The sequence below is a fragment of the Rana temporaria genome (assembly GCF_905171775.1).
Source record: "Rana temporaria chromosome 2 unlocalized genomic scaffold, aRanTem1.1 chr2k, whole genome shotgun sequence".
Lineage (NCBI taxonomy): Eukaryota > Metazoa > Chordata > Amphibia > Anura > Ranidae > Rana > Rana temporaria.
In genome coordinates this window covers 1,080,502-1,216,020 of record NW_024404415.1, presented here as the reverse complement: position 1 = coordinate 1,216,020, position 135,519 = coordinate 1,080,502, and the positions used below count along the sequence as shown (strand labels likewise).

The 135,519-nt window shown below is 53.8% G+C and overlaps 4 protein-coding genes and 2 non-coding genes across 8 annotated transcripts in view; 4 read left to right on the top strand and 2 right to left on the bottom strand.

Annotated features, from left to right (window-relative positions):
* The first annotated feature begins 18,187 nt into the window (after window positions 1-18,187).
* Window positions 18,188-27,850, top strand: LOC120921635 (ICOS ligand-like). Its single transcript, XM_040334152.1, has 5 exons — window positions 18,188-18,829; window positions 18,939-19,208; window positions 22,493-22,648; window positions 24,059-24,094; window positions 27,793-27,850. The coding sequence occupies exons 1-5, from the start codon at window positions 18,505-18,507 to the stop codon at window positions 27,801-27,803; spliced, it is 798 nt and encodes a 265-aa protein (XP_040190086.1). The 5' UTR covers window positions 18,188-18,504; the 3' UTR covers window positions 27,804-27,850.
* Window positions 27,851-30,011: 2,161 nt separating this feature from the next.
* Window positions 30,012-31,655, top strand: LOC120921648 (proline-rich extensin-like protein EPR1). The gene has a single exon (XM_040334163.1). The coding sequence runs from the start codon at window positions 30,012-30,014 to the stop codon at window positions 31,653-31,655; it is 1,644 nt and encodes a 547-aa protein (XP_040190097.1).
* Window positions 31,656-52,113: 20,458 nt separating this feature from the next.
* LOC120921632 (glutamine amidotransferase-like class 1 domain-containing protein 3A, mitochondrial) lies at window positions 52,114-63,693 on the bottom strand. 3 transcript variants are annotated; one of them, XM_040334146.1, is made up of 7 exons: window positions 63,544-63,693; window positions 59,920-59,972; window positions 56,707-56,817; window positions 55,206-55,325; window positions 54,634-54,726; window positions 53,911-54,067; window positions 52,114-52,312 (listed from the first exon to the last, which is right to left on the bottom strand). In XM_040334146.1, the coding sequence occupies exons 1-7, from the start codon at window positions 63,646-63,648 to the stop codon at window positions 52,184-52,186; spliced, it is 768 nt and encodes a 255-aa protein (XP_040190080.1). In that variant the 5' UTR covers window positions 63,649-63,693; the 3' UTR covers window positions 52,114-52,183. The 3 variants fall into 3 exon arrangements, with proteins under 3 accessions (XP_040190080.1, XP_040190083.1, XP_040190082.1); XM_040334149.1 differs by having other exon boundaries at window positions 63,652-63,674; XM_040334148.1 differs by lacking the exon at window positions 63,544-63,693 and adding an exon at window positions 60,294-60,317.
* Window positions 63,694-98,779: 35,086 nt separating this feature from the next.
* On the top strand, window positions 98,780-98,852 carry TRNAV-AAC. The gene has a single exon. It is a non-coding gene; the product is annotated as a tRNA-Val (tRNA).
* Window positions 98,853-105,762: 6,910 nt separating this feature from the next.
* Window positions 105,763-105,834, top strand: TRNAR-UCU. The gene has a single exon. It is a non-coding gene; the product is annotated as a tRNA-Arg (tRNA).
* Window positions 105,835-114,863: 9,029 nt separating this feature from the next.
* The window catches only part of TRAPPC10 (trafficking protein particle complex subunit 10), a gene marked incomplete at its 5' end in the record, with an annotated part of 46,635 nt that continues 25,979 nt past the window's right edge, over window positions 114,864-135,519 (bottom strand). The window contains 12 exon segments of the mRNA XM_040334160.1: window positions 114,864-116,455; window positions 118,488-118,679; window positions 119,333-119,510; window positions 120,960-121,130; window positions 123,765-123,882; window positions 125,116-125,216; window positions 125,288-125,493; window positions 126,163-126,321; window positions 126,629-126,770; window positions 127,045-127,556; window positions 129,652-129,764; window positions 133,652-133,792. Of these exon segments, the coding sequence (XP_040190094.1) occupies window positions 116,217-116,455; window positions 118,488-118,679; window positions 119,333-119,510; window positions 120,960-121,130; window positions 123,765-123,882; window positions 125,116-125,216; window positions 125,288-125,493; window positions 126,163-126,321; window positions 126,629-126,770; window positions 127,045-127,556; window positions 129,652-129,764; window positions 133,652-133,792 (2,272 nt within the window).

Below are 135,519 nucleotides of genomic sequence, written 5' to 3'. Positions count from 1 at the left end.
CCCCCACTCATCCCAAGAGCTTACACTCCAATCCACCACCTGTCCCCTCCCCCCCACTCATCCCAAGAGCTTACACTCCAATCCACCACCTGTCCCCTCCCCCCACTCATCCCCAGAGCTTACACTCCAATCCACCACCTGTCCCCTCCCCCCCCACTCATCCCAAGAGCTTACACTCCAATCCACCACCTGTCCCCTCCCCCCCACTCATCACAGGAGCTTGCACTCCAATCCACCACCTGTCCCCTCCCCCCACTCACCCCAAGAGCTTACACTCCAATCCACCACCTGTCCCCTCCCCCCCACTCATCCCAAGAGCTTACACTCCAATCCACCACCTGTCCCCTCCCCCCCACTCATCCCAAGAGCTTACACTCCAATCCACCACCTGTCCCCTCCCCCCCACTCATCCCAAGAGCTTACACTCCAATCCACCACCTGTCCCCTCCCCCCACTCACCACAGAGCTTACACTCCAATCCACCACCTGTCCCCTCCCCCCACTCACTCATCACAGGAGCTTACACTCCAATCCACCACCTGTCCCCTCCCCCCCCACTCATCCCAAGAGCTTACACTCCAATCCACCACCTGTCCCCTCCCCCCACTCATCCCAGGAGCTTACACTCCAATCCACCACCTGTCCCCTCCCCCCACTCACCACAGGAGCTTACACTCCAATCCACCACCTGCCCCCCCCACTCATCCCAAGAGCTTACACTCCAATCCACCACCTGTCCCCTCCCCCCACTCACCACAAGAGCTTACACTCCAATCCACCACCTGTCCCCTCCCCCCACTCATCCCAAGAGCTTACACTCCAATCCACCACCTGTCCCCTCCCCCCCACTCATCCCAAGAGCTTACACTCCAATCCACCACCTGTCCCCTCCCCCCACTCATCACAAGAGCTTACACTCCAATCCACCACCTGTCCCCTCCCCCCACTCACTCATCACAGGAGCTTGCACTCCAATCCACCACCTGTCCCCTCCCCCCACTCACCCCAAGAGCTTACACTCCAATCCACCACCTGTCCCCTCCCCCCCACTCATCCCAAGAGCTTACACTCCAATCCACCACCTGTCCCCTCCCCCCACTCATCCCAAGAGCTTACACTCCAATCCACCACCTGTCCCCTCCCCCCCACTCATCCCAAGAGCTTACACTCCAATCCACCACCTGTCCCCTCCCCCCACTCACTCATCACAGGAGCTTACACTCCAATCCACCACCTGTCCCCTCCCCCCACTCATCCCAAGAGCTTACACTCCAATCCACCACCTGTCCCCTCCCCCCACTCATCCCAAGAGCTTACACTCCAATCCACCACCTGTCCCCTCCCCCCCACTCATCCCAAGAGCTTACACTCCAATCCACCACCTGTCCCCTCCCCCCCACTCATCCCAAGAGCTTACACTCCAATCCACCACCTGTCCCCTCCCCCCCACTCATCCCAAGAGCTTACACTCCAATCCACCACCTGTCCCCCCCCCCCCACTCATCCCAAGAGCTTACACTCCAATCCACCACCTGTCCCCTCCCCCCCACTCATCCCAAGAGCTTACACTCCAATCCACCACCTGTCCCCTCCCCCCCACTCATCCCAAGAGCTTACACTCCAATCCACCACCTGTCCCCTCCCCCCACTCACCCAAGAGCTTACACTCCAATCCACCACCTGTCCCCTCCCCCCACTCACCCCAAGAGCTTACACTCCAATCCACCACCTGTCCCCTCCCCCACTCACCCCAAGAGCTTACACTCCAATCCACCACCTGTCCCCTCCCCCCACTCACCACAGGAGCTTACACTCCAATCCACCACCTGTCCCCTCCCCCCACTCACTCATCCCAAGAGCTTACACTCCAATCCACCACCTGTCCCCTCCCCCCCACTCATCCCAAGAGCTTACACTCCAATCCACCACCTCTCCCCTCCCCCCACTCATCCCAAGAGCTTACACTCCAATCCACCACCTGTCCCCTCCCCCCCACTCATCCCAAGAGCTTACACTCCAATCCACCACCTGTCCCCTCCCCCCCACTCATCCCAAGAGCTTACACTCCAATCCACCACCTGTCCCCTCCCCCCCACTCACCCCAAGAGCTTACACTCCAATCCACCACCTGTCCCCTCCCCCCCCACTCACCCCAAGAGCTTACACTCCAATCCACCACCTGTCCCCTCCCCCCACTCATCCCAAGAGCTTACACTCCAATCCACCACCTGTCCCCTCCCCCCCACTCATCCCAAGAGCTTACACTCCAATCCACCACCTGTCCCCTCCCCCCACTCACCCCAAGAGCTTACACTCCAATCCACCACCTGTCCCCTCCCCCCCACTCACCACAGGAGCTTACACTCCAATCCACCACCTGTCCCCTCCCCCCCACTCACCACAGGAGCTTACACTCCAATCCACCACCTGTCCCCTCCCCCCACTCATCCCAAGAGCTTACACTCCAATCCACCGCCTGTCCCCTCCCCCCACTCACCCCAAGAGCTTACACTCCAATCCACCACCTGTCCCCTCCCCCCACTCACTCATCACAGGAGCTTGCACTCCAATCCACCACCTGTCCCCTCCCCCCACTCATCCCAAGAGCTTACACTCCAATCCACCACCTGTCCCCTCCCCCCACTCATCCCAAGAGCTTACACTCCAATCCACCACCTGTCCCCTCCCCCCACTCATCACAAGAGCTTACACTCCAATCCACCACCTGTCCCCTCCCCCCCACTCATCCCAAGAGCTTACACTCCAATCCACCACCTGTCCCCTCCCCCCCACTCATCCCAAGAGCTTACACTCCAATCCACCACCTGTCCCCTCCCCCCCACTCATCCCAAGAGCTTACACTCCAATCCACCACCTGTCCCCTCCCCCCACTCACCACAAGAGCTTACACTCCAATCCACCACCTGTCCCCTCCCCCCCACTCATCCCAAGAGCTTACACTCCAATCCACCACCTGTCCCCTCCCCCCACTCATCCCAAGAGCTTACACTCCAATCCCCCACCTGTCCCCTCCCCCCACTCATCACAGGAGCTTACACTCCAATCCACCACCTGTCCCCTCCCCCCACTCACCACAGGAGCTTACACTCCAATCCACCACCTGTCCCCTCCCCCCACTCACTCATCCCAAGAGCTTACACTCCAATCCACCACCTGTCCCCTCCCCCCCACTCATCCCAAGAGCTTACACTCCAATCCACCACCTGTCCCCTCCCCCCACTCATCCCAAGAGCTTACACTCCAATCCACCACCTGTCCCCTCCCCCCACTCACCACAAGAGCTTACACTCCAATCCACCCCCTGTCCCCTCCCCCCACTCATCCCAAGAGCTTACACTCCAATCCACCACCTGTCCCCTCCCCCCCACTCATCCCAAGAGCTTACACTCCAATCCACCACCTGTCCCCTCCCCCCACTCACTCATCACAGGAGCTTGCACTCCAATCCACCACCTGTCCCCTCCCCCCACTCATCCCAAGAGCTTACACTCCAATCCACCACCTGTCCCCTCCCCCCACTCATCCCAAGAGCTTACACTCCAATCCACCACCTGTCCCCTCCCCCCCACTCATCCCAAGAGCTTACACTCCAATCCACCACCTGTCCCCTCCCCCCACTCATCCCAAGAGCTTACACTCCAATCCACCACCTGTCCCCTCCCCCCACTCACCACAAGAGCTTACACTCCAATCCACCACCTGTCCCCTCCCCCCCACTCATCCCAAGAGCTTACACTCCAATCCACCACCTGTCCCCTCCCCCCACTCATCCCAAGAGCTTACACTCCAATCCACCACCTGTCCCCTCCCCCCACTCATCCCAAGAGCTTACACTCCAATCCACCACCTGTCCCCTCCCCCCACTCATCCCAAGAGCTTACACTCCAATCCACCACCTGTCCCCCCCCCCCCACTCATCCCAAGAGCTTACACTCCAATCCACCACCTGTCCCCTCCCCCCCACTCATCCCAAGAGCTTACACTCCAATCCACCACCTGTCCCCTCCCCCCCACTCATCCCAAGAGCTTACACTCCAATCCACCACCTGTCCCCTCCCCCCCACTCATCCCAAGAGCTTACACTCCAATCCACCACCTGTCCCCTCCCCCCACTCACTCATCACAGGAGCTTACACTCCAATCCACCACCTGTCCCCTCCCCCCACTCACCCCAAGAGCTTACACTCCAATCCACCACCTGTCCCCTCCCCCCCACTCATCCCAAGAGCTTACACTCCAATCCACCACCTGTCCCCTCCCCCCACTCATCCCAAGAGCTTACACTCCAATCCACCACCTGTCCCCTCCCCCCCACTCACCCAAGAGCTTACACTCCAATCCACCACCTGTCCCCTCCCCCCACTCATCCCAAGAGCTTACACTCCAATCCACCACCTGTCCCCTCCCCCCACTCACCCCAAGAGCTTACACTCCAATCCACCACCTGTCCCCTCCCCCCCACTCATCCCAAGAGCTTACACTCCAATCCACCACCTGTCCCCTCCCCCCCACTCATCCCAAGAGCTTACACTCCAATCCACCACCTGTCCCCTCCCCCCCCACTCATCCCAGGAGCTTACACTCCAATCCACCACCTGTCCCCTCCCCCCACTCACCACAGAGCTTACACTCCAATCCACCACCTGTCCCCTCCCCCCACTCACCACAGAGCTTACACTCCAATCCACCACCTGTCCCCTCCCCCCCACTCATCCCAAGAGCTTACACTCCAATCCACCACCTGTCCCCTCCCCCACTCATCCCAAGAGCTTACACTCCAATCCACCACCTGTCCCCTCCCCCCACTCACCACAGAGCTTACACTCCAATCCACCACCTGTCCCCCCCCCCCCACTCATCCCAAGAGCTTACACTCCAATCCACCACCTGTCCCCTCCCCCCACTCATCCCAAGAGCTTACACTCCAATCCACCACCTGTCCCCTCCCCCCACTCACCACAAGAGCTTACACTCCAATCCACCACCTGTCCCCTCCCCCCACTCACCACAAGAGCTTACACTCCAATCCACCACCTGTCCCCTCCCCCCACTCACCCAAGAGCTTACACTCCAATCCACCACCTGTCCCCTCCCCCCACTCACCCCAGGAGCTTACACTCCAATCCACCACCTGTCCCCTCCCCCACTCATCCCAAGAGCTTACACTCCAATCCACCACCTGTCCCCTCCCCCCACTCACCACAAGAGCTTACACTCCAATCCACCACCTGTCCCCTCCCCCCACTCATCCCAAGAGCTTACACTCCAATCCACCACCTGTCCCCTCCCCCCACTCATCCCAAGAGCTTACACTCCAATCCACCACCTGTCCCCTCCCCCCACTCATCCCAAGAGCTTACACTCCAATCCACCACCTGTCCCCTCCCCCCCACTCATCCCAAGAGCTTACACTCCAATCCACCACCTGTCCCCTCCCCCCACTCATCACAAGAGCTTACACTCCAATCCACCACCTGTCCCCTCCCCCCCACTCATCCCAAGAGCTTACACTCCAATCCACCACCTGTCCCCTCCCCCCACTCACCCCAAGAGCTTACACTCCAATCCACCACCTGTCCCCTCCCCCCCACTCATCCCAAGAGCTTACACTCCAATCCACCACCTGTCCCCTCCCCCCACTCATCCCAAGAGCTTACACTCCAATCCACCACCTGTCCCCTCCCCCCACTCATCCCAAGAGCTTACACTCCAATCCACCACCTGTCCCCTCCCCCCCCCTCATCCCAAGAGCTTACACTCCAATCCACCACCTGTCCCCTCCCCCCCACTCATCCCAAGAGCTTACACTCCAATCCACCACCTGTCCCCTCCCCCCACTCATCCCAAGAGCTTACACTCCAATCCACCACCTGTCCCCTCCCCCCCACTCACCACAGGAGCTTACACTCCAATCCACCACCTGTCCCCTCCCCCCCCCTCATCCCAAGAGCTTACACTCCAATCCACCACCTGTCCCCTCCCCCCACTCACCCCAAGAGCTTACACTCCAATCCACCACCTGTCCCCTCCCCCCACTCACCACAAGAGCTTACACTCCAATCCACCACCTGTCCCCTCCCCCCCACTCATCCCAAGAGCTTACACTCCAATCCACCACCTGTCCCCTCCCCCCCACTCATCCCAAGAGCTTACACTCCAATCCACCACCTGTCCCCTCCCCCCACTCACTCATCACAGAGCTTGCACTCCAATCCACCACCTGTCCCCTCCCCCCACTCACCCAAGAGCTTACACTCCAATCCACCACCTGTCCCCTCCCCCCACTCATCACAGGAGCTTACACTCCAATCCACCACCTGTCCCCTCCCCCCCACTCACCCCAAGAGCTTACACTCCAATCCACCACCTGTCCCCTCCCCCCACTCACCCCAAGAGCTTACACTCCAATCCACCACCTGTCCCCTCCCCCCACTCATCCCAAGAGCTTACACTCCAATCCACCACCTGTCCCCTCCCCCCACTCACCCCAAGAGCTTACACTCCAATCCACCACCTGTCCCCTCCCCCCACTCATCCCAAGAGCTTACACTCCAATCCCCCACCTGTCCCCTCCCCCCACTCATCACAGGAGCTTACACTCCAATCCACCACCTGTCCCCTCCCCCCACTCACCACAGGAGCTTACACTCCAATCCACCACCTGTCCCCTCCCCCACTCACTCATCCCAAGAGCTTACACTCCAATCCACCACCTGTCCCCTCCCCCCCACTCATCCCAAGAGCTTACACTCCAATCCACCACCTGTCCCCTCCCCCCACTCACTCATCCCAAGAGCTTACACTCCAATCCACCACCTGTCCCCTCCCCCCACTCATCCCAAGAGCTTACACTCCAATCCACCACCTGTCCCCTCCCCCCACTCACCACAAGAGCTTACACTCCAATCCACCCCCTGTCCCCTCCCCCCACTCATCCCAAGAGCTTACACTCCAATCCACCACCTGTCCCCTCCCCCCACTCATCCCAAGAGCTTACACTCCAATCCACCACCTGTCCCCTCCCCCCACTCACTCATCCCAAGAGCTTACACTCCAATCCACCACCTGTCCCCTCCCCCCACTCACTCATCCCAAGAGCTTACACTCCAATCCACCACCTGTCCCCTCCCCCCACTCATCCCAAGAGCTTACACTCCAATCCACCACCTGTCCCCTCCCCCCACTCACCCCAAGAGCTTACACTCCAATCCACCCCCTGTCCCCTCCCCCCACTCATCCCAAGAGCTTACACTCCAATCCACCACCTGTCCCCTCCCCCCCACTCATCCCAAGAGCTTACACTCCAATCCACCACCTGTCCCCTCCCCCCACTCACTCATCCCAAGAGCTTACACTCCAATCCCCCACCTGTCCCCTCCCCCCACTCATCACAGGAGCTTACACTCCAATCCACCACCTGTCCCCTCCCCCACTCACCACAGGAGCTTACACTCCAATCCACCACCTGTCCCCTCCCCCCACTCATCCCAAGAGCTTACACTCCAATCCACCACCTGTCCCCTCCCCCCACTCACTCATCCCAAGAGCTTACACTCCAATCCACCACCTGTCCCCTCCCCCCACTCATCCCAAGAGCTTACACTCCAATCCACCACCTGTCCCCTCCCCCCACTCACCACAAGAGCTTACACTCCAATCCACCCCCTGTCCCCTCCCCCCACTCATCCCAAGAGCTTACACTCCAATCCACCACCTGTCCCCTCCCCCCCACTCATCCCAAGAGCTTACACTCCAATCCACCACCTGTCCCCTCCCCCCACTCACTCATCCCAAGAGCTTACACTCCAATCCACCACCTGTCCCCTCCCCCCACTCATCCCAAGAGCTTACACTCCAATCCACCACCTGCCCCCCCCCACTCATCCCAAGAGCTTACACTCCAATCCACCACCTGTCCCCTCCCCCACTCACCACAAGAGCTTACACTCCAATCCACCACCTGTCCCCTCCCCCCACTCATCCCAAGAGCTTACACTCCAATCCACCACCTGTCCCCTCCCCCCACTCATCCCAAGAGCTTACACTCCAATCCACCACCTGTCCCCTCCCCCCACTCATCCCAAGAGCTTACACTCCAATCCACCACCTGTCCCCTCCCCCCACTCATCCCAAGAGCTTACACTCCAATCCACCACCTGTCCCCTCCCCCCACTCACCACAGGAGCTTACACTCCAATCCACCACCTGTCCACTCCCCCCCACTCATCACAAGAGCTTACACTCCAATCCACCACCTGTCCCCTCCCCCCACTCACTCATCACAGGAGCTTGCACTCCAATCCACCACCTGTCCCCTCCCCCCACTCACTCATCACAAGAGCTTACACTCCAATCCACCACCTGTCCCCTCCCCCCACTCACTCATCACAGGAGCTTGCACTCCAATCCACCACCTGTCCCCTCCCCCCACTCACCCCAAGAGCTTACACTCCAATCCACCACCTGTCCCCTCCCCCCCACTCATCCCAAGAGCTTACACTCCAATCCACCACCTGTCCCCTCCCCCCACTCATCCCAAGAGCTTACACTCCAATCCACCACCTGTCCCCTCCCCCCCACTCATCCCAAGAGCTTACACTCCAATCCACCACCTGTCCCCTCCCCCCACTCACCACAGGAGCTTACACTCCAATCCACCACCTGTCCCCTCCCCCCACTCACTCATCACAGGAGCTTGCACTCCAATCCACCACCTGTCCCCTCCCCCCACTCACTCATCACAAGAGCTTACACTCCAATCCACCACCTGTCCCCTCCCCCCCACTCATCCCAAGAGCTTACACTCCAATCCACCATCCGTCCCCTCCCCCCCACTCATCCCAAGAGCTTACACTCCAATCCACCACCTGTCCCCTCCCCCCACTCACTCATCACAGAGCTTACACTCCAATCCACCACCTGTCCCCTCCCCCCCACTCACCCCAAGAGCTTACACTCCAATCCACCACCTGTCCCCTCCCCCCACTCATCCCAAGAGCTTACACTCCAATCCACCACCTGTCCCCTCCCCCCCACTCACCACAGGAGCTTACACTCCAATCCACCACCTGTCCCCTCCCCCCCACTCATCCCAAGAGCTTACACTCCAATCCACCACCTGTCCCCTCCCCCCACTCACCCCAAGAGCTTACACTCCAATCCACCACCTGTCCCCTCCCCCCACTCACCACAAGAGCTTACACTCCAATCCACCCCCTGTCCCCTCCCCCCCACTCATCCCAAGAGCTTACACTCCAATCCACCACCTGTCCCCTCCCCCCACTCACTCATCACAGGAGCTTGCACTCCAATCCACCACCTGTCCCCTCCCCCCACTCACCCCAAGAGCTTACACTCCAATCCACCACCTGTCCCCTCCCCCCACTCATCACAGGAGCTTACACTCCAATCCACCACCTGTCCCCTCCCCCCCACTCACCCCAAGAGCTTACACTCCAATCCACCACCTGTCCCCTCCCCCCCACTCACCCCAAGAGCTTACACTCCAATCCCCCACCTGTCCCCTCCCCCCACTCACCCCAAGAGCTTACACTCCAATCCACCACCTGTCCCCTCCCCCCCCACTCATCCCAAGAGCTTACACTCCAATCCACCACCTGTCCCCTCCCCCCCACTCATCCCAAGAGCTTACACTCCAATCCACCACCTGTCCCCTCCCCCCACTCACCCCAAGAGCTTACACTCCAATCCACCACCTGTCCCCTCCCCCCACTCACCCCAAGAGCTTACACTCCAATCCACCACCTGTCCCCTCCCCCCACTCATCCCAAGAGCTTACACTCCAATCCACCACCTGTCCCCTCCCCCCACTCACCCCAAGAGCTTACACTCCAATCCACCACCTGTCCCCTCCCCCCACTCACTCATCCCAAGAGCTTACACTCCAATCCACCACCTGTCCCCTCCCCCCACTCATCCCAAGAGCTTACACTCCAATCCCCCACCTGTCCCCTCCCCCCACTCATCACAGGAGCTTACACTCCAATCCACCACCTGTCCCCTCCCCCCACTCACCACAGGAGCTTACACTCCAATCCACCACCTGTCCCCTCCCCCCACTCATCCCAAGAGCTTACACTCCAATCCCCCACCTGTCCCCTCCCCCCACTCATCACAGGAGCTTACACTCCAATCCACCACCTGTCCCCTCCCCCCACTCACCACAGGAGCTTACACTCCAATCCACCACCTGTCCCCTCCCCCCACTCACTCATCCCAAGAGCTTACACTCCAATCCACCACCTGTCCCCTCCCCCCCACTCATCCCAAGAGCTTACACTCCAATCCACCACCTGTCCCCTCCCCCCACTCACTCATCCCAAGAGCTTACACTCCAATCCACCACCTGTCCCCTCCCCCCACTCATCCCAAGAGCTTACACTCCAATCCACCACCTGTCCCCTCCCCCCACTCACCACAAGAGCTTACACTCCAATCCACCCCCTGTCCCCTCCCCCCACTCATCCCAAGAGCTTACACTCCAATCCACCACCTGTCCCCTCCCCCCCACTCACTCATCACAGGAGCTTGCACTCCAATCCACCACCTGTCCCCTCCCCCCACTCACTCATCACAGGAGCTTGCACTCCAATCCACCACCTGTCCCCTCCCCCCACTCATCCCAAGAGCTTACACTCCAATCCACCACCTGTCCCCTCCCCCCCACTCATCCCAAGAGCTTACACTCCAATCCACCACCTGTCCCCTCCCCCCACTCATCACAAGAGCTTACACTCCAATCCACCACCTGTCCCCTCCCCCCACTCATCACAGGAGCTTACACTCCAATCCACCACCTGTCCCCTCCCCCCCCCACTCATCCCAAGAGCTTACACTCCAATCCACCACCTGTCCCCTCCCCCCACTCACCACAGGAGCTTACACTCCAATCCACCACCTGTCCCCTCCCCCCCACTCACCCCAAGAGCTTACACTCCAATCCACCACCTGTCCCCTCCTCCCACTCATCCCAAGAGCTTACACTCCAATCCACCACCTGTCCCCTCCCCCCACTCACCACAGGAGCTTACACTCCAATCCACCACCTGTCCCCTCCCCCCCACTCATCCCAAGAGCTTACACTCCAATCCACCACCTGTCCCCTCCCCCCACTCACCACAGGAGCTTACACTCCAATCCACCACCTGTCCCCTCCCCCACTCACCACAAGAGCTTACACTCCAATCCACCACCTGTCCCCTCCCCCCACTCATCCCAAGAGCTTACACTCCAATCCACCACCTGTCCCCTCCCCCCACTCATCCCAAGAGCTTACACTCCAATCCACCACCTGTCCCCTCCCCCCACTCACCACAAGAGCTTACACTCCAATCCACCACCTGTCCCCTCCCCCCACTCACCACAAGAGCTTACACTCCAATCCACCACCTGTCCCCTCCCCCCACTCACCACAGGAGCTTACACTCCAATCCACCACCTGTCCCCTCCCCCCACTCACCACAGGAGCTTACACTCCAATCCACCACCTGCCCCCCCCACTCATCCCAAGAGCTTACACTCCAATCCACCACCTGTCCCCTCCCCCACTCACCACAAGAGCTTACACTCCAATCCACCACCTGTCCCCTCCCCCCCACTCATCCCAAGAGCTTACACTCCAATCCACCACCTGTCCCCTCCCCCCACTCATCCCAAGAGCTTACACTCCAATCCACCACCTGTCCCCTCCCCCCACTCATCCCAAGAGCTTACACTCCAATCCACCACCTGTCCCCTCCCCCCCACTCATCCCAAGAGCTTACACTCCAATCCACCACCTGTCCCCTCCCCCCACTCATCACAAGAGCTTACACTCCAATCCACCACCTGTCCCCTCCCCCCACTCACTCATCACAGGAGCTTGCACTCCAATCCACCACCTGTCCCCTCCCCCCACTCACCCCAAGAGCTTACACTCCAATCCACCACCTGTCCCCTCCCCCCCACTCATCCCAAGAGCTTACACTCCAATCCACCACCTGTCCCCTCCCCCCACTCATCCCAAGAGCTTACACTCCAATCCACCACCTGTCCCCTCCCCCCACTCATCCCAAGAGCTTACACTCCAATCCACCACCTGTCCCCTCCCCCCCCCTCATCCCAAGAGCTTACACTCCAATCCACCACCTGTCCCCTCCCCCCACTCACTCATCACAGGAGCTTGCACTCCAATCCACCACCTGTCCCCTCCCCCCACTCATCCCAAGAGCTTACACTCCAATCCACCACCTGTCCCCTCCCCCCACTCATCCCAAGAGCTTACACTCCAATCCACCACCTGTCCCCTCCCCCCCACTCATCCCAAGAGCTTACACTCCAATCCACCACCTGTCCCCTCCCCCCCACTCATCCCAAGAGCTTACACTCCAATCCACCACCTGTCCCCTCCCCCCACTCATCCCAAGAGCTTACACTCCAATCCACCACCTGTCCCCTCCCCCCCACTCACCACAGGAGCTTACACTCCAATCCACCACCTGTCCCCTCCCCCCCACTCATCCCAAGAGCTTACACTCCAATCCACCACCTGTCCCCTCCCCCCACTCACCCCAAGAGCTTACACTCCAATCCACCACCTGTCCCCTCCCCCCACTCACCACAAGAGCTTACACTCCAATCCACCCCCTGTCCCCTCCCCCCACTCATCCCAAGAGCTTACACTCCAATCCACCACCTGTCCCCTCCCCCCCACTCATCCCAAGAGCTTACACTCCAATCCACCACCTGTCCCCTCCCCCCACTCACTCATCACAGGAGCTTGCACTCCAATCCACCACCTGTCCCCTCCCCCCACTCACCCCAAGAGCTTACACTCCAATCCACCACCTGTCCCCTCCCCCCACTCATCACAGGAGCTTACACTCCAATCCACCACCTGTCCCCTCCCCCCCACTCACCCCAAGAGCTTACACTCCAATCCACCACCTGTCCCCTCCCCCCACTCACCCCAAGAGCTTACACTCCAATCCACCACCTGTCCCCTCCCCCCACTCATCCCAAGAGCTTACACAAATAGAGATTTCTTTTGGTGGTATTTGATCACCTCTGCGGTTTTTATTTTTTGCGCTATAAACAAAAATAGAGCGACAATTTTTTTTTTTAAATGCAATATTTTTTACTTTTTCCTATAATAAATATCCCCCAAAAATATATAATTTTATTTTTCCCTCAGTTTAGGGCGATACGTGTTCTTCTACATATTATTGGTGAAAAAAAAGAATTGCAATAAGCGTTTATTGGTTTGCGCAAAAGTTATATATAGCGTCTACAAAATAAGGGGATAGTTTTATGGCATTTTTATTTTTTTATTTGTATTATAATTTGTATTATTATTTTATTTTTTACTAGTAATGGCGGCGATCTGCGACTTTTATCGGTACTGCGACATTACGGCGGACACTTCGGACAATTTTGACGTTATTTTGGGACCATTGTCATGTATACAGCGATCAGTGCTATAAAAATGCACCGATTACTGTATAAATGACACTGGCAGGGAAGGGGTTAACCACTAGGGGGCGCTGAAGGGGTTAACGGTGTCCTAGGGAGTGATTCTAACCTTAGGGGGGATGGGCTTTGTGTGACACGACACTGATCACCGTTCCCAATGACAGGGAGCTGTGAGCAGTGTCCTGTCACTAGGCAGAACGGGGAAATGCCTTGTTTACATCTCCCCGTTCTTCCTCTCCGTGACACGATTGCGGGACTCCCGGGGGCCCCACAATGCCGCCTCTTAAAGGGGATGTATATATACATCGATCTGCCCAGCCGTGCCATTCTGCCGACGTATATAGTCGCGCATCGGTCGGAAAGTGTATACATGGCTGCCCCAGATGGCACCCCCCCCCTTTTTTTTCACTTTTTTATTTTTTATTTTTTGTAAGCGGCCCAGAGGTCCCCTGGGCAACACACATCCCCCACAACTCCCCCCCCCCCCCCCCCCCCCCGTTTTCTTTTTTTTGTCAGCACCCAAAGCCCCCCAACCTCAATTTCCGGCAGCAGAACCCCCCCTTTTCTCAATTCGTGGCATCCCCCGCTTCACAGTTTGCGGCAGCACCCCTCCGGTTCTCTGCTCCAGGGGGCCCATCATGCCTGAAGCTGTGTAAGGGGCCCCATAATTCCTGCTCTTGGCCTGATGGGAATTCTCAGAGAAGGGAGATGGCTTTGGGATTATTCCAGATTGGGATTCGGAAAGTCCCGGAATTGCCGCCACACCATGGAGGAGGAAGATACAAAACGACCTTTGGCTGGATATTTGTCGTGGAGTCTCACTCTCTGGGTTTAGATGGACGTCTCCTATAATCGCCATTATGGTGGGGGTCGGAGTAGCGGGGTCTTTGTGGTGAGGTGGGTTGTTCGATGGTGGGGGTCGGAGTAGCGGGGTCTTTGTGGTGAGGTGGGTTGTTCGATGGTGGGGGTCGGAGTAGCGGGGTCTTTGTGGTGAGGTGGGTTGTTCGGTGATTTCGGGCAGAGGTGGTGAGGGTCGGAGTAGCGGGGTCTTTGTGGTGACCACATACCGACCAATCATATATGATGAGAAATTTGACATTCCCTCTCTCTATCACAGGTGGATGTTCCTCGGAGTCTGCTGTCTGATAGGTAAGAAAAAGAGGGCCTGTCTACATAGATAAGGGCTTTGTATGAGCATTACAGGGTAGGTGTTGAGGTTATCAGTAGGGTTAGGGTTACAGGGAGGGTTGGTGTTGAGGTTATCGGTAGGGTTAGGGTTACAGGGAGGGTTGGTGTTGAGGTTATCGGTAGGGTTAGGGTTACAGGGAGGGTTGGTGTTGAGGTTATTGGTAGGGTTAGGGTTACAGGGAGGGTTGGTGTTGGGGTTATCGGTAGGGTTAGGATTACAGGGAGGGTTGGTGTTGGGGTTATCATTAGGGTTACAGGGAGGGTTGGTGTTGAGGTTATCGGTAGGGTTAGGGTTACAGGGAGGGTTGGTGTTGAGGTTATTGGTAGGGTTAGGGTTACAGGGAGGGTTGGTGTTGGGGTTATCGGTAGGGTTAGGATTACAGGGAGGGTTGGTGTTGGGGTTATCGTTAGGGTTACAGGGAGGGTTGGTGTTGAGGTTATCGGTAGGGTTAGGGTTACAGGGAGGGTTGGTGTTGAGGTTATCGGTAGGGTTAGGGTTACAGGGAGAGTTGGTGTTGAGGTTATCAGGAGGGTTAGGGTTACAGGGAGGGTTGGTGTTGAGGTTATCGGTAGGGTTAGGGTTACAGGGAGGGTTGGTGTTGAGGTTATCGGTAGGGTTAGGGTTACAGGGAGGGTTGGTGTTGGGGTTATCGGTAGGGTTACAGGGAGGGTTGGTGTTGAGGTTATTGGTAGGGTTAGGGTTACAGGGAGGGTTGGTGTTGAGGTTATTGGTAGGGTTAGGGTTACAGGGAGGGTTGGTGTTGAGGTTATCGGTAGGGTTAGGGTTACAGGGAGGGTTGGTGTTGAGGTTATTGGTAGGGTTAGGGTTACAGGGAGGGTTGGTGTTGAGGTTATCGGTAGGGTTAGGGTTACAGGGAGGGTTGGTGTTGAGGTTATCGGTAGGGTTAGGGTTACAGGGAGGGTTGGTGTTGAGGTTATCGGTAGGGTTAGGATTACAGGGAGGGTTGGTGTTGAGGTTATCGGTAGGGTTAGGGTTACAGGGAGGGTTGGTGTTGAGGTTATCGGTAGGGTTACAGGGAGGGTTGGTGTTGAGGTTATTGGTAGGGTTAGGGTTACAGGGAGGGTTGGTGTTGAGGTTATCGGTAGGGTTAGGGTTACAGGGAGGGTTGGTGTTGAGGTTATCGGTAGGGTTAGGGTTACAGGGAGGGTTGGTGTTGAGGTTATCGGTAGGGTTAGGATTACAGGGAGGGTTGGTGTTGAGGTTATCGGTAGGGTTAGGGTTACAGGGAGGGTTGGTGTTGAGGTTATCGGTAGGGTTAGGATTACAGTTAGGGTTGGTGTTGGGGTTATCGGTAGGGTTAGGGTTACAGTTAGGGTTGGTGTTGGGGTTATCGGTAGGGTTAGGGTTACAGGGAGGGTTGGTGTTGAGGTTATCGGTAGGATTAGGATTACAGGGAGGGTTGGTGTTGAGGTTATCGGTAGGGTTAGGATTACAGGGAGGGTTGGTGTTGAGGTTATCGGTAGGGTTAGGGTTACAGGGAGGGTTGGTGTTGAGGTTATCGGTAGGGTTAGGATTACAGGGAGGGTTGGTGTTGAGGTTATCGGTAGGGTTAGGGTTACAGGGAGGGTTGGTGTTGAGGTTATTGGTAGGGTTAAGATTACAGGGAGGAGTGGTGTTGGGGTTATCGGTAGGGTTAGGAATAGGATTACAGGGAGGGTTGGTGTTGAGGTTATTGGTAGGGTTAGGATTACAGGGAGGGTTGGTGTTGGGGTTATCGGTAGGGTTAGTGTTACAGGGAGGGTTGGTGTTGAGGTTATTGGTAGGGTTAGTGTTACAGGGAGGGTTGGTGTTGAGGTTATCGGTAGGGTTAGGATTACAGGGAGGAGTGGTGTTGAGGTTATCGGTAGGGTTAGGATTACAGGTAGGTTGGGGCTATGGAGTTGGTCAGTGTTAGGATTACAGGGAGAATTAGTATTGGTGTTACAGGCAGGGTTGATTTTGGGATTACAGGGAGGGTCAGGATTAGTGTTGGGATTACAGGGAGGGTCAGGATTAGTGTTGGGATTACAGGGAGGGTTAGTGGTATTGTTACAGGATTAGTTAGTGTTAGGTTTACAAGCAGGGTCAGTGTTGAGGATGCAGGAAGTGTCCATGTTTGAGTTAGAAGATTGGTTAGTGTTGGGGTTACATGGAGGTTTGGGTTACAGGGAGGGTTAGTGTTGGGGTTACATGGAGGGTTGGGGTTGGGTTGCAGAGAGGGTTAGTGTTGGGGTTACATGGAGGGTTGGGGTTGGGTTGCAGAGAGGGTTAGTGTTGGGGTTACATGGAGGGTTAGGGTTGGGTTGCAGAGAGGGTTAGTGTTGGGTCTACATGGAGGGTTGGGTTGTAAAGAGGTCCAGTACAACCTGTGTGTACATGTTTATGTCAGGGAGTGTTAGTATTAGTGTTGGGGTTATGGGGAGGGTTCATTATAGTATTACTGGAAGGGTTAATATTAGTGTTGGTGTTATGGGGAGGGCTCATCATAGTATTACTGGAAGGGTTAATATTAGTGTTGGGGTTACGGGGAGGGTTCATCATAGTATTACTGGAAGGGTTAATATTATTGTTGGGGTTATGGGGAGGGTTCATCAGTGTTACTGGAAGGGTTAATATTAGTGTTGGGGTTATGGGGAGGGTTCAACAGTGTTACTGGAAGAGTTCATATTAGTGTTGGGGTTACGGGGAGGGTTCATCATAGTATTACTGGAAGGGTTAATATTAGTGTTGGGGTTATGGGGAGGGCTCATCATAGTATTACTGGAAGGGTTAATATTAGTGTTGGGGTTACGGGGAGGGTTCATCATAGTATTACTGGAAGGGTTCATATTAGTGTTGGTGTTATGGGGAGGGCTCATCATAGTATTACTGGAAGGGTTAATATTAGTGTTGGGGTTACGGGGAGGGTTCATCATAGTATTACTGGAAGGGTTCATATTAGTGTTGGGGTTATGGGGAGGGCTCATCATAGTATTACTGGAAGGGTTAATATTAGTGTTGGGGTTACGGGGAGGGTTCATCATAGTATTACTGGAAGGGTTCATATTAGTGTTGGTGTTATGGGGAGGGCTCATCATAGTATTACTGGAAGGGTTAATATTAGTGTTGGGGTTATGGGGAGGACTCATCATAGTATTACTGGAAGGGTTAATATTAGTGTTGGGGTTATGGGGGGTCATCATAGTATTACTGGAAGGGTTCATATTAGTGTTGGTGTTATGGGGAGGGTTCATTATAGTATTACTGGAAGGGTTCATATTAGTGTTGGGGTTATGGGGAGGGTTCATCAGTGTTACTGGAAGGGTTCATATTAGTGTTGGGGTTATAGGGAGGGTTCATTATAGTATTACTGGAAGGGTTAATATTAGTGTTGGGGTTATGGGGAGGGTTCATCATAGTATTACTGGAAGGGTTAATATTAGAGAGCTTCCCCTGCCTTGTTCTGCACTTAGTGGTGGCGGCCATCTTGGCAGAGGCAGGACTTTGCTGCTTCCTCATGTCAGAGCTGCCCCCCCCCGATGAGTGGTGTTGTAATGATGAAGAATCAGGAGAGGTGAGGAAGCTCAGGTCCACAGAGGAAATGAAGCGGGGAGATTCTTGCACTTGGGGTCCTCAGGTACGGCTTTCTCTCCAGTAAGGAGAACAGTAATCAGCACAGCAGTGACATCAGCACATCTGGTGGGATTAGGAGTCGGAGGCAGCACAAGGAAGGAGGGGGGGGGGAGTTTTTGCCAGTAATTTGCAATATATGGGATCATTTTATTTCATAGTTTTTATCTGTCTTTCTTGTAGTCTGGGGCTCCAGTGAGGCTTTGGAGGCCAGAATGAGGAGCTCGGTGGAGTTACCCTGTGATCTGCAGCAGCAGACATGTCCCATAGAAAACCTCTATGTATACTGGCAGCGGGAACTTCATGGTCAGCAGGCACTGGTGGCAGGAGTATCTCATGGGGAATGGATTACAAAGGAACAGCATGAGGCATATCGAGGGCGAGCATCTCTGACTCTCACCAATCTGAGTCATGGGGATTTCACTCTCCACCTGTCAGACTTGTTGTTGAAGGACAGCGGAACATATGTCTGTAACATATTGTGTAATGAATCAACTTATCAGAAACTGCTGGGGAACACCATAGAGCTGCACGTGACAGGTAAGACACTAATAAGACACATATGTGGGGCAGCTGCCGCACCCATTACAGCTCCTAATCCACAATGTCATGTTGGCTGCCGCCTATAACAAGCTTTCTGTACCCACAGCAGACTACAGCATGCCAGTCATCACAAGTGCCCCACCAAGCGAGAGGAGCCCAGAGCTGAAACTCACTTGTACCACACAAGGGGGGGCTCCGCAGCCAGAGATCAGGTGGATAAACGCCAGTGATGGGACCCCAATACATGAGCGCCACATTCACAACTACATTGATCGGGACAAAGACTTTATTAATGTGACCAGTACAATCACCATAAATGTCACCTCCACCACCAACTTCTCCTGTGTCATCCTCACTGCAAGCGGGAACCTCACCGGTGAGTCACCTAATGCCCTGTACACTGGAGGGCGCTACATTGACATATATGGGGGAGTTACATGGAGTAGTGGGCTGGTTAGACCTATAATAAGAGTTTGAAGAGTAATAGGAGGAGTTGTACATGTAAGGGGAGGAGCTATGGGAGTAATAGGAGGGGTTCAGGGTATAATGGCAATAGTTTGGGTAGTAATAAGAGGTGATATGGGGAAAAGAAAGGAAATTTTAGGAGTGAAGGGTTTGTAGAGTAATAGGAGGGGTTGTGGGTGTAATGGGAGGAGTTATGGAACAGAAATATATGACTAATTGAGATAAGTAGAGTAAAATGGTGTATTATAGGTATTTGGTGTGTATTATTATTATACACGATTTATATAGCAGCAACAGTTTATGCAGCACTTTACAATGTATAGGGGGGAGGCAGCACAATTACAGTTCAATACAGAAGGGGTGGGAGGGCCCGGCTCGTAGAGCTTACATTCTAAAGAGAGGGGGTGGTGGTACAAAAGGTAATAGCTGCAGAGAATGATTTGATGGGGGTGGCTCAGGGACAGTTGTTAGGTGGGTGTGGCTTCCCTGAATAAATGAGTTTTCAGGGATCTCCTAAAGGTGGAGAGGTTAGGGGCTGATCGGACATACCGGGGCAGGGAGTTCCAGAGGATGGGGTAGGCTCGGGGACAGTGATGGGGGTGGCTCGTGGGCATTTCTTAGGTCGGCGTGGGATAGGCTTCCCTGAATAAATGATAAAGGACAGGTTAAAGGCTGATCGGACATACAGGGAGTTCCAGAGGATGGGAGAGGCTCTGGAGAAATATTTACAGGTTTCTTAGCGTTACCAATATATTTGTCTGATTTCTATAGACTGTATTGTTTACATTCACATATTTCCCAAGATGGAGTAAACCTAAGTATCGAAATATTGCCCCACTGAAATATTTCTGGGGCATGTCTGTTTTGGAATATTTATATATTGGGATACTCCTTCATATATGGGTGCATTTCTCTGGTGGGGTAATTCTCTCTTTGGGTGTTTCTGTGGTGGGTCCTTCTCTGTTTGGGTATGCCTTCGGCTTAGTATTTCTCCAGTGGGGTCTTTGCCGGGTTGGATATTTCTCCATCTGAGTATTTCTGCAGTGGAAATTGTTCTCCAGTGGGATATGTCTCTGGTAGGATTTTTCTCTAGAGGAGTATTTCTCTGGTTGGGGATGTCTCGAGAGGGGTCTTTCTCCAGTTCGGCCTTTCTTCAGTGGAGTATATCTCCGGTGGGGTACTCTCTGGATGGGTATTTCTCTGGTTGGGAATGTTTCCAGAGAGGTCTTTCTCAAGTGGAGCATTTCAGTGAGGCATTTCTCCGGTGGGGTCTTTCTCTGGTGTGATATTTCTCCAGTGGGGTCTTTCTCTGGTGTGATATTTCTCAAGTGGGATGTTTCTCTAGTGAGATATTTCTCCGGTGGGGTCTTTCTCTGGTGTGATATTTCTCCAGTGGGGTCTTTCTCTGGTGTGATATTTCTCCAGTTGGGTCTTTCTCTGATGTGATATTTCTCCAGTGGGGTCTTTCTCTGGTGTGATATTTCTCCAGTGGGGTCTTTCTCTGGTGTAATATTTCTCCAGTGGGGTCTTTCTCTGGTGTGATATTTCTCAAGTAGGATCTTTCTCTGGTGTGATATTTCTCCAGTGGGGTCTTTCTCTGGTGTGATATTTCTCCAGTGGGGTCTTTCTCTGGTGTGATATTTCTCCAGTGGGGTCTTTCTCTGGTGTGATATTTCTCCAGTGGGGTCTTTCTCTGGTGTGATATTTCTCCAGTGGGGTCTTTCTCTGGTGTGATATTTCTCCAGTGGGGTCTTTCTCTGGTGTGATATTTCTCAAGTAGGATCTTTCTCTGGTGTGATATTTCTCCAGTGGGGTCTTTCTCTGGTGTGATATTTCTCCAGTGGGGTCTTTCTCTGGTGTGATATTTCTCCAGTGGGGTCTTTCTCTGGTGTGATATTTCTCAAGTGGGGTCTTTCTCTGGTGTGATATTTCTCCGTGGGGTCTTTCTCTGGTGTGATATTTCTCCAGTGGGGTCTTTTTCTGGTTGTGTATTTCGCTGGTGTCTTAATTCTCTAGTGGGGTATTTCTCTCTTTGGGTATTTCTGCCGTGGAATTTTTCTCTAGTGGGGTGTGTCTCTGGTTAAGTAATTATTTAGTGGGGTATTTCTCTAGTTGGTAGTTCTGCAGTTAGTCATTTCTCTATTGGGGGTGTTTCTCCAGTTTGGGTATTTCTGCAGTTGGGTGTTTCTCTATTGGGGTGTTTCTCCAGTTGAGTATTTCTCCAGTGGGGTCTTTCCCCGGATGAAGTTTTTCTCTGGTGGGTTCTTTTTCCAGTTGCGTATTTCTCCAGTTCAGTATTTTTCTAGTGGATTATTTCTCCTGTTAGGTTTTTCTCCAGTGGGGTCTTTCTCCAGTGGGGTCTTTCTCTAGTGAAGTTTTTCTCTGGTGGGCTCTTTCTCCAGTTGGGTATTTCACTAGTTGGGTATTTTTCTGGTTGAGTTTTTCTTCAGTGGGGTCTTTCTCCAATGAAGTTTTTCTCTAGTGGGCTCTTTCTCCAGTTGGGTATTTTTCTGGTTGAGTTTTTCTTCAGTGGGTTATTAATCTGGTTGAGTTTTTCTCCAGTGGGGTGTTTTTTTGGATGGGTATTTCTCCAGTGGGCTGTTTTTTTGGTTGGGTATTTCTCCAGTGGGGTGTTTTTTTGGTTGGGTATTTCTCCAGTGGGGTGTTTTTCTGCTTGGGTATTTTTCCAGTGGGGTGTTTTTCTGCTTGGGTTTTTCTCCAGTGGGGTCTTTCTCCAGTGAAGTTTTTCTCTGGTGGGCTCTTTCTCCAGTTGGGTATTTCTCTGGTTGAGTTTTCTTCAGTGGGTTATTTCTCTGGTTGGGTATTTCTCCAGTGGGGTGTTTTTCTGGTTGGGTTTTTCTCCAGTGGGGTCTTTCTCCAGTGAAGTTTTTCTCTGGTGGGCTCTTTCTCCAGTTGGGTATTTCTCTGGTTGAGTTTTCTTCAGTGGGTTATTTCTCTGGTTGGGTATTTCTCCAGTGGGGTGTTTCTCTGGTTGAGTTTTTCTTCAGTGGGATATTTCTCTGGTTGGGTATTTCTCCAGTGGGGTGTTTTTCTGGTTGGGTATTTCTCCAGTGGGGTGTTTTTCTGGTTGGGTATTTTTCAAGTGGGGTGTTTCTCCAGCTGGGGATCTCTCTGGTGGGATACTTCTCTAGCTTGGAATTTGGTTACTTTCGTGACAGTTTTTTTTCTCGGCAGATGTGCTGGAAGTGTTAGGCGAGAACAATGAGACTGGGAAACAATATGGCGTCGCCCCTGCTGTGCGGAACTCCATTATCCTGCTGGTGGTTCTTCTCGTTATCGCTATACCGGTTGGAATCGTAGTGCTAAAGAAACCATTCTCCTTCCCCACAGGTAAGATAATGAGTGATAATCTACTGAATTTCAGTATCTGGAGATGATAACCCCGGCACTGTTCAGGCCAATACAATGGCCACCATGGAGCAGAGACATATTCTACGAGACTTGAACATGGAAAGATTCCGTAATAAAATGTCTGACCAAAATATTCCCAGTCTTGAGCTTTCCTGTGCCTGGAGAGCTCCCACCTCCTGCCGGCAGGCTTCCAGTACATATAAATAGTTGTAGAGTGTCTGATGTATCTACAAAGCTTATATCCGGCTCCAACCATAGAAGCAGACATGTGGGCTTGTCCCAATTATTGTCTTCTAGACCCAGGACAGTCCACACCATTGACTGATAGAAGCAGGGACAAAGCTGTCCAGGGCAGTGCTGGTAGCGGGTGGTTCTGTTCATCTCTGATTGCCCTCAATGGTCACCAAAGGCTCTGTAACAAAATGTCCCCCACACTCCGCTTGAGGGCTTTCATCATATACCACTTCCTCCCAGTCTGAATATAGATATCAGATATTGTAACTGCTCACAAGCACAAAACGAGACGATACTCGTTTGATTGCTGAACATGGACGGTTTATTAGAACAAGAATACAAGTCTTATATTCAGTTATAGCAGAGGTTCCCTCCTCCTGCTCATATTACTCTAACAATACAACTGAAACATGAATTAACATGAGCTAATTAACTAATCCCTTAAAGCAGCCAATGTCACTCCGTACCCTCCTGGCCATTGTTGTGATTAATCAGGATTTCACTACAGGTCAGACTTGTTGTCACCGAGCTTCACACAGTAGATGATACATTATCATAAGTATAAACACAGGACACCTTCTCACAATAGCAGGAGCTCCAGCAGGAGTCGGCCCGTCTCCTACATTGTACAGAGGCCAATGTGATCGGCTCTCTCACCTAACATGTGGAGTTCAGAATCAAACAAACCAAGAATAGTATTTACCTCTATCCTGGGAGATATTGTGGAGAAATATTACTGTCCCATTTTAAGTAATCCTAGATATATTTTCTCAGTCACCCTGTGCCAGGATGGACATAAAAGGGGGGATGGGGAGCTGAAACTAGCGTTTCCCAACCTTTCCAAGGGATTCTGGGTTCCCCAGGCCCTCCTGTCACAGGTTCCATCTCTGTGAACAACCCATTTGAGCCCTTATGACTGTCAGCGTTGGAGGATCTATAGATGAAGCTGGCTAGAATTGATGGCCTCCTGTAATAACTGAGCATGTCTTTATTCTTCGTGGCCAGAAAGTTGGCCCAGGGAGGGCCTTGTCCTTGTCCTTGTATTATTGTTATATCTCAAAGGGGGGTATCAGTAGATCAGGTCCTTCCATTGAGCCCATAGAGAGAAAACTGTTTCCAGAGATCTTGTTAATCATGACTCGTATCTCCTTCCAGGTTGTTCGCGACGAGAGTACCAACAAGGAAAGGCAGGTGAGAGTTTAAGATTATTTGTATGCGGTATCCATAATTTATTGTTCTTATTGTCTCTGTGGTCATACAAGCAGCATGGGTGGTCATTAGTCCCTTCCTGTCTGAGGTGATTCTTATGTGGGATATGGACAGTACCAGGATGAGCTCCTTTGTGTGGACCTTCGTACCAATCCCAATTCCTAGTCAGTCTAATGAGGGGAGAGGGGAGGGGGGGTCCATATTCTGCTGCAAATAGATGAGCCTCACCAGCTGTGTGGTACATCGAGGTTCCTCCAAAAAGAAGCTGATTACTTTTATTTAGGTTGTCACTCCTCCCATACAATATGGATTACCACCATACAGAGCGCCATGCGGCTGCACTATACGGGTGAAACTGTAAAAATTTGAATATCGTACAAAAGTTCATTTATTTCATGAATGCAACTTAAAAGGTGAAAGTAATATATGAGAGAGACTCGTTACATGCAATCAATAAAACAAGGATTGTACATAATCGGACAATATGGGACCTCTGAAAAGTAGAAACATGCATATGTACTCAGTACTTGGTTTGGGCCCCTCAGTACTTGGTTTGGGCCCCTCAATGCGGTGTGGCATTGAAGCAATCAGCCTGTGGCACTGCGGAGGTGTTATGGAAGACCAGGATGCTTCAATAGCGCCCTTCAGCTCTTCTGCATTGTTGGGTCTCATGTCTCTCATCTTTCTCTTGGCAATGCCCCATAGATTCTCTATCACAGATTCTCTATCACAGATTCTCTATGGGGTTCAGGTCAGGCGAGTTTGCTGGCCAATCAAGCACAGTAATCCCACGGTCATGTGACCAGGTTTTGGTGCTATTGGCAGTGTGGGGGAGGTGCCTAGTCCTGCTGGAAAATGAAGTCAGCATCCCCATAGAGCTCGTCTTCGTAAGGAAAATCTCCTGGTAGACGGCTGTGGTGACCCCGGACTTAATGAAGCACAGAGGACCAACACCAGCAGAAGACACGGCTCCCCAAATCATCACAGACTGTGGAAACTTCACACTGGACTTCAAGCATCTTGTGGTGTGTGCCTCTCCATTCTTCCTCCAGACTCCGGCTCCTTGGTTTCCTCCATTCTTCCTCCATACTCCGGCTCCGTGGTTTCCTCCATTCTTCCTCCATACTCTGGCCCCTTGGTTTCCTCTATTCTTCCTCCATACTCCGGCTCCTTGGTTTCCTCCATTCTTCCTCCATACTCCGGCTCCTTGGTTTCCTCCATTCTTCCTCCATACTCCGGCTCCTTGGTTTCCTCCATTCTTCCTCCATACTCCAGGCTCCTTGGTTTCCTCCATTCTTCCTCCATACTCCGGCTCCTTGGTTTCCTCCATTCTTCCTCCATACTCCAGGCTCCTTGGTTTCCTCCATTCTTCCTCCATACTCCGGCTCCTTGGTTTCCTCCATTCCTCCTCCATACTCCGGCTCCTTGGTTTCCTCCATTCTTCCTCCATACTCCGGCTCCTTGGTTTCCTCCATTCTTCCTCCATACTCCGGCTCCTTGGTTTCCTCCATTCTTCCTCCATACTCCAGGCTCCTTGGTTTCCTCCATTCTTCCTCCATACTCCGGCTCCTTGGTTTCCTCCATTCTTCCTCCATACTCCAGGCTCCTTGGTTTCCTCCATTCTTCCTCCATACTCTGGCTCCTTGGTTTCCTCCATTCTTCCTCCATACTCCGGCTACTTGGTTTCCTCCATTCTTCCTCCATACTCCGGCTCCTTGGTTTCCTCCATTCTTCCTCTATACTCCGGCTCCTTGGTTTCCTCTATTCTTCCTCCATACTCCGGCTACTTGGTTTCCTCCATTCTTCCTCCATACTCCGGCTCCTTGGTTTCCTCCATTCTTCCTCTATACTCCGGCTCCTTGGTTTCCTCCATTCTTTCTCCATACTCCGGCTCCTTGGTTTCCTCCATTCTTCCTCCATACTCCGGCTCCTTGGTTTCCTCCATTCTTCCTCCATACTCCGGCTCCTTGGTTTCCTCCATTCTTCCTCCATACTCCAGGCTCCTTGGTTTCCTCCATTCTTCCTCCATACTCCTTGGTTTCCTCCATTCTTCCTCCATACTCCAGCTCCTTGGTTTCCTCCATTCTTCCTCCAGACTCCGGCTACTTGGTTTCCTCCATTCTTCCTCCATACTCCAGCTCCTTGGTTTCCTCCATTCTTCCTCCATACTCCGGCTCCTTGGTTTCCTCCATTTTTCCTCCATACTCCGGCTCCTTGGTTTCCTCCATTCTTCCTCCATACTCCAGCTCCTTGGTTTCCTCCATTCTTCCTCCAGACTCTGGCTCCTTGGTTTCCTCTATTCTTCCTCCATACTCCGGCTACTTGGTTTCCTCCATTCCTCCTTCATCCTCCGGCTACTTGGTTTCCAAATCAGATCATCAGAAAAGAGAACATTGGACCCCTGAGCACCAGACCAGGTGTGTTTTTCTTTAGCCCAGGTAAGACGCTTCTGACGTTGTTTGTTGGTCAGGAGTGGGGTGACAAGAGAAATACGACATTTGAAGGCCATGTCCAGGATCCGTCTGTGTGTGGCGCTCTTGATGCTCTGACTCCAGCCTTAGTCCACTCCTTGTGAAAGTCCCCAACACTTGTGAATGTCCTTTTCCTGACAATCCTCTCCAGGCTGCGCTCATCCCTGCTGCTTGTGCACCTTTCCCTTCCACACTTTTCCCTTCCACAGAACTTTCCATTAATGTGCTTTGATACAGCACTTTGGGAACATCCAACTTCTTCTGCAATTATCTTTTCAGGATTTCCCTCCTTATGGAGGATGTCAATGATGGTGTCAGTGTCAGGGAAATTAGTAGACAAGACTATGTGATTGCAAAAGAGGAACCCAAAACGTATATATAGGTAAGTATAATAATTGATTAAGAAAAAGGGGGTAACACCCCACCACCTCCAACAAAACAAACAAAGCAGGGATCCAGGGCAAAGGGGAATGCAGGAAGGGCAAGCCCAGGATAGGGATAGCAGGATCAGGATAGTAGAAAGATACCAGGGCGAGGTATGCTTGAACTCACCGGGTATATATAGAGGTGTGGTGATTAAGTTCAAGTGACACCTGAGCGCAGCAAGGGCCGTACGCTCCACACTGCCAGGGTCCATCCGCTGGTGGAGACCAGTACTGCGTCCCAAGGGTGATATAACACCAGCAGGGAGAAGTTCTCCTGACAGTTGGTGAGACGCAGTACTGCGAGCCAGGTAATAAATAGCACCAGCGGATGGAACCTTTCCCGACAGTCAGGTCAGCAGTCTTTCCCATGATTGTGATTCCTACTGAACCAAACTGAGAGACCATTTAAAGGCTCAGGAACCCTTTGCAGGTGTTATGGCTTAATTATCTGATTAGAGGGGGACACTTTGAACCGAGAATATTCCACCTTTTCACAATATTGGAATTTTCTGAGATTGTGGATTTGGGGTTTTCATGAGCTGGAAGCCACAATCATCACAATGATGACAAATCACAGCTTGAACTATCTTGCTTTGCATGTAATGAGTCTCTCTCATATATTACTTTCACCTTTTATGTTGCATTAGTGAAATAAATGAACTTTTGCACGATATTCAAGTTTTTCGAGTTTTACCTGTACACTGTGCGATTGTGATGTAACTAATGACTATACTCACATCTATAAACATGTGGAGTAATAGAACTTCTTCTCTTTCTCATGTAGATAGTGACTGAGCAGATATGAGGGGAACTGCAATCCACAAGAAAAATTATTTGTCTCCGAAAACACAGTAGAGATTCTGGATGGCCATCGTCTATCAGCTGGTAATAAGGTCTTCGGCCCCCAATCTGTCTGACCCAGTTCATTCCGTTGGTTTGAAAAGCTTGGCTACTGTGCAAAAATTGTGCCACCCGCCTTTCAAAATTTTAGTGAGAAATTTGAAGACAGAATGGAGATCAAGAGGAACATCGTGTGTCCCGGGTCATCAAGAGATCCAGAGATAGACCAATCCCAGGACTCCATCATTATAGAGAAGATCCAGACATAGACCAATGCCAGGACTCCATCATTACAGAGAAGATCCAGACATAGAGCAATGCCAGGACTCCATCATTATAGAGAAGATCCAGAGATAGACCAATCCCAGGACTCATATATCATTATAGAGAAGATCCAGACTGATCCTGAGTCATTATAGTCATTGAGGAGATCCAGAGATATACCTCTCCCAGGACTCTAATCATTATATAGAAGATCCAGAGATAGACCTCTTCCAGGTCATGATTGCTATGGAGGAGATCCAGAGATAGGCCGGTCTCAGGTTATGATCATTATAGAGAAGATCAAGAGATGGACTTGTCCCAGGTCATGACTTCCATGGAGAAGATCTAGAGATAGACCGGTCTCAGGTCACTAATGTTACGGAGGAGACCTAGAGAAAGACCGGTTTCAAGTCGTGATCATTGTAGAGGAGATCCAGAGACTTGTCCCAGGTCATGATTGCTACGGATGAGAACCAGAGAAAGATCAATCTCAGGTCATGATCTATAAAGAGCAGATCCAGAGTCACTATTCTTGTACAAAAGATTCAGAGATGGATTGATCCCAAGCCATGATTGTTAAGGAGGAGATGCAAAGATAGACCAATTCCAGATCATAATTGTTAAAGAGAAGATCTTGAGATAGACCAATTCCAAGCCATGATCAGTAAAGAAGAGTTCCAGGTCACTATTGTACACAAGATCCAGAGATGGACCAATCCCAAGTCATGTTTGTTGTACAGAAGATCCAGAGGTGGTCCAGTCTCAGGTCACGATCATTGCAGAGGAGATCCAGTGACAGACCGATCCCAAGTCATTATAGTGGAGATTTGCCGAGACATCGCCTGTAACGGAATGGCCCGTGATACCCAGAGACTTTTGAAGGATGCGGGGTACTCCTGTGCCAGCTTCACGCCCATCCCAGACCATTGTCATGAAGGGAAGATCGTTCCTTCGCAGGGTATGAGAGGAACAAGGACACGGCTCTCCTCTTTTTCCGTTAAGACATTTCTTTATAAGACAATTCAAATCTGCTGCTACCGATCCATGTGGGGGGGGGGAGATTTTCATAAAATAGTGGGAGGAGTTGTGTGTGGTAAAGGGAGGAGTTATGAATGACGGTGGGAGGGGTTATGTATGGTAAAGAGAGAAGTTATGTATGACAGTGGGAGGAGTTGTGTATGGCAATGGGAGGAGTTATGTATGACAGTGGGGGGAGTTGTGTATGACAATGGGAGGAGTAATGTATGACAGTGGGAGGAGTTGTGTATGGCAATGGGAGGAGTTATGTATGACAGTGGGAGGAGTTGTGTATGGCAATGGGAGGAGTAATGTATGACAGTGGGAGGAGTTGTGTATGGTAATGTGAGGCATTACTAGGAGTATTTGGTGTAATGTGTTATTCTGTATTGTAGACCCCGCCCCTCCCCCTCACACTTTACTGCACCAGATGGAAGATGCACTAGGGGGGGCTGTTTACAGGAGATTCCCCATGGTGGGAAGTGCAGCTTACAACATTGAACCTGCCCCATGGGCACCAGTTATAAGCTGCCCCCCAGGGGATGTCCTGCCTCACCCATTCCCCTCTGCTTCAGTGTAACTTTCATTAGGGAAAGAGGGGGGGGGTTTACGATGGGGGTTTCTGGTTCCATATGTTCCGGGGGCCCCTGCCTCTTTAGCTATGTCACTGCCACAAGCTTAATATGAGCCAGTTCAATATTGAGTCTAACTATACCAAATAGAATGCAACCGAAGTGCAACACTAACCTAACATAGGCAGTGTGATAAAACCCAACCAACCCACGACCTCACCGCCCACACCAACCCATCACCTCACCACCCAAACCAACCCATCACCTCATCACCCAAACCAACCCATGACCTCACCACCCAAGCCAACCCATGACCTCACCACCCAAACCAACCCACGACCTCACCACCCAAACCAACCCATCACCTCACCACCCAAACCAACCCATCACCTCACCACCCAAACCAACCCATCACCTCACCACCCAAACCAACCCATCACTTCACCACCCAAACCAACCCACGACCTCACCACCCAAACCAACCCATCACCTCACCACCCAAACCAACCCATCACTTCACCACCCAAACCAACCCACGACCTCACCACCCAAACCAACCCATCACCTCACCACCCAAACCAACCCATCACCTCACCACCCAAACCAACCCATCACCTCACCACCCAAACCAACCCATCACCTCACCACCCAAACCAACCCATCACCTCACCACCCAAACCAACCCATCACTTCACCACCCAAACCAACCCACGACCTCACCACCCAAACCAACCCATCACCTCACCACCCAAACCAACCCATCACCTCACCACCCAAACCAACCCATCACTTCACCACCCAAACCAACCCACGACTTCACCACCCAAACCAACCCATCACCTCATCACCCAAACCAACCCATGACCTCACCACCCAAACCAACCTATCACCTCACCTCACCACCCAAACCAACCCATCACTTCCCCACCCAAACCAACCCATCACTTCACCACCCAAACCAACCCATCACCTCACCACCCAAACCAACCCATCACCTCACCACCCAAACCAACCCATCACCTCACCACCCAAACCAACCCATGACCTCACCACCCAAACCAACCCACGACCTCACCACCCAAACCAACCCATCACCTCACCACCCAAACCAACCCATCACCTCACCACCCAAACCAACCCATCACCTCATCACCCAAACCAACCCATGACCTCACCACCCAAACCAACCTATCACCTCACCTCACCACCCAAACCAACCCATCACTTCACCACCCAAACCAACCCATCACCTCACCACCCAAACCAACCCATCACCTCACCACCCAAACCAACCCATCACCTCACCACCCAAACCAACCCACGACCTCACCACCCAAACCAACCCATCACCTCACCACCCATCACCTCACCACCCAAACCAACCCACGTCCTCACCACCCAAACCAACCCATCACCTCACCACCCAAACCAACCCACAACCTCACCACCCAAACCAACCCACGACCTCACCACCCAAACCAACCCACGACCTCACCACCCAAACCAACCCACGACCTCCCCACCCAAACCAACCTATCACCTCACCACCCAAACCAACCCATCACCTCACCACCCAAACCAACCCACGACCTCACCACCCAAACCAACCCATCACCTCACCACCCAAACCAACCCATCACCTCACCACCCAAACCAACCCATCACCTCATCACCCAAACCAACCCATCACCTCACCACCCAAACCAACCCATCACCTCACCACCCATCACCTCACCACCCAAACCAACCCACAACCTCACCACCCAAACCAACCCACGACCTCACCACCCAAACCAACCCACGACCTCCCCACCCAAACCAACCTATCACCTCACCACCCAAACCAACCCATCACCTCACCACCCAAACCAACCCACGACCTCACCACCCAAACCAACCCATCACCTCACCACCCAAACCAACCCATCACCTCACCACCCTGTCCCAGCCCTGAACGTTCCTCCACAAAGTGCCAGAGAGCCCCAAGCATGGGGGAAAACCAATGGGGCCGCCATTGTGGAGGTCTAGACTTGGTCAGGATGGGGCGATGTATTTCCTGTTCCTTTTTTTGGGCATTTGACTGTTTAACCAGAAAAGGGAAAAATGTATCTGCTCTGCCAATGAGGGGCGGTGGGGGGTCTGCTTCATCATTGTACAATCTTTCACCCACCCAATGTGAGGCCGTATAGAAGAGCGTATATAGGAGAGTGTATATCAGGCTGTATATAGGAGAGTGTATATCAGGCTGTATATAGGAGAGTGTATATCAGACTGTATATAGGAGAGTGTATATAGGAGAATGTAAATCAGGCTGTATATAGGAGAGTGTATATCAGGCTGTATATAGGAGAGTGTATATAGGAGAGTGTATATCAGGCTGTATATAGGAGAGTGTATATCACGCTGTATATAGGAGAGTGTATATAAGAGAGTGTATATCAGGCTGTATATAGGAGAGTGTATATAGGAGAGTGTATATCAGGCTGTATATAGGAGAGTGTATATCACGCTGTATATAGGACAGTGTATATAAGAGAGTGTATATCAGGCTGTATATAGGAGAGTGTATATAGGAGAGTGTATATCAGGCCATATATAGGAGAGTGTATATCAGGCTGTATATAGGACAGTGTATATAGGAGAGTGTATATCAGGCTGTATATAGGAGAGTGTATATCAGGCTGTATATAGGACAGTGTATATAGGAGAGTGTATATCAGGCTGTATATAGGACAGTGTATATAGGAGAGTGTATATCAGGCTGTATATAGGAGAGTGTATATCAGGCTGTATATAGGAGAGTGTATATAGGAGAGTGTATATCAGGCTGTATATAGGAGAGTGTATATCAGGCTGTATATAGGACAGTGTATATAGGAGAGTGTATATCAGGCTGTATATAGGACAGTGTATATAGGAGAGTGTATATCAGGCTGTATATAGGACAGTGTATATAGGAGAGTGTATATCAGGCTGTATATAGGACAGTGTATATAGGAGAGTGTATATCAGGCTGTATATAGGACAGTGTATATAGGAGAGTGTATATCAGGCTGTATATAGGACAGTGTATATAGGAGAGTGTATATCAGGCTGTATATAGGACAGTGTATATAGGAGAGTGTATATCAGGCTGTATATAGGACAGTGTATATCAGGCTGTATATAGGAGAGTGTATATAGGAGAGTGTATATGAGGCTGTATATAGGGAAGGGAGGTATATGAGGCTGTATATAGGGAGGTATATGAGGCAGTATATAAGGAAGTATTCTGTATGTCGGTATAGAAGGTGTAATATGGTCCGCACTCGGCTGGTTTCTTCCATGGTTTCGGCCATCTTTGACGAGGTCACTTTGGTTTTCCGTATCGTAGTTGTTGGTTTGGGGAAAAGTTGGGGAATTCCGGCCTCCCTTTCACCTCACACAACATATCCGATTGTCCTTCACAAGCCGGGGCGGGAAAAGTCCCTTCTGAACTTCCTAAACCACAAAATACTTTCACTTCTTATATATGGGAGCTAAAAATAAGCGAGTCCTGGGAATTTCCCCATCGAGCTTCTCCATCCAACCGAGAGCAGAAGATAAGAGATGGGTATTTACCGAGCAAGAGCTGAGGGAGGGGGGCATCCGGCTGGTATCACCCGACCTCCATAGTGGAGGAGAGAGAATAAGCCACCAAATACACCCCCTCATCCCACTGACCCCCACCCCTCATCCCACTGACCCCCCCATCCCACTGACCCCCTTCCACTGCACCCCTCATCCCACTGACCCCCTTCCACATTCCGCTGCACCCCTCATCCCACTGACCCCCTTCCACTGCACCCCTCATCCCACTGACCCCCTTCCACATTCCACTGCACCCCCTTCCACTGCACCCCTCATCCCACTGACCCCCTTCCACTGCACCCCTCATCCCACTGACCCCCCTTCCACATTCCACTGCACCCCCTTCCACTGCACCCCTCATACCACTGACCCCCTTCCACATTCCACTGCACCCCTCATCCCACTGACCCCCTTCCACTGCACCCCTCATCCCACTGACCCCCACCCTTCATCCCACTGACCCCCACCCCCCATCCCACTGACCACCCTTCCACTGCACCCCTCATCCCACTGACCCCCCTTCCACTGCACCCTCATCCCACTGACCCCCCTTCCACATTCCCCTGCACCCTTCACCCCACTGACCCCCTTTTACATTCCACTGCACCCCTCATCCCACTGACCCCCCCTCATCTCGCTGTACTTAGACATCCCGCTGCACTCCTCATCCTGCTGTACTCCCACACCCCACTGCACTCCTTTATCCTACTACACCCCACATCCTACTGTACCCCACATCCTGCAACACCACCTCCACCCACTGTATTCCCTTATCCTACTGTACTTAAACATCCTACTGCAACCCCCCCCGTCCCACTGCACCCCTCATCCGGCTGCACCTCCTTATCCCACTGCACCCCCTTATCCTGCTGTACTCCCATGCCCCACTGCACTCCCTTATCCTACTACACCCCACATTCTACTGTACCTCACATCCTGCTACACCCCCTTAACCCACTGTATACCCTTATCACACTGTACCCCTTATCCTGCTGCACCCCCTCATCCCGCTGTACTTACACATCCTACGGCAACCCCTCATCCGGCTGCACCTCCTTATCCTGCTGCACCCCCTCATCCTGCTGTACTCCCATGCCCCACTGCACGCCCTTATCCTACTACACCCCACATCCTGCTACACCCCCTCAACCCACTGCAATCCCTAATCCTGCTGCACCCCCTTCATCCCGCTGCACCTCCATGAGCTGTGCTCCCCTTTTCCTCCGCCCTAATACGGCCTCTTTTCCTGCCCCACCATCAAAGTCCTCACATGATGGAATCCATCTGGCTGATATTTTCGGACAATCTCGGCTATTTTTGGTACAAATAACTTTTGTTTTCAGAAATGGATCATTTATTGATAAAGCATTGGCTGCGACTTTCACCGAACTTTCTCCGGTGGGGAATCGGTCTCTGTCATATAACGCACATGGACCGGGAGGATTCTCCTCCTTTCTTTATAAACCGACCCGTCTGGGACACTCAGGAGGAAGGAAATTTTTCTATATTGGGGATATGATCAATAAATATTAGGCAGCGCTGCCGCGTCACGTGATCAAAGTTTAATGAGCCAATGATTGGGGGCGCCATGAAATCTTTATATGGAGCTGAGGTGACGCCCTGCGATCCTGGCCACGCCCACTGCCATCTCATTGGGAGATTATCGATGGTCGCTGTACCTTTCCAGTTTTCGCGATTCTTCAGCCAGGACGGCAACATCCCCCACAGACTTACAGTAACAGCGCTTTTCACCAGTTGTATTCACAAGAAAGCATTCAACTTTTTTCAATCTAACCCTTTGTATGTGGAAATTAAAGATTTGTTTATTTTTTAAGCCTTTTTGGTGTGTGTCTTTATTAGACCCGGCGAGGTACGGTACAGGTAAGTCCCACCCAGCAAGGTACGGTACAGGTAAGTCCCACCCAGCAAGGTACGGTACAGGTAAGTCCCACCCAGCAAGGTACGGTACAGGTAAGTCCCACCCAGCAAGGTACGGTACAGGTAAGTCCCACCCGGCAAGGTACGGTACAGGTAAGTCCCACCCAGCAAGGTACGGTACAGGTAAGTCCCAACCCAGCAAGGTACGGTACAGGTAAGTCCCACCCAGCAAGGTACGGTACAGGTAAGTCCCACCCGGCAAGGTACGGTACAGGTAAGTCCCACCCAGCAAGGTACGGTACAGGTAAGTCCCAACCCAGCAAGGTACGGTACAGGTAAGTCCCACCCAGCAAGGTACGGTACAGGTAAGTCCCACCCGGCAAGGTACGGTACAGGTAAGTCCCACCCAGCAAGGTACGGTACAGGTAAGTCCCACCCGGCAAGGTACGGTACAGGTAAGTCCCACCCGGCAAGGTACGGTACAGGTAAGTCCCACCCAGCAAGGTACGGTACAGGTAAGTCCCACCCAGCAAGGTACGGTACAGGTAAGTCCCACCCAGCAAGGTACGGTACAGGTAAGTCCCACCCACTTTGTGTTCTCATTCCGTAATTGTACATTTCCAATAATCGCAGAGCCCAGGTCAATCATTACAGGAAACGCTCCGACAGGGCCGCATCAGGGGGGTACAGGCAGTACACCTGTAAGGGGCCCGGATGGCAACCCCTTTTTTTTGTAAGGGGCCCGGAGGTCCCTAGGGCCTCGGGTGGCAACCCCCCCCCCCCCCCCTTTTTTTCCTTTAAAATGTTTTTTTTTTAAAATGTATATATATATATCTTTTTGTTTTTATTAAAGGGCCCAGAGGTCCCAAGGGCTCCGGATGGCAACCCCCTTATTTTTTGTAAGGGGCCCGGATGGCAACCCCTTTTTTTTTGTAAGGGGCCCGGAGGTCCCTAGGCCCCGGATGGCAACCCCCCCCCCCCTTTTATCAATAAAATGCTTTTTTTTTTTTTAAATGTATATATATTTTTTTTGTTTTTATTAAAGGGCCTAGAGGTCCCCAGATGGCAACCCCCCTAAAAAAAAATAAAAAAATATGGCAACCTTTTTTTGGCGGCAGCAGCACCCCCCCCCCCCCCCCGCTTCTCAATTTCTCTGCTCCAGGGGGCCCATGCCTGAAGCACCCTTCATTGCACTGTATATACAGGGCCGGATTTTCTCTCCCTGCCACCCCAAGGTCAGGATCCACAATGCACCCCCTCCCCGCCAACCGAACCCCCCAAAATTAACGGAAAATAGCTAATGGATGGCAGGGGCGGCACGATCAGTTCAAATAATTATTTTCTTTATTTTTGTTTTTTACTTTAAAAAATTTTTCACTTTTTTTTGTAGCTTGTCGTTTACTTGTTTTTGTATAATTTTCTATTTCTATTATTTTTAATATTATTTTTTTTATTATTTACTTTTTTATTTTAATAATTAAGGCCCGGATTCAGGTAGATTGGCGCATCTTTATACCGGCGTAGCGCATCTCATATGCGCTGCGCCGACCGAACTCAGAGGGGCAAATACAATGGGGTAGATTCAGGTAGGGCTGCGCACTCTTACGGAGGCGCAGCGTTCCGTTTTTACGCTACGCCTCCGTAAATTACTTGCGCTACGCTTCATTCACGAAGCAGTAGCTCAGTAATTAGCGGGGGCGTTCCGTAAAAGTGGCCGGCGTAAGCGCGCGTAATTTAAATGATCCCGTAGGGGGCGTGGATCATTTAAATTAGGCGCGTTCCCGCGCCGAACGTACTGCGCATGCTCCGTCGGGAAGGACGTCATTTGCTTCAACGTGAACGTAAATGGCGTCCACCGCCATTCACGATTCACTTACGCAAACGACGTAACTTTAAAAAATCGCGACGCGGGAACGACGGGTATACTTAGCATTGGCTGCGCCTGCTAATAGCATGGGCAGCCTTACGCAGAAACCGAAGAACGCAAACGACGTAAAATTCGAACGCAGGGCGCGCGTACGGTTGTGAATCAGCGTGAGTATGCAATTTGCATACTCTACGCTGACCACTACCGGAACGCCACCTAGCGGCCAGCGTAAGAATGCAGCCTAAGATACGACGGCATAAGAGCCTTACTCCAGTCATATCTTAGGCTGCAGTCGGCGTATCGAGCTTTCTGATTACAGAAAAGTCGATACGCCGGCGCAACTAAGCAATTACGCTGCGTATCTATGGCGTAATTGCTACCTGAATCTACCCCCAGTATTCACAAAGCACTTGCTCCCAACGTTGCGCCAGCGTAACGTAAATTCGTCGGCGTAATTCAAAGTAGAAGGGAAGTGGGCGTGATCCATTTAAATGAAGCGTGACCCCATGCAAATGAAGGGCCGAACGAACGGCGCATGTCGTATGTCCCGCGCCCCTCTGCGCATGCTCACAACTACGCCCGGCGTAACCCCTGAGATACGCCGGCCCACCGCCTACGCCCAGTGCATAGATACGCCCGTCAAGTGCAAAAGTACACAAGCATTTTTTTTTCTTTTTCTTTTATACTGAGTTTATTTTTTTTTGAAAAGTATGCACACGGTCAGGAGTTCAGGCTACAGTGTGACTGGTGTGTGAATGTGAAGTGGATGTGGGGTGTGTGAGGTAGGGACCCCAGATGGCAAGCCCCCTTTTTTTAAAATTTAGAGGGGGAAAAAAATGGATATTTTTTAATTTCTTTTTTTAATCTTTTTAGTTCCTTTTTTAAAATATATTTTTCTTTAGTTCGTCTTGCTCAATTCGCGGCAGTACCCGCCAGGCACATGCCTGAAGCTGCGTAAGGGGCCCCATAATTGCTGATGGCGGCCCTGCCCCTGGCATGTTGGCACACAGATGTGTTGTCCTGCAAGTGTGGTTGCCGAGCTCGCCCGTAACGGTGCTCTCCAGCTGACCTGCGCGCGTCTGGTGCAAAGTTACCCCTGCTTTATGAGGGGTAACTTTAGGAAGGACGTACAGCTTAGGCGCACCGCGCGTAGCCTGCGCAGGCCAAACGTACGTTTCTGAATCGGCGGATCTCCCTCATTTGCATATTTGAATAGGAAATCAATGGGAGCGCCAGATACGTCCAGCGTAAATATGCGCCCACGCTACGCCGGCGTAGAAAAGTTACGTCGGTAGGAAGAAGCCTATTTTAAGGCGTATCTGGTTCTGTGGGTACGGCGCAAAGATACGACGGTGCACATTTACACTTACGCCACGCATCTCGAGATATGCCGGCGTAAGTGCTTTCTGAATCCGGGCCCCTATTATTATTTTTTTTTTTTTTTTTATTATTTTTTTTTCAATTAACTTTATTGCAATCACACAGGTGAAAACAATTCCCTGTGTGATAGCAATTGGAGGTGACAGGTTCTCTTTATTGACCCTGTCACCTCCAAAACAGGAGTCCTAGCGCTGTGCTGGAATTCCTGTCACCCCTCTCACTGTGTACATCGGCCGCAGGGAAATTCACAGGAGACAGACTCGGTGGCCGGGGGGAGGACGGGGTCCCGAAGACAGAGCCAGTAGAGAGAAGTATGTGGGGGGGGGGGGAGGACGGACGGTAGCACATATTTTACAAGCGATTTCGGTGACATCGCTGCAATCGCTTGTTAACCCCTTAACGCCCGCCGCACGACTATTTACGTCCGCAAAATGGCATGGACAGGCAGATGGGCGTATATATACGTCCCTGCCTTCTAGCGGGTGGGGGGTCCGATCGGGACCCCCCCCCCCCGCTACATGCGGCGGTCGGATTCCCTCGGGGAGTGATCCGGGACGCGATCGCTCCCCGGAGCTGAAGAACGGGGAGATCCGTATGTAAACACGGCTTCCCCATGCTTCACTATGGCGGCGTATCGATCGAGTGATCCCTTTTATAGGAAGACCCGATCGATGACATCAGTCCTACAGCCACACCCCCCTACAGTTGTAAACACACACTAGGTGAACCCCAACTCCTACAGCGCCCCCTGTGGTTAACTCCCAAACTGCAACTGTCATTTTCACAATAAACAATGCAATTAAAAGGAATTTTTTGCTGTGAAAATGACAATGGTCCCAAAAATGTGTCAAAATTGTCCGAAGTGTCCGCCATAATGTCGCAGTCACGAAAAAAATGTCGCATTGTACGTGTTTCTTAAAGGGTCTGTCCCCCGAAAGGTGATATTATAGTTATAGGTGAAGTCTAATGGGCGGAGTCACCGGGGAATTCCGCCGTAACGTACCTAGAATAAATGAAAATACTTCACTTGTTTTACATACATACATATTACGGTTGTAATAGAATGCCATGCAGTCAGCAGAAATCATTCCTATTGGTTGCTCCGCCCATCACAGAGACATTGATGTGAACAGCAGAGGCTGGTAACATCTTCCTGCTGCTCCTTCTCCCAGGTGAAAAGTTTCTTCACATTGTTCTCTGGGGCTTCCAGCACAGGTATCCAGGGGCTGATATCTGACCCCAATGTTAATGAAGAACACATAAGACAATGGTATTGATCTGTGACAAGGTTGTCTTTGACCCAACTTATCTAAATACAGTCAGGTCCATAAATATTGGGACATCGACACAATGGATTTGAAGGTGGAGAGGCTCATTGATGGAGGTGGGGAGGGAAGGCTCATTGATGGAGGTGGGGAGGGAAGGCTCATTGATGGAGGTGGGGAGGGAAGGCTCATTGATGGAGGTGGGGAGGGAAGGATCATTGATGGAGGTGGGGAGAGAAGGCTCATTGATGGAGGTGAGGAGGAAAGGCTCATTGATGGAGGTGGGGAGGGAAGGCTCATTGATGGAGGTGGGGAGGGAAGGCTCATTGATGGAGGTGGGGAGGGAAGGCTCATTGATGGAGGTGGGGAGGGAAGGCTCATTGGTGGAGGTGGGGAGGGAAGGGTCGTTGATGGAGGTGAGGAGGGAAGGCTCATTGATGGAGGTGGGGAGTGAAGGCTCATTGATGGAGGTGGGGAGGGAAGGATCATTGATGGAGGTGGGGGAGGGAAGGCTCATTGATGGAGGTGGGGAGGGAAGGATCATTGATGGAGGTGGGGGAGGGAAGGCTCATTGATGGAGGTGGGGGAGGGAAGGATCATTGATGGAGGTGGGGGAGGGAAGGATCATTGATGGAGGTGGGGGAGGGAAGGATCATTGATGGAGGTGGGGAGGGGAAGGCTCATTGATGGAGGTGGGGAGGGAAGGCTCATTGATGGAGGTGGGGAGGGAAGGCTCATTGATGGAGGTGGGGAGGGAAGGCTCATTGATGGAGGTGGGGAGGGAAGGCTCATTGATGGAGGTGGGGAGGGAAGGATCATTGATGGAGGTGGGGAGAGAAGGCTCATTGATGGAGGTGAGGAGGAAAGGCTCATTGATGGAGGTGGGGAGGGAAGGCTCATTGATGGAGGTGGGGAAGGAAGGCTCATTGATGGAGGTGGGGGAGGGGAAGGATCATTGATGGAGGTGGGGAGGGAAGGCTCATTGATGGAGGTGGGGGAGGGAAGGCTCATTGATGGAGGTGGGGGAGGGAAGGCTCATTGATGGAGGTGGGGAGGGAAGGCTCATTGATGGAGGTGGGGAGGGAAGGCTCATTGATGGAGGTGGGGAGGGAAGGCTCATTGATGGAGGTGGGGAGGGAAGGCTCATTGATGGAGGTGGGGAGTGAAGGCTCATTGATGGAGGTGGGGAGGGAAGGATCATTGATGGAGGTGGGGGAGGGAAGGCTCATTGATGGAGGTGGGGGAGGGAAGGATCATTGATGGAGGTGGGGGAGGGAAGGATCATTGATGGAGGTGGGGGAGGGAAGGCTCATTGATGGTGGTGGGGAGGGAAGGCTCATTGATGGAGGTGGGGAGGGAAGGCTCATTGATGGAGGTGGGGAGGGAAGGCTCATTGATGGAGGTGGGGAGGGAAGGATCATTGATGGAGGTGGGGAGGGAAGGCTCATTGATGGAGGTGGGGAGGGAAGGCTCATTGATGGAGGTGGGGAGGGAAGGCTCATTGATGGAGGTGGGGAGGGAAGGCTCATTGATGGAGGTGGGGAGGGAAGGCTCATTGATGGAGGTGGGGAGGGAAGGCTCATTGATGGAGGTGGGGAGAGAAGGCTCATTGATGGAGGTGGGGAGGGAAGGATCATTGATGGAGGTGGGAGGGAAGGCTCATTGATGGAGGTGGGGAGGGGAAGGATCATTGATGGAGGTGGGGAGGGAAGGATCATTGATGGAGGTGGGGAGGGGAAGGCTCATTGATGGAGGTGGGGAGGGAAGGCTCATTGATGGAGGTGGGGAGGGAAGGCTCATTGATGGAGGTGGGGGGGGAAGGCTCATTGATGGAGGTGGGGAGGGGAAGGCTCATTGATGGAGGTGGGGGGGGAAGGCTCATTGATGGAGGTGGGGAGGGGAAGGCTCATTGATGGAGGTGGGGAGGGGAAGGCTCATTGATGGAGGTGGGGAGGGAAGGCTCATTGATGGAGGTGGGGAGGGAAGGTTCATTGATGGAGGTGGGGAGGGAAGGCTCATTGATGGAGGTGGGGGAGGGAAGGATCATTGATGGAGGTGGGGAGGGAAGGCTCATTGGTGGAGGTGGGGAGGGAAGGCTCATTGGTGGAGGTGGGGAGGGAAGGCTCATTGATGGAGGTGGGGAGGGAAGGCTCATTGATGGAGGTGGGGAGGGAAGGATAATTGATGGAGGTGGGGAGGGAAGGCTTATTGATGGAGGTGGGGAGGGAAGGCTCATTGATGGAGGTGGGGAGGGAAGGCTCATTGATGGAGGTGGGGAGGGAAGACTCATTGATGGAGGTGGGGAGGGAGGGCTCATTGATGGAGGTGGGGGAGGGAAGGATCATTGATGGAGGTGGGGAGGGAAGGATCATTGATGGAGGTGGGGAGGGAAGGCTCATTGATGGAGGTGGGGAGGGAAGGCTCATTGATGGAGGTGGGGAGGGAAGGCTCATTGATGGAGGTGGGGAGGGAAGGCTCATTGATGGAGGTGGGGAGGGAAGGCTCATTGGTGGAGGTGGGGAGGGAAGGCTCATTGATGGAGGTGGGGAGGGAAGGCTCATTGATGGAGGTGGGGAGGGAAGGATCATTGATGGAGGTGGGGAGGGAAGGCTTATTGATGGAGGTGGGGAGGGAAGGCTCATTGATGGAGGTGGGGAGGGAAGGCTCATTGATGGAGGTGGGGAGGGAAGACTCATTGATGGAGGTGGGGAGGGAGGGCTCATTGATGGAGGTGGGGGAGGGAAGGATCATTGATGGAGGTGGGGGGGCTCATTGATTGAGGTGGGGAGGGAAGGTTCATTGATGGAGGTGGGGAGGGAAGGCTCATTGATGGAGGTGGGGAGGGAAGGATCATTGATGGAGGTGGGGAGGGAAGGATCATTGATGGAGGTGGGGGAGGGGGAAGGCTCATTGATGGAGGTGGGGGAGGGGGAAGGCTCATTGATGGAGGTGGGGAGGGAAGGCTCATTGATGGAGGTGGGGGAGGGCGAAGGCTCATTGATGGAGGTGGGGAGGGAAGGATCATTGATGGAGGTGGGGAGGGAGGGCTCATTGATGGAGGTGGGGGAGGGAAGGATCATTGATGGAGGTGGGGAGGGCTCATTGATGGGGTAGGAAGGATCATTGATGGAGGTGAGGAGGGAAGGCTCATTGATGGAGGTGGGGAGGGAAGGCTCATTGATGGAGGTGGGGAGGGAAGGCTCATTGATGGAGGTGGGGGAGGGGAAGGCTCATTGATGGAGGTGTGGAGGGAAGGCTCATTGATGGAGGTGGGGAGGGAAGGCTCATTGATGGAGGTGGGGAGGGAAGGATCATTGATGAAGGTGGAGAGGGAAGGCTCATTGATGGAGGTGGGGAGGGAAGGCTCATGGATGGAGGTGGGGAGGGAAGGATCCTTGATGGAGGTGGGGAGGGAAGGATCATTGATGGAGGTGGGGAGGGAAGGATCCTTGATGGAGGTGGGAAGGGAAGGATCATTGATGGAGGTGGGGAGGGAAGGCTCATTGATGGAGGTGGGGAGGGAAGGATCATTGATGAAGGTGGAGAGGGAAGGCTCATTGATGGAGGTGGGGAGGGAAGGCTCATTGATGGAGGTGGGGAGGGAAGGATCCTTGATGGAGGTGGGGAGGGAAGGCTCATTGATGGAGGTGGAGAGGGAAGGCTCATTGATGGAGATGGGGAGGGAAGGCTCATTGATGGAGGTGGGGAGGGAAGGCTCATTGATGGAGATGGGGAGGGAAGGCTCATTGATGGAGGTGGGGAGGGAAGGCTCATTGATGGAGGTGGGGAGGGAAGGCTCATTGATGGAGGTGAGGAGGGAAGGCTCATTGATGGAGGTGGGGAGGGGAAGGCTCATTGATGGAGGTGGGGAGGGAAGGCTCATTGATGGAGGTGGGGAGGGAAGGTTCATTGATGGAGGTGGGGGAGGGAAGGCTCATTGATGGAGGTGGGGGAGGGGAAGGCTCATTGATGGAGGTGTGGAGGGAAGGCTCATTGATGGAGGTGGGGAGGGAAGGCTCATTGATGGAGGTGAGGAGGGAAGGCTCATTGATGGAGGTGGGGAGGGGAAGGCTCATTGATGGAGGTGGGGAGGGAAGGCTCATTGATGGAGGTGGGGAGGGAAGGTTCATTGATGGAGGTGGGGGAGGGAAGGCTCATTGATGGAGGTGGGGGAGGGGAAGGCTCATTGATGGAGGTGTGGAGGGAAGGCTCATTGATGGAGGTGAGGAGAGAAGGCTCATTGATGGAGGTGGGGAGGGGAGGCTCATTGATGGAGGTGGGGGAGGGAAGGATCATTGATGGAGGTGGGGGAGGGAAGGCTCATTGATGGTGGTGGGGAGGGAAGGCTCATTGATGGAGGTGGGGAGGGAAGGCTCATTGATGGAGGTGGGGAGGGAAGGATCATTGATGGAGGTGGGGAGGGAAGGCTCATTGATGGAGGTGGGGAGGGAAGACTCATTGATGGAGGTGGGGAGGGGAGGCTCATTGATGGAGGTGGGGAGGAAAGGATCGTTGATGGAGGTGGGGAGGGAAGGCTCATTGATGGAGGTGGGGGAGGGAAGGCTCATTGATGGAGGTGGGGAGGGAAGATCATTGAAGGTGGGGGGGGAGGCTCATTGATGGAGGTGGGGAGGGAAGGCTCATTGATGGAGGTGGGGAGGGAAGATCATTGAAGGTGGGGGGGGAAGGCTCATTGATGGAGGTGGGGAGGGAAGGATCATTGAAGGTGGGGGGGGAAAGGCTCATTGATGGAGGTGGGGAGGGAAGGATCATTGATGGAGGTGGGGAGGGAAGGCTCATTGATGGAGGTGGGGAGGCTCATTGATGGAGGTGGGGAGGGAAGGATCATTGAAGGTGGGGGGGAAGGCTCATTGATGGAGGTGGGGAGGGAAGGCTCATTGATGGAGGTGGGGGAGGGGAGGCTCATTGATGGAGGTGGGGGAGGGGAGGCTCATTGATGGAGGTGGGGGAGGGGAGACTCATTGATGGAGGTGGTGAGGGAAGGCTCATTGATGGAGGTGGGGAGGGAAGGCTCATTGATGGAGGTGGGGGAGGGAAGGCTCATTGATGGAGGTGGGGAGGGAAGGTTCATTGATGGAGGTGGGGGAGGGAAGGTTCATTGGTGGAGGTGGGGAGGGAAGGCTCATTGATGGAGGTGGGGAGGGAAGGCTCATTGATGGAGGTGGGGAGGGAAGGCTCATTGATGGAGGTGGGGAGGGAAGGCTCATTGATGGAGGTGGGGAGGACTTAACCACAGAGCACTGGAATGTCTCCGGGTTTGAGCCACACACGGGTACCTTGGTTCGGATACCACATTTGACCTTCAGAAGTCTAGTGACCTCCATGGGTCAGGAAAGGAAGACTTCCTCCATATTAGGTGGGGGGTCATAACGTTCCGCTGATCGGTGGGATTGGTTTAGGACTCTACAAGTCATGATGTCCGGAGTCTCAGCCATATAAATATAAACCGACCCGTTAAATGTTTCCCCCATTGGGGGGCCGCCGTGTGCCGTGGTGCAGTACACAGAGGTAGAACGTCGGCGGGTTCATTGTTTAGTGGAAGAAAGAAATAAGTGGCAGAGTTCTGGTGGAAGGACTTTGTATGCAGAGCAGGAGGTAAGTCCTAACAGGTATGTCCACCGTCCAGACTCCTCCTTCCATACAGAGTGTGTGGGGGAGGGGGGGGGGGGGTCAGTGATAATGCTGAGCCCCCCCGTGTCATTCCACTTCCTCCTCGTCTGGAAAGTCCCGCCAATAATGTGATATCTGTCTGAGAGGAAGTGACATTTCCTGTGTGCAGGGGAAGCGGACAGCGCGATCAACGGTGCAATCATCTGTGTGTGACAGGGACTTACTGACCAGTCCCCGACCCGTCCCGACCCCCTCCACAGACTCGCCGACCAGTCCCCGACCCCCTCCACAGAGACTCACTGACCAGTCCCCGACCCCCTCCACAGACTCGCCGACCAGTCCCCGACCCCCTCCACAGAGACTCACTGACCAGTCCCCGACCCCCTCCACAGACTCGCCGACCAGCCCCCGACCCCCTCCACAGAGACTCGCTGACCAGTCCCCGACCCCCTCCACAGAGACTCACCGACCAGTCCCCAACCCCCTCCACAGAGACTCACCGACCAGTCCCCGACCCCCTCCACAGACTCGCCGACCAGTCCCCGACCCCCTCCACAGAGACTCACTGACCAGTCCCCGCCCCCCTCCACAGACTCGCCGACCAGTCCCCGACCCCCTCCACAGAGACTCACTGACCAGTCCCCGACCCCCTCCACAGACTCGCCGACCAGCCCCCGACCCCCTCCACAGAGACTCGCTGACCAGTCCCCGACCCCCTCCACAGAGACTCACTGACCCGTCCCCGACCCCCTCCACAGACTCGCCGACCAGTCCCCGACCCCCTCCACAGAGACTCCCTGACCAGTCCCCGACCCCCTCCACAGAGACTCACCGACCAGTCCCCAACCCCCTCCACAGAGACTCACCGACCAGTCCCCGACCCCCTCCACAGAGACTCACTGACCAGTCCCCGACCCCCTCCACAGACTCGCCGACCAGCCCCCGACCCCCTCCACAGAGACTCGCTGACCAGTCCCCGACCCCCTCCACAGAGACTCACTGACCCGTCCCCGACCCCCTCCACAGACTCGCCGACCAGTCCCCGACCCCCTCCACAGAGACTCCCTGACCAGTCCCCGACCCCCTCCACAGAGACTCACCGACCAGTCCCCAACCCCCTCCACAGAGACTCACCGACCAGTCCCCAACCCCCTCCACAGAGACTCACTGACCAGTCCCCACCCCCTCCACAGAGACTCGCTGACCCCCTCCACAGAGACTCCCTGACCAGCCCCCGACCCCCTCCACAGAGACTCGCTGACCAGTCCCCGACCCCCTCCACAGAGACTCACTGACCCGTCCCCGACCCCCTCCACAGAGACTCACTGACCAGTCCCCGACCCCCTCCACAGAGACTCGCTGACCAGTCCCCGACCCCCTCCACAGAGACTCACTGACCCGTCCCCGACCCCCTCCACAGAGACTCACTGACCAGTCCCCGACCCCCTCCACAGAGACTCGCTGACCAGTCCCCGACCCCCTCCACAGAGACTCGCTGACCAGTCCCCGACCCCCTCCACAGAGACTCACTGACCAGTCCCCGACCCCCTCCACAGAGACTCACTGACCAGTCCCCGACCCCCTCCACAGAGACTCACTGACCAGTCCCCGACCCCCTCCACAGAGACTCACTGACCAGTCCCCGACCCCCTCCACAGACTCGCCGACCAGTCCCCGACCCCCTCCACAGAGACTCGCTGACCAGTCCCCGACCCCCTCCACAGAGACTCCCTGACCAGTCCCCGACCCCCTCCACAGAGACTCACCGACCAGTCCCCAACCCCCTCCACAGAGACTCACCGACCAGTCCCCAACCCCCTCCACAGAGACTCACTGACCAGTCCCCACCCCCTCCACAGAGACTCGCTGACCCCCTCCACAGAGACTCCCTGACCAGCCCCCGACCCCCTCCACAGAGACTCGCTGACCAGTCCCCGACCCCCTCCACAGAGACTCACTGACCAGTCCCCGACCCCCTCCACAGAGACTCGCTGACCAGTCCCCGACCCCCTCCACAGAGACTCACTGACCCGTCCCCGACCCCCTCCACAGAGACTCACTGACCAGTCCCCGACCCCCTCCACAGAGACTCGCTGACCAGTCCCCGACCCCCTCCAAAGAGACTCACTGACCCGTCCCCGACCCCCTCCACAGAGACTCACTGACCAGTCCCCGACCCCCTCCACAGAGACTCGCTGACCCCCTCCACAGAGACTCCCTGACCAGCCCCCGACCCCCTCCACAGAGACTCGCTGACCCCCTCCACAGAGACTCACTGACCAGTCCCCGACCCCCTCCACAGAGACTCGCTGACCAGTCCCCGACCCCCTCCACAGAGACTCACTGACCCGTCCCCCACCCCCTCCACAGAGACTCACTGACCACTCCCCGACCCCCTCCACAGAGACTCGCTGACCAGTCCCCGACCCCCTCCACAGAGACTCGCTGACCAGTCCCCGACCCCCTCCACAGAGACTCACTGACCAGTCCCCGACCCCCTCCACAGAGACTCACTGACCAGTCCCCGACCCCCTCCACAGAGACTCACTGACCAGTCCCCGACCCCCTCCACAGAGACTCACTGACCAGTCCCCGACCCCCTCCACAGAGACTCACTGACCAGTCCCCGACCCCCTCCACAGACTCGCCGACCAGTCCCCGACCCCCTCCACAGAGACTCGCTGACCAGTCCCCGACCCCCTCCACAGAGACTCCCTGACCAGTCCCCGACCCCCTCCACAGAGACTCACCGACCAGTCCCCCACCCCCTCCACAGAGACTCACCGACCAGTCCCCAACCCCCTCCACAGACTCACTGACCAGTCCCCACCCCCTCCACAGAGACTCGCTGACCCCCTCCACAGAGACTCCCTGACCAGCCCCCGACCCCCTCCACAGAGACTCGCTGACCAGTCCCCGACCCCCTCCACAGAGACTCACTGACCAGTCCCCGACCCCCTCCACAGAGACTCGCTGACCAGTCCCCGACCCCCTCCACAGAGACTCACTGACCCGTCCCCGACCCCCTCCACAGAGACTCACTGACCAGTCCCCGACCCCCTCCACAGAGACTCGCTGACCAGTCCCCGACCCCCTCCAAAGAGACTCACTGACCCGTCCCCCACCCCCTCCACAGAGACTCACTGACCAGTCCCCGACCCCCTCCACAGAGACTCGCTGACCCCCTCCACAGAGACTCCCTGACCAGCCCCCGACCCCCTCCACAGAGACTCGCTGACCCCCTCCACAGAGACTCCCTGACCAGCCCCCGACCCCCTCCACAGAGACTCGCTGACCAGTCCCCGACCCCCCTCCACAGAGACTCCCTGACCAGTCCCCGACCCCCTCCACAGAGACTCACTGACCAGTCCCCGACCCCCTCCACAGAGACTCACTGACCAGTCCCCGACCCCCTCCACAGAGACTCACTGACCAGTCCCCGACCCCCTCCACAGAGACTCACTGACCAGTCCCCGACCCCCTCCACAGAGACTCACTGACCAGTCCCCGACCTCCTCCACAGAGACTCACTGACCAGTCCCCACCCCCTCCACAGAGACTCACTAACCAGTCCCCGACCCCCTCCACAGAGACTCACTGACCAGTCCCCGACCCCCTCCACAGAGACTCACTGACCAGTCCCCGACCCCCTCCACAGAGACTCACTGACCAGTCCCCGACCCCCTCCACAGAGACTCACCGACCAGTCCCCGACCCCCTCCACAGAGACTCACTGACCAGTCCCCACCCCCTCCACAGAGACTCGCTGACCAGTCCCCGACCCCCTCCACAGAGACTCGCTGACCAGTCCCCGACCCCCTCCACAGAGACTCGCTGACCAGTCCCCGACCCCCTCCACAGAGACTCGCTGACCAGTCCCCGACCCCCTCCACAGAGACTCACTGACCAGTCCCCGACCCCCTCCACAGAGACTCACTGACCAGTCCCCGACCCCCCTCCACAGAGACTCACTGACCAGTCCCCGACCCCCTCCACAGAGATTTACCGACCAGTCCCCGACCCCCTCCACAGAGACTCACTGACCAGTCCCCGAACCCCCTCCACAGAGACTCCCTGACCAGTCCCCGACCCCCTCCACAGAGACTCACTGACCAGTCCCCGACCCCCTCCAGAGACTCACTGACCAGTCCCCGAACCCCCTCCACAGAGACTCCCTGACCAGTCCCCGACCCCCTCCACAGAGACTCGCTGACCAGTCCCCGACCCCCTCCACAGAGACTCGCTGACCAGTCCCCGACCCCCTCCACAGAGACTCACCGACCAGTCCCCCACCCCCTCCACAGAGACTCACTGACCAGCCCCCGACCCCCTCCACAGAGACTCCCTGACCAGCCCCCGACCCCCTCCACAGAGACTCACTGACCAGTCCCCGACCCCCTCCACAGAGACTCACTGACCAGTCCCCGACCCCCTCCACAGAGACTCACTGACCAGTCCCCGACCCCCTCCACAGAGACTCACTGACCAGTCCCCGACCCCCTCCACAGAGACTCACTGACCAGTCCCCGACCCCCTCCACAGAGACTCACTGACCAGTCCCCGACCCCCTCCACAGAGACTCACTGACCAGTCCCCGACCCCCTCCACAGAGACTCACTGACCAGTCCCCGACCTCCTCCACAGAGACTCACTGACCAGTCCCCACCCCCTCCACAGAGACTCACTAACCAGTCCCCGACCCCCTCCACAGAGACTCACCGACCAGTCCCCGACCCCCTCCACAGAGACTCACCGACCAGTCCCCCACCCCCTCCACAGAGACTCGCTGACCCGTCCCCGACCCCCTCCACAGAGACTCACCGACCCCCTCCACAGACACTCGCTGACCAGTCCCCCACCCCCTCCACAGGGACTCGCTGACCAGTCCCCCACCCCCTCCACAGAGACTCCCTGACCAGCCCCCGACCCCCTCCACAGGGACTCACTGACCAGTCCCTGACCCCCTCCACAGAGACTCCCTGACCAGCCCTCGACCCCCTCCACAGAGACTCGCTGACCCCCTCCACAGAGACTCCCTGACCAGCCCCCGACCCCCTCCACAGAGACTCGCTGACCAGTCCCCGACCCCCTCCACAGAGACTCACTGACCAGTCCCCGACCCCCTCCACAGAGACTCACTGACCCCCTCCACAGAGACTCCCTGACCAGCCCCCGACCCCCTCCACAGAGACTCGCTGACCAGTCCCCGACCCCCTCCACAGAGACTCACTGACCAGTCCCCGACCCCCTCCACAGAGACTCACTGACCAGTCCCCGACCCCCTCCACAGAGACTCGCTGACCAGTCCCCGACCCCCTCCACAGAGACTCACTGACCCGTCCCCGACCCCCTCCACAGAGACTCACTGACCAGTCCCCGACCCCCTCCACAGAGACTCGCTGACCCCCTCCACAGAGACTCCCTGACCAGCCCCCGACCCCCTCCACAGAGACTCGCTGACCCCCTCCACAGAGACTCCCTGACCAGCCCCCGACCCCCTCCACAGAGACTCGCTGACCAGTCCCCGACCCCCTCCACAGAGACTCACTGACCAGTCCCCGACCCCCTCCACAGAGACTCTCTGACCAGTCCCCGACCCCCTCCACAGAGACTCACTGACCAGTCCCCGACCCCCTCCACAGAGACTCACTGACCAGTCCCCGACCCCCTCCACAGAGACTCACTGACCAGTCCCCGACCCCCTCCACAGAGACTCACTGACCAGTCCCCGACCTCCTCCACAGAGACTCACTGACCAGTCCCCACCCCCTCCACAGAGACTCACTAACCAGTCCCCGACCCCCTCCACAGAGACTCACTGACCAGTCCCCGACCCCCTCCACAGAGACTCACTGACCAGTCCCCGACCCCCTCCACAGAGACTCACTGACCAGTCCCCGACCCCCTCCACAGAGACTCACCGACCAGTCCCCGACCCCCTCCACAGAGACTCACCGACCAGTCCCCACCCCCTCCACAGAGACTCACCGACCAGCCCCCCCACCCCCTCCACAGAGACTCGCTGACCCGTCCCCGACCCCCTCCACAGAGACTCACCGACCCCCTCCACAGACACTCGCTGACCAGTCCCCCACCCCCTCCACAGGGACTCGCTGACCAGTCCCCCACCCCCTCCACAGAGACTCCCTGACCAGTCCCCGACCCCCTCCACAGGGACTCACTGACCAGTCCCTGACCCCCTCCACAGAGACTCGCTGACCAGCCCCCGACCCCCTCCACAGAGACTCGCTGACCAGCCCCCGACCCCCTCCACAGGGACTCACTGACCAGTCCCAGACCCCCTCCACAGGGACTCACTGACCAGTCCCCGACCCCCTCCACAGAGACTCACTGACCAGTCCCAGACCCCCTCCACAGCGACTCACTGACCAGTCCCCGACCCCCTCCACAGAGACTCGCTGACCAGCCCCCGACCCAACCCCCTCCACAGAGACTCACTGACCAGTCCCAGACCCCCTCCACAGAGACTCACTGACCAGTCCCCCACCCCCTCCACAGAGACTCACCGACCAGTCCCCGACCCCCTCCACAGAGACTCGCTGACCCCCTCCACAGAGACTCCCTGACCAGCCCCCGACCCCCTCCACAGACACTCACTGACCAGTCCTGTCCCCCCCCCCCCCCCCCCCCGTAGTCCATGTGTACGCTCTGGTATACCCCTCCCCCACCTGTAGAAAAGGCCACCGATTACCTCTGCTAAGGAGAATTTATTGCAGATTACAGTCTGATACAGAATACATTCATTTCATTGTCATGTGACCCCCGGGGAGCTGTCCACGTCATGTGACCCCCGGGGAGCTGTGCAATTGGCCCGCGGCAGGGACGGGTTCTTCACTTTCCGGTCAGTTTGAGGACGTTGGACACCATGGATCCGATCCCATCAAATATGGTGTGCAGAGGAGCCTGACCCATGAAGGCCGGAGTGGTGACCACTTTGTGTGCCTTGTCCACATGGACCTCGTGGGAGGGAGAGGGTTAAGGGAAGCAAACCATGGACAGAACTACAACAATCTCATTGTGTGTGACCTCACTAGGATGACAGGTGGGAGGGGGTGCAGAGACCTCCATTACCCCCCATCGCCCCCACTTCCTGGGCTCTGGGAACCTTCTCCACAATGCTCCCTTATATCTATGGATGAGGCCCATACACAGAAGGATATGTGCACCTCCCCCTCCCCCTCCCCCCCACCTATGGATGAGGCCCATACACAGAAGGATATGTGCACCTCCCCCTCCCCCACCTATGGATGAGGCCCATACACAGAAGGATATGTGCACCTCCCCCTCCCCCCAACCTATGGACGAGGCCCATACACAGAAGGATATGTGCACCTCCCCCTCCCCCCACCTATGGATGAGACCCATACACAGAAGGATATGTGCACCTCCCCCTCCCCCCACCTATGGATGAGGCCCATACACAGAAGGATATGTGCACCTCCCCCTCCCCCCACCTATGGATGAGGCCCATACACAGAAGGATATGTGCACCTCCCCCTCCCCCCACCTATGGACGAGGCCCATACACAGAAGGATATGTGCACCTCCCCCTCCCCCCACCTATGGATGAGACCCATACACAGAAGGATATGTGCACCTCCCCCTCCCCCCCACCTATGGATGAGACCCATACACAGAAGGATATGTGCACCTCCCCCTCCCCCCCACCTATGGACGAGGCCCATACACAGAAGGATATGTGCACCCCCCCCCCCCCCCCCACCTATGGATGAGGCCCATACACAGAAGGATATGTGCACCTCCCCCTCCCCCCACCTATGGATGAGACCCATACACAGAAGGATATGTGCACCCCCCCCTCCCCCCCACCTATGGATGAGGCCCATACACAGAAGGATATGTGCACCTCCCCCCCCCCCCACCTATGGATGAGGCCCATACACAGAAGGATATGTGCCCCTCCCCCTCCCCCCCACCTGTGGATGAGGCCCATACACAGAAGGATATGTGCACCTCCCCCTCCCCCCACCTATGGATGAGACCCATACACAGAAGGATATGTGCACCTCCCCCTCCCCCCCACCTATGGATGAGACCCATACACAGAAGGATATGTGCACCTCCCCCTCCCCCCCACCTATGGATGAGGCCCATACACAGAAGGATATGTGCCCCTCCCCCCCCCCCCACCTATGGATGAGGCCCATACACAGAAGGATATGTGCACCTCCCCCTCCCCCCCACCTATGGACGAGGCCCATACACAGAAGGATATGTGCACCTCCCCCTCCCCCTCACCTATGGACGAGGCCCATACACAGAAGGATATGTGCACCTCCCCCTCCCCCCACCTATGGATGAGACCCATACACAGAAGGATATGTGCACCTCCCCCTCCCCCCACCTATGGATGAGACCCATACACAGAAGGATATGTGCACCTCCCCCTCCCCCCACCTATGGACGAGGCCCATACACAGAAGGATATGTGCACCCCCCCCTCCCCCCCACCTATGGATGAGACCCATACACAGAAGGATATGTGCACCTCCCCCTCCCCCCCCACCTATGGATGAGACCCATACACAGAAGGATATGTGCACCTCCTTGGCGCTGTGCTTTCCTCCCATGGCTTGGATGGCTTTGGAGGTCCCACAATGCGGCCATTTTCCTCCCTGTTCTTCCTCCTGTCCCACCGTCACCTCCACACCGGGGATCACCTTCGCCGCCAGGACCGGAGCGATACAGCACAGCCTGGGTAAGAGAGTGGAGGACCACCGACATGTCACCCACCATCATCATCACACCCACCACCATCACCATCATCACCACAACACCCACCACCATCGAATGACACCCACCACAACACCCACCATCCTCATCACATGACACACACCATCATCATCATCATCATCACACCCACCACCATCGAATGACAGCCACCCACCCACCACCACCACCACCATCACACCCACCACCATCGAATGACACCCACCACCAAAAGACCCACCACCATCATCATCACCACGACAACACCCACCACCATCATCATTACACCCACCATCGAATGACACCCACCCACCACCAAAACACCCACCATCATTATCACACCCACCACCACCACCGCCATCATCATCATCATTACATCCATCACCACCACCATCATAGGACAGCCACAACCAGGGAGGGACCCCAACAGACAACTCAGGGGGCTTCCTGACTGCAGTGTGAGAAGTTGGGCTCTGACCTCTCATCCAATCAGTAAAAAGCTGGGCAGGAAGACCAGTGGGCGACGCCCTCTTCGGTGGCCATGCACTCACCCGATTGGCTTGTCTGCTTTCCTGAAGTCCAGAAGAACTCGCTCCACCTCGTTGTGAATGCTGCACGACTCGCCATCCACCGCAAAGGAGGAGCTGAGAGAGGAAGAGGCGGGGTCAGACTGGAATCCACAATATGATTGAGAATTCGGATCACACAATGATAAATAGGACCGGTCACAGCTGAATGAGAAATGGACTTCTATTCCAATGAAGGTGTAAAGCGGATATACCGGTATTTCTGGGAGAAAATGCTGCTCTGAGCTCCCTCCAGTGAGGCCAATGCCGGGGATCTCCGCTGAGGGGAAAAATCAGCCAATTCCCCCTTATAAACAAATCACATAACCGGAGCCGAGACCTTTAGAAATGTAAGCAGCATTGAAGGGAACCACGAGCAGCATGTCCTCCATGAAAAGACAAGTACTACAGCCATTATTTGCTGCGGACTCCCTGCCTGTGTCACATGATGTCACACATACGGGGTGTTCCTACCAGAGAAGGTCCGCCCAACACGGAGGGTTCTGATCACTCATTGATCCCGGGATTCACGGACATGACGTTCCTTCCATACTCACAGGTTCTTTGCTGCTCCGAAACCTCCAGGAAAGATGATTGCATCGTGATCCTTGGCGCTCAGCTTGGACAAGGCTGTGATGTCACCGCGAGCGAGTCGGGCCGATTCCACCAATACGTTCCTGCATGGAGAGACAGCAGACCAATCACCTTCCAGTGTGAGGACATCTACAGACCAATCCCCTTTCAACCCCCAGTATGAGGACACCATCTACAGACCAATCACCTTCCAACCCCCAGTGTAAGGACATCATCTACAGACCAATCACCTTCCAACCCCCAGTATGAGGACATCATCTACAGACCAATCACCTTCTAACCCCCAGTGTGAGGACATCATCTACAGACCAATCACCTTCCAACCCCCAGTGTGAGGACACCATCTACAGACCAATCCCCTTCCAACCCCCAGTATGAGGACACCATCTACAGACCAATCACCTTCCAACCCCCAGTGTGAGGACATCATCTACAGACCAATCACCTTCCAACCCCCAGTGTGAGGACATCATCTACAGACCAATCACCTTCCAACCCCCAGTGTGAGGACATCATCTACAGACCAATCACCTTCCAACCCCCAGTGTGAGGACATCTACAGACCAATCCCCTTCCAACCCCCAGTATGAGGACACCATCTACAGACCAATCACCTTCTAACCCCCAGTGTAAGGACATCATCTACAGACCAATCACCTTCCAACCCCCAGTGTGAGGACATCTACAGACCAATCCCCTTCCAACCCCCAGTATGAGGACATCATCTACAGACCAATCACCTTCTAACCCCCAGTGTAAGGACATCATCTACAGACCAATCGCCTTCCAATCCCCAGTGTGAGGACCCCATCTACAGACCAATCACCTTCCAACCCCCAGTGTGAGGACACCATCTACAGACCAATCACCTTCCAACCCCCAGTGTGAGGTCATCATCTACAGACCAATCGCCTTTCAGTGTGAGGACATCATCTACAGACCAATCACCTTCCAACCCCCAGTGTGAGGACACCATCTACAGACCAATCGCCTTCCAACCCCCAGTGTGAGGACACCATCTACAGACCAATCCCCTTCCAACCCCCAGTGTGAGGACACCATCTACAGACCAATCCCCTTCCAACCCCCAGTGTGAGGTCATCTACAGACCAATCACCTTCCAACCCCCAGTGTGAGGACATCTACAGACCAATCACCTTCCAACCCCCAGTGTGAGGACATCTACAGACCAATCCCCTTCCAACCCCCAGTGTGAGGACATCATCTACAGACCAATCACCTTCCAACCCCCAGTGTGAGGACACCATCTACAGACCAATCACCTTCCAACCCCCAGTGTGAGGACATCATCTACAGACCAATCACCTTCCAACCCCCAGTGTGAGGTCATCATCTACAGACCAATCACCTTCCAACCCCCAGTGTGAGGACATCTACAGACCAATCACCTTCCAGTGTGAGGTCATCATCTACAGACTACAGAGAAAGAGAAGGACCCCCCACCTGCTCTCCTGGCTGGGCTGCCCCTTGCTGTGATCGATGACGTGCATCTGAGGGATGTCCGGGGCAAACATCTTCACTTCGGCCCCCTGGCGGCTCAGGTGGACAAGAATACTGAGGAGAGAAAAGATAGGGGGGGGGGGGTCAGAGGTCAAACAGAAAGAGGAAAGGTCTGTAAAATGGAGAAGCAGAGGGGTCAGAGGTCAAGCAGAAAGAGGAAAAGGTCAAAGGTCTGTACGACTGGAGAAGCAGAGGGGTCAGAGGTCAATGAAGGACAAGGTGAAGGCACCATCGAGGAGCAGGACATGTCCTTCACCTATCACAGCAAGGGTGAGAATGAGGTCCCGGGTGAGGACACTGGAGGAGTTTGGATAAAGGCCTATAAAGAAGAAGTGAATAGAGCCAGTGAAGTTTGGGAGGGAAGTTGTGGGGAACTCCACCTGACAGAAGATGGGGAGGGGAGCATCTGTTTTAGAGACCATTTTGAAGAAAAGACGGGGTGAAGACTCAGGTGTTAGAAGATTGGGAAAAGAGGACCCGTCTCAGCTCATAGAAAAAGGAGGGGAAAGGGGGCCCTTCATATGGGTGGTGGAGGGTGAGGACCCGTCTCGGGTTGAAGGTCTAGATAAAGGGCCCAGTGTGGGGGAGGTGGAGGGTGAGGATATGATTATATATATATATATATATATATATATATATATATATATATATATATATATATATATATATATATATAAAAATCAGGCTAGAAGGTGTACAGGGCAGATAGTTGGGGGGGGGGGGGGGGGTGTACAGGGCAGATAGTTGGGGGGGGGGGGGGTGTACAGGGCAGATAGTTGGGGGGGGTTGTACAGGGCAGATAGTTGGGGGAGGTTACAGGGCAGATAGTTGGGGGGTGTACAGGGCAGATATTTGGGGGGGTGTACAGGGCAGATAGTTGGGGGGGGTGTACAGGGCAGATAGTTGGGGGGTGTACAGGGCAGATAGTTGGGGGGGGGTGTACAGGGCAGATAGTTGGGGGGGGGGCGGTGTACAGGGCAGATAGTTGGGGTGGGGGGAGTACAGGGAAGATAGTTAGGGTGGGGGGAGGTGTACAGGGCAGATAGTTGGGGGGTGTACAGGGCAGATAGTTGGGGTGGGGGGAGGTGTACAGGGCAGATAGTTGGGGGGTGTACAGGGCAGATAGTTGGGGTGGGGGGGGGGGTACAGGGCAGATAGTTGGGGGGGGGGTGTACAGGGCAGATAGTTGGGGTGGGGGGAGGTGTACAGGGCAGATAGTTGGGGGGGGGGTGTACAGGGCAGATAGTTGGGGTGGGGGGAGGTGTACAGGGCAGATAGTTGGGGGGGGGTGTACAGGGCAGATAGTTGGGGTGGGGGGAGGTGTACAGGGCAGATAGTTGGGGGGGGGGGGTACAGGGCAGATAGTTGGGGGGGGGTGTACAGGGCAGATAGTTGGGGGGGGTACAGGGCAGATAGTTGGGGTGGGGGGAGGTGTACAGGGCAGATAGTTGGGGTGGGGGGGAGGTGTACAGGGCAGATAGTTGGGGTGGGGGGAGGTGTACAGGGCAGATAGTTGGGGGGGGTATACAGGGCAGATAGTTGGGGGGGGGGGTGTACAGGGCAGATAGTTGGGGGGTGTACAGGGCAGATATTTGGGGGGGGTGTACAGGGCAGATAGTTGGGGGGGTGTACAGGGCAGATAGTTGGGGTGGGGGGAGGTGTACAGGGCAGATAGTTGGGGGGGGGGGGTGTACAGGGAAGATAGTTAGGGTGGGGGGAGGTGTACAGGGCAGATAGTTGGGGGGTGTACAGGGCAGATAGTTGGGGTGGGGGGAGGTGTACAGGGCAGATAGTTGGGGTGGGGGGGAGGTGTACAGGGCAGATAGTTGGGGGGTGTACAGGGCAGATAGTTGGGGTGGGGGGAGGTGTACAGGGCAGATAGTTGGGGTGGGGGGGAGGTGTACAGGGCAGATAGTTGGGGTGGGGGGAGGTGTACAGGGCAGATAGTTGGGGGGGGGGTATACAGGGCAGATAGTTGGGGGGGGTGTACAGGGCAGATAGTTGGGGGGTGTACAGGGCAGATATTTGGGGGGGGGGTACAGGGCAGATAGTTGGGGGGGTGTACAGGGCAGATAGTTGGGGTGGGGGGAGGTGTACAGGGCAGATAGTTGGGGGGGGGGGGTATACAGGGCAGATAGTTGGGGGGGGGTGTACAGGGCAGATAGTTGGGGGGTGTACAGGGCAGATATTTGGGGGGGGTGTACAGGGCAGATAGTTGGGGGGGTGTACAGGGCAGATAGTTGGGGTGGGGGGAGGTGTACAGGGCAGATAGTTGGGGGGGGGGGGTGTACAGGGAAGATAGTTAGGGTGGGGGGGTACAGGGCAGATAGTTGGGGTGGGGGGAGGTGTACAGGGCAGATAGTTGGGGTGGGGGGAGGTGTACAGGGCAGATAGTTGGGGGGGTGTACAGGGCAGATAGTTGGGGGGGTGTACAGGGCAGATAGTTGGGGGGGGAGGTGTACAGGGCAGATAGTTGGGGGGGGGGGGTACAGGGAAGATAGTTAGGGTGGGGGAGGTGTACAGGGCAGATAGTTGGGGTGGGGGGAGGTGTACAGGGCAGATAGTTGGGGGGGGGGGGAGGTGTACAGGGCAGATAGTTGGGGGGGGGGGGTACAGGGAAGATAGTTGGGGTGGGGGGAGGTGTACAGGGCAGATAGTTGGGGGGGGGGGGGACAGGGAAGATAGTTAGGGTGGGGGGTACAGGGCAGATAGTTGGGGTGGGGGGAGGTGTACAGGGCAGATAGTTGGGGGGTGTACAGGGCAGATAGTTGGGGGGGGAGGTGTACAGGGCAGATAGTTGGGGGGGGGGTGTACAGGGCAGATAGTTGGGGGGGGGGGTACAGGGCAGATAGTTGGGGGGTGTACAGGGCAGATAGTTGGGGGGGGGGGGTGTACAGGGCAGATAGTTGGGGGGGGGTGTACAGGGCAGATAGTTGGGGGGGTGTACAGGGCAGATAGTTGGGGGGGTGTACAGGGCAGATAGTTGGGGGGGGAGGTGTACAGGGCAGATAGTTGGGGGGGGGGTGTACAGGGCAGATAGTTGGGGGGGTGTACAGGGCAGATAGTTGGGGGGGTGTACAGGGCAGATAGTTGGGGGGGGAGGTGTACAGGGCAGATAGTTGGGGGGGGGTGTACAGGGCAGATAGTTGAACTTACGCTGAGGCCTCGTGGATTTCGGTCCCATCATAGACTCCACAGCCGGACAGAACCTGCAGACAGACATGAGATGTCAGATGAGAACGATGCTGGAGGAGAAGGACGGGGGAGGGCAGTCTGGACTGGGGGGGGGGGGAATGATACCCTGCAGAAGGTCCCTGCTCCTGACCCCACTCCCATGTGTTACCTCTCAGAGTCTGTGGGTACGGGGACTGGTGACCCCCGATCTTTGCGGCACTGTACGGAATATTTCAGTGGCGGGGACAGAACTCAGAATGTGGGACTAGAAGACCGGCTGGAAACCTTGGAATCCGGGAGACCGGTCCTTGACGGTGTGAAGCCCGAGAGACAACCAGAGATCTAGTAGAGAGCACCTTGTCAGGAAAGTCGGGACCCCGGCCCTTGGGACCATAGGCTGGAATGACAGTCCTTGGCGGAGGATAGACTCTTGCAGCCTCAACCTCTTCCAGGCATTGGAGGAAATTTCCTTTTGCTGAACTTCAGCCAGACAGAGGGATGGAGGGACAATGTCCTAGTGAAAGGCAGAACTACCTTAGAGAAGAAGGAAGTCCTTGAAGGAGGAGGAGGTCCTCGGAGAAGAAGGAGGAGGAGGTCCTCGGAGAAGAAGGAGGAGGTCCTCGGAGGAGGAGGTCCTTGGAGAAGAAGGAGGAGGTCCTCGGAGAAGAAGGAGGAGGTTCTCGGAGAAGGAGGTCCTCGGAGAAGAAAGAGGAGGTCCTCGGAGAAGAAAGAGGAGGTCCTCGGAGAAGAAGGAGGTCCTCGAAAAAGAAGGAGGAAGTCCTCGGAGAAGAAGGAGGAGGTCCTCGGAGAAGAAGGAGGAGGAGGTCCTCGGAGAAGGAGGAGGAAGTCCTCGAAGAAGGAAGGAAGTCCTCGGAGAAGAAGGAGGAGGTCCTCGGAGAAGAAGGAGGAGGTCCTCGGAGAAGAAGAAGAAGGAGGTCCTCGGAGAAGAAGAAGAAGGAGGTCCTCGGAGAAGAAGAAGAAGGAGGTCCTCGGAGAAGAAGAAGAAGAAGGAGGTCCTCGGAGAAGAAGAAGAAGAAGGAGGTCCTCGGAGAAGAAGGAGGAGGTCCTCGGAGAAGAAGGAGGAGGTCCTCAGAGAACAAGGAGGTCCTCGGAGAAGAAGAAGAAGGCCCTCGGCCTCTACACTCCTCCTGATCCTGTGCAGAACCAGAAAGGGTTGAGTGCAGCAAAAGCCCGCTAGACCGTCGCGTCTCGCAGAGGTGAGGCTACAAGGAATGTCACTTTGTGGGTGGGAGTAGAAGAGAGAAAGACGTCTCTGATGGATTACAGAAGTGCAGAGAGAACCACATTCAGGTCTCCTGGAGTCATGGATGGGGGGGGGGCACATTGGACACCCCCCTATACAAAAGGTCCTAATCAAGGAGGCAGAGAGACACACAGTCCCTGAAAGGAAGTAGACAGAAATCCCGACCCAGAATAGTGCCGAGGGCCGGAGAAGAGGAAACATCCCATGGGGAAGATCCTGGGGGGGATACCCGGCGCTCACACATGACGGAGGGCTTCCATGTTGGGGGAGGGACCTTGTGGGAAGAGGACTTCCTAGTCTTCAGCATTGTAGGAAAAGGGTTTGTCCCACGCCTGAGGTGGAAGAACCAAGACTCCCCATGTGAAGCACGTCCCCCATGTCTGAGGATACTTCCAATGGGTGGAGGACTTCCTGCCCTTCATCATTGTAGGCGAGGATTCATCCCACAGAGGAACTCCACTGGTGGAACCCCCAAGACTCGGCCCCAAGACACTCGCCCCAAGACTCCCCATGTGAAGCACGTCCTCCATGTCTGAGGATACGTCCAATGGGTGGAGGACTTCCTGCCCCGGATAATTGTAGGCGAGGATTTATCCCAGAGAAACTCCACTGGTGGAACCCCCAAGACTCCCCATGTGAAGCACGTCCTCCATGTCTGATATTAGACCTGGGGGGGGGGGGGGGGTGGGAAGGACACGGTATGAAAGGATCAGTCCCATGAAGACCCTCCAGGGTTCCAACCGCCAAGACTGACCATCCATGTGTCCTCCATGTCTGATATTAGACCTCACGGGAAGTGGTCTCCTCACCTGCAGGAGACGATGAGTCCCAGGGAAGGAACCCCAGAGATTCACCACAAAGTATATCCTCCAATAGACCTTCCTAGCCTAGTACTGTACAAGTCGGGTCCTCCATGTCTGAGGATAGACCTAGTGGAATCAGAGACTCGGGGGTGTCCCCGTCCCTCACAATCCGGGCCTCCTGCCTCATCTGATGGAGATCACTCCGAGTCCTGAAAGACAAAATGGGGCCAACAAGAACAGGAGGAGCCACAAGAGCAGAAGATGTCCGTCCCCCGAGGACATGCTGGGAGTGGGAGGGGTTTATCTTGGGAGTGGGAGGGGTTTAGATATCTTGGTTTCCTGTGTCCTCCTGTAGGTGGCAGTATAAGATGTTTGGTGTCCCTCTATGGATGGGAATAGAGGCACACTCTATATGGGGGAGGGGTATACACGCCATTAAGTGGGCGGAGCTCCTTGCAGGTCACGCATTGTTATATATATATATATATATGTATCATACAGGAGGAGATCAGACAGTCCATATTGCAGGAGATTATATACATTGTATGGGTGTGGTGGCAAAATAGGCCATACGCAGAGCACAGCGCCATTTTGCCCTGTGCTATAAAGCACAGCATCCAGTCTTAATGAAATAATGCTTATTTAAGCTAAATATATTCACTCACCATCATTCTCTGCCATTCATACAAAGGGACACCATCACCAGCCTGTGCTCATATCATTCTGCCAGCATGACTGCCCAAAGGCTCAGCCAAGCACCTTTTATTTACCCAAAACAGGAAGTGCTCACTGCACCCATTAAACACCTCCCTCATGGGAGTGGTTAACACATGATGTTCCACTGACACAGCTAACACCATATAAGGACGTTCCTTCTAACAGGAAGTCCCATAGAATACATGAATAGAATAAAATACAATGGATACAATACAATGCATAGAAGTACATACAATGCTGCTAAAGTCTTATGGGCGTGTCCGGGCGGGGAGCGCATGTGCCCCTCCAGAAACGTCCATAAGCTCTTAATATTAATCGCCTGATAGAATCCTAATCTGCGCCATTCCATAGAATAATGCATATCCAGATTATACCCTTATTAAGGTGGAAAGGAAGCTATCTACAGGCGTACGCCACGAATCGCAAGCCCTGCTGATCAGACAAGACCCAGATAAGAGCGCACATCTGTCCATAACCACTCGTGTGCTTGCGGCGTGAGCGCATCCCCTCCTCAACGATCGTCGGTGCTAAATGCACAGAGGGCCCCTCGTTAGCGGACATACACCCACGCCGCAAACATCACACTCCAACCTCAAGACATTTTCTACTACCAGACGAGATTCAACCAGCCTCAGACTGCCCCAGTCAGTTCTATTTAGAGCGGGTTGTGACATTACTAAGACTGGGTGCCATTATGACAATACATATTAAATACATCTTCAAATTTCCACCACAATGGGGGGGGGAGATCAGACAGTCCATATTGCAGGAGATTATATACATTGTATAGGGAGGATATTATACACAGAGGGGGATACAGACCACGGCCACCCTGGCGGAGGGGTTTCCCGGGCTGGTATGGAGGGGTCGGGGCGCCCCCAGAAGTGGGAGGAGCCTCCTGGAGCACCGAACCGCGAGCGCCGCCATTACCGTCACTTCACCTTCACTGACCACCGGCAGAGGGCGCTCCTGTCTATACAGTGCGGACCCCGCCCCCTTTTTACGCATCACACCACGCCCCAATAAGCTCCTCTCCCCGGTAGAGGCCCAACTACTTCATAGAATCCTGACCCCGCCCTTCTCCGCCATGTTTGTGTGGACCACACTTGTATCCTGGTACTATGAGGCTACGACAATATGGCGGAAATCCTCCACCTGAACACCGCTCCGCCCCCCTGTTCTTCCTTCCGCTCCCCATCATAGATTGCTGCGGAAGTGACGTTTACTCGCCTCCATCTTGCTACACCCCACACTCCATTGCACAGTAATGATTGAGTGAGAAGGGGGAAGCGGACATCTTGTTACACCCACCGGAGTTTTAGATTTCACTTATTTTCAACACAAAACGGAGCTTATTTGTTTATATAGAGTGTTTGCAAATCCGACGGACTGTTTACATGTTACCTTTTTAAAGCCGCAGCAAACCTGCTGACCTCACATGGTCCCTAATGTGACAGAACACCTCTGATTTTCACCCCCCGCATTGGTGTCAGCGGACGCACTAATAACCCCCAGCATTGGTGTCAGCTGACGCACTAATAACCCCCCGCATTGGTGTCAGCTGACGCACTAATAACCCCCAGCATTGGTGTCAGCGGACGCACTAATAACCCCCCGCATTGGTGTCAGCGGACGCACTAATAACCCCCCGCATTGGTGTCAGCGGACGCACTAATAACCCCCAGCATTGGTGTCAGCTGACGCACTTATAACCCCCAGCATTGGTGTCAGCGGACGCACTTATAACCCCCAGCATTGGTGTCAGCGGACGCACTTATAACCCCCCGCATTGGTGTCAGCGGACGCACTTATAACCCCCCGCATTGGTGTCAGCGGACGCACTATTAACCCCCCGCATTGGTGTCAGCGGACGCACTAATAACCCCCCGCATTGGTGTCAGCGGACGCACTTATAACCCCCCGCATTGGTGTCAGCGGACGCACTTATAACCCCCCGCATTGGTGTCAGCGGACGCACTTATAACCCCCCGCATTGGTGTCAGCTGACGCACTAATAACCCCCCGCATTGGTGTCAGCTGACGCACTAATAACCCCCCCGCATTGGTGTCAGCGGACGCACTTATAACCCCCCGCATTGGTGTCAGCTGACGCACTAATAACCCCCCAGCATTGGTGTCAGCGGACGCACTTATAACCCCCCGCATTGGTGTCAGCTGACGCACTAATAACCCCCAGCATTGGTGTCAGCTGACGCACTTATAACCCCCCGCATTGGTGTCAGCTGACGCACTTATAACCCCCCGCATTGGTGTCAGCGGACGCACTTATAACCCCCCGCATTGGTGTCAGCGGACGCACTTATAACCCCCCGCATTGGTGTCAGCGGACGCACTTATAACCCCCCGCATTGGTGTCAGCTGACGCACTAATAACCCCCCGCATTGGTGTCAGCTGACGCACTAATAACCCCCCGCATTGGTGTCAGCGGACGCACTTATAACCCCCCGCATTGGTGTCAGCTGACGCACTAATAACCCCCCAGCATTGGTGTCAGCGGACGCACTAATAACCCCCCAGCATTGGTGTCAGCGGACGCACTAATAACCCCCCGCATTGGTGTCAGCGGACGCACTTATAACCCCCCGCATTGGTGTCAGCTGACGCACTAATAACCCCCCGCATTGGTGTCAGCGGACGCACTTATAACCCCCCGCATTGGTGTCAGCTGACGCACTAATAACCCCCCGCATTGGTGTCAGCGGACGCACTTATAACCCCCCGCATTGGTGTCAGCTGACGCACTAATAACCCCCCGCATTGGTGTCAGCGGACGCACTAATAACCCCCAGCATTGGTGTCAGCGGACGCATTAATAACCCCCAGCATTGGTGTCAGCGGACGCACTATTAACCCCCAGCATTGGTGTCAGCTGACGCACTAATAACCCCCGCATTGGTGTCAGCGGACGCACTTATAACCCCCAGCATTGGTGTCAGCGGACGCACTAATAACCCCCAGCATTGGTGTCAGCGGACGCACTAATAACCCCCAGCATTGGTGTCAGCGGACGCACTAATAACCCCCAGCATTGGTGTCAGCGGACGCACTAATAACCCCCAGCATTGGTGTCAGCGGACGCACTAATAACCCCCCGCATTGGTATCAGCGGACGCACTATTACCCCCCGCATTGGTGTCAGCGGACGCACTAATAACCCCCAGCATTGGTGTCAGCGGACGCACTTATAACCCCCCGCATTGGTGTCAGCTGACGCACTAATAACCCCCCGCATTGGTGTCAGCGGACGCACTTATAACCCCCCGCATTGGTGTCAGCTGACGCACTAATAACCCCCCGCATTGGTGTCAGCGGACGCACTAATAACCCCCCGCATTGGTGTCAGCGGACGCACTTATAACCCCCAGCACTGGTGTCAGCGGACGCACTAATAACCCCCAGCATTGGTGTCAGCGGACGCACTAATAACCCCCCGCATTGGTGTCAGCGGACGCACTTATAACCCCCCGCATTGGTGTCAGCTGACGCACTAATAACCCCCCGCATTGGTGTCAGCGGACGCACTAATAACCCCCAGCATTGGTGTCAGCGGACGCACTTATAACCCCCAGCATTGGTGTCAGCGGACGCACTAATAACCCCCAGCATTGGTGTCAGCGGACGCACTAATAACCCACCGCATTGGTGTCAGCAGACGCACTAATAACCCCCAGCATTGGTGTCAGCGGACGCACTAATAACCCCCAGCATTGGTGTCAGCGGACGTACTATTAACCCCCAGCATTGGTGTCAGCGGACGCACTAATAACCCCCAGCATTGGTGTCAGCGGACGCACTATTAACCCCCAGCATTGGTGTCAGCGGACGCACTATTAACCCCCAGCATTGGTGTCAGCGGATGCACTAATAACCCCCCGCATTGGTGTCAGCGGACGCACTATTAACCCCCAGCATTGGTGTCAGCGGACGCACTATTAACCCCCAGCATTGGTGTCAGCGGACGCACTATTAACCCCCAGCATTGGTGTCAGCGGACGCACTAATAACCCCCAGCATTGGTGTCAGCGGACACACTATTAACCCCCAGCATTGGTGTCAGCGGACGCACTATTAACCCCCAGCATTGGTGTCAGCGGACGCACTAATAACCCCCAGCATTGGTGTCAGCGGACGCACTAATAACCCCCAGCATTGGTGTCAGCGGACGCACTAATAACCCCCAGCATTGGTGTCAGCAGACGCACTATTAACCCCCCGCATTGGTGTCAGCGGATGTACTATTAACCCCCAGCATTGGTGTCAGCGGACGCACTAATAACCCCCAGCATTGGTGTCAGCGGACACACTAATAACCCCCAGCATTGGTGTCAGCGGACGTACTATTAACCCCCAGCATTGGTGTCAGCGGACGCACTAATAACCCCCAGCATTGGTGTCAGCGGACGCACTATTAACCCCCAGCATTGGTGTCAGCGGACGCACTAATAACCCCCAGCATTGGTGTCAGCGGACGCACTATTAACCCCCAGCATTGGTGTCAGCGGACGCACTAATAACCCCCAGCATTGGTGTCAGCGGACGCACTAATAACCCCCCGCATTGGTGTCAGCGGACACACTAATAACCCCCAGCATTGGTGTCAGCGGACGTACTAATAACCCCCAGCATTGGTGTCAGCGGACGCACTAATAACCCCCAGCATTGGTGTCAGCGGACATACTATTGACCCCCCGCATTGGTGTCAGCGGACGCACTAATAACCCCCAGCATTGGTGTCAGCAGACGCACTAATAACCCCCAGCATTGGTGTCAGCGGACGCACTAATAACCCCCAGCATTGGTGTCAGCGGACGCACTAATAACCCCCCGCATTGGTGTCAGCGGACACACTAATAACCCCCAGCATTGGTGTCAGCAGACGTACTATTAACCCCCAGCATTGGTGTCAGCGGACGCACTAATAACCCCCAGCATCGGTGTCAGCGGACGCACTAATAACCCCCAGCATTGGTGTCACCGGACGCACTAATAACCCCCAGCATTGATGTCAGCGGACGCACTAATAACCCCCAGCATTGGTGTCAGCGGACGCACTAATAACCCCCAGCATTGGTGTCAGCGGACGTACTATTAACCCCCAGCATTGGTGTCAGTGGACGCACTAATAACCCCCAGCATTGGTGTCACCGGACGCACTAATAACCCCCAGCATTGGTGTCAGCGGACGCACTATTAACCCCCAGCATTGGTGTCAGCGGACGCACTAATAACCCCAAGCATTGGTGTCAGCGGACGCACTAATAACCCCCCGCATTGGTGTCAGCGGACGCACTAATAACCCCCGGCATTGGTGTCAGCGGACGCACTAATAACCCCCAGCATTGGTGTCAGCGGACGCACTAATAACCCCCAGCATTGGTGTCAGCGGACGCACTATTAACCCCCAGCATTGGTGTCAGCGGACGCACTAATAACCCCAAGCATTGGTGTCAGCGGACGCACTAATAACCCCCAGCATTGGTGTCAGCGGACGCACTAATAACCCCCAGCATTGGTGTCAGCGGACGCACTAATAACCCCCAGCATTGGTGTCAGCGGACGCACTAATAACCCCCGGCATTGGTGTCAGCGGACGCACTATTAACCCCCAGCATTGGTGTCAGCGGACGCACTATTAACCCCCAGCATTGGTGTCAGCGGACGCACTAATAACCCCCAGCATTGGTGTCAGAGGATGCACTAATAACCCCCAGCATTGGTGTCAGCGGACGCACTAATAACCCCCAGCATTGGTGTCAGCGGACGCACTAATAACCCCAAGCATTGGTGTCAGCGGACGCACTAATAACCCCCCGCATTGGTGTCAGCGGACGCACTATTAACCCCCAGCATTGGTGTCAGCGGACGCACTATTAACCCCCAGCATTGGTGTCAGCGGACGCACTAATAACCCCCCGCATTGGTGTCAGCTGACGCACTAATAACCCCCCGCATTGGTGTCAGCGGACGCACTTATAACCCCCCCGCATTGGTGTCAGCTGACGCACTAATAACCCCCCGCATTGGTGTCAGCGGACGCACTAATAACCCCCCGCATTGGTGTCAGCGGACGCACTATTAACCCCCAGCATTGGTGACAGCGGACGCACTATTAACCACCAGCATTGGTGTCAGCGGACGCACTAATAACCCCCAGCATTGGTGTCAGCGGACGCACTAATAACCCCCAGCATTGGTGTCAGCGGACGCACTAATAACCCCCCAGCATTGGTGTCAGCGGACGCACTAATAACCCCCAGCATTGGTGTCAGCGGACGCACTAATAACCCCCCGCATTGGTGTCAGCGGACGCACTAATAACCCCCAGCATTGGTGTCAGAGGAAGTACTAATAACCCCCAGCATTGGTGTCAGAGGATGCACTAATAACCCCCAGCATTGGTGTCAGCGGACGCACTATTAACCCCCAGCATTGGTGTCAGCGGACGCACTATTAACCCCCAGCATCGGTGTCAGCGGATGCACTAATAACCCCCAGCATTGGTGTCAGAGGATGCACTAATAACCCCCCGCATTGGTGTCAGCGGACGTACTATTAACCCCCAGCATTGGTGTCAGCGGACGCACTATTAACCCCCAGCATTGGTGTCAGCGGACGTACTATTAACTCCCAGCATCGGTGTCAGCGGACGCACTAATAACCCCCAGCATTGGTGTCAGCGGACGTACTATTAACCCCCAGCATTGGTGTCAGCGGATGCACTAATAACCCCCAGCATTGGTGTCAGCGGATGCACTAATAACCCCCAGCATTGGTGTCAGCGGATGCACTAATAACCCCCAGCATTGGTGTCAGCGGACGCACTATTAACCCCCAGCATTGGTGTCAGCGGACGCACTATTAACCACCAGCATTGGTGTCAGCGGATGCACTAATAACCCCCAGCATTGGTGTCAGCGGACGCACTAATAACCCCCAGCATTGGTGTCAGCGGACGCACTAATAACCCCCAGCATCGGTGTCAGCGGACGCACTATTAGCACCCAGCATTGGTGTCAGCGGACGCACTAATAACCCCCCGCATTGGTGTCAGCGGACGCACTAATAACCCCCAGCATTGGTGTCAGCGGACGCACTAATAACCCCCCGCATTGGTGTCAGAGGATGCACTAATAACCCCCAGCATTGGTGTCAGCGGACGCACTAATAACCCCCCGCATTGGTGTCAGCGGACGCACTAATAACCCCCAGCATTGGTGTCAGCGGACGCACTAATAACCCCCCGCATTGGTGTCAGCGGACGCACTAATAACCCCCAGCATTGGTGTCAGCGGACGCACTAATAACCCCCCGCATTGGTGTCAGAGGATGCACTAATAACCCCCAGCATTGGTGTCAGCGGACGCACTAATAACCCCCAGCATTGGTGTCAGCGGACGCACTAATAACCCCCAGCATTGGTGTCAGCAGACGCACTATTAACCCCCAGCATTGGTGTCAGCGGACACACTAATAACCCCCAGCATTGGTGTCAGCGGACGCACTAATAACCCCCAGCATTGGTGTCAGCGGACGCACTATTAGCACCCGCTGTCTCTAACCCTCCCTGAGCACACACAGGAGAGGGGGAGGGGGGGTTGGAGACGGAGCAGATCGGCTGTCTCCTCTCTCATCCCGTAGGAGAAGGGAGAACGGCGGGCAATGGCGGCTGTGAGCTGTATGAGAGACGCGCTCTCGGCTCAGAGACCTGCTGGAGAGGCAGGCGGCATTGATCGATGGGCACTGATAGGTTGGATAGATAAACACTGATAGGCAGCACTGATGAGTAACGATAGGTGGCATTGATGGGCACTAACAGGAATTAATGGGCACTAATAGGCAGCATTAATAAGAACTGATAGGCAGCATTGATGGGCACTAACAGGCGGCACTGCTGATAACCAGCAAGTCTGTTTACATGTGATTAGCTGTCACCCACCATGACTGGCAGCAATTATAACCCCCAACATTGGGGTCACTGGCAGCAATTATAACCCCCAACATTGGGGTCACTGGCAGCAATTATAACCCCCAACATTGGGGTCACTGGTAGAAATTATAACCCCCAACATTGGGGTCACTGGCAGCAATTATAACCCCCAACATTGGGGTCACTGGTAGGAATTATAACCCCCAACATTGGGGTCACTGGCAGCAATTATAACCCCCAACATTGGGGTCACTGGCAGCAATTATAACCCCCAACATTGGGGTCACTGGTAGCAATTATAACCCCCAACATTGGGATCACTGGTAGCAATTATAACCCCCAACATTGGGGTCACTGGCAGCAATTATAACCCCAACATTGGGGTCACTGGTAGCAATTATAACCCTCAACATTGGGGTCACTGGTAGCAATTATAACCCCCAACATTGGGGTCACTGGTAGAAATTATAACCCTCAACATTGGGGTCACTGGTAGGAATTATAACCCCCAACATTGGGGTCACTGGTAGAAATTATAACCCTCAACATTGGGGTCACTGGTAGCAATTATAACCCCCAACATTGGGGTCACTGGCAGCAATTATAACCCCCAACATTGGGGTCACTGGTAGAAATTATAACCCCCAACATTGGGGTCACTGGCAGCAATTATAACCTCCAACATTGGGGTCACTGGCAGCAATTATAACCCCCAACATTGGGGTCACTGGTAGGAATTATAACCCCCAACATTGGGGTCACTGGTAGCAATTATAACCCCCAACATTGGGGTCACTGGTAGGAATTATAACCCCCAACATTGGGGTCACTGGCAGCAATTATAACCTCCAACATTGGGGTCACTGGTAGGAATTATAACCTCCAACATTGGGGTCACTGGTAGAAATTATAACCCCCAACATTGGGGTCACTGGTAGGAATTATAACCCCCAACATTGGGGTCACTGGTAGAAATTATAACCCCCAACATTGGGGTCACTGGTAGCAATTATAACCCTCAACATTGGGGTCACTGGCAGCAATTATAACCCCAAACATTGGGGTCACTGGTAGCAATTATAACCCCCAACATTGGGGTCACTGGTAGAAATTATAACCCCCAACATTGGGGTCACTGGTAGAAATTATAACCCCCAACATTGGGGTCACTGGTAGGAATTATAACCCCCAACATTGGGGTCACTGGTAGGAATTATAACCCCCAACATTGGGGTCACTGGTAGCAATTATAACCCCCAACATTGGGGTCACTGGTAGGAATTATAACCCCCAACATTGGGGTCACTGGTAGCAATTATAACCCCCAACATTGGGGTCACTGGTAGCAATTATAACCCCAACATTGGGGTCACTGGCAGCAATTATAACCCCCAACATTGGGGTCACTGGTAGAAATTATAACCCCCAACATTGGGGTCACTGGTAGCAATTATAACCCCCAACATTGGGGTCACTGGCAGCAATTATAACCCCCAACATTGGGGTCACTGGCAGCAATTATAACCTCCAACATTGGGGTCACTGGTAGGAATTATAACCCCCAACATTGGGGTCACTGGCAGCAATTATAACCCCCAACATTGGGGTCACTGGCAGCAATTATAACCCTCAACATTGGGGTCACTGGTAGCAATTATAACCCCCAACATTGGGGTCACTGGTAGCAATTATAACCCCCAACATTGGGGTCACTGGCAGCAATTATAACCCCCAACATTGGGGTCACTGGTAGAAATTATAACCCCCAACATTGGGGTCACTGGCAGCAATTATAACCCCCAACATTGGGGTCACTGGTAGAAATTATAACCCTCAACATTGGGGTCACTGGTAGCAATTATAACCCCAAACATTGGGGGTCACTGGTAGCAATTATAACCCCCAACATTGGGGTCACTGGTTGAAATTATAACCCCCAACATTGGGGTCACTGGCAGCAATTATAACCCCCAACATTGGGGTCACTGGTAGAAATTATAACCCTCAACATTGGGGTCACTGGTAGCAATTATAACCCCCAACATTGGGGTCACTGGTCGCAATTAAAACCCCAAACATTGGGGTCACTGGTAGAAATTATAACCCCCAACATTGGGGTCACTGGTAGCAATTATAACCCCCAACATTGGGGTCACTGGTAGCAATTATAACCCCCACATTGGGGTCACTGGTAGGAATTATAACCCCCCACATTGGGGTCACTGGTAGAAATTATAACCCCCACATTGGGGTCACTGGTAGAAATTATAACCCCCAACATTGGGGTCACTGGTAGAAATTATAACCCCCACATTGGAGTCACTGGTAGAAATTATAACCCCCAACATTGGGGTCACTGGTAGGAATTATAACCCCCAACATTGGGGTCACTGGCAGCAATTATAACCCCCAACATTGGGGTCACTGGTAGCAATTATAACCCCCAACATTGGGGTCACTGGTAGGAATTATAACCCTCACATTGGGGTCACTGGTAGGAATTATAACCCTCACATTGGGGTCACTGGCAGCAATTATAACCCCCAACATTGGGGTCACTGGTAGCAATTATAACCCCCAACATTGGGGTCACTGGTAGAAATTATAACCCCCAACATTGGGGTCACTGGTAGCAATTATAACCCTCAACATTGGGGTCACTGGTAGGAATTATAACCCCCAACATTGGGGTCACTGGTAGGAATTATAACCCCCAACATTGGGGTCACTGGCAGCAATTATAACCCCAACATTGGGGTCACTGGCAGCAATTATAACCCCCAACATTGGGGTCACTGGCAGCAATTATAACCCCCAACATTGGGGTCACTGGTAGAAATTATAACCCCCAACATTGGGGTCACTGGCAGCAATTATAACCCCCAACATTGGGGTCACTGGTAGGAATTATAACCCCCAACATTGGGGTCACTGGCAGCAATTATAACCCCCAACATTGGGGTCACTGGCAGCAATTATAACCCCCAACATTGGGGTCACTGGCAGCAATTATAACCCCCAACATTGGGGTCACTGGTAGCAATTATAACCCCCAACATTGGGATCACTGGTAGCAATTATAACCCCCAACATTGGGGTCACTGGCAGCAATTATAACCCCAACATTGGGGTCACTGGTAGCAATTATAACCCTCAACATTGGGGTCACTGGTAGCAATTATAACCCCCAACATTGGGGTCACTGGTAGAAATTATAACCCTCAACATTGGGGTCACTGGTAGGAATTATAACCCCCAACATTGGGGTCACTGGTAGAAATTATAACCCTCAACATTGGGGTCACTGGTAGCAATTATAACCCCCAACATTGGGGTCACTGGCAGCAATTATAACCCCCAACATTGGGGTCACTGGTAGAAATTATAACCCCCAACATTGGGGTCACTGGCAGCAATTATAACCCCCAACATTGGGGTCACTGGCAGCAATTATAACCCCCAACATTGGGGTCACTGGTAGGAATTATAACCCCCAACATTGGGGTCACTGGTAGCAATTATAACCCCCAACATTGGGGTCACTGGTAGGAATTATAACCCCCAACATTGGGGTCACTGGCAGCAATTATAACCTCCAACATTGGGGTCACTGGTAGGAATTATAACCTCCAACATTGGGGTCACTGGTAGAAATTATAACCCCCAACATTGGGGTCACTGGTAGGAATTATAACCCCCAACATTGGGGTCACTGGTAGAAATTATAACCCCCAACATTGGGGTCACTGGTAGCAATTATAACCCTCAACATTGGGGTCACTGGCAGCAATTATAACCCCAAACATTGGGGTCACTGGTAGCAATTATAACCCCCAACATTGGGGTCACTGGTAGAAATTATAACCCCCAACATTGGGGTCACTGGTAGAAATTATAACCCCCAACATTGGGGTCACTGGTAGGAATTATAACCCCCAACATTGGGGTCACTGGTAGGAATTATAACCCCCAACATTGGGGTCACTGGTAGCAATTATAACCCCCAACATTGGGGTCACTGGTAGGAATTATAACCCCCAACATTGGGGTCACTGGTAGCAATTATAACCCCCAACATTGGGGTCACTGGTAGCAATTATAACCCCAACATTGGGGTCACTGGCAGCAATTATAACCCCCAACATTGGGGTCACTGGTAGAAATTATAACCCCCAACATTGGGGTCACTGGTAGCAATTATAACCCCCAACATTGGGGTCACTGGCAGCAATTATAACCCCCAACATTGGGGTCACTGGCAGCAATTATAACCTCCAACATTGGGGTCACTGGTAGGAATTATAACCCCCAACATTGGGGTCACTGGCAGCAATTATAACCCCCAACATTGGGGTCACTGGCAGCAATTATAACCCTCAACATTGGGGTCACTGGTAGCAATTATAACCCCCAACATTGGGGTCACTGGTAGCAATTATAACCCCCAACATTGGGGTCACTGGCAGCAATTATAACCCCCAACATTGGGGTCACTGGTAGAAATTATAACCCCCAACATTGGGGTCACTGGCAGCAATTATAACCCCCAACATTGGGGTCACTGGTAGAAATTATAACCCTCAACATTGGGGTCACTGGTAGCAATTATAACCCCAAACATTGGGGGTCACTGGTAGCAATTATAACCCCCAACATTGGGGTCACTGGTTGAAATTATAACCCCCAACATTGGGGTCACTGGCAGCAATTATAACCCCCAACATTGGGGTCACTGGTAGAAATTATAACCCTCAACATTGGGGTCACTGGTAGCAATTATAACCCCCAACATTGGGGTCACTGGTCGCAATTAAAACCCCAAACATTGGGGTCACTGGTAGAAATTATAACCCCCAACATTGGGGTCACTGGTAGCAATTATAACCCCCAACATTGGGGTCACTGGTAGCAATTATAACCCCCACATTGGGGTCACTGGTAGGAATTATAACCCCCCACATTGGGGTCACTGGTAGAAATTATAACCCCCACATTGGGGTCACTGGTAGAAATTATAACCCCCAACATTGGGGTCACTGGTAGAAATTATAACCCCCACATTGGAGTCACTGGTAGAAATTATAACCCCCAACATTGGGGTCACTGGTAGGAATTATAACCCCCAACATTGGGGTCACTGGCAGCAATTATAACCCCCAACATTGGGGTCACTGGTAGCAATTATAACCCCCAACATTGGGGTCACTGGTAGGAATTATAACCCTCACATTGGGGTCACTGGTAGGAATTATAACCCTCACATTGGGGTCACTGGCAGCAATTATAACCCCCAACATTGGGGTCACTGGTAGCAATTATAACCCCCAACATTGGGGTCACTGGTAGAAATTATAACCCCCAACATTGGGGTCACTGGTAGCAATTATAACCCTCAACATTGGGGTCACTGGTAGGAATTATAACCCCCAACATTGGGGTCACTGGTAGGAATTATAACCCCCAACATTGGGGTCACTGGCAGCAATTATAACCCCAACATTGGGGTCACTGGCAGCAATTATAACCCCCAACATTGGGGTCACTGGCAGCAATTATAACCCCCAACATTGGGGTCACTGGTAGGAATTATAACCCCCAACATTGGGGTCACTGGTAGGAATTATAACCCCCAACATTGGGGTCACTGGTAGGAATTATAACCCCCAACATTGGGGTCACTGGTAGCAATTATAACCCCCAACATTGGGGTCACTGGTAGCAATTATAACCCCAACATTGGGGTCACTGGTAGAAATGATAACCCCCAACATTGGGGTCACTGGTAGCGATTATAACCCCCAACATTGGGGTCACTGGTAGGAATTATAACCCCCAACATTGGGGTCACTGGTAGAAATGATAACCCCCAACATTGGGGTCACTGGTAGCAATTATAACCCCCAACATTGGGGTCACTGGCAGCAATTATAACCCCCAACATTGGGGTCACTGGTAGGAATTATAACCCCCAACATTGGGGTCACTGGCAGCAATTATAACCCCCAACATTGGGGTCACTGGTAGGAATTATAACCCCCAACATTGGGGTCACTGGCAGCAATTATAACCCTCAACATTGGGGTCACTGGTAGGAATTATAACCCCCAACATTGGGGTCACTGGTAGGAATTATAACCCCCAACATTGGGGTCACTGGCAGCAATTATAACCCCCAACATTGGGGTCACTGGTAGGAATTATAACCCCCAGCATTGGGGTCACTGGCAGCAATTATAACCCCCAACATTGGGGTCACTGGTAGGAATTATAACCCCCAACATTGGGGTCACTGGCAGCAATTATAACCCCCAACATTGGGGTCACTGGTAGGAATTATAACCCCCAACATTGGGGTCACTGGCAGCAATTATAACCCCCAACATTGGGGTCACTGGTAGGAATTATAACCCCCAGCATTGGGGGGTTAATACTGATCAGTGTTGAGTCCCCCCCCCCAATAATAATGATTATTTGTATTTATTATGGGATATTACTCGGCGGGAGATTTGGAATTAGAGGATAAAATCTGCGTCTGGTGAAGCCTTGTGATTGGAGTCTTTAGACAGGAATAAAAGGAGGATATTATTATGGGATGGAGAAATCTCCTTTTATCACCATAGAAACCTCTGATACACAATCCTTCCCATAGAAGGTCCAATGCAGTCATGTGACCACATAGAGAGCGATGAGGTCACCTGTCGCCATGACAACTCAACTGCTACTAGAGCTAGACACTCAGCAGTGAGGTCACAGTGGGCAGAGTCATGTGGCTTCTGTTGCCATGACAACAGAAGCCCGGATGTTTCTGCAGTGGGAGGAGTCACGTGTCATCACAGCCTATATAAAGCAGTGCTCAGGGGTGGAGCTCAGACTGCGGTAGAGATCGGAGAGAGAAGGAAGGAGTTTTACATTCTCTGCAGTTTTTCCTCGTTATTTGATAATATAATAATGTGGATGATTTGGGTAACGCGCGTTTCTCAGACGCGTAATCTTCTGAACACCAACAAAGAAGGAAATCTATTTGTCAGGCTGGGAGTTTGGATCTTCCAGCAGCTGAAATTCCCACCGATCTTTGCTATTGGTAAGTCACCCCTCCCCCCACACACATATACAGTGTATATATATATACAAATTATATACAGCATATATAAATATATATACCCTATATACTCGAGTATAAGCCGACCCGAATATAAGCCGAGGCACCTAATTTTACCAAAAAACCTGGGAAACGTATTGACTCGAGTATAAGCCGAGGGTGTCCATCTGCATGCCTCACTGTGCCCATGCCTCACTGTGCCCATGCCTCACTGTGCCCATGCCTCACTGTGCCCATGCCTCACTGTGCCCATGCCTCACTGTGCCCATGCCTCTCTGTGCCCATGCCTCACTGTGCCCATGCCTCACTGTGCCCATGCCTCACTGTGCCCATGACTAGACTTACATATAACATGGGAGTCTATAGAAGGGGTGCCCGGCTTTGAAAAATCGGTGCTCCCTGGCCATAGGTCCCCCGGACAAAAGACTTTGTACACTTGTAGAGGACACACTGATAACCCCCAGCATTGGTGTCAGCGGACGCACTAATAACCCCCAGCATTGGTGTCAGCAGACGCACTATTAACCCCCAGCATTGGTGTCAGCGGACGCACTATTAACCCCCAGCATTGGTGTCAGCGGACGCACTATTAACCCCCAGCATTGGTGTCAGCGGACGCACTAATAACCCCCAGCATTGGTGTCAGCGGACGCACTATTAACCCCCCGCATTGGTATCAGCGGACGCACTATTAACCCCCAGCATTGGTGTCAGCGGACGCACTATTAACCCCCAGCATTGGTGTCAGCGGACGCACTAATAACCCCCAGCATTGGTGTCAGCGGACGCACTATTAACCCCCCGCATTGGTATCAGCGGACGCACTATTAACCCCCAGCATTGGTGTCAGCGGACGTACTATTAACCCCCAGCATTGGTGTCAGCGGACGCACTAATAACCCCCAGCATTGGTGTCAGCGGACGCACTATTAACCCCCAGCATTGGTGTCAGCGGACGCACTAATAACCCCCAGCATTGGTGTCAGCGGACGCACTAATAACCCCCAGCATTGGTGTCAGCGGACGCACTAATAACCCCCAGCATTGGTGTCAGCAGACGCACTAATAACCCCCAGCATTGGTGTCAGCGGACGCACTAATAACCCCCCGCATTGGTGTCAGCGGACGCACTATTAGCACCCAGCATTGGTGTCAGCGGACGCACTAATAACCCCCAGCATTGGTGTCAGCGGACGCACTATTAACCCCCAGCATTGGTGTCAGCGGACGCACTATTAACCCCCAGCATTGGTGTCAGCGGACGCACTATTAACCCCCAGCATTGGTGTCAGCGGACGCACTAATAACCCCCAGCATTGGTGTCAGCGGACGCACTGATAACCCCCAGCATTGGTGTCAGCGGACGCACTAATAACCCCCAGCATTGGTGTCAGCGGACGCACTAATAACCCCCCAGCATTGGTGTCAGCGGACGCACTAATAACCCCTGGCATTGGTGTCAGCGGACGCACTAATAACCCCCAGCATTGGTGTCAGCGGACGCACTATTAGCACCCAGCATTGGTGTCAGCGGACGCACTAATAACCCCCAGCATTGGTGTCAGAGGACGCACTATTAACCCCCAGCATTGGTGTCAGCGGACGCACTATTAACCCCCAGCATTGGTGTCAGCGGACGCACTATTAACCCCCAGCATTGGTGTCAGCGGACGCACTAATAACCCCCAGCATTGGTGTCAGCGGACGCACTAATAACCCCCAGCATTGGTGTCAGCGGACACACTAATAACCCCCAGCATTGGTGTCAGCGGACGCACTATTAACCCCCAGCATTGGTGTCAGCAGACGCACTAATAACCCCCAGCATTGGTGTCAGCAGACGCACTATTAACCCACCGCATTGGTGTCAGCGGACGCACTAATAACCCCCAGCATTGGTGTCAGCGGACGCACTAATAACCCCCCGCATTGGTATCAGCGGACGCACTATTAACCCCCAGCATTGGTGTCAGCGGACGTACTATTAACCCCCCGAATTGGTGTCAGCGGACGCACTGATAACCCCCTGCATTGGTGTCAGCGGACGCACTAATAACCCCCAGCATTGGTGTCAGCGGACACACTAATAACCCCCCAGCATTGGTGTCAGCGGACGCACTAATAACCCCCAGCATTGGTGTCAGCGGACGCACTATTAACCCCCAGCATTGGTGTCAGCGGACGTACTAATAACCCCCAGCATTGGTGTCAGCGGACGCACTATTAACCCCCAGCATTGGTGTCAGCGGACGCACTATTAACCCCCAGCATTGGTGTCAGCGGACGTACTAATAACCCCCCGAATTGGTGTCAGCGGACGCACTAATAACCCCCAGCATTGGTGTCAGCGGACGTACTAATAACCCCCCGAATTGGTGTCAGCGGACGCACTAATAACCCCCAGCATTGGTGTCAGCGGACGTACTAATAACCCCCCGAATTGGTGTCAGCGGACGCACTAATAACCCCCAGCATTGGTGTCAGCGGACGTACTAATAACCCCCCGAATTGGTGTCAGCGGATGCACTAATAACCCCCAGCATTGGTGTCAGCGGACGCACTATTAGCACCCGCCGTCTCTAACCCTCTCTGAGCACACACAGGAGGGGGGGTTGGAGACGGAGCAGATCGGCTGTCTCCTCTCTCATCCCGTAGGAGAAGGGAGAACGGCGGGCAATGGCGGCTGTGAGCTGTATGAGAGACGCGCTCTCGGCTCAGAGACCTGCTGGAGAGGCAGGCGGCATTGATCGATGGGCACTGATAGGTTGGATAGATAAACACTGATAGGCAGCACTGATGGGCACTAACAGGCGGCACTGCTGATAACCAGCAAGTCTGTTTACATGTGATTAGCTGTCACCCACCATGACTGGCAGCAATTATAACCCCCAACATTGGGGTCACTGGTAGCAATTATAACCCCCAACATTGGGGTCACTGGCAGCAATTATAACCCCAACATTGGGGTCACTGGCAGCAATTATAACCCCCAACATTGGGGTCGCTGGCAGCAATTATAACCCCCAACATTGGGGTCACTGGCAGCAATTATAACCCCCACATTGGGGTCACTGGTAGGAATTATAACCCCCAACATTGGGGTCACTGGTAGGAATTATAACCCCCAACATTGGGGTCACTGGTAGCAATTATAACCCCCAACATTGGGGTCACTGGTAGCAATTATAACCCCCAACATTGGGGTCACAGGTCGCAATTATAACCTCCAACATTGGGGTCACTGGTAGGAATTATAACCCCCAACATTGGGGTCACTGGCAGCAATTATAACCCTCAACATTGGGGTCACTGGCAGCAATTATAACCCCCAACATTGGGGTCACTGGTAGGAATTATAACCCCCAACATTGGGGTCACTGGTAGCAATTATAACCCCCAACATTGGGGTCACTGGTAGCAATTATAACCCCCAACATTGGGATCACTGGCAGCAATTATAACCCCCAACATTGGGGTCACTGGTAGCAATTATAACCCTCAACATTGGGGTCACTGGTAGGAATTATAACCCCCAGCATTGGGGGGTTAATACTGATCAGTGTTGAGTCCCCCCCCCCAATAATAATGATTATTTGTATTTATTATGGGATATTACTCGGCAGGAGATTTGGAATTAGAGGATAAAATCTGCGTCTGGTGAAGCCTTGTGATTGGAGTCTTTAGACAGGAATAAAAGGAGGATATTATTATGGGATGGAGAAATCTCCTTTTATCACCATAGAAACCTCTGATACACAATCCTTCCCATAGAAGGTCCAATGCAGTCATGTGACCACATACAGAGCGATGAGGTCACCTGTCGCCATGACAACTCAACTGCTACTAGAGCTAGACACTCAGCAGTGAGGTCACAGTGGGCAGAGTCATGTGGCTTCTGTTGCCATGACAACAGAAGCCCGGATGTTTCTGCAGTGGGAGGAGTCATGTGTCATCACAGCCTATATAAAGCAGTGCTCAGGGGTGGAGCTCTGACTGCGGTAGAGATCGGAGAGAGAAGGAAGGAGTTTTACATTCTCTGCAGTTTTTCCTCGTTATTTGATAATATAATAATGTGGATGATTTGGATAACGAGCGTTTCTCAGACGCGCAATCTTCTGAACACCAACAAAGAAGGAAATCTATTTGTCAGGCTGGGAGTTTGGATCTTCCAGCACCTGAAATTCCCACCGATCTTTGCTATTGGTAAGTCAGCCCCTCCCCCCCACACACACATATACAGTGTATATATATATATATATATATACTTATTATATATATATATATAAAAAATAAAAAAAAATTATAAAAAAAAGGGGGGTTGCCATCCAGGGCCCTGGGGACCTCTGGGCCCTTTAATAATAATAATTATATATATAGATATATATATTAAAAAAATATATAAAAAAACTATATAAAACATAAATAAAAAAGGGGGGTTGCCACCAGAGGCCCTGTGGGCCTCTGAGCCCCTGGGAACCTCCGGACCCCTAAAAAAAAAAAACTTTTTTTTTTTTTTTTTTTTAAAGGGGGTTGCCATCCGGGCCCCTGGGGACCTCCGGGCCCCTTACAGGTGTACTGCCTGTACCCCCCTGATGGCGGCCCTGCCCCCGGACAACAGACTTTGTACACTTGTAGAGGGAGAGTGAGGCTACATGTGTGCCAAGTTCCAGGTCCAGGGGACCTACAAACGGCCGGTTCCGGTTCCCCCAAATTAACCAGAGAAATTACCGTTTAACATGGGAGTCTCCAGAAGGGGTGCCCGGCTTTGAAAAATCGGTGCTCCCCGGCCGTAGTTCCCCCGGACAACAGACTTTGCACACTTATAGAGGAAGAGTGGGGCTACAAAGTCCGGGAGATCAGGCACCAAAAAGGTGACTCGAGTATAAACCGAGGGGGGCATTTTCAGCACAAAAGAAATGTGCTGAAAAACTCGGCTTATACTCGAGTATATACGGTATATGTAATTTTATTTTCACGCACACCCCCCCCCCAATCTATAGCGTTATATATTTTGGTGGTCATATAATGGAAGGATGGGGATTTAGGGGGTGAATAGCTGCTAGGGATCTCACAGGGACATTTAAAAACACTTTTTAACTTACACTTGTTCTGGCACCGACTACGGACTTCCAGGGGCCGAGAACTACCATATTGTCCATGTATGGTAAACATAGAACTGCCATATTGTCCATGTATGGTAAACATAGAACTGCCATATTGTCCATGTATGGTAAACATAGAACTGCCATATTGTCCATGTATGGTAAACATAGAACTGCCATATTGTCCATGTATGGTAAACATAGAACTGCCATATTGTCCATGTATGGTAAACATAGAACTGCCATATTGTCCATGTATGGTAAACATAGAACTGCCATATTGTCCATGAATGGTACACATAGAACTGCCATATTGTCCATGTATGGTAAACATAGAACTGCCATATTGTCCATGTATGGTAAACATAGAACTGCCATATTGTCCATGTATGGTACACATAGAACTGCCATATTGTCAATGTATGGTAAACATAGAACTGCCATATTGTCCATGTATGGTACACATAGAACTGCCATATTGTCCATGTATGGTAAACATAGAACTGCCATATTGTCCATGTATGGTAAACATAGAACTGCCATATTGTCCATGTATGGTAAACATAGAACTGCCATATTGTCCATGTATGGTAAACATAGAACTGCCATATTGTCCATGTATGGTAAACATAGAACTGCCATATTGTCCATATATGGTAAACATAGAACTGCCATATTGTCCAGGTATGGCACACATAGAACTGCCATATTGTCCATGTATGGTAAACATAGAACTGCCATATTGTTCATGTATGGTAAACATAGAACTGCCATATTGTCCATGTATGGTAAACATAGAACTGCCATCTTGTCCATGTATGGTAAACATAGAACTGCCATATTGTCCATGCATGGTAAACATAGAACTGCCATATTGTCCATGTATGGTAAACATAGAACTGCCATATTGTCCATGTATGGTAAACATAGAACTACCATATTGTCCATGTATGGTAAACATAGAACTGCCATATTGTCCAGGTATGGTAAACATAGAACTGCCATATTGTCCATGTATGGTACACATAGAACTGCCATATTGTCCATGTATGGTACACATAGAACTGCCATAAGTAGAAAATCATGTAACACAAGATTCTAATACTACAGATGACATTCACTTTCATATATAAAAAATTGTATTTAAAGGTTCACAGATTCTGTGTAAAATCAATAAACGATATGCCAGTAGCAAGACTGTAACCATTTATTCTCTCTTCAGGTGGAAATGATGAATCCCTCAACTCTAGAGAACCGTCCATACGAGTTCCATATACCAGCAAGAGCGAGAAGATCACGACAACCATGGAGGACAAGGAGATCGAAGTCTCTCCATCTAGCATGAGGGACAAGGAGGTTGAAGTCACTCCAAGCATGGAGGACAAGGAGATCGAAGTCTCTCCATCTAGCATGAGGGACAAGGAGATCGAAGTCTCTCCATCAAGCATGGAGGACAAGGAGATCGGAGTCTCTCCATCAAGCATGGAGGACAAGGAGATCGGAGTCTCTCCATCAAGCATGGAGGACAAGGAGATCGGAGTCTCTCCATCAAGCATGGAGGACAAGGAGATCGGAGTCTCTCCATCAAGCATGGAGGACAAGGAGATCGGAGTCTCTCCATCAAGCATGGAGGACAAGGAGATCGGAGTCTCTCCATCAAGCATGGAGGACAAGGAGATCGGAGTCTCTCCATCAAGCATGGAGGACAAAGAGGTTGAAGTCTCTCCATCAAGCATGGGAGACAAGAAGATTGAAGTCACTCCAAGTATGGAGGACAAGGAGATCGGAGTCTCTCCATCAAGCATGGGAGACAAGGATATTGAAGTCACTCCAAGTATGGAGGACAAAGAGGTTGAAGTCTCTCCATCAAGCATGGGAGACAAGGATATTGAAGTCTCTCCAAGTATGGAGGACAAGGAGATTGAAGTCACTCCAAGTATGGAGGACAAGGAGATTGAAGTCACTCCAAGTATGGAGGACAAGAAGATTGAAGTCACTCCAAGTATGGAGGACAAGAAGATTGAAGTCACTCCAAGTATGGAGGACAAGGAGATTGAAGTCACTCCAAGTATGGAGGACAAGAAGATTGAAGTCACTCCAAGTATGGAGGACAAGGAGATTGAAGGTACTCCATTCAGTGGTGCCATAAAGGAGAAGTCATGTGAGCTATCCATGGAAAATTTCACTTTCCATCGAATTCTTGGACAGGGGGCCTTCGGGAAGGTAATATTGGCCTCCCATCCTGCCACTAGTAACAAGCTGGCAGTGAAGTTCATTAAGAAAAGGAAAGTTCTCAATGACGGTGTACATAGTATCAGTACAGAGGTTGATGTGCTGCAACAAACCGGAGGAAGTCCATATATTACACATCTGTATGGAGCATTCCAAACAAAGGTAAGTGTCCTTTCATCTTTCCATTTCTTTCATCTTCTGAGAGGAGATCCCACACTGCACTGTGTGCGTATTTCTTCCTCCACAAAGGGAAATTATGAATGTCTACAATGTAACCTCTCTCTTCTTCTCACACAGACGTATCTGGCCATTGTACTGGAGTACTTGAATGGCGGGAACCTACAGGAATTAATCAACGTTGCTCCGATTGATGTTCAAATCTTAAGGTAAGTGTAATGACTGGGTCACGCTGTAGTCAGGGGTGGCTGACCACTTAGGACAGGTAGTCACATAGCCGCGCTCCTCCGACTGACGCTGTCCAGCCATATACCTATGTATTATAGGAAGAAGGAAGTCACTTTGATTTGTGAGGATTTTCAGAGCTAATGCATATTTCTATTTTTTCCCATCAGATATCTCACCGCGGAACTTGTGTGCGGCCTGCAGTACCTGCATTCTTCTGGGGTTGTCCATAGAGATATCAAGCCGGAGAACATCTTACTGGACCGTGATGGCTACATCAGAATTGCGGACTTCAGCTTGGCCGCAACGAACGTCTCATCTTCTAGGAGGATCAAAGGATGCGTGGGGACACTAACGTATATGGCCCCAGAGGTAAGATAAGGATTCCTCCATCACCTATGCCAGCATGGCGTCACCTCTATCCTCAGCCTGGTCTGACAAAAATATACTCATCTTCTCTCTCTCTATTGTTTCTACAGGTCTTCCAGCGCCAGGAATACTATTCAATGGCTGACTATTACTCCCTAGGAGTAACAGTATACAAGATGGCCACGGGAAAACATCCATTCTACACCGACCAGAAGAGCCCTTATGGGTTGCAGATGGCGATGAATGTCAAGGCGCCTCATTATCCAGAGGACATGGACACTGACCTCCGAGACCTCATTGACCGGGTAAGTAGACAGAGCTTTGGCTTCACTTAAAAGATAAAACTCTGTCCAGATTATATATGAATTGGTAGCATTTTAGAACACATGACTGCACAGTCCTACCTGCACAACACTGATTTAGGTCCTAGCAGAACTTTCACCAACCGTCTGCTTAGTGGAAGGATCTGCCTTCACTGCTATCCCACCTGAGCAGTCTCAGGGTTATCACAAGGACAGCAGCAGCCCTTATGTCCCAGTCTTAGCAAGGTCACCACCAAAAATGGGCCGACAACGGGGCCAGTCACACATTTCTGGGGACATTCTATACACAGACAGCATATAGGATTTCCTTCAAGCCGCCATTGAAAACTAATCATGGCAGATGTAATAGAAAGATGACTTTTAGTACATTCCTAAGAACAATGAAAGGGTTAGTTATCTTTTATCAGAAAAAAACCTCCTATGCAGGTAGGAGTCATCTGTAGATAAACACAAAATGTGTGACTCTGACAAAGGCCCCTTTCACACTACTGCGACTTCAAAGTCACGCAATTTTGCAGCGATTTCAGGGAATGCCTGTGTAAGTGGCATCAAAATCGGACCAAAGTAGTGCAGGAACGACTTGAAGTCGTACTAATATCAATGGTTGTCATTGGAAATCATGGGAAACGACTCGTCATGCTACTTTGCCATCACAAATCGTGGGACAAGTCGTATAAGTGTGAAAGGGGCCTAAAGCTGGATAATGCCCCTAATATAGGCGCAGGCCTTTTATGTACCACAAAAAGCCTGACCTGAAAACGCCCAAGATGTTGTTGCTAGGTCATTGCTAAGCAGGGCCTAGAGATCACTGTTCACCTCCACCATCACAGGTGCGAGCTCAGAGTTCTCATTGTCTTCTAATTGTATTTTATTCTTCTTTACAGCTGCTTTGTAAAAGCCAAAATCTGCGATCGTACCTACTACAAGACCTCAGAGGGCACCCATTCTTCAAAGGCATCAACTGGAAGGATGTGGAGACAAGAAAGACACGGACGACACTGAATTCACCATCTGTAAGTATACGATCCTGAGTAAATCATTCTGGAGGGGTGTTGGGGGTATTTCCGTGGCAGGCTCTTCACTACTTAAGATTTTATTTTCATAGAATTTTCACATCTCTCTATGATTTTGATACAGATGGAGTCTTGTGAAGGGCGTGTTAATGCAATGTAACGCTTCTTAGGACCACTAGAGGGGGCTGAAGGCGTCTGCTTGGGGTAATTTTCCATTGGCGTTTACCAAGCTTTGTTACGATCGATCAGGAACATTGATTAATTACTTTTTCTCTTTCTAGATGCTGCTTGAAGTACCGGATAGAACAATAGAAGTGTCTGAATTTCTGTGCACCGAAAATCAGGACAGACCGATAAACCAAGAGCAACAGGACCTCTTCTGGGACTTCACTTATGTCAGTGAGAGTCTGCGACTACGATCGCTGTCCTCTCCAACATCATCGGGGGACGCCGAGACCAGGCAACAACCAGCGTCCTCCTCTCCAACACTATCATTGGCGGTCCACAAAGCTCTAGATAGAGAGTGGCAGCTGTACTATGAGGCTGAGACTGGACAACAACCAGCGTCCTCCTCTCCAACACCATCATTGGCGGACCACGAAGCTCTAGAGAGAGAGTGGCAGCTGTACTATGAGGCCGAGACTCAACAACAATCAGCGTCCTCCTCTCCAACACCATCATTGGCGGACCACGAAGCTCTAGAGAGAGAGTGGCAGCTGTACTACGAGGCTGAGACCAGGCAACAACCAGCGCCCTCCTCTCCAACACTATCATTGGCGGTCCACGAAGCTCTAGATAGAGAGTGGCAGCTGTACTATGAGGCTGAGACTGGACAACAACCAGCGTCCTCCTCTCCAACACCATCATTGGCGGACCACGAAGCTCTAGAGAGAGAGTGGCAGCTGTACTATGAGGCCGAGACTCAACAACAATCAGCGTCCTCCTCTCCAACACCATCATTGGCGGACCACGAAGCTCTAGAGAGAGAGTGGCAGCTGTACTACGAGGCTGAGACCAGGCAACAACCAGCGCCCTCCTCTCCAACACTATCATTGGCGGTCCACGAAGCTCTAGAGAGAGAGTGGCAGCTGTACTATGAGGCTGAGACTGGACAACAACCAGCGTCCTCCTCTCCAACACCATCATTGGCGGACTACGAAGCTCTAGAGAGAGAGTGGCAGCTGTACTATGAGGCTGAGACCAGGCAACAACCAGCGCCCTCCTCTCCAACACCATCATTGGTGGTCCACGAAGCTCTGGAGAGAGAGTGGCAGCTGTACTATGAGGCTGAGACCAGGCAACAACCAACGTCCTCCTCTCCAACACCATCATTGGCGGTCCACGAAGCTCTAGATAGAGAGTGGCAGCTGTACTATGAGGCTGAGACCAGGCAACAACCAGCGCCCTCCTCTCCAACACCATCATTGGCAGTCCACGAAGCTCTAGAGAGAGAGTGGCAGCTGTACTATGAGGCTGAGACTAGACAACAACCAGCGTCCTCCTCTCCAACACCATCATTGGCGGACCACGAAGCTCTAGAGAGAGAGTGGCAGCTGTTCTATGAGGCCGAAACTCGGCAACAACCAGCGTCCTCCTCTCCAACACCATCATTGGAAGACCACGAAGCTCTAGAGAGAGAGTGGCAGCTGTTCTACGAGGGTGAGACTCGGCAACAACCAGCGCCCTCCTCTCCAACACCATCATTGGAAGACCATGACACTCTAGAGAGAGAGTGGCAGCTGTTCTACGAGGGTGAGACTCGGCAGCAACCAGCGCCCTCCTCTCCAACACCATCATTGGAAGACCATGACACTCTAGAGAGAGAGTGGCAGCTGTTCTACGAGGGTGAGACTGGACAACAACCAGCGTCCTCCTCTCCAACACTATCATTGGCGGTCCACGAAGCTCTAGAGAGAGAGTGGCAGCTGTACTATGAAGCTGAGACTGGACAACAACCAGCGTCCTCCTCTCCAACACCATCATTGGCGGACCACGAAGCTCTAGAGAGAGAGTGGCAGCTGTTTTATGAGGCCGAGACCAGGCAAGAACCAGCGCCCTCCTCTCCAACACTATCATTGGCGGTCCACGAAGCTCTAGATAGAGAGTGGCAGCTATACTATGAGGCTGAGACTGGACAACAACCAGCGTCCTCCTCTCCAACACCATCATTGGCGGACCACGAAGCTCTAGAGAGAGAGTGGCAGCTGTTCTACGAGGGTGAGACTGGACAACAACCAACGTCCTCCTCTCCAACACCATCATTGGAAGACCACGAAGCTCTAGAGAGAGAGTGGCAGCTGTTTTACGAGGGTGAGACTCGGCAACAACCAGCGTCCTCCTCTCCAACACTATCATTGGCGGTCCACGAAGCTCTAGAGAGAGAGTGGCAGCTGTACTATGAGGCTGAGACCAGGCAACAACCAGCGTCCTCCTCTCCAACACCATCATTGGAAGACCATGACACTCTAGAGAGAGAGTGGCAGCTGTTCTACGAGGGTGAGACTCGGCAACAACCAGCGCCCTCCTCTCCAACACCATCATTGGCGGTCCACGAAGCTCTGGAGAGAGAGTGGCAGCTGTACTATGAGGGTGAGACTTCCCCCCAAGTTTCATCTGCCCTCACTCCCCCCATACCCAGCGTACTGGTGCTTCCCCCAGGCCCCCCCTAAATGCACTTATCTACCACCAAGGGTGACGATGCCTCTTACCAGGCTCCGCCCCCACTTACCTACCACCAAGGGTGGCGATGCCTCTTACCAGGCTCCGCCCCCACTCACTTACCACCAAGGGTGACGATGCCTCTTACCAGGCCCTGCCCCCACTCACCTACCACCAAGGGTGGCAATGCCCCTTAACAGGCTCCACCCCCACTCACTTACAACCAAGGGTGGCAATGCCTCTTACCAGGCTCCACCCCCACTCACCTACCACCAAGGGTGGCAATGGCTCTTACCAGGCTCCACCCCCACTCACCTACCACCAAGGGTGGCAATGCCTCTTACCAGGCTTCACCCCCACTCACCTACCACCAAGGGTGGCAATGCCTCTTAACAGGCTCCACCCCCACTCACCTATCACCAAGGGTGGCAATGCTCCGCCCCCCACTCACCTACCACCAAGACAGGGCGCTACCACCCTGGGTATGGGGTGAGTGTGGGCAGTGGAACTTCCCCCCAAGTTTCATTTGCCCTCACTCCCCCTATGCCCAGCGTACTGGTGCTTCCCCCAGGCCCCCCTTAATGCACTTATCTACCACCAAGGGTGGCAATGCCCGTTTACCAGGCTCTGCCCCCACTTACCTACCACCAAGAGGGGGCGCTACCACCCTCGGTATGGGGTGAGTGTGGGCACTGGAACTTCCCCCCAAGTTTCATCTGCCCTCACTCTCCCATGCCCAGCGTACTGGTGCTTCCCCCAGGCCCCCCCTAAATGCACTTATCTACCACCAAGGGTGGCAATGCTCGTTTACCAGGCTCCGCCCCCCACTCACCTACCACCAAGACAGGGCGCTACCACCCTGGGTATGGGGTGAGTGTGGGCACTGGAACTTCCCCCCAAGTTTCATCTGCCCTCACTCTCCCATGCCCAGCGTACTGGTGCTTCCCCCAGGCCCCCCTAAATGCACTGATCTACCACCAAAGGTGGCAATGCCCATTTACCAGGCTCCACCCCCACTCACTTACAACCAAGGGTGGCAATGCCTCTTACCAGGCTCCACCCCCACTCACCTACCACCAAGGGTGGCAATGCCTCTTACCAGGCTCCACCCCCACTCACCTACCACCAAGGGTGGCAATGCCTCTTACCAGGCTCCGCTTCACGATTCACTTGCCACCAAGACAGGGCGCTACCACCCTGGGTATGGGGTGAGTGTGGGCACTGGAACTTCCCCCCAAGTTTCATCTGCCCTCACTTCCCCTATGCCCATCGTACTGGTGCTTCCCCCAGGCCCCCCCTACATGCACTTATCTACCACCAAGGGTGCCAATGCCTCTTACCAGGCTCCGCCCCCACTTACCTACCACCAAGGGTGGCAATGCCTCTTACCAGGCTCCGCCCCCACTCACCTACCACCAAGGGTGGCGATGCCTCTTACCAGGCTCCACCCCCACTCACCTACCACCAAGAGGGGGTATTACCAACCTGGGTATGGGGTGAGTGTGGGCACTGGAACTTCCCCCCAAGTTTCATCTGCCCTCACTCTCCCATGCCCAGCGTACTGGTGCTTCCCCCAGGCCCCCCTAAATGCACTTATCTACCACCAAGAGTGGCAATGCCTGTTTACCAGGCTCCGCCCCCACTCACCTACCACCAAGGGTGGCAATGCCCCTTAACAGGCTCCACCCCCACTCACTTACAACCAAGGGTGGCGATGCCTCTTACCAGGCTACACCCCCACTCACCTACCACCAAGGGTGGCAATGCCTCTTACTAGGCTCCACCCCCACTCACCTATCACCAAGGGTGGCAATGCCTTTTACCAGGCTCCACCCCCACTCACCTATCACCAAGGGTGGCAATGCCTTTTACCAGGCTCCGCCCCCACTCACCTACCACCAAGGGTGGCAATGCCTCTTACCAGGCTCCGCTTCACGATTCACTTGCCACCAAGACAGGGCGCTACCACCCTGGGTATGGGGTGAGTGTGGGCACTGGAACTTCCCCCCAAGTTTCATCTGCCCTCACTCTCCCCACGCCCAGCGTACTGGTGCTTCCCCCAGGCCCCCCCCTAAATGCACTTATATACCACCAAGGGTGGCAATGCCCGTTTACCAGGCTCCGCCCCCACTCACCTACCACCAAGGGTGGCGATGCCTCTTACCAGGCTCCGCCCCCACTCACTTACCACCAAGGGTGACGATGCCTCTTACCAGGCTCCGCCCCCACTCACCTACCACCAAGGGTGGCAATGCCCCTTAACAGGCTCCACCCCCACTCACTTACAACCAAGGGTGGCAATGCCTCTTACCAGGCTCCACCCCCACTCACCTACCACCAAGGGTGGCAATGCCTCTTACCAGGCTCCACCCCCACTCACCTATCACCAAGAGGGGGTATTACCACCCTGGGTATGGGGTGAGTGTGGGCACTGGAACTTCCCCCCAAGTTTCATCTGCCCTCACTCCCCCCATACCCAGCGTACTGGTGCTTCCCCCAGGCCCCCCCTAAATGCACTTATCTACCACCAAGGGTGCCAATGCCTCTTACCAGGCTCCGCCCCCACTTACCTACCACCAAGGGTGGCAATGCCCGTTTACCAGGCTCCGCCCCCACTCACTTACCACCAAGAGGGGGCGCTACCACCCTGGGTATGGGGTGAGTGTGGGCACTGGAACTTCCCCCCAAGTTTCATCTGCCGTCACTCCCCCTATGCCCATCGTACTGGTGCTTCCCCCAGGCCCCCCTACATGCACTTATCTACCACCAAGGGTGGCAATGCCTTTTACCAGGCTCCGCTCCCACTTACCTACCACCAAGGGTGGCAATGCCTCTTACCAGGCTCCGCCCCTACTCATCTACCACCAAGGGTGGCGATGCCTCTTACCAGGCTCCGCCCCCACTCACCTACCACCAAGGGTGGCAATGCCCCTTAACAGGCTCCACCACCACTCACTTACAACCAAGGGTGGCAATGTCTCTTACCAGGCTCCGCCCCCCACTCACCTACCACCAAGACAGGGCGCTACCACCCTGGGTATGGGGTGAGTGTGGGCACTGGAACTTCCCCCCAAGTTTCATCTGCCCTCACTCTCCCATGCCCAGCGTACTGGTGCTTCCCCCAGGCCCCCCTAAATGCACTGATCTACCACCAAGGGTAGCAATGCCCGTTTACCAGGCTCCGCCCCCCACTCACCTACCACCAAGAGGGGGTATTACCACCCTGGGTATGGGATGAGTGTGGGCACTGGAACTTCCCCCCAAGTTTCATCTGCCCTCACTCCCCCTATGCCCAGCGTACTGGTGCTTCCCCCAGGCCCCCCCTAAATGCACTTATCTACCACCAAGGGTGGCAATGGCCGTTTACCAGGCTCCGCACCCACTCACCTACCACCAAGAGGGGGTGCTACCACCCTGGGTATGGGGTGAGTGTGGGCACTGGAACTTCCCCCCAAGTTTCATCTGCCCTCACTCCCCCCATACCCAGCGTACTGGTGCTTCCCCCAGGCCCCCCTAAATGCACTGATCTACCACCAAGGGTGGCAATGCCCATTTACCAGGCTCCACCCCCACTCACTTACAACCAAGGGTGGCAATGCCTCTTACCAGGCTCCACCCCCACTCACCTACCACCAAGGGTGGCAATGCCTCTTACCAGGCTCCACCCCCACTCACCTACCACCAAGGGTGGCAATGGCTCTTACCAGGCTCCACCCCCACTCACCTACCACCAAGGGTGGCAATGCCTCTTACCAGGCATCACCCCCACTCACCTACCACCAAGACAGGGCGCTACCACCCTGGGTATGGGGTGAGTGTGGGCACTGGAACTTCCCCCCAGGTTTCATCTGCCCTCACTCCCCCCATACCCAGCATACTGGTGCTTCCCCCAGGCCCCCCTAAATGCACTTATCTACCACCAAGGGTGGCAATGCCCGTTTACCAGGCTCCGCCCCCACTCACCTACCACCAAGGGTGGCAATGCCTCTTACCAGGCTCCGCCCCCACTCACCTACCACCAAGGGTGCCAATGCCTCTTGCCAGGCCCCGCGCCCACTTACCTACCACCAAGGGTGGCAATGCCTCTTACCAGGCTCCGCCCCCACTCACCTACCACCAAGGGTGGCAATGGCTCTTACCAGGCTCCGCTTCACCCATTCACTTGCCACCAAGAGGGGGCGCTACCACCCTAGGTATGGGGTGAGTGTGGGCAGTGGAACTTTCCCCCAAGTTTCATCTGCCCTCACTCCCCCCATACCCAGCGTACTGGTGCTTCCCCCAGGCCCCCCTAAATGCACTGATCTACCACCAAGGGTAGCAATGCCCGTTTACCAGGCTCCACCCCCACTCACCTACCACCAAGGGTAGCAATGCCCGTTTACCAGGCTCCACCCCCACTCACCTACCACCAAGAGGGGGTATTACCAACCTGGGTATGGGGTGAGTGTGGGCACTGGAACTTCCCCCCAAGTTTCATCTGCCCTCACTCTCCCCACGCCCAGCGTACTGGTGCTTCCCCCAGGCCCCCCCCTAAATGCACTTATATACCACCAAGGGTGGCAATGCCCGTTTACCAGGCTCCGCCCCCACTCACCTACCACCAAGGGTGGCGATGCCTCTTACCAGGCTCCGCCCCCACTCACTTACCACCAAGGGTGACGATGCCTCTTACCAGGCTCCGCCCCCACTCACCTACCACCAAGGGTGGCAATGCCCCTTAACAGGCTCCACCCCCACTCACTTACAACCAAGGGTGGCAATGCCTCTTACCAGGCTCCACCCCCACTCACCTACCACCAAGGGTGGCAATGCCTCTTACCAGGCTCCACCCCCACTCACCTATCACCAAGAGGGGGTATTACCACCCTGGGTATGGGGTGAGTGTGGGCACTGGAACTTCCCCCCAAGTTTCATCTGCCCTCACTCCCCCCATACCCAGCGTACTGGTGCTTCCCCCAGGCCCCCCCTAAATGCACTTATCTACCACCAAGGGTGCCAATGCCTCTTACCAGGCTCCGCCCCCACTTACCTACCACCAAGGGTGGCAATGCCCGTTTACCAGGCTCCGCCCCCACTCACTTACCACCAAGAGGGGGCGCTACCACCCTGGGTATGGGGTGAGTGTGGGCACTGGAACTTCCCCCCAAGTTTCATCTGCCCTCACTCCCCCTATGCCCATCGTACTGGTGCTTCCCCCAGGCCCCCCTACATGCACTTATCTACCACCAAGGGTGGCAATGCCTTTTACCAGGCTCCGCTCCCACTTACCTACCACCAAGGGTGGCAATGCCTCTTACCAGGCTCCGCCCCTACTCATCTACCACCAAGGGTGGCGATGCCTCTTACCAGGCTCCGCCCCCACTCACCTACCACCAAGGGTGGCAATGCCCCTTAACAGGCTCCACCACCACTCACTTACAACCAAGGGTGGCAATGTCTCTTACCAGGCTCCGCTTCACGATTCACTTGCCACCAAGACAGGGCGCTACCACCCTGGGTATGGGGTGAGTGTGGGCACTGGAACTTCCCCCCAAGTTTCATCTGCCCTCACTTCCCCTATGCCCATCGTACTGGTGCTTCCCCCAGGCCCCCCTAAATGCACTTATATACCACCAAGGGTAGCAATGCTCGTTTACCAGGCTCCGCCCCCCACTCACCTACCACCAAGACAGGGCGCTACCACCCTGGGTATGGGGTGAGTGTGGGCACTGGAACTTCCCCCCAAGTTTCATCTGCCCTCACTCTCCCATGCCCAGCGTACTGGTGCTTCCCCCAGGCCCCCCTAAATGCACTTATATACCACCAAGGGTAGCAATGCCCGTTTACCAGGCTCCGCCCCCCACTCACCTACCACCAAGAGGGGGTATTACCACCCTGGGTATGGGATGAGTGTGGGCACTGGAACTTCCCCCCAAGTTTCATCTGCCCTCACTCCCCCTATGCCCAGCGTACTGGTGCTTCCCCCAGGCCCCCCCTAAATGCACTTATCTACCACCAAGGGTGGCAATGCCCGTTTACCAGGCTCCGCACCCACTCACCTACCACCAAGAGGGGGTGCTACCACCCTGGGTATGGGGTGAGTGTGGGCACTGGAACTTCCCCCAAGTTTCATCTGCCCTCACTCCCCCTATGCCCAGCGTACTGGTGCTTCCCCCAGGCCCCCCTAAATGCACTGATCTACCACCAAGGGTGGCAATGCCCATTTACCAGGCTCCACCCCCACTCACTTACAACCAAGGGTGGCAATGCCTCTTACCAGGCTCCACCCCCACTCACCTACCACCAAGGGTGGCAATGCCTCTTACCAGGCTCCACCCCCACTCACCTACCACCAAGGGTGGCAATGGCTCTTACCAGGCTCCACCCCCACTCACCTACCACCAAGGGTGGCAATGCCTCTTACCAGGCATCACCCCCACTCACCTACCACCAAGACAGGGCGCTACCACCCTGGGTATGGGGTGAGTGTGGGCAGTGAAACTGCCCCCCAAGTTTCATCTGCCCTCACTCTCCCATGCCCACCGTACTGGTGCTTCCCCCAGGCCCCCCCTACATGCACTTATCTACAACTAAGGGTGGCAATGCCCGTTTACCAGGCTCCGCCCCCACTCACCTACCACCAAGAGGGGGCGCTACCACCCTGGGTATGGGGTGAGTGTGGGCACTGGAACTTCCCCCCAAGTTTCATCTGCCCTCACTCTCCCATGCCCAGCGTACTGGTGCTTCCCCCAGGCCCCCCCTACATGCACTTATCTACCACCAAGGGTGGCAATGCCCGTTTACCAGGCTCCGCCCCCCACTCACCTACCACCAAGGGTGGCAATGGCTCTTACCAGTCCCCTCCCCCACTCACCTACTACCGAGGGTGGCAATGCCTCTTACCAGGCTCCACCCCCACTCACCTACCACCAAGGGTGGCAATGCCCCTTAACAGGCTCCACCCCCACTCACTTACAACCAAGGGTGGCAATGCCTCTTACCAGTCTTCACCCCCACTCACCTACCACCAAGGGTGGCAATGCCTCTTACCAGGATCCGCCCCCACTCACCTACCACCAAGGGTGGCAATGCCTCTTACCAGGCTCCACCCCCACTCACCTACTACCGAGGGTGGCAATGCCTCTTACCAGTCCCCGCCCCCACTCACCTACTTCCGAGGGTGGTAATGCCTCTTACCAGGCTCCGCTTCACCCATTCACTTGCCACCAAGAGGGGGTGCTACCACCCTGGGTATGGGGTGAGTGTGGGCACTGGAACTTCCCCCCGAGTTTCATCTGCCCTCACTCTCCCATGCCCAGCGTACTGGTGCTTCCCCCAGGCCCCCCCCCCCCTAGTTGCAGATGAGTTTGGCTACGTGCCGAGCTAAAAAACAGGACTAACATTTATTTACTGACACACACTGGACAACATACAATGCCTGGCATAAACTGACCGCTCCATGCTTTAGATAGATGTACACACACACACACAAGCCAATCAGGAGAGAGTAGACGGCACACACAGATTATAGGATGAGGCCGTACTACAAACATACACCCAACATTAGAGAAAGGATGAGTAGCGTCCAGTAGGGTAGCTTAGTGTGGTCAGTGTAGGTCCTGCCCTAGAAGAGTCTACCTTGGCGTGGTGGGCAGGCTTGGAATCTCCTGGTCAGAAGTGTGTCAGCGAATGGGGCGAGAGGATCGCTAGATCTTCACTTCTGGCCAATTGATTTTACTAAAGGACTCTTGGTTTATTCCGAGTATAGAGATGGAAAAGGAAACATGTGACCCGAATTCTACTTTCATAAACACAATGGGGTAGATTCAGGTACCTGCGCAGCGTATTGTATTTACGCTACGCCGACGCAACTTACAGGAGCAAGTGCAGTATTCACAAAGCACTTGCTCCGTAAGTTGTGGCGCCGTAGCGTAAATGGGGCCAGCGTAAGCGCGCGTAATTCAAATGTGGAAGGGGGGCGTGTTTTATGTAAATGTATGATGACCTGACGTGATTGACGTTTTGTACCGTCCGTGTACATATCCCAGTGTGCATTGCTTCCAAGTACGGCGCAACGACGTATTGGTTTCGACGTGAATGTAAATTACGTCCAGCCCCATTCGCGAACGACTTACGCAAACAACGTAAAAAATTCAAATTCCGAAGCGGGAACGACGGCCATACTTAACATTGGCTGCGCCTCCTAATAGCAGGAACAACCTTACGCCGAAAAAGCCTTACGCAAACGACGTAAAAAACTACCGCCGGGCGCACGTACGTTCGTGAATCGACGTAACTAGGTAATTTGCATATTCTACGCCCAAAAAAAACCAGAAGCGCCCCTAGCGGCCAGCGTAATATTGCACACAATTATACGCCGCCGCATTCAAGTTACGTTGGCGGAGGAAGCCTATTTTTTAAACATATCTGCCTTTGAGAATCGGCGTATCGATACGCCGGCGCAGATTTCAAATTTCAAAAGCTACCTGAATCTGCCCCACTGAAAATGTCTCCCCCTCCCTCTCTTTCTCCCTCCATCCCCCTCTCTTTCTTTTTCCCTCCACCCCCCTCTCTTTCTCTCTCCCTCCCCCTCCCTCTCTTTCTTTTTCCCTCCACCCCCCTCTCTTTCTCTCTCCCTCCCCCTCCCTCTCTTTCCCTCTCCCTCCCCCCCTCTCCCTTTCTTTATCCCTCCCCTCTCTTTCTTTATCCCTCCCCCCCTTTCTTTCTTTATCCCCCCTCTCTCTTTCTTTCTCTCTCTCTCCACCCCCCTCTCTTTCTCCCCTGACCACTCCAGTTCTCCTCTACCCATCCCCCATCTCCTACCCACTCCCTCCTTTTTCCTCCCTCCTCCTCCTCCCCTACCCCATGGACGTCCAGCATCATCTAGTCCAGCCATTCTCCACCACACCTCAGACACAGGGTGACCTGGGAAGTTTCTGTAGTGTAGCGGTTATCACGTTCGCCCAACACGCGAAAGGCCCCCGGTTCAAATCCGGGCAGAAACACAGCGTGCCCCCCAGTGCTTTATAAGGTGGAAGAGGACGTCTTAGATCCCCCCCTTATGTGTATTTTCCTGTAATAACTCCTCCCCCTCCCATCCCCTAGGCCTGTGAACTCCTCCCCCTCCCATCCCCTAGGCCTGTGAACTCCTCCCCCTCCCATCCCCTAGGCCTGTGAGCTCCTCCCCCTCCCATCCCCTAGGCCTGTGAGCTCCTCCCCCTCCCATCCCCTAGGCCTGTGAGCTCCTCCCCCTCCCATCCCCTAGGCCTGTGAGCTCCTCCCCCTCCCATCCCCTAGGCCTGTGAGCTCCTCCCCCTCCCATCCCCCAGGCCTGTGAACTCCTCCCCCTCCCATCCCCTAGGCCTGTGAACTCCTCCCCCTCCCATCCCCCAGGCCTGTGAACTCCTCCCCCTCCCATCCCCCATGCCTGTGAGCTTCTCCCCCTCCCATCCCCCAGGCCTGTGAACTCCTCCCCCTCCCATCCCCCAGGCCTGTGAACTCCTCCCCCTCCCATCCCCCAGGCCTGTGAGCTTCTCCCCCTCCCATCCCCCATGCCTGTGAACTCCTCCCCCTTCCATCTCCCAGGCCTGTGAACTCCTCCCCCTCCCATCCCCCAGACCTGTGAACTCCTCCCCCTCCCATCCCCTAGGCCTGTGAACTCCTCCCCCTCCCATCCCCTAGGCCTGTGAACTCCTCCCCCTCCCATCCCCTAGGCCTGTGAACTCCTCCCCCTTCCATCTCCCAGGCCTGTGAACTCCTCCCCCTCCCATCCCCCAGACCTGTGAACTCCTCCCCCTCCCATCCCCTAGGCCTGTGAACTCCTCCCCCTCCCATCCCCTAGGCCTGTGAACTCCTCCCCCTCCCATCCCCTAGGCCTGTGAACTCCTCCCCCTCCCATCCCCTAGGCCTGTGAACTCCTCCCCCTCCCATCCCCCAGGCCTGTGAACTCCTCCACCTCCCATCCCCCAGGCCTGTGAACTCCTCCCCCTAGGCCTGTGAACTCCTCCCCCCGTCCCTTCCCCCAGGCCTGTGAACTTCTCCCCCTCCCATCCCCCAGGCCTGTGAGCTCCTCCCCCTCCCAACCCCCAGGCCTGTGAACTCCTCCCCCTAGGCCTGTGAACTCCTCCCCCCCCCCATCCCCCAGGCCTGTGAACTCCTCCCCCCTCCCAGGATTCTGAACTCCTCCCCCTAGGCCTGTGAACTCCTCCCCCTCCCATCCCCTAGGCCTGTGAGCTTCTCCCCCTCCCATCCCCTAGGCCTGTGAACTCCTCCCCCTCCCATCCCCTAGGCCTGTGAACTCCTCCCCCTCCCATCCCCCAGGCCTGTGAACTCCTCCACCTCCCATCCCCCAGGCCTGTGAGCTTCTCCCCCTCCCATCCCCCATGCCTGTGAACTCCTCCCCCTTCCATCTCCCAGGCCTGTGAACTCCTCCCCCTCCCATCCCCCAGGCCTGTGAACTCCTCCCCCTCCCATCCCCTAGGCCTGTGAACTCCTCCCCCTCCCATCCCCTAGGCCTGTGAACTCCTCCCCCTCCCATCCCCTAGGCCTGTGAACTCCTCCCCCTTCCATCTCCCAGGCCTGTGAACTCCTCCCCCTCCCATCCCCCAGACCTGTGAACTCCTCCCCCTCCCATCCCCTAGGCCTGTGAACTCCTCCCCCTCCCATCCCCTAGGCCTGTGAACTCCTCCCCCTCCCATCCCCTAGGCCTGTGAACTCCTCCCCCTCCCATCCCCTAGGCCTGTGAACTCCTCCCCCTCCCATCCCCCAGGCCTGTGAACTCCTCCACCTCCCATCCCCCAGGCCTGTGAACTCCTCCCCCTAGGCCTGTGAACTCCTCCCCCCGTCCCTTCCCCCAGGCCTGTGAACTTCTCCCCCTCCCATCCCCCAGGCCTGTGAGCTCCTCCCCCTCCCAACCCCCAGGCCTGTGAACTCCTCCCCCTAGGCCTGTGAACTCCTCCCCCCTCCCATCCCCCAGGCCTGTGAACTCCTCCCCCCTCCCAGGATTCTGAACTCCTCCCCCTAGGCCTGTGAACTCCTCCCCCTCCCATCCCCTAGGCCTGTGAGCTTCTCCCCCTCCCATCCCCCAGGCCTGTGAACTCCTCCCCCTCCCATCCCCCAGGCCTGTGAGCTTCTCCCCCTCCCATCCCCCATGCCTGTGAACTCCTCCCCCTTCCATCTCCCAGGCCTGTGAACTCCTCCCCCTCCCATCCCCCAGACCTGTGAACTCCTCCCCCTCCCATCCCCTAGGCCTGTGAACTCCTCCCCCTCCCATCCCCTAGGCCTGTGAACTCCTCCCCCTCCCATCCCCTAGGCCTGTGAACTCCTCCCCCTCCCATCCCCTAGGCCTGTGAGCTCCTCCCCCTCCCATCCCCCAGGCCTGTGAACTCCTCCCCCTCCCATCCCCCAGGCCTGTGAGCTTCTCCCCCTCCCATCCCCCAGGCCTGTGAGCTTCTCCCCCTCCCATCCCCCATGCCTGTGAACTCCTCCCCCTTCCATCTCCCAGGCCTGTGAACTCCTCCCCCTCCCATCCCCCAGGCCTGTGAACTCCTCCCCCTCCCATCCCCCATGCCTGTGAGCTTCTCCCCCTCCCATCCCCCAGGCCTGTGAACTCCTCCCCCTCCCATCCCCCAGGCCTGTGAACTCCTCCCCCTCCCATCCCCCAGGCCTGTGAGCTTCTCCCCCTCCCATCCCCCATGCCTGTGAACTCCTCCCCCTTCCATCTCCCAGGCCTGTGAACTCCTCCCCCTCCCATCCCCCAGACCTGTGAACTCCTCCCCCTCCCATCCCCTAGGCCTGTGAACTCCTCCCCCTCCCATCCCCTAGGCCTGTGAACTCCTCCCCCTCCCATCCCCTAGGCCTGTGAACTCCTCCCCCTCCCATCCCCCAGGCCTGTGAACTCCTCCACCTCCCATCCCCCAGGCCTGTGAACTCCTCCCCCTAGGCCTGTGAACTCCTCCCCCCGTCCCATCCCCCAGGCCTGTGAACTCCTCCCCCCTCCCAGGATTCTGAACTCGTCCCCCTTCCCTTCCCCCAGGCCTGTGAACTTCTCCCCCTCCCATCCCCCAGGCCTGTGAGCTCCTCCCCCTCCCAACCCCCAGGCCTGTGAACTCCTCCCCCTAGGCCTATGAACTCCTCCCCCCTCCCATCCCCCAGGCCTGTGAACTCCTCCCCCCTCCCAGGATTCTGAACTCCTCCCCCTAGGCCTGTGAACTCCTCCCCCCTCCCTTTCCCCAGGCCTGTGAACTCCTCCCCCTTCCATCTCCCAGGCCTGTGAACTCCTCCCCCTCCCATCCCCCAGACCTGTGAACTCCTCCCCCTCCCATCCCCTAGGACTGTGAACTCCTCCCCCTCTCATCCCCTAGGCCTGTGAACTCCTCCCCCTCCCATCCCCTAGGCCTGTGAACTCCTCCCCCTCCCATCCATTAGGCCTGTGAGCTTCTCCCCTCCCATCCCCCATGCCTGTGAACTCCTCCCCCTCCCAACCCCCCATGCCTGTGAACTCCTCCCCCTCCCAACCCCCATGCCTGTGAAACTCCTCCCCCTCCCATCCCCCAGACCTGAGAACTCGTCCCCCTCCCACCCCCCTGGATTCTGAACTCCTCCCCGTCTTTCCTGTCCCCCATCATTCACACCCATTGAAATGTCTTGTTAGGTTTGTTTTAGGGTGCCATGTAGGACGTGCCGGGGCAGGGTTCCTCTTAGGCACATCATGTCTGACATTGTGCCGCTTGGTACATCGGGGGCCACATGATGCTTACGGGGTGAAGTGGCGTCATGCATGGCATGGGGGGGGGGGCTCGAGTAACTTTGTCCCACATTCAGAGATAAAAAACTCGCAGGAAGCGGTGGCCTCATTGGATGCAGAAAAGGCCTATGACTCTGGAATGGGAATATTTGGGGCGGGGACTTAACAGATTCAGTTTTGGCCCAAAATGTATTACCTGGACCCAGTTGCTATATAAGACCCCCATGGCCCGGGTACCCACCAATAGTAACCTGTCCTCTCCCTTCCGTCTTTGCAGGGGAACGAGGCAGGGTTGTCCTTTGTCCCTGGGGGGGTAATAGAGCCCATGGCTATCCTGCTTTGCTCTATGGATGCTGTGAGAGGGTTGGTGGTGGGGCCTTTAGTAGAGCGCATATTGTTATATGCAGATGGCACCCTTCTGTACCCCAACGATGCCCCCCCGACTATCTTGTAGTGACTCTTGCGGTTATAGACAGATATGGTCACTTCTCTGGGGTAAAAATTTAGTTAAATATATTTCCCCCCTCCCCCTCCACATTCAACTTCCCTACAATGGAGGTCCCAGTTTAAATGTCTTGGCATTATAATACATAATGACTTATCTTTCACTATGGCTAGTATATTCGAGGCGTGTGTTGGATCGGCTATGAGGAGAGGTTGAAGGCCGGTATGTTTTCGCGGCGTGTGTTGGACTGGCTATGATGGGAGGTTGGAGGCCGGTATATTTTCGAGGTGTGTGTTGGACTGATATGATGGGAGGTTGGAGGCCGGTATATTCGAGGCGTGTGTTGGACTAATATGATGGGAGGTTGGAGGCCGGTAAATTTTCGAGGCGTGTGTTGGACTGATATGATGGGAGGTTGGAGGCCGGTATATTCGAGGCGTGTGTTGGACTGATATGATGGGAGATTGGAGGCCGATATATTCGAGGCGTGTGGGGGACTCATATAGGAGGTTGGAGGCCGGTATATTCGAGGCGTGTGTTGGATCGGCTGTAATGGGAGGTTGGAGACTGGTATTTTTTCGTGGCGTTTGTTGGACCGGCTATGATGGGAGGTTGGAGGCCGGGTATATTTTCGAGGCGTTTGTTGGACTGATATGATGGGAGGTTGGAGGCCGGTATATTTTCGAGGCGTGTGTTGGACTGATATGATGGGAGGTTGGAGGCCGGTATAATCGAGGCGTGTGTTGGACTGATATGATGGGAGGTTGGAGGCCGGTATATTCGAGGCGTGTGTTGGACTGATATGGGAGGTTGGATGCCGGTATATTCGAGGTGTGTGTTGGATCGGCTGTAATGGGAGGTTGGAGACCAGTATATTTTCGTGGCGTTTGTTAGACCGGCTATGATGGGAGGTTGGAGGCCGGGTATATTTTCGAGGCGTTTGTTGGACCAGCTATGATGGGAGGTTGGAGGCCGAGTATATTTTCGAGGCGTGTGTTGGACTGATATGATGGGAGGTTGGAGGCCGGTATATTTGAGGCGTGTGTCGGATCGGCTATGATGGGAGGTTGGAGGCCGGTATATTCGAGGGTTGTTTTGGACTGATATGGGAGTTTGGATGCCGGTATATTCGAGGCGTGTGTTGGATCGGCTGTAATGGGAGGTTGGAGGCCGGTATATTCGAGGGTTGTTTTGGACTGATATGGGAGTTTGGATGCCGGTATATTCGAGGCGTGTGTTGGATCGGCTGTAATGGGAGGTTGGAGGCCGGTATATTTTTGTGGCGTTTCTTGGACCGGCTATGATGGGAGGTTGGATGCCGGGTATATTTTCGAGGCGTTTGTTGGACTGATATGATGGGAGGTTGGAGGCCGGTATATTTGAGGCGTGTGTTGGACCGGCTATGATGGGAGGTTGGAGGCCGGTATATTTTCGAGGCGTTTGTTGGACTGATATGATGGGAGGTTGGAGGCCGGTATATTTGAGGCGTGTGTTGGACCGGACTTTGATGGGAGGTTGGAGACCGGGTATATTTTCGAGGCATGTGTTGGACTGATATGATGGGAGGTTGGAGGCCGGGTATATTTTCGAGGCGTTTGTTGGACCAGCTATGATGGGAGGTTGGAGGCCGGTATATTCGAGGCGTGTGTTGGACTAATATGGGAGGTTGGAGGCCGGTATATTCGAGGCGTGTGTTGGATTGGCTGTAATGCGAGGTTGGAGGCCGGTATATTCGAGGCGTGTGTTGGACTGATATGATGGGAGGTTGGAGGCCGGTATATTTTCGTGGCGTTTGTTGGACCGGCTATGATGGGAGGTTGGAGGCCGGGTATATTTTCGAGGTGTTTGTTGGACTGATCTGATGGGAGGTTGGAGGCAGGTATATTCGAGGCGTGTGTTGGATCGGCTGTAATGGGAGGTTGGAGACCGGTATGTTTTCGTGGCGTTTGTTGGACTGGCTATGATGGGAGGTTGGAGGCCGAGTATATTTTCGAGGCGTTTGTTGGACCGGCTATGATGGGAGGTTGGAGGCCGGTATATTTTCGAGGCGTGTGTTGGATCGGCTATGATGGGAGGTTGGAACTCTTTTTGTCTTCAGAGGTGGGAGGAGTCTTTCCAGCTTTCTCTGCTGGAGAAATGAGAACTCTTCCCACCAATGAGGTCCTCCATGGAGAAGTCCAAGGCCTCACTCACACGAGGTGTATGAATCTGTACCCTGTGCGGGGGCTGCGCTTACCCCAAAAAGGACGTCCATGTGGGTGAAGTTGCGCGGACACACCCTGGGTGCATTCGGGGGCCATGCACTGGAACCCACACAGAGGTGACATTGGGTACAGTTGACAGCAATGGGACTGCCTACACAGGATGCTGGGAACACCTGTGCATCCCCATTCTAATTTGGGGACCACTGTACCCCTCTTTATTGTTATTTGGGGTGTTTTATTATAGGAGTGTTATAGATTGTAGATTAGGAGAAGTTTGGATTTCTTCTAGAGCCGCTTTGAGTAGACATAACTGATGTACCCCGCTCAGCGGGGGCGGGCCTTAGAGAACAGAGGCCCGCATATGGGCAGCACAGAGGCTTAGTGGTGAGCCTTGCAGCACTGGGGTCCTTGGTTCAAATCTTGACCAGGACACTGTCTGCATGGAGTTTGCATGTTCTCCCTGTGCTTGCGTGGGTTTCCTCCGGGTACTCCGGTTTCCTCCCACAATACATGCTACCTTTGCGTTGGTGGTGCAGTGGTTAGCACAGCTGCTTTCTAAGCAGAAGACCCGGGTTCGATTCCCGGCCAACGCCATCTCCAATACTTGGAGTCCTCAGAGAGAAAAGCGCCATACAAGGTCAGTGCTGAGTCTAGATTAGCGGTGGAATGAAGAGAATGGCCCCGATTCAGAAAGAACTTGCGCCCTTAGTTACGGCGGCGTAACGTATGTGTGGCGGCGTAAGCCCGCCTAATTCAAATGGGGATGTTGGGGGCGTGTTTTATTTAAATTTCGCTTGACCCCAAGTCTGACGTTTTTTTTTAACGGCGCATGCGCCGTCCGTAAAATATCCCAGTGTGCATTGCTCCAAAGTACGCCGCAAGGACGTATTGGATTCGACGTTAACGTAAATGACGTCCAGCCCTATTCAAGAATGACTTACGCAAACAACGTAAAATTTCAAAACTCAGCGCGGGAACGACGTCCATACTTAACATTAGCTACACCTCATATAGCAGGGGTAACTATACGCCGAAAAAAGCCGAACGTAAACGACGTAAAAAAATGCGCGGGCGGGACGTACGTTTCTGAATCGGCGTAAATACCTAATTTGCATATTCCACGCGTAACTATACGGAAGCGCCACCTAGCGGCCAGCGTGATTATGCAGCCTAAGATACGACGGTGTAAGACACTTACACCTGTCGGATCTTAGGGAAATCTATGCGTAACTGATTCTCTGAATCAGGCGCATAGATACGACCGGCGGATCTCAGAGATACGACGGCGTATCTTGTTTCTGAATCCGGGCCAATGTGTGGCGTTTCTGAATCACCAACTATCAATGTAAGTGGACGAACAAGACAATTGACATTACTGATATACCCGACACAGCGGGGGCGGGCCTTAGAGAACACACTACACAGCGGGGGCGGGCCTTAGAGAACAGAGGCCCCATATGGGCAACACAGAGGCTTGGTGGTGAGCCTTGCAGCACTGGGGTCCATGGTTCAAATCCTAACCAGGACACTATCTGCATGGAGTTTGCATGTTCCTCCTGTGCTCCGGTTTCCTCCTACACTCCAAAGACATGCTACCTCACATTGGTGGTGCAGTGGTGAGCATAGCTGCTATCCGAGCAGCTGACCCGGCCAATGCAATCTCACAAGAGGGATGCCTCATCTGGTAAAAGTGTCACCCCCTCCCATCATATTTGTATATACAATGTTCTCTCTACAGTACTGTGCAAACGTTTTGGCCAGGTGTGAACAAATGCTGAAACCATAGGAGCCATGTGATCCCTTCCTGGCCCTGTCCTGGTCGGAGATCATATGAAACTACCATGGGGGCCATGTGATCCCTTCCTGGCCCTGTCCTGGTCGGAGATCACTATGAACCTACCATAGGGGCCATGTGATCCCTTCCTGGCCCTGTCCTGGTCGGAGATCACTATGAACCTACCATAGGGCCATGTGATCCCTTCCTGGCCATGTCCTGGTCGGAGATCACTATGAACCTACCATAGGGGCCATGTGATCCCTTCCTGGCCCTGTCCTGGTCGGAGATCATATGAAACTACCATGGGGGCCATGTGATCCCTTCCTGGCCATGGCCTGGTCGGAGATCACTATGAACCTACCATAGGGGCCATGTGATCCCTTCCTGTCTATGTCCTGGTCGGAGATCACTATGAACCTACCATAGGAGTCATGTGATACCTTCCTGGCCATGTCCTGGTCGGAGATCACTATGAACCTACCATAGGGGCCATGTGATCCCTTCCTGTCTATGTCCTGGTCGGAGATCACTATGAACCTACCATAGGAGTCATGTGATACCTTCCTGGCCATTTCCTGTCAGAGATCACTATGCGGACATACTAATAACCCCTAGCTCATTATGACAAAGGCATGATACATACTAGCTCATTGTACAGGTACAGCGCCCATTATGAGGGGTTCCCGGGTCTGTACAGCGCCCATTATGAGGGGTTCCCGGGTCTGTACAGCGCTCATTATGAGGGGTTCCCGGGTCTGTACAGCGCCCATTATGAGGGGTTCCCGGGTCTGTACAGGTACAGCGCTCATTATGAGGGATTCCCGGGTCTGTACAGCGCCCATTATGAGGGATTCCCGGGTCTGTACAGCGCCCATTATGAGGGGTTCCCGGGTCTGTACAGCGCCCATTATGAGGGATTCCCTGGTCTGTACAGCACCCATTATGAGGGGTTCCTGGGTCTGTACAGCGCCCATTATGAGGGGTTCCCGGGTCTGTACAGCGCCCATTATGAGGGGTTCCCGGGTCTGTACAGCGCCCATTATGAGGGATTCCCTGGTCTGTACAGCACCCATTATGAGGGGTTCCTGGGTCTGTACAGCGCCCATTATGAGGGGTTCCCGGGTCTGTACAGCGCCCATTATGAGGGGTTCCCGGGTCTGTACAGGTACAGCGCTCATTATGAGGGGTTCCCGGGTCTGTACAGCGCCCATTATGAGGGGTTCCCAGGTCTGTACAGCGCCCATTATGAGGGGTTCCCAGGTCTGTACAGCGCCCATTATGAGGGGTTGTAGCGGGCATTAGGAGGCATGGTCTGTACAGCGCCCATTATGAGGGGTTCCCGGGTCTGTACAGCGCCCATTATGAGGGGTTCCCGGGTCTGTACAGCGCCCATTATGAGGGGTTCCCGGGTCTGTACAGTGCCCATTATGAGGGGTTCCCGGGTCTGTACAGCGCCCATTATGAGGGGTTCCCGGGTCTGTACAGTGCCCATTATGAGGGGTTCCCGGGTCTGTGTTCTTACCATCCCTATGCTGAGTTCCCGGGTCTCTACACCTGCTGTGCCCAATATAAAGGTTCACACCATCCCTCCACGGAATTCCCCTCTCTCACCCCCCAGGAAGGGACTTTACTTGTACTGGGGGGGGGGGAGATAACTCCACCCACATTCGTTTTTTAGCGTCTGGCACCCTCTGCTATCTATATGGTGCCCCCTAATACCCTCTACAATCCATGGGTACCTCCTAATGCCCTCTACAATCCATGGGTACCTCCTAATGCCCTCTACAATCCATGGGTGCCTCCTGATGCCCTCTACAATCCATGGGTACCTCCTAATGCCCTCTACAATCCATGGGCGCCTCCTAATGCCCTCTACAATCCATGGGCGCCTACTAATGCCCTCTACAATCCATGGGCGCCTCCTAATGTCCTTTACAATCCATGGGTGCCTCCTAATGCCCTCTACAATCCATGGGCGCCTCCTAATGCCCTCTACAATCCATGGGCGCCTCCTAATGCCCTCTACAATCCATGGGCGCCTCCTAATGCCCTCTACAATCCATGGGCGCCTCCTAATGCCCTCTACAATCCATGGGCGCCTCCTAATGCCCTCTACAATCCATGGGTACCTCCTAATGCCCTCTACAATCCATTGGGACCTCCTAATGTCCTCTACAATAGAGGTGGTGGGAGGGGCGACACCCTCCAGAGCCGTCTGTAAACCCGCAAAATCCGATTCGTTGGGTGGATAGGCAGGAAGTCAAATGAGGGCAAGATGGCCCCCACTTGGCTCTATGCCCTTGGAGGACCGGAGCGACCGCCGACATCACTTCCTGTTCTGGGGAATAAGAGAGATGATTTTTTTTCAGGTAAAAAAAATATATATATAAAAAATTAAATTCTTTTGCTTTTGAAGGTAGAGAAGTGATTTGGGGTCTTTTTGACCCCCCAGATCTCTCCATAAAGAGGACCGGTCATGATTATTTCCAATACAAGGGATGTTTACATTCCATGTAAAAAGGAATAAAAAAGTGATAAAAAATGAATAAAAGGGACGAATAAAAAGTAAAATAAGGAAAGAAATAAAAAATTAAAGCACCCCCATCCCGTCGCGCTCACCTGCAGAAGTACACGCAAGTTGCGCCACTTATGCAAACGGTGGTCAAACCCCACATGTGAGGTATCACCGCGATCGTCAGAGCGAGAGCAATAATTCTAGAACTGGACCTCCTCTGTAACTCTAAACTGACAATCTCTAAACATTAACGCCCGCCGCATGTACATATACGTCCACAGAATGGCACGTACAGGCATATGGGCGTACATGTACGTCCCTGCCTTTCCGCGGGTCGGGGGTCCGATCGGCTCCCCCCCCGGTACATGCGGCGGTCGGTAACCCGCGGGGAGCGATCCGGGACGAGGGCGCGGCTATTCGTTTCTAGCCGCTCCGTCACGATCGCTCCCCGGAGCTGAAGAACGGGGAGAGCCGTGTGTAAACACGGCTTCCCCGTGCTTCACTGTGGCGGCTGCATCGATCGAGTGATCCCCTTTTATAGGGAGACTCGATCAATGACGTCAGTCCTACAGCCACACCCCCCTACAGTTGTAAACACACACTAGGTGAACCCTAACTCCTACAGCGCCCCCTGTGGTTAACTCCCAAACTGCAACTGTCATTTTCACAATAAAGAATGCAATTTAAATGCATGTTTTGCTGTGAAAATGACAATGGTCCCAAAAATGTGTCAAAATTGTCCGAAGTGTCCGCCATAATGTCGCAGTCACGAAAAAAAAAAAAAAATCGCTGATCGCCGCCATTAGTAGTAAAAAAATTTAAAAAATAATAAAAATGCAATAAAACTACCCCCTATTTTGTAAACGCTATCAATTTTGCGCAAACCAACCGATAAACGCTTATTGCGATTTTTTTTACCAAAAATAGGTAGAAGAATACGTATCGGCCTAAACTGAGGGAAAAAAAAAGTTATGTTTTTGGGGATATTATAGCAAAAAGTAAAAAACATTGCATTTTTTTCAAAATTGTCGCTCTCTTTTGGTTTATAGCGCAAAAAATAAAAATCGCAGAGGTGATCAAATACCACCAAAAGAAAGCTCTATTTGTGGGGAAAAAAGGGCGCCAATTTTGTTTGGGAGCCGCGTCGCACGTCGGCGCAATCGTCTGTTAAAGCGACGCAGAGCCGAATCGCAAAACCTGGCCTGGGCATTTAGCTGCAAAATGGCGTCACCTGTAAAGTAGTTTTAAAGCGTGACATGTTGGGTATCTATTTACTTGGCGTAACATTATATATATATAAAAAATAATAATAATTGGCCTAACTTTAATGTTTCTTTTTTTTATTCATTAAAAAGTGTATTTTTTCCTCACCGCTGCACAAATACAATGCGACATAAAATATTGAAACTGCCGCCATTTTTTTCTCTATGGCCTCTGCTAAAAATATATATATTTATTTATTACACACACACAAATACACAGTAGAACCTCGGATTGCGAGTAACGCAGGTAACAAGCTTTTCGTAATACGAGCACAAGTTTTAGGCCAGGATTTAGGCCAAAGCAGTGTGCAGTACCGCGTTTGGCCTGAGGTGAGGGGGGGGCATAGTTTGGAAATACTCCGTTCCCGTCCCTTTACGAGGTCAGCCGAGCTGTCCTCTGGCCTTTCCGAGGCTCTCCGGCGCCCCCCCTCCCTCTGGCCGCATGCGGTATTGCATGCCATTGAAATCAATGCGGAACAAATTATTTTCGTTCCCATTGACTTCAATGCGGAAACTCGCTTTGATATGCGAGTGCTTTGGATTACAAGCATTCCCCTGGAACGGATTATCCTCGTAATCTGAGGTTCCTCTGTATAATGTTTGGGGGTTCCAAGTGATTTTCTAGCAAAAAATACAGATTTAAACAAAAAGTTCCAGAAAAGGCCGGGTCTTCCAGTGGTCAGTAGCGGCTCCGTAATGAAAAGCTCAGTAAGCCCCGCCGTTCACACTCTGCGACTCGGGACTGCAAAGTCACATGACAAGTCGTCCCCCCCCCCCCCGTGATTTCCAATGACCACCGTTCATATCTGTGCGACTTCAAAGTCGCCCCCGCAGTACTTTGGTCTGACTTTGATGCGACTTGAGGCCCCATAGACCTCAACATTACACAGGCGTTGCTTCCAGTTGCGTCAAAGCCGTGCGACTTCCGGGTCTCACAACTGTGAACGGGGCCTAAAAGTATGTCATTGATTAGAGTGAAGCAGAAGAAAAACCCTCTGACGGGACTTTGACCACTTCAGCCCCGGACCATTTTGTTGCTAAAAGGACCGGGTCCCTTTTTGCGATTCGGCACTGCGTCGCTTTAACTGACAATTGCGCGGTCGTGCGACGTGACTCCCAAACAAAATTGGCATCCTTTTTCCCCCACAAAGAGAGCTTTCTTTTGGTGGTATTTGATCACCTCTGCGGTTTTTAGTTTTGGCGCTATAAACAAAAATAGAGCGACAATTTAGAAAAAAAGGGGTTAAGTGTGTCCTAGGGAGCGATTACTACTGTGTGGGGGCGTGGCTTGGCGTGTGACATCACTGATCGTCTTTCACTATGACAGGCTCGCTAGGAAGAACGGGGGAAGGTTTGTTTACACTCACCTCTCCCCGTTCTTCAGCTCCTGTGACCGATCGCGGGACACCGGCGGCGATCAGGTCCCACGGTCACAGAGCTCAGGAGCGGGTCGCGAGCGTGCTGCCGGCGTCCCTCGCGCCACCCACGGCTGGGCTTTTTAAAGGGGACGTACCTGTACATCCATATGCCCAGCCGTGCTATTCTGCCGACGTATATCGGTGTGCGGCGGTCCTTAAGTGGTTAAAAGGCAATAACTCTGCCCAAATCAGTGTACAAAACTGTAAATTTATCAAAAATATTTATTACAAAATCTTAAAAGAATATCAATGTAGAAAAATCTTGGAGGAAAACGGTTTCTGTACGCCTTCAAAATATATTTTATAAATTATAGATCATAAATAACTCCAAACACATCTTTCTCCTGACGAAGAGGATTTACGCTCAAAACCTTCCGAAACGCGTAGGGCTGCACTATGTATATGATACAAGAGTGTTGCAATTAGTGGTTCCTTGATCTCGGAACGTCCATGTAGTCTCTTTTTGGACAAGATTTTTCTACGTTGATGTTTTAAGATTTTGTAATAAATATTTTTGATCCATATACAGTTTTGTACACGGATTTGGGCGGAGTTATTGCCTTTAATGTCCCGTCAGAGGGTTTTTTCTTCGGTTCTTTGTTGCACCAATAGGGATGTTGGCAATCTCCACCTTCTCCCACTAGAGCTGAAGAACGCTCGGCTCCTGGACGTTCGATCCGGTGACCTCCGGCACAGAGACAATCCACCACGTTTCCCGTAATCCCGGAAATGTCTGGGGCTGAAGGGTTCCACATGTACTGTCACTTTAAGGCTGGCTCCACCCAGGAGTGATGACAAGGGTCAAGGGGCATAGTAGCCATCTTGGAGAGCACATGTAGGAAGTATAATAAAAAGATGTACTGTCCTGAGATGCATGTTGTGTACAGGACCTGAGTCTTGTGTCTCTCACTACTCAGAGGATATAATAGACCACCATACAGGAAGTGCGGCGCGCACTCAGAGCACCTTCCCATACAGGAAGTGCGGCGCGCACTCAGAGCACCTTCCCATACAGGAAGTGCGGCGCGCACTCAGAGCACCTTCCCATACAGGAAGTGCGGCGCGCACTCAGAGCCAGGGCTGTGGAGTCGGTAGATAAATGTTCCGACTCCTCAGTTTTATGTACTTCCGACTCCTCTGTATTAATATGCAAATGAATTTTATACATTCCTTAAGGGAAAGAAACGCAACCTACCACAGGACTACTGGCTGGGAAGCCAACAGTCTACTGTATTGCACAGTTTAAGCAAAAGACAAACACAATGAAAACAATCAAGTGACTGGATAGTAGCAGCAGGCATAAACATCAGGAACAGGATCTTTACCAGTTCAAAAATACAGACCACATTATTTGGTTGTTTTAGAACAAAAACAAAGCTCATCTATAATGAACCAAAAACATAATCTGTAAAACCTAGAAATGGTTTATATTAATCTTGAAATGTTGTTCTAGGCTTAGCAAATGCAAATCCATTCAATGTAGAGTTCTAAGGAAGAGAATTGCCTCTGCCAGATCCTCTTTCATAGAGGCTCTTAAAGAGGAGTTCCACCCAAACCTCTTAATCCACTCCTCACCCCCTTACATGCCACATTTGGCATGTAATTTTTTTGGGGGTGGGGGCTTCAGGAAGAGTGGGACTTCCTGTCCCACTTCCTCCAGGCTACTAAGCTTAATCGCCTACAGGAAGGGGCTGCTGTAGGCTATCGCCTAGGACACGTCACAGGTCCTAGGCGATCTCCTGGCCAATTACACGGCGCAGCGCCGGGCCGCTCGCGCAGGCGCAGTGGGTGCCCGGCCGTGAAGCCGAAAGCTGTCACGGCCGGGTGCCCACACTGAGAATGAAGACGCCGGTCGGGGAGGGGGGGAGAGGAGCGGAGCCCCGGCCGGCGCGTCGCTGGAGCAGGTAAGTGTCAGTTTATTAAAAGCCAGCAGCTACACTTTTTGTTGCTGCTGACTTTTAATAAACATACAAATGGCTGGAACTCCCCTTTAAGTCCGACTTTATTATTTTTAGGGCTGAAAATAATCTTCCGACACTGACTTGGGTGGGTGGCATTGCAGTAACTATTCTGACCACATCACCAACGATCTCTGGATAAACAAGGATGGCTTCTTCAACAGTAAGTTTTGATGAGCGATCGTACTTTTCAGCTTCTTTTAGTGCTTTATAAAACTCCTGTTGGAATTTTTTTATTTGGACACTTCCTGGTTCTCTAACATGCGTTCCCTGTAAAAGCAGAACACAACACTATGGAAAGTATAAGTATTGCAGCTCCTAATTGTGCGTTGCGTGCCATATAGTGAAGCACATGAAAAGCGCGCTTCTTCACGGTCACTTAACGTGTTCGTTTTGCGGTTACGTGAGGCACTGCATGCATTGCTCTTTATTCTTACAGTAGAGAAGTCATTAATTATAACTTTTTGTGAATTGGGACATTGAAACTTGCTTTTTTTTTTTTAATTCCAATCTAAATTTAGTAGGAGTCGGAGTCGGTGCATTGTTTGCCGACTCCGACTCCAGGTACCCAAAATTTCCCCCGACTCCACAGCCCTGCTCAGAGCACCTTCCCATACAGGAAGTGCGGCGCGCACTCAGAGGACCTTCCCCAGGAAACATGCAGCACACAGACAGTAAAGACACAAAGCCCATGGTGGTAAAACACATTTATTTCGGGGTACTCTGAATACTAGGCGTCCACTTTCTCTTCAAGGTACAGTATACCAAAAAAATAAATAGCGCTGTTACCTTAAAACCCCATCGTATGGCAGCAGCGCCCGGCCCGCTGAGAACCGGACCCCTCCCCCCCCTGTGATCTGACTGATTTATAGAGGAGGCCGCCGTCCTCGTAAGACCGCGGCGCCATTTCTCATAGAAGGACCCGAGAACTGCACTCGTATAGCAGCATGGAAACCTCCGGAGGAGGTGAGCAGAGTAGTGTGTACAGCGCCCCGGGGACTGATCCAACCAATCAGATACCATCGCCGATCTGCATAGAACCCACAAGAACAGGAGACCACCCAAGGAGCAGATACCGCCGCCATCTTTCAAATCATTTTCAAGGACAACTCCATCAATGCCCCCCCCCCCCCCCCCCCACACGGCTCCTTACCTCTGTAGAAGGACCCCATCCTAAGCACTGAGACCCCCGACTTGTATGGGGCCCTCCTGGGACACGGCTCTACTACAGAGTTAAAGAAAAATGGGGGGGTGACTTAGAGGAGTTGTCCTTCATAGAGAACCTCTTTGTAGCCCATCCCCCCCCCCATTGCTTCCTATGTCTGTTAGAGCCCGGGGTCCAATCCCTGTGCAGTCCCTTTCAGAGCTTACACATGTTAATGGCCTCCCCCCTCCCCCAAACAAAGTGCTGAGGCCAGGTGATTGGCTGAAATCCTGGGAAGGAGTGGAGATCACATGGTTCCCCCATACTTGGAAGTACTGAGTATCGTCGGGGCGGAGCTTTCACTGTGCCCTGATTGGTTGAAATGACAGATTCTCTTTAAACCCGGACGGTACATAGAATGAGATGGGCCGGACCTGGGTCCAAGGCCAAGTGTCTGACCAATCACAGACCTCAGAACTGTCACTCGGCTAGGTGTGGAGCAACTTCCTGAGATGCAGACGACACAGACGGTGGCGATGTACAATCCGGTATGACCCCCCCGATGGAGTATTGTGCGTGGCTCTCGTGGTAGCGGACCCCTCTCTGCTCAGCGTCGTCCTCTCTCATCGGTAACACCGCCATGTGACACCCAGAACCCGGCCATCACCAGAGGGAAGAGACCCAGCGGGTAAGAACATGCAAGAGACGGACCGCCGCCGCCGATTACAGCGGCCAGAGGGGCGGAGATTGTCAATGTCTGGCGGAATATTGCACTATAGGAACAGCCGTCATTCTCAGGAGATTCCATCACGTCCCACCTCAGTCCAGACCCCACACCCAATATATACATAATACATGTTTGGCTCCTCCCCCCCCCCTTCCGCTACAGCAGGGCGCTGTGTCATGTGACATTGACCTCCAGCACATGGTCGTCCATACTGGGAATAACCAGGATCTGCTGCCCCATGCTGCCGTTGCTGATCTGCCCGGCGTGGAACGGTTGTAGCCGGGGCATGAGAAGTCCTTTCTGTTCTGATGAGGGGCCCAGGGGCCCCGGAGAGAGAGAGCTGCTGGGAGCCCGGCCACTAGGGGCCTCGCAGGGGTCTTCCACCGACACCGAGTCGTTCTCCATCCAGCTATCTGCAGAAACAGAAGATCAGAAGACAATTACCCACAAGGCACCTCTCCATCATGGAGGAAGAAAAACCAACGTGTCAAATATGGAGACAGGAGAAAATTACAAAGATCAATAATTATCCCAGATCAATAATTATCCCAGATCAATAATTATCCCAGATCAATAATTATCCCAGATCAATAATTATCCCAGATAATTGGATCAATAATTATCCCAGATCAATAATTATCCCAGATCAATAATTATCCCAGATCAATAATTATCCCCCCACGCTTGGCAAACAGCCCCAATCAATAAATATCCCATCAATTTCTATTCCTGATCAATAATTATCCCAGATCAATAAATATCCCCCCCCCCACGCTTAGAAATTGATGGGATATTTATTGATTGGGGCGGTTTACCAAGTGTGGGGAGATATTTATCAGGGATAATTATTGATCAGGGATAATTGATTGGGGCTGTTTACTATCCATGATCAATAATTATCCCAGATCAATAAATACCCCCCCCCCCACACTTGGTAAACAGCCCCAATCAAATATCCCAGATCAATAATTATCCTCCCACGCTTAGTAAACAGCCCCAATCAATAAATATCCATTCAATAAGCGTGGGGGGATAATTATTGATCTGGGATATTTATTGATTGGGGCCGTTTACCAAGTGTGGGGGTGATTTATTGATCAGGGATAGTAAACGGCCCGAATCAATAATTATCCCCCCCCACACTTGGTAAACAGCCCCAATCAATAAATATCCCATCAATTTCTAAGCGTGGGGGGATATTTATTGATGTGGGATAATTATTGATCAGGGATAGAAATTGATGGGATATTTATTGATTGGGGCTGTTTACCAAGTGTGGGGGGGGATAATTATTGATCAGGGATAATTATTGATTCGGGCTGTTTACTATCCCTGATCAATAAATCACCCCACACTTGGTAAACAGCCCCAATCAATAAATATCCCCGATCAATAATTATCCCCCCACGCTTATTGAATAGATATTTAATGATTGGGGCTGTTTACTAATCGTGGGAGGATAATTATTGATCAGGGATAATTATTGATTGGGGCCGTTTACCAAGTGTGGGGGGGGGATAATTATTGATCAGGGATAATTATTGATTGGGGCTGTTTACCACCAATTTCTATCCCTGATCAATAATTATCCCAGATCAATAAATATCCCCCCACGCTTAGTAAACAGCCCCAATAAATAAATATCCCATCAATATCTATCCCTGATCAATAATTATCCCACATCAAGAAATATCCCCCCCCCACGCTTAGAAATTAATGGGATATTTATTGATTGGGGCTGTTTATCAAATGTGGGGGGATTTTTATTGATCAGGGATAATTATTGATTGGGGCGGTTTACTATCCCTGATCAATAAATTATCCCAGATCAATAAATATCCCCCCCCCCACACTTGGTAAACAGCCCAATCAATAAATATCCCATCAATATCTATCCCTGATCAATAAATATCCCAGATCAATAAAAGCTCAGGACCTCCAAGTGTCACCAACCAGCTGAGGTTGGACAACCAGAAGGTAAATCTCTTTAGGTTCTCCAAGAAGTCCACCATATGGAATGGAACGCCCCCCCCCAGAATGGTACACCCCAACACACAGAAGGCTCCGCCTCCAGCATACTATCCAGCAGCTCCATCAGATATCCACCAGCCCCACCCACCATTATATGTCCCGTAGACATTCGCTTGTCGCGTCCGCCACGAGACTCAAAGCCGATATCGGACACGGCCAACCACCATTGGACGCCATGTAGATATAAGCTGGCACTGTTGACCATTAGTCACACGGCGTAGATATTTGCCACTCCCTCTGCCTGTAGAACCTGCCGCCCCCTTCCACCAATAGATGCCGTGCCGATATCTGCCCTCCTCCCCCCTCAGATGTTTTCTCGCACTCCGAAAACATGGAGCGGGATCGTCATCTCAACACTCAACCGGATGGCGTAAGGAATCGTACGGTTCTGTGTGACCGCAGGCGGGTACTCACCGGAGTCCAGTTGCTGAGAATGCGCGTGATGCGGAAGGTATCGGAAAAGCTGTACATCGGGGTACGGTAAGTGTCCGGCAAACAGGGGCATGACCTCCATCCGCACGGTGTGACAGGCTCCTCGTCTGACCGGCATCATCACCACACCAGAGCTCCGCCCACATACCGCCCAGTTACTTCCTCCATCCACCACTGAAAACACAAAGTGCAAACCATCAGTCACCGCTGCCTGTCCCGCCCCCGAGAGCCAAAACAGCCGTCTGTCCCGTCCCCGAGAGCCAAAACAGCCGTCTGTCCCGCCCCCGAGAGCCAAAACAGCCATCTGTCCCGCCCCCGAGAGCCAAAACAGCCGTCTGTCCCGCCCCCGAGAGCCAAAACAGCCGTCTGTCCCGCCCCCGAGACCCCACAGACTGTCAGCCATCTGTTCTTGCCCCCCAAAATCCCACAGCCATCTGTCCCCGCCCCCCAAGATCCCACACCCGTGCCCCCCCAAGATCCCACACCCGTGCCCCCCCAAGATCCCACACCCGTGCCCCCCCCAAGATCCCACACCCGTGCCCCCCCAAGATCCCACACCCGTGCCCCCCCAAGATCTCACCGCCCTATCCCCCGCCCCCCAAGATCCCACAGCCCTATCCCCCGGCCCCCAAGATCTCACAGCCTTATCCCCCGCCCCCAAGATCCCACAGCCTTATCCCCCGCCACCAAGATCCCACAGCCCTATCCCCCGCCCCCAAGATCCCACAGCCCTATACCCCGCCCCCAAGATCCCACAGCCCTATACCCCGCCCCCAAGATCCCACAGCCCTATACCCCGCCCCCAACCTCCCGGTAGATCTCCTCACCCTGGTAGAAGAGCTGAGTGCTGCTGTACCCCTCACATTCCGTCAGAGTCTCCTCCTTGTCACCCTCCAGATGGTCACACAGACGAGTGATACAAACTTCCAGCGAGCAAAGGGAACCCATCTTACAAAAGTCGGAATCTGTGGCCGGAGAGATTTCGGCACGCACCGTGTACAGCGTCTAGGGGGAAGGAGGACATTGAGGTTATACCCGCCCATTAGGCAGAGAGGTCATTTGGGGGTCACTCAGAATCTTACAGAAGATGTAGAATAGGCGGGATTATGGGAATTTATTGTACTTAGAAACCATTTCTCAGTCGGGTTATACTGCTGCCTACAAGAGGGTTTGGACACTGGCCAACAATCAATTGTATTGGTGTAACCCTCACCTATCCAAGCATGCCAACCCCCCACCAATCCAAGCATGCCAACCCCTCACCAATCCAAGCATGCCAGCCCCTCACCAATCCAAGCATGCCAGCCCCTCACCAATCCAAGCATACCAACCCCTCACCAATCCAAGCATGCCAACCCCTCACCAATCCAAGCATGCCAACCCCTCACCAATCCAAGCATGCCAACCCCTCACCAATCCAAGAATGCCACAGTTTTGTGGAAAAGTAGTATCTATAGCATGATTACAGACACATAGGGGTGGGACCCGAGTCCATTGATGGACTACAAGATATGGATTTTACATTGCTTGAAGGAAACGGGAATTCAGAGACTGCTGGAAGAATGGAAAAGCAGCCCAAACAAGGGGCGAGCAAAGTAACAAAAAACACTAACAGGCCCAAAAACAAGAGAACTGGACGGCCTGCCGCTCAATGAGCCACCTAGTTCCACTTTATGGGTACAAATATAACAAAGTGAGAACCCGTCTATAGGTTAGCAATAGCTGCAATGTAGACACACAAAACAAGGACATGGGCGCCATGACACGGGCGCCATGACACGGACACCATGGATGGACACTGGGCACCATGGATGGACACTGGGCACCATGGATGGACACTGGGCACCATGGATGGACACAAGAACACCATTGATGGACACACGGGCACCACGGATGGACACAAGGACACGGGCACCACGGATGGACACAAGGACACGGGCACCACGGATGGAGACAAGGACACGGGCACCATGGATGGACACAAGGACACGGGCACCATGGATGGACACAAGGACACGGGCACCATGGATGGACACAAGGACACCATTGATGGACACAAGGACACGGGCACCATGGATGGACATGGGCACCATGGATGGACACAAGGACACGGGCACCACGGATGGACACAAGGACATGGGCGCTATGGATGGACACAAGGACACCATTGATGGACACAAGCGCTATGGATGGACACAAGGACACGGGCACCATGGATGGACACAAGGACATGGGCGCTATCGATGGACACAAGGACACCATTGATGGACACAAGGACATGGGCGCTATCGATGGACACAAGGACACCATGGATGGACACAAGGACACGGGCACCATGGATGGACACAAGGACACTTTTCAAGACTGACAGATACCCTCCTCAAATAAACAGACCACACAATAATCTGAAGACCCCCAGACAAGGACAAACATAGCTGTATGATGCCGACTCACATAAAAGTGCTCCAAGTGGAAGAGGTAGGTGAAGGGCTGGAGATCTCCACAGCTCTGGGGAAGAGGCAGGGGGTAGAAGCTGACTGAGAAGCTGACAGGTAGAACCAGCGGCAGGTCCTTGTGCCACGTCACCTCCCACACGTAGAAGAGACATTGCTGATTCTGGATGTCCTGCATAAAACACAAGATATAACAAAAAGTGAGAGCAGGATGACGACCTTACAGGAAAGAAGAGGTGACTGGAGACCAGAAGAAGGTGAAGGGGATCTCCCTTCCTGGGTGAGGAGGTGGAAGCATTTTATGGGGGAGCGGTGGTAATGGCTCTTCAGAGAAGTGAAGGTGACGGGAGGTCAGGGAGGTTATGTGAGGCTTGGAAACCTCTCTGGGTTAGAGGAGGTGAAGGTAATGGAAGGCTAGGGGAACCTTTTAGGAGTGAGTGAAAGTGACAGGAGACTGGTGGACCACTGGAGGGAAGAAATGGTGGAATGCTGCTAAACCACCCCCAGAGGAGAAGAGATGATAGGAGGCTGGAGGACCACTTCAAGGCATGGGAAAAGAGGGGAGGGTTGGTAGACCACTCTAGGTCAGGGGAAGAGATAGGTTGGTAGACCACTACAAGGCAGGGGATTGGGAGGTTGGTAGACCACTAGTGGGCAGGCAAAGAGATGGAAGGTTGGTGGGACAACTCCAGGGCAGGGGAAGAGATGGGAGGTTGGTAGACCACTCCAGGGCAGGGGAAGAGATGGGAGGTTGGTGGGACAACTCCAGGGCAGGGGAAGAGATGGGAGGTTGGTAGATCACTCCAGGGCAGGGGTAGAGATGGGAGGTTGGTAGATCACTCCAGGGCAGGGGTAGAGATGGGAGGTTGGTGGACCACTCCAGGGCAGGGGAAGAGATGGGAGGTTGGTGGACCACTCCAGGGCAGGGGAAAAGATGGGAGGTTGGTAGATCACTCCAGGGCAGGGGAAGAGATGGGAGGTTGGTAGATCACTCCAGGGCAGGGGAAGAGATGGGAGGTTGGTAGATCACTCCAGGGCAGGGGAAGAGATGGGAGGTTGGTGGAACAACTCCAGGGCAGGGGAAGAGATGGGAGGTTGGTGGGACAACTCCAGGGCAGGGGAAGAGATGGGAGGTTGGTGGGACAACTCCAGGGCAGGGGAAGAGATGGGAGGTTGGTGGGACTACTCCAGGGCAGGGGAAGAGATGGGAGGTTGGTGGGACAACTCCAGAGCAGGGGAAGAGATGGGAGGTTGGTGGGACAACTCCAGAGCAGGGGAAGAGATGGGAGGTTGGTGGGACCACTCCAGAGCAGGGGAAGAGATGGGAGGCTGGTGGGACCACTCCAGAGCAGGGGAAGAGATGGGAGGTTGGTGGGACAACTCCAGGGCAGGGAAGAGATGGGAGGTTGGTGGGACAACTCCAGGGCAGGGGAAGAGATGGGAGGTTGGTGGGACAACTCCAGAGCAGGGGAAGAGATGGGAGGTTGGTGGGACCACTCCAGAGCAGGGGAAGAGATGGGAGGTTGGTGGGACCACTCCAGAGCAGGGGAAGAGATGGGAGGTTGGAAGACTACTCCAGGGCAGGGGAAGAGATGGGAGGTTGGTAGACTACTCCAGGGCAGGGGAAGAGATGGGAGGTTGGTAGATCACTCCAGGGCAGGGGAAGAGATGGGAGGTTGGTAGATCACTCCAGGGCAGGGGAAGAGATGGGAGGTTGGTAGATCACTCCAGGGCAGGGGAAGAGATGGGAGGTTGGTGGGACCACTCCAGGGCAGGGGAAAAGATGGGAGGTTGGTAGATCACTCTAGGGCAGGGGAAGAGATGGGAGGTTGGTAGATCACTCTAGGGCAGGGGAAGAGATGGGAGGTTGGTAGATGACTCTAGGGCAGGGGAAGAGATGGGAGGTTGGTAGATGACTCTAGGGCAGGGGAAGAGATGGGAGGTTGGTGGGACAACTCCAGAGCAGGGGAAGAGATGGGAGGTTGGTGGGACAACTCCAGAGCAGTGGAAGAGATGGGAGGTTGGTGGGACAAATCCAGGGCAAGGGAAGCGATGGGAGGTTGGTGGGACAACTCCAGGGCAGGGGAAGAGATGGGAGGTTGGTGGGACAACTCCAGAGCAGGGGAAGAGATGGGAGGTTGGTGGAACAACTCCAGGGCAGGGGAAGAGATGGGAGGTTGGTGGAACAACTCCAGGGCAGGGGAAGAGATGGGAGGTTGGTGGAACAACTCCAGGGCAGGGGAAGAGATGGGAGGTTGGTGGAACAACTCCAGGGCAGGGGAAGAGATGGGAGGTTGGTGGGACAACTCCAGGGCAGGGGAAGAGATGGGAGGTTGGTGGGACAACTCCAGGGCAGGGGAAGAGATGGGAGGTTGGTGGAACAACTCCAGGGCAGGGGAAGAGATGGGAGGTTGGTGGAACAACTCCAGGGCAGGGGAAGAGATGGGAGGTTGGTGGAACAACTCCAGGGCAGGGGGAAGAGATGGGAGGTTGGTGGAACAACTCCAGGGCAGGGGGAAGAGATGGGAGGTTGGTGGGACAACTCCAGGGCAGGGAAAGAGATGGGAGGTTGGTGGGACAACTCCAGGGGAAGAGATGGGAGGTTGGTGGGACAACTCCAGGGCAAGGGAAGCGATGGGAGGTTGGTGGGACAACTCCAGGGCAGGGGAAGAGATGGGAGGTTGGTGGGACAACTCCAGGGCAGGGGAAGAGATGGGAGGTTGGTGGGACAACTCCAGGGCAGAGGAAGTGATTGAAGGAAAGACACAAAACATCTAAATAACACATAAAGGGGGGCCATTAATACCTGGTTGTCTTGGGAGTGGAGAGGGAGGAACTCTAGATCCCAGGAAGAGGTGAGGCAACTATTCGATAATTGGAAGTTGAAGTCACACATGTTCTCCACACGAATCTGGATAAATTTTCTGAAGGAATGGAGAGAGATCACAACACAGCAACACATAAGATCCAAAACATAACAGGGAGCAGAGTAAGGGACTTAGAATGGGGAGTCCAGTAGAAGAATAGCTCACAAAGCACGGTAGATTGGAAATAGAGGCCGGGGGGGGCACAGCGGAGGTAGAGGACGAGGGGGGGCACAGCGGAGGTAGAGGACGAGGGGGGGCACAGCGGAGGGAGAGGACGAGGGGGGGCACAGCGGAGGGAGAGGACGAGGGGGCACAGCGGAGGGAGAGGACGAGGGGGCACAGCGGAGGGAGAGGACGAGGGGGCACAGCGGAGGTAGAGGACGGGGGGGCACAGCGGAGGTAGAGGACGAGGGGGCACAGCGGAGGTAGAGGACGAGGGGGCACAGCGGAGGTAGAGGACGGGGGGCACAGCAGAGGGAGAGGACGGGGGGGCACACAGCGGAGGGAGAGGACGGGGGGGCACACAGCGGAGGGAGAGGACGGGGGGGCACACAGCGGAGGGAGAGGACGGGGGGGCACACAGCGGAGGGAGAGGACAGGGGGGCACACAGCGGAGGGAGAGGACAGGGGGGCACAGCGGAGGTAGAGGACGAGGGGGGGCACAGCGGAGGTAGAGGACGGGGGGGGGGGGCACAGCGGAGGTAGAGGACGGGGGGGGGGGCACAGCGGAGGTAGAGGACGGGGGGCACACAGCAGAGGTAGAGGACGGGGGGGCACAGCGGAGGTAGAGGACGGGGGGGGGGGGCACAGCGGAGGTAGAGGACGGGGGGCACACAGCAGAGGTAGAGGACGGGGGGGCACAGCGGAGGTAGAGGACGGGGGGGGGGGGGCACAGCGGAGGTAGAGGACGGGGGGGGGCACAGCGGAGGTAGAGGACGGGGGGCACACAGCAGAGGTAGAGGACGGGGGGGCACAGCGGAGGTAGAGGACGGGGGGGCACAGCGGAGGTAGAGGACGGGGGGGGGGGGGGCACAGCGGAGGTAGAGGACGGGGGGCACACAGCAGAGGTAGAGGACGGGGGGGCACAGCGGAGGTAGAGGACAGGGGGGCACAGCGGAGGTAGAGGACGGGGGGGGGGGCACAGTGCAGGTAGAGGGATGGGGGGGCACAGCGGAGGTAGAGGGATGGGGGGGCACAGCGGAGGACGGGGGGGCACAGCGGAGGTAGAGGGACGGGGGGGGCACAGCGGAGGTAGAGGACGGGGCACAGCGGAGGTCCTGCAGTGCTCACCTTGTTCCGGAGGACAGTAAGGCGTGCTGGGCTCTCAGTGGAAGGTGAAAGGTCAGACTGATGATGGTGGAATAGATGGACCACGGACAGTCCACGGACACCTTTGGAAAATAAAGAAGTGTCAGTGCCATTGAGGACTCCCAGTAGTTGTGTGTAAGACGTCGTCACTCACCCTCTGCTCTGTGACATTCCCCCGGGAGTCCTGCCCATCCTTTCCCCTACGCGGAACTTCGCCATTCAACAGACGTCCCGCTTCCGGTAACAGACACACCACGTCCAGCTCAAACTCCATGAGATGATAAGGGGGGGCTGGCGGCAGAGCGATGCTGGTCACTTTATCCGATCGATTGATGGTCAGAGGACTTAATGACACATCATCTGGAAAGACAAAGATCAGGATTATTACCCAATGCCATGGCAGGCGGTGAGACGTGGCCCCCATGGCAGACGGTGAGACGTGGCCCCCATGGCAGACGGTGAGACGTGGCCCCCATGGCAGACGGCGAGACGTGGCCCCCCATGGCAGGCGGCGAGACGTGGCCCCCCATGGCAGGCGGCGAGACGTGGCCCCCCATGGCAGGCGGCGAGACGTGGCCCCCATGGCAGGCGGCGAGACGTGGCCCCCATGGCAGGCGGCGAGACGTGGCCCCCATGGCAGGCGGCGAGACGTGGCCCCCATGGCAGGCGGCGAGACGTGGCCCCCATGGCAGGCGGCGAGACGTGGCCCCCCATGGCAGGCGGCGAGACGTGGCCCCCCATGGCAGGCGGCGAGACGTGGCCCCCCATGGCAGGCGGCGAGACGTGGCCCCCCATGGCAGGCGGCGAGACGTGGCCCCCCATGGCAGGCGGCGAGACGTGGCCCCCCATGGCAGGCGGTGAGACGTGGCCCCCCATGGCAGGCGGTGAGACGTGGCCCCCATGGCAGACTGTAAGACGTGGCCTCCATGACCTGGAACAAGCGCTTCACTCCCATTGAACTATTCGATCCCAGAAGGAAGGTCAGCAGTGGTCCAGGGCAGAACCCCCCGGGGGCCCCGACATACTCACCATGACTGTTCTGGTAGATGGACGCCTTGGTGTCCGGTGCCGGAAGAATGGGCATCATATCGGCATTGCTAAGCTGCAGGGTGTCCCCCTCCTTCACCCGATAATGTCCGGTTGTCACTGTAAACTTTAACTTTTGAGGAACCCCGGCCAGGAGGAAATCTACAGGGAGGAGAAGAACAGTCCGTGACAGGAGGAAAATCCAGAGACACGTATGTGTACGGGTCACGTGTGTGGGGGGAGGGGGCTATAGATTAGTAGGAGGGGATTCAGGAAGTAACAGAGGGACCTACCTTTCTCCAATATGTTATGATGAGGCAGACGCCATCTTTGTGTCAGAAGGGTGGGGGAGTCAGATTTTCGGGACCCTGATGAAGGGGGGTGAGGGTTCAGTGTTGGGGGGGAGGGGGGTGTGACGATTCATTCATCATGGAAGAAGGTGCTGCACTGGTGTACAAGGCTCACTTACCGCTCAGTGGCTCCACCTTGAGTTGGGGCTCCTGAGAGTAAACGTCATATTGCACTATGGGGTAGACGTGCGGCAGGAGCAGCTGCACATTCCCGAACGACGCCGCCAGCTGACGTAACGTGTAGGTGCCGGCCTCCTGCGCCTGGAGACAGACAAGATAGCAGATTACAGTCAGCCCCATCCCCCGCACTGAGCCAGTCACATCAGTCTTTGTACAGAGGAGCTTACTCTCTAATGTCCCCTCCCCCCACAGTCACACACTAATATTAATATACATTCATAAAGCTCTGACATATACCGCAGTGCTGTACAGAGATCACTAAACCAATCAGTCTCTGTAAGACCTACCGATCCCCTTGGTTCCCCCTGATTGGCCAGTCGCGTCATGTGATAAGCATACAAGTAGTCTACATTACCTGGGCTTGGAAGGTCACGTGATTGACCCCGGGCTGCAGGGTGACTCGGCTACACTTGACGGTGTGCACCCCATCGTCCAGGTTTAGGGTGGAGTGTCTGTCCATGGGGGAGGAGGTGTTTGAGTCCTGCGCCCGCAGTAACATGTGCACATTTTTGCAGATGACCCCCGTGCTCACCAGCCCCCCCTCTGACGGGCTTTTTTCATGCATTTCTGCCAGTTCTAGCGCCGGCGGAGGGCCCGGAATTCCCAGCACACCCTCCATGTGAAAGTGGACAGCGCCACCCGCAGGCTTGTGGCGGGTCAGCCATTCGGCCGTTTTTCGGTAACTGTTCTTGTCCAAACTGTAATGAAAGTGTCCCGAGAGGTGATCCAGGTGGAAGGGTTCAGGCATCAGGTTGAGAAGGGTTAACTCCATACAAAGAGACCCGCCCACGTGAATCACCGCGTTGGGGGGATCGAAACGCAGCGATGTCAGCCGAGCAAACGAGCCGAACGGGAGGCCGAAGTGACCTGGAGAGGAGAGAAGAGCGTTACCATGGTGGACCAGGCAATACATGCGGCCCACAGCGACCAATGAAATTAGGTTTTGTGTACATCCTATTCTGGGCGGAGCTAGCACACATTTCTTGTCAAAGATGAAGGATGCCCAACTCTAATAAGCCAACATTTTCTCTAGCCTCTTTCTTGTAACTGCTTTGCCTGCTGTATAAAGAGCTCAATAGCTCAACCTACAAAGGACTCTTCCCTCTTCCTCCAGATACCCCTCCCTCGTGAACAGTCGCTTCCCCACCTTCCTCAAACCCTCGTTCCCCACAAACAGCGACTCCTCAAACCCCTCGTTCCCCAAGCAGTGACTCCTCAAACCCTCGTTCCCCAAGCAGCGACTCCTCAAACCCCTCGTTCCCCAAGCAGCGACTCCTCAAACCCCTCGTTCCCCAAGCAGCGACTCCTCAAACCCCCCGTTCCCCAAGCAGCGACTCCTCAAACCCCTCGTTCCCCAAGCAGCGACTCCTCAAACCCCTCGTTCCCCAAGCAGCGACTCCTCAAACCCCTCGTTCCCCAAGCAGCGACTCCTCAAACCCCTCGTTCCCCAAGCAGCGACTCCTCAAACCCCTCGTTCCCCAAGCAGCGACTCCTCAAACCCTCGTTCCCCGAGCAGCGACTCCTCAAACCCCTCGTTCCCCAAGCAGCGACTCCTCAAACCCCTCGTTCCCCAAGCAGCGACTCCTCAAACCCCTCGTTCCCCGAGCAGCGACTCCTCAAACCCCTCGTTCCCCAAGCAGCGACTCCTCAAACCCCTCGTTCCCCAAGCAGCGACTCCTCAAACCCCTCGTTCCCCACAAGCAGCGACTCCTCAAACCCCTCGTTCCCCACAAGCAGCGACTCCTCAAACCCCTCGTTCCTCAAGCAGCGACTCCTCAACCCCCCCCCCCCCCCACAAGCAGCGACTCCTCAAACCCCTCGTTCCCCAAGCGGCGACTCCTCAAACCCCTCGTTCCCCAAGCGGCGACTCCTCAAACCCCTCGTTCCCCAAGCGGCGACTCCTCAAACCCCTCGTTCCCCAAGCAGCGACTCCTCAAACCCCTCGTTCCCCAAGCAGCGACTCCTCAAACCCCTCGTTCCCCAAGCAGCGACTCCTCAACCCCTCGTTCCCCAAGCAGCGACTCCTCAAACCCCTCGTTCCCCAAGCAGCGACTCCTCAAACCCCTCGTTCCCCAAGCAGCGACTCCTCAAACCCCTCGTTCCCCAAGCAGCGACTCCTCAACCCCTCGTTCCCCAAGCAGCGACTCCTCAAACCCCTCGTTCCCCAAGCAGCGACTCCTCAAACCCCTCGTTCCCCAAGCAGCGACTCCTCAAACCCCTCGTTCCCCAAGCAGCGACTCCTCAAACCCCTCGTTCCCCAAGCAGCGACTCCTCAAACCCCCAAGCAGTAATTCCTCTCCCTCCATCACAAGCAACAATTCTTGCCACTCCCCCTGCTCTGGACACATTGGTCTGTGGAGTCTCTCTTTTTATTGGAGGTCCACAACTGATGTCCCCCACCTGTGACACAGGTTCTGATGAAGAGATGATGACTCCTCGCTGCCAGCTGAGGAAATCTGCCTGCCAATTGCCAACTCTTTGAATGAACGTGGCTGACAAGGCCAGAACATAAAGTTTGGTCTAGGACAGGATCAGATCCACCCTTTTACCACGGCAAGACTTTTGGTTCTTCCCTGACGATTCATGCAAGACTCTACTGTGGTGTTTTCGGAACCCCTGATCTGATGACCCTGCAAGCGAGATGGTCCAACGTTGCAGCGACAGCCAAATTTCTCAAAGTTCCTGGATGTTATTTAGGAGATTAGACTCCCCTGACAACCAAGAGAGTGCTCAAGACTTCTCCCCAGCAGAAGGGCGAGCAACTATTATGAGGATCCTCCAAATAACAGGAAGGAAGGACTTCCCCCCATCTCCAGAGTCAGATTTCTGCACCACCGGAGGAAAGGACTACCTGATCCTCAGCAACAAAGAAATGGTGTGTCCAGACTGGATCGATTTGCTCCACGAGGGCAGAATGTTATCCTAGCAGAAGTGCCAGGGCCACCCCCAGGAATCTTCCTACCTGCAGTGCTGGAGCTCTTCTCAGAGGACGTCAGGATTTCATGACAGTAGTTGACACGCTCGTCCTGAGACAGATTGGTGTCAGCGGCCAGGAGGCTGCAGGTCTGAAGGTATCTGTAGGAGTGTTAAGGATGAAATGACTTCAATAGACTGAGGAAGGGGTGGTGGGACAGGTGAGTATTAATGATCTGAGGAAGGGGTGGTGGACAGGTGAGTATTAATGATCTGAGGAAGGGGTGGTGGGACAGGTGAGTATTAATGATCTGAGGAAGGGGTGGTGGGACAGGTGAGTATTAATGATCTGAGGATGGGGTGGTGGGACAGGCGAGTATTAATGATCTGATGAAGGGGTGGGGGGACAGGTGAGTATTAATGATCTGAGGAAGGGGAGGTGGGACAGGTGAGTGTGATACATTTGCCTATATGTCTCAGTGTACTGCTCCCTGCTAGCCATGGGTAGAGGTAGAAAGGAATTTCATGTGATTCATTCCTCTGACAGGTTATTGACGTGCTAATGTCCCCTCACTATTTCTAAAGGTTAATTGATCTATTGTGTTGTGTGAAGGAGAGCTGGGTTTAAGTGGCTTGTGTTAATTATTCTGATTGCTTCATTGTGGTAATTATCTCTCTATATGCGGGGTCGAGCGGTCTGGTTGATGTATTCAGTACAGCTAGTGCTCAGCGTCATTGATGTCATTGTCTAAAGAAAATGTGTTTTCAGACTCGGCTCCGTCGTGTCTGCCTATAATCTGTATGGAAGCCCCAGTGTGAGGGGGGCGGAGATTTGTCATTGTAACAGTTTTGGAAATGACATATAAGCTGTGTGTTATAACATTAAACTCTGTGTTGTTCAAGCAGTAAGCTGGTCTCATGTGTGGCTTTCTGGGCGATTCCAGGGATATCCCTCCTCGTGGAATATTGGGGTGATTTTCGTTATGGGAAGAAGGGAATGTTGACGGGGATATCATACCGATACCGTCACAAATTGGTTGGCAGCAGCGGGATCTTCCCTTCTACTCTCCTTCACACCCGGATTCCAAGCAGACACTGGAAGAACTACTGGAAGGATTGCTAGCAACAAAACCAAGCGGGTCATCATAGCGGAATCAATGGAGATAGACCAGGAGGACGGGATTGCAGCAACGCCAGCAGTACAAGAGATGGATACACCAGTGATTCAGGAAGAGGAGTCACCAACCAACAAGCTAATGAGAGAGAAGCTAGCGTGGTTCGGCCCGAACCCAACGCCGGATGTGGTGCTAAAAGTGATGGACCTGTTAGCGGAGGAGGCTAAAGAAATAAGAGACGCAGAGCTACAGAAGGATAAAGAAATAAGGGACGCAGAACTACAGGAGGATAAAGAAATAAGAGACGCAGAGCTACAGGAGGATAAACAAATAAGAGACGCAGAACTACAGAAGGATAATCAAATAAGAGACGCAGAGCTACAGTTAAAACTGGCAGCAGTCCAACAAGCAGCCGCACCTTCTCCGAACAGTGAGAATAGCACAGCAGACGCAAGGAAGATTCCGTTTAGCGCTTTTGATGAAAAGGACTGTGAAATTGATAACTACCTGGCGGATTTTGAGCGACAATGTAACCTGCACCGAATAGCTAGAAGAGAGTGGGTTGCAATATTGTCAGGCAAACTGTCAGGCAAAGCTTCTGATGCTTTCCGGACCGTGCCAGATCAGGATATCCATAGCTACGCCAGGGTTAAAGAAGCGCTCCTGGCTCGTTATGCAGTAACCCCAGAGTCCCACCGACAGAAGTTCAGGGACTCACGCAAAACCACGGAAGACTCTTACGCAGAATGGGCATGCCAGCTGTCCCTGTCGGCCTCTAACTGGGTTAACAGCAGCCAGGCCACCACCGCAGAGGACATTTTGCAACTAATGCTCCTGGAGCAATTTTACAATCACATCCAGACGGACGTCAAGGATTGGGTGAGAGATCGCAGGCCCATGACTCTACCAGAGGCCGCGAAGTTGGCGGATGAATATGCGGATACTCGCAAGACAAACCAGGTCACACCACGGGTACAACCCCCACAACCAACGGCGCCCTCACACCCACCAGCCGCTAGATACCAACTGCCTAACAGACCGATGACATATAGCCCTCGCTACCCACGCCAGGAGGACAACGAACAACGCTGCTTCCGGTGCAAACAGTTGGGTCACTTCAAGCAGAATTGCCCCATGAATGACAACACCAGGTCAAATTGGTCTCAACCTGGGTACTGCCCACCAGCAGCAGCCCATTGTGTAGACTCGGCTTGGGATCCCCAGGAGCTGGGTCAGGAAGAACCATTGGGCACCCCTTACGAAGTCCTCACGGTACAATCTGGTATTACGGACAACAGGGAACACCATTGTCAGCTGGTCATGGGCGACAGCCATGAGCCGGAGGGGCCTTGGAGGGAGCTGGGCAGAAAGAGGCACCGCCAGCTACCCTCCAAGAAGAAGAGGTCCTGGAAGTCATATAACCAGCGGACCTGGGAGGAGAAGAAGCGACTGGAGGAGATGGAATCGCAGCGGGCGCCCCAGATGCGGGCCGAGATGTTCGCCAAGGGCCCACCGGTGGCCCCTTACACCACCACCCAGTTCCTGATGATGAAGGACCACGTGGAGAGCCTGCAGGACATGAGCAAGCAGGATCTGATCCGTGAGTACATAGAGCTGGAGGAGTGCATAAGCCGCATGGAGGAGGAGAACAACCACCTGAGGTCACAGCGGGCTGACCCCCCCAGGCTCCATGAACTGGAGATGGAGCTGGAGAAGCTCAAAGAGGAGAACCGGCGGCTGCGGAGGGAGCAGGGGGTGGCTGACCTTATGGGGCTCCGATTCCCCCCCCCCCCCCCGACTCTGAGCACCAGTGCTACAGCATTTCAACAAATATAACTTTTTCTTTTTTTTATTAATCTCCTGGGATTGTCACTTCAGAGCCATAACCTGCCCCCTCCCATAGCGGGACACCTAGACGGCGGCGCACAGACCCATTCGCTGTCTTCACACTGACTTCTGGTGACTTTGCAGATCGCACAAAGACTTGGGGACTGACCGGCGTGTGATCTGATGACCCGGTGGCATACCTGAGTCTGAAGCAGTTGCCAAGGGAGGTCAGTCATGCCAAACGGAGTTAACCTCGGACTAAAAGCTCTGAACCCGTCAACCCTACTGGACCAGGGAAGGTCCAACCGGGTTTGCCGGAGCAGGGAGCAAAAGGGGGGCCATTGTGATACATTTGCCTATATGTCTCAGTGTACTGCTCCCTGCTAGCCATGGGTAGAGGTAGAAAGGAATTTCATGTGTGATTCATTCCTCTGACAGGTTATTGATGTGCTAATGTCCCCTCACTATTTCTAAAGGTTAATTGATCTATTGTGTTGTGTGAAGGAGAGCTGGGTTTAAGTGGCTTGTGTTAATTATTCTGATTGCTTCATTGTGGTAATTATCTCTCTATATGCGGGGTCGAGCGGTCTGGTTGATGTATTCAGTACAGCTAGTGCTCAGCGTCATTGATGTCATTGTCTAAAGAAAATGTGTTTTCAGCATCGGCCCCGTCGTGTCTACCTAGTCATCTGTATGGAAGCCCCAGTGTGAGGGGGGCGGAGATTTGTCATTGTAACAGTTTTGGAAATGACATATAAGCTGTGTGATATAACATTAAAGTCTGTGTTGTTCAAGCAGTAAGCTGGTCTCATGTGTGGCTTTCTGGGCGATTCCAGGGATATCCCTCCTCGTGGAATATTGGGGTGATTTTCGTTATGGGAAGAAGGGAACGTTGACGGGGATATCATACCGATACCGTCACAGTGAGTATTAATGATCTGAGGAACGTGTGGTGGGACAAATGAGTATTAATAATCTGAGGAACGGGCTATCTCCTTGCTCAGGATGGCAGCACACGGGGGGGTTGAGCTTGGATCTGAGGAACATGAACTATGACCTCTCTCATCCCCGGGTGACAGGGACTGGATGGGGGTTATAGAAGGATACGGCTCAGTCTGTCCCAGCAGCTTCTGGCACTCTGCCAGCTGTTTCCTGGTGTGGGTGAGGGGCAGAGACCACCCCTCTGCCTGGTACATCCGGAGCGCCCCCTGCAGGTAGGGCTCAGCTTTCTGTGGCAAGGATTTCCTCCTGGAGAGAGAAGAGAGAGATCAGACCATAAAACTGCCCCTTATACCTTCTCTGGGGGACCCCATACATAGACTATACAGGGGACCGAGCGGAGAGATCAGATCACAGACTGTCCCCCGTATACCCCCCACCCCTGTACCCGTCACCTGGGGGACCCCATACATAGAATATACAGGGGACCGAGCAGAGAGATCAGATCACAGACCAGACTTTCCCCCGTATACCCCCCCACCCCTGTACCCGTCACCTGGGGGACCCCATACATAGAATATACAGGGGACCGAGCAGAGAGATCAGATCACAGACCAGACTTTCCCCCGTATACCCCCCCACCCCTGTACCCGTCACCTGGGGGACCCCATACATAGAATATACAGGGGACCGAGCAGAGAGATCAGATCACAGACTGTCCCCCGTATACCCCCCACCCCTGTACCCTTCACCTGGGGGACCCCATACATAGACTATACAGGGGACCGAGGGGGGGGGGATCAGATCACAGACTGTCCCCCGTATACCCCCCACCCCTGTACCCGTCACCTGGGGGACCCCATACATAGAATATACAGGGGACCGAGCAGAGAGATCAGATCACAGACTGTCCCCCGTATACCCCCCACCCCTGTACCCGTCACCTGGGGGACCCCATACATAGAATATACAGGGGACCGAGCGGAGATCAGATCACAGACTGTCCCCCGTATACCCCCCACCCCTGTACCCGTCACCTGGGGGACCCCATACATAGAATATACAGGGGACCGAGCGGAGAGATCAGATCACAGACTGTCCCCCGTATACCCCCCACCCCTGTACCCGTCACCTGGGGGACCCCATACATAGACTATACAGGGGACCGAGCGGAGAGATCAGATCACAGACTGTCCCCCGTATACCCCCCACCACTGTACCCGTCACCTGGGGGACCCCATACATAGAATATACAGGGGACCGAGCGGAGAGATCAGATCACAGACTGTCCCCCGTATACCCCCCACCCCTGTACCCTTCACCTGGGGGACCCCATACATAGAATACACAGGGGACCGAGCGGAGAGATCAGATCACAGACTGTCCCCCGTATACCCCCCACCACTGTACCCGTCACCTGGGGGACCCCATACATAGAATATACAGGGGACCGAGCAGAGAGATCAGATCACAGACCGTCCCCCGTATACCTCCCACCCCTGTACCCGTCACCTGGGGGACCCCGTACATAGAATATACAGGGGACCGAGCAGAGAGATCAGATCACAGACCAGACTGTCCCCCGTATACCCCCCACCCCTGTACCCGTCACCTGGGGGACCCCATACATAGAATATACAGGGGACCGAGCAGAGAGATCAGATCACAGACTGTCCCCCGTATACCCCCCACCCCTGTACCCGTCACCTGGGGGCCCCATACATAGAATATACAGGGGACCGAGCGGAGAGATCAGATCACAGACTGTCCCCCGTATACCCCCCACCCCTGTACCCGTCACCTGGAGGACCCCATACATAGACTATACAGGGGACCGAGCGGAGAGATCAGATCACAGACTGTCCCCCGTATACCCCCCACCCCTGTACCCTTCACCTGGGGGACCCCATACATAGACTATACAGGGGACCGAGCGGAGAGATCAGATCACAGACTGTCCCCCGTATACCCCCCACCCCTGTACCCGTCACCTGGAGGACCCCATACATAGACTATACAGGGGACCGAGCGGAGAG

Coding starts and splice junctions, on each gene's coding strand:
- LOC120921635 (XM_040334152.1), top strand. CDS start 18,505: ATGAGGAGCTCGGTGGAGTTACCCTGTGATCTGCAGCAGCAGACATGT. Junction 19,209..22,492: donor TGCAAGCGGGAACCTCACCG/GTGAGTCACCTA, acceptor TTTTCTCGGCAG/ATGTGCTGGAAGTGTTAGGC. Junction 22,649..24,058: donor ACCATTCTCCTTCCCCACAG/GTAAGATAATGA, acceptor ATCTCCTTCCAG/GTTGTTCGCGACGAGAGTAC.
- LOC120921648 (XM_040334163.1), top strand. CDS start 30,012: ATGACCTCACCACCCAAACCAACCCACGACCTCACCACCCAAACCAAC.
- LOC120921632 (XM_040334146.1), bottom strand. CDS start 63,648: ATGGCGGCGCTCGCGGTTCGGTGCTCCAGGAGGCTCCTCCCACTTCTG. Junction 56,818..59,919: donor GAAATCCACGAGGCCTCAGC/GTAAGTTCAACT, acceptor TTCTCTCCTCAG/TATTCTTGTCCACCTGAGCC. Junction 54,727..55,205: donor TTCGGAGCAGCAAAGAACCT/GTGAGTATGGAA, acceptor TTCCTCTCTCAG/CTCCTCCTTTGCGGTGGATG.